The 144,179-nt window shown below is 32.6% G+C and overlaps 7 protein-coding genes and 1 pseudogene across 11 annotated transcripts; 4 read left to right on the plus strand and 4 right to left on the minus strand.

The window, feature by feature from the left end:
* Positions 1-16,780: 16,780 nt before the first annotated feature.
* LOC112324919 (uncharacterized) lies at positions 16,781-21,372 on the minus strand (annotated as a pseudogene).
* Positions 21,373-43,198: 21,826 nt separating this feature from the next.
* Positions 43,199-55,269, plus strand: LOC7488953 (villin-4). Of its 4 annotated transcripts, none has more exons than XR_008058035.1 (24): positions 43,199-43,508; positions 45,451-45,583; positions 45,868-45,967; positions 46,696-46,764; positions 46,856-47,092; positions 47,189-47,366; positions 47,454-47,586; positions 48,137-48,299; positions 48,397-48,544; positions 48,694-48,794; positions 49,190-49,345; positions 50,405-50,473; positions 50,589-50,657; positions 50,776-50,913; positions 51,501-51,629; positions 51,924-52,071; positions 52,212-52,222; positions 52,462-52,602; positions 52,881-53,006; positions 53,091-53,156; positions 53,857-54,184; positions 54,277-54,479; positions 54,566-54,755; positions 54,852-55,269. XR_008058035.1 is itself a non-coding variant. In XM_052448978.1 (23 exons), the coding sequence occupies exons 2-23, from the start codon at positions 45,528-45,530 to the stop codon at positions 54,677-54,679; spliced, it is 2,883 nt and encodes a 960-aa protein (XP_052304938.1). In that variant the 5' UTR covers positions 43,199-43,508; positions 45,462-45,527; the 3' UTR covers positions 54,680-54,850. The 4 variants fall into 4 exon arrangements, 1 of the variants encoding a protein (XP_052304938.1); XR_008058034.1 differs by having other exon boundaries at positions 45,462-45,583; positions 54,566-54,761; XR_008058033.1 differs by having other exon boundaries at positions 45,462-45,583.
* An 862-nt stretch (positions 55,270-56,131) lies between these two features.
* Positions 56,132-60,108, plus strand: LOC7461572 (putative glucose-6-phosphate 1-epimerase). Its single transcript, XM_002324426.4, has 8 exons — positions 56,132-56,450; positions 57,184-57,258; positions 57,963-58,019; positions 58,103-58,257; positions 58,395-58,535; positions 58,933-59,035; positions 59,117-59,216; positions 59,673-60,108. Exons 1-8 carry the CDS (start codon positions 56,349-56,351, stop codon positions 59,885-59,887), a joined length of 948 nt encoding a protein of 315 aa, XP_002324462.1. The 5' UTR covers positions 56,132-56,348; the 3' UTR covers positions 59,888-60,108.
* Positions 60,109-70,861: 10,753 nt separating this feature from the next.
* Positions 70,862-72,736, plus strand: LOC7461573 (peroxidase 45). The gene is made up of 4 exons (XM_002324427.4): positions 70,862-71,166; positions 71,326-71,523; positions 71,747-71,912; positions 72,071-72,736. The coding sequence occupies exons 1-4, from the start codon at positions 70,951-70,953 to the stop codon at positions 72,475-72,477; spliced, it is 987 nt and encodes a 328-aa protein (XP_002324463.1). The 5' UTR covers positions 70,862-70,950; the 3' UTR covers positions 72,478-72,736.
* Positions 72,737-78,693: 5,957 nt separating this feature from the next.
* Positions 78,694-81,781, minus strand: LOC7461574 (uncharacterized). 2 transcript variants are annotated; one of them, XM_024589924.2, is made up of 3 exons: positions 81,301-81,781; positions 79,820-79,957; positions 78,694-79,529 (listed from the first exon to the last, which is right to left on the minus strand). In XM_024589924.2, exons 1-3 carry the CDS (start codon positions 81,352-81,354, stop codon positions 78,921-78,923), a joined length of 801 nt encoding a protein of 266 aa, XP_024445692.1. In that variant the 5' UTR covers positions 81,355-81,781; the 3' UTR covers positions 78,694-78,920. The 2 variants fall into 2 exon arrangements, with proteins under 2 accessions (XP_024445692.1, XP_002325036.1); XM_002325000.4 differs by having other exon boundaries at positions 79,820-80,058; positions 81,301-81,780.
* A 23,463-nt stretch (positions 81,782-105,244) lies between these two features.
* On the minus strand, positions 105,245-107,325 carry LOC7488954 (fructose-bisphosphate aldolase 6, cytosolic). Its single transcript, XM_002325001.3, has 3 exons — positions 107,157-107,325; positions 106,419-106,646; positions 105,245-106,309 (listed from the first exon to the last, which is right to left on the minus strand). Exons 1-3 carry the CDS (start codon positions 107,182-107,184, stop codon positions 105,489-105,491), a joined length of 1,077 nt encoding a protein of 358 aa, XP_002325037.1. The 5' UTR covers positions 107,185-107,325; the 3' UTR covers positions 105,245-105,488.
* Positions 107,326-123,385: 16,060 nt separating this feature from the next.
* LOC7488955 (transcription factor bHLH146) lies at positions 123,386-124,780 on the plus strand. Its single transcript, XM_002324428.4, has one exon. It carries the CDS (start codon positions 123,858-123,860, stop codon positions 124,500-124,502), a length of 645 nt encoding a protein of 214 aa, XP_002324464.1. The 5' UTR covers positions 123,386-123,857; the 3' UTR covers positions 124,503-124,780.
* A 9,014-nt stretch (positions 124,781-133,794) lies between these two features.
* LOC7461575 (plasma membrane ATPase 4) lies at positions 133,795-140,274 on the minus strand. The gene is made up of 16 exons (XM_002325002.3): positions 139,979-140,274; positions 138,508-138,627; positions 138,180-138,416; positions 137,002-137,763; positions 136,805-136,927; positions 136,593-136,697; positions 136,346-136,490; positions 136,072-136,236; positions 135,733-135,971; positions 135,593-135,625; positions 135,413-135,494; positions 135,155-135,315; positions 134,895-135,068; positions 134,612-134,794; positions 134,331-134,512; positions 133,795-134,186 (listed from the first exon to the last, which is right to left on the minus strand). The coding sequence occupies exons 1-16, from the start codon at positions 140,027-140,029 to the stop codon at positions 134,090-134,092; spliced, it is 2,859 nt and encodes a 952-aa protein (XP_002325038.3). The 5' UTR covers positions 140,030-140,274; the 3' UTR covers positions 133,795-134,089.
* Between the last annotated feature and the right edge of the window lie 3,905 nt (positions 140,275-144,179).

Here is a 144,179-nt window from a genome sequence, read left to right on the forward strand (position 1 = left end):
CCTTCATCATAGGCGGGTTCAACCTCCTTTGCATTTCCCTTGTTGGTTTCGCATTGTCCTCCAATAGTATGTGATGCATACACATTGAGGGACTAATGCCCTTCATGTCAGCTAAAGTCCATCCAATGCCCGTCTTGTGATCACACAACAACTTCACAAGTTTTTCCTCTTGCGTATTTGTCAAACCTGTTGCTATAATAACAGGAAGTGTATTGTTGTCGCCAATGAATACATACTTCAAATTATCGGGCAAAGGTTTCAATTCTAACTCGGGTGCCTGTAAAATAGATGGCAAAAGCTTTTTATGTGAAAGTACTAAATCAACAAAGACATTACCATGGGGAACAATTTGCAATGATTGCAAAGCCAATGCTGATTCGTGCATGTTTTGGGGAACACATATGTGCCTCTCCATCTCTTCTATCTCGGTAAAATCTAGTCATAGCTCAAAGCTATACTTAATCCATCCTCACAATCAAAATCAAAAACTTGTTGCACACACTTTTCAACTTGGTCATAGCATGTGATAGAATAAACATTGCTATAAGGATATTTCATTGCATCATGAAAATTAAATTCAATCTTTTCATCTCCTACTTCCATAGACAAAGTATCTTTACCACAATCTATCTTTGTATTTGCAGTTTTCAAGAATGGTCTCCCAAACAATATAGGAGTGTTGTTTGATGAATCACAAGAATCATGTTCCATATCAAGAATATAAAAGTCGCATGGAATGACCAAACTATCAATCTTGACTAGGACATCTTCTATCACACACAGTGGGTAAACAAAACTACCATCCGCAAGTTGTATTACAATGCTAGTTTTATTCAAAGGCTCAAGACTAAGAGAATCATAAACATGTTTGGGCATAACACTAATGGATACACCTAAATCGCACAAGGCCCTTTTGAAACTAGCATTACCAATAACACATGGGATAGTAAACGCACTTGGGTCTTTTTGCTTCAAAGGCATATTCTTTTGAACAACAGCAGATACAACTTCACCCATACTTACCATTTCATGACCTTTCAGTTTGAAAGCTCTCTTGGTAGTACACAACTCCTTCAAGAATTTGGCATACTTGGGAATTTGCTTGATAGCATCAAGCAAAGGAATGTTGAGTTCTACTTTCTTGAAAACCTCTAAAATCTCTTTTTCTTTGTACTCTTTCTTTGACCTAGAAGAACTCACAGGAAAGGGTGCAATTGTTTTAAAACTGGAATTCATTGAGTGAGGACTTACCTTTAGAGTGTTGGTCGTGGATTCAATTTGTGAAGGAGAAGGATGTTCCTTCTTTGTACTCAATTCAGTTTCTATCTCTTCTTCTTCCTCCATCTCAATTTGTTTCGACCTTTTCTCTTCAAGTTCTTTCCCACTTCGCAGCATGATCGCACTAACATTCTCTTTTGGATTCAATGCTTGGGAGGGCAATTTTCCATTCATTTGTGCTTCCAATTTCCCCACATTTGAAGCTACTTGCCCCATTTGCTTCTCCAAGTTATGAATACTTGACCTTGTTTCCTGTTGAAAAGACATGACATTTTGTTGCAAGGTCACAGTGTTAGAAGCCAAAGTTTTCATCATCTCATGAAGATCATCACTAGATGACGACCCCATAACATTGGAGTTTGTGAATGGAGGGGGTTGTCTTGCTTGATAATTCTATTGGGGCTGAAATCCATGGGGATGGAATTGTCGGCCTTGATTGCCTTGTTGAGGCTGGTTCCCATACCGTAGGTTGGGATGATCTCTCCATCCAGGATTGTACGTGTGGGAAAAAGGATCATACTTACGCTGAGGTTGTCCATTGAATGCTCCATCAACTGCATTAGCTTGTTCAATGTAATCTTCTTGCATTGTTGGACACATATCTGAAGCATGTCCTTGTAAAGAGCATATGCTACAAACTTTCACCTGCTGTACATTGCCACAAGCCAAAGAACGCACAAGATAAGTAAGATCATTAACTTTATTCTCAAGGTTAGAAATACTTACCTCATTTACTCGTTTGTTTGCGAAGTCTCCACGAGTGCCAAACTGTTTCGATTTGGCTGCCATGTTTGAGATCAATTGGCGTGCAGCCTCGGGTGTCTTATCTACCAATGCCCCTCCACTTGCAGCATCAATGATACTACGGTCAGTAGGTATTAATCCTTTATAGAAATTTTGAATGAGCAGCTGATCGGGTATTTGATGATGAGGGCATTGAATACACAGTTGCTCAAATCTTTCCCAATACTCGAAAAGTGTCTCTCCATGAGATTGTCGAATCCCACATATTTCTTTCCTTATATTGGCAACTCGAGATGCTGGGAAATACTTCTCAAGGAAGATCTTCTTCATGCCATTCCAAGTTACAATTGAACCTGGAAGAATGGAGAAAAGCCATGCCTTTGCTGCCCCTTTTAAAGAGAAAGGGAAAGCTTTCAACTTAACCTGTTCTTCATCAACTCCGTTCGGTTTCATGCCAACACAAACCATATGGAACTCCTTGAGATGAGTATGAAGATCTTCTCCTACAAGACCATTAAATGTTGGGAGCAAATGAATAAAACCATATTTGAGCTCAAAGTTTACATTATTGTCGATGTTTATGCATAATGGCTGATTTTCCATGTTAGGAGCAGCAAGCTCCTTGAGTGTTTGTTGTCGTGTAACAGCCATGGTGTTAAGGCGAGCTTCCTTTCATAACCTGTGTAAAGTTTTTTCTATTTCGAGATCCAACTGCACTTGACTTTGATTAGTAGAATGGGTTACTGGCATAAATCATCAAGAAAACTCAAAAGAAACCAATCACACAAGAGATCGAAAACAATGCAAATTGTACGAAAATCCTACGGTAGAAAACAAAACTTACCTAAACACCCTAGAAAACAGTGGAATTTGGCCTCAATAGGGTGGGGCTAGTGATTACCACTAGTCCTGTTTAGAATGTCGTTTCCCTTCAGGAAACAAAAGGCCGATACCTAATTCCACTACAAATCTGTTTTGAACAGTACCGCTGCCGTAATGAACAGTACCGCAGCAAGCAAAAATTCTGTTTTTTTTTCATAAAAAGAAATAACAATCACAGCAAATAAAAATAATAGCACAAGAATCAACTAAAATTACTTCCCCGGCAACGGCGCCAAAATTTGTTGCGATGTCGCGGTCGCACAAATTAATTACCCTAGCTTCAAACACAATACACAAGATAGTATAGAGCAAGCAAGGGGTCGATCCCACGAGGAAGATTCAAGTCAGATTTTTATGCTAGATGATATGCAATTTGGGGGGGTTTGGACGTTATCTAGGCTAAAGCAAAAGAAAACAGAAAACTATCAAACAAAATTTAATAAAATCAGAAAATTATCAAAAGAACAAACCTTGGTCGCAAGCACACATCCACCTACAGAAATCAGAACTGATCATAGAAACGAAACATCAATTTATATTTTGAATATTTATCTCTTCTTAACATTGGTTAATTAACGGATCCGCCGTATAACTAACTCTAACCATCAAACAACCACAGTGTCCGCACTAGTAATTTAATTCAATGGAAGCCTTAAGAACTAGATAAGTTGATTAATCAAGAAAACATAATTGTCCGCAGTCTATGTTTGATTTGATTGAATGTTCTCCCTAAGATTAATAATGTAGATCCGCCACAATTATTAAACTCAGTTGCTTCACAAGTTCATATACCACAACTCCGGTTTTGATATCAAACTTAGCAATAGATTGTCTACAATAATAACTTAGAGTCCGCTCTAGCAAGTAAAATAAACAATCATAGGAGAACAAACATATTCATCATATAAACTGAAAAGAAAAGGTAAAATAAATCTCACAGTTCTTGAAATCCGAAGTGTTTCGTGTCCTTGCAACCAAGAAAAAGTGTTTAGCCTTGCATGTTTGTTGAACAACTAATCAAAAAGAAGGAAGAATGCATGATTTAGAGTTTCTTAGAGGAAGGGGGCGTTTTTCTCTTCTTGGCTGGCTGTTCACCTTCTCTTCTCTCATTCTTTTTACATCCTAGGAAACCCTAGTCTCTATTTTACAAAATAGTCCTCCCTTAAGTAGACAGTTTACATTTAAGTACTTCAATAACTATTTTTCTAAAAAAAGAGAAATAGCCTTTCATGAAATCTTCAAGCTTTGACTTAGAGGAGCTAAATTGCTGAAATAAAAACTTATATATCGGTTTAGATGCTTCGAAACGTAATTTGGACTCGTTTCTTCACGAAACCTGTTTGTTGGCAGAATTCAGTTGTCATCTTTGAAAAATCATATCTCCCTTATATGACATCTTTTTTGGCTGAAATTTGGAGCGTTTATAGAACTTTGAGTTAGGAATCCAAAAAATTGAGTTTGCATCAATTGGACTTCTTCAGCTCCAGATATTCAAGTCGGAATGGCCAAAGGTCAACACTGGCAGATTGCGAGATTTGACTTTGAAAGTTGCGATTTCCATGCTCTTCTTCATTTTATTTTCTTGCCTTAGATGTCCAGAAAGGTATGGATGTTAGATTCTTAATGCCACTAGAATCACTTCATTTCAACCTCTAGAGCCAACGCTCTGCACAAAACATAGACTGAAGGTCAAATCTGTCAATTACCTCCAATTTACTCCTTTTTTGCATCTTTCATCCAAAAGTGCCTTCAAAACATAAAATAAAGAATATCAAGGCATTTTATATATATAACATAGGCTAAACACTGATTAAATGTGGGTGAAACTATCGAATAATATGGTTGCATCAGCCACCAACTAAATAGTTTGTCAACCAATCAATAGTTCCAAATTTTAGCCTATAAAAGGAGGCATTTGCCATGTATTTAGTCATCTTGGTTTTGAGATCAAGATCATGTTCTTGCTTTTTTTCTTTTGTAATGCTTAAGTTTTGCTTTCATTAATCTCTTGTTATGCTTTTTATCATAACTATGTTCTTATCTAGTTTATTTATGTTCTTCTTCTTCATTATGTTTAGCTAAGTTAATTATTTCAAGGTGAAAAGGTTTTACTAATGGTGTTAGAATATGTATAATATAAACTCAAAATGGACTTCAATGTTTATATCCAAGAAAGTTTTATATTAACATGTCTTATTTTTTTATCTTACTAATTATTAATACCTTGCTTGTTAAATGACTATCTAGATTTATGTTATATAACACTTGGTACATCAAATGTTTGATCCTTCATAGTCTTCGACCGACATCGTTATTATGATAGGAACTTGATTTGTTGTTAACATAAGCTAACAACATGAATGCCTGATGATATTTATAAGTATGGTGTTTCTTAGATAAGATGATTAATATGATCATGTTAATAATTTATAATGAGCTAATAACGATAAATCATCCGATTGGAACCTCATTTATGTGTGGTTTCCAATTGAGTAATAAAAAAAGTTTATATTATATTTATTTGAAATACCATTAGTGAATCCTCTAACCTTGACATCTGTTTTATCATTGTTTAATCCTTACATCAATATCACATCCCAAAACTCTCTTCAACTCCTTTTCTGTTATTATTCTCTTCAAATCTTTTTCTTTATTTGTAATTTATATAGTTGACCTCCATGTGGTTCGACCGCGGTCTTGCCAGGTTATTTATTACTTCGACACTCCTGCACTTGGGATAAGACATCAACTCTTTGATCGTGTCAACATATCATCCTATATAAGAGTACTTGTGTTTGATGTGAAATTAAATAAGTTTAATATGCTTTACAAAAATATCATAATATATTTGACTAAATATTTGTTTTGTCATACGTACGTTGTTGATTATGACATATTTTCCTATTATGGCTTATGTCATTGCATATGCCACACCTATAATGTGCATAACCCTCTCTTTTATTCATCTTGTTGTACAAACGAGTAGACATTCATCGACCACACCTGAATTTTCATCTAGATGAGTCTGCTTCAACTCAAGATCTAGTGTAATCACTTCTTTCTAACTCGTCTAGTAATGGATGAAATTACATGTTATATGTTTATCTGTAGCTTTAAACCATGTAATGATCATTAACAAACTATGTAAAGTTTAAGTGATTCTCAGCACAACATGTAAGAATATATGAACATGAACATTACAATGTCTGCAATTTATGACATATTATATCATTCAATTTGATTGACTTATTTGACTTCTTTTACAAAACACAGTTTAATAAGGGTGTTGACTTGGAACACCTGTTGCTCGGAGTCAAACAACATTGTAGTATGATCTCTTGATCTATCCCTGCTTATTATCAATTCCATGAAATCATTTGCTTCACGTTTCCGCTAGACCCAATAACTATTACACTTGTAAAATGTTAATTGCACTAGAGCAGAAACAGACATTGAACGAGCACCTTTCATAAGATGATTAAATGATTCTGAAAAATTAGTTGTCATATTACCATACCAGTGATCGCCATCATAACATAATGCCTATTTTTCTTTTGGTTCCCGTTCAAGCCATTCATGATATGCTAAGTCCAACTTACACATTCTTTCATACCACAAATCAAATTTGCACCTTGAAGGTTCATAAAACATCCTCATCAAATCTTTTTTCATAGATGAGTCTTTAAATTTATGATTGAAGTTGCTAACAAAATATCAGGCACAATATCGATGGTATCCTATAAGTTCACACTAAATTTCTGCTACTCCATTCTTTATGGTTGCATGTCAATCTGATATTATAGAAATACATATTCTATCACCAGTAACGTGTCTCTGTAAACAAAGCAAAAACAATTCCAATTAGAATTATTTTTTCAACAATTGTAAAAGCCAACGAGAATATCCTATTATTTGCATCAAAAACAATTGCAATCAATAACTTCTCATAATATTGCCCAAACAAATATGTGTCATCAACACTAATAAGTGGTCTTCAGCACTTGAAACCGTCAATACAAACTCTAAATGACTAAAAGACTCTTGATTAGTACTTAAAAGAGCATTTTTATCAAGGTTTATATAATCATATTGCACTTAAAGTATCATTAAATTCCCTAACTTAAGCATATTTTATAATAACAAGTCTGATAATATAAGATATCTTTAATTTATGGTAAATGCTCATTTTAAATGTAGGTTTATCCCACAACTCAAAGGATTGATTGATGTGATTAACTATTGAAATTAAAAAGACAAAGAAAGGGCTAAGAGAAGAGATGTTGGTTCAATTCAAACTGGAACACCATTCGGTTATTGGATCATAACTGGAGTTGTAGACCTTGTATTTACGTATGGTTTATCTTGATGGAAAGCTAAGACATAGGCCTAAAACTTTCATGAAGAGTCTAAAACTCAAGATTGCTGTTTTGGAGTTCAAATCTTAGCAGCAAATGAGAAGTCTGAATCTGTCTTACAGCCCAGACATTGTTCGTTGTTTGAGCCATATCTCGAGTTCTAGAAGTCCAAATAAGCTCATTCATGTTTTGTTGGAAATATAAGACAAATTCCCAGAACTTTCATGAAGAAGATCAGTTCAAATTCTGATATTAACAATGACGTTTTGGCCTTACAACAAAGGCAAGAGTTAGCCACCAAGTCAAGGGTTGGCCACCAACTCTTTTGTTAATCATCAAATCAATAGTTCTGAATTTTGGCCTATAAAAGGAGACATTTGCCATGAATTTGGGCATCTTGGTTTTCAGATCAAGATCTTGCTCTTGTTCTCTTTCTTTGTAATTTTATAATGTTTAAGTTTTGTTTTCATTAATCTCTTGTTTATGTTTTTCATCATAACTATGTTCTTATCTAGTCTATTTATGTTTCTCTTATTCATAATGTTTAACTAAGTTTATTATGTCGAGGTGAAAAGGTTACACCAATGGTGGAAGAATAAGTATAGTATAAACTAAACATGGACTTTAATGTTTGATACTAATATGGTTTGTATTTGTTATCTTACTCACTCATAATACTTTGCTTGTGAAATGGTTAATCTAGATTTGTGTTGAACAACCCTTGGTACAACAAATACTTGATCCTTTCATAGCCAACTGTATGGTATAAACGACACCTGTGCTATGAAAGGACCTTGATTTGTTGTTAACATAAGTTATCATCATGAATACCTGACAACATTTACAAGTATTGGCATTACTCAAATAAGATAATTAATATAATCATGTTGATAATTTATAATCTGATTAGAACCTTCTTTGCGTGTGGTTTCCAGTTGAGAAATAAAAGAAGTTTATATTATACTTATTTGAAATACCATTAGTAGATCCTCTAACCTAGACAATTGTTTTATCCTTGTTTAATCCTTACATCAATATCACATCTCAAAAGTTCTCTTCAACTCCTTTTCATTTGTTGTTTATAATTTTATATATTTCACCTCCCTGCGGTTCGTCCCCGGTCTTGCCGGGTTCTTTATTACTTCGACACTCCTGCACTTGGGATAAGACATCAATCTTTTGATCGTGTCAAGTTTTTAGCGTCGTTGCCGGGGAGGTAAATTCCTGTATAAATTATAATATTTATTTTATTTTCACTTTTCACTTTTCTTTTATCTAACTTTTGTTTCTTTTTTTTTGTTTCTTTTTCCTTCTTTTTTTCCTTTTCTTCCTTTTATTCTCTTCCTACACATGCATGAGAGTTTGGTCACGTACATTAAGTGGTAGACTTTGTAGGTTATCCTCATCTTCTTTAGAAAACATGGCCGATGAGGATAACCAGTCACTTCATAATGAGAATAATGAGAATAATCGTGTTGGAACACTTAGAGACCACATGAATCCAACAAGAACAAGTGCACCATCATGCATAGTTTTTCCTCCTGATGCATCTCACTTTACTTTTAAACCAGACATTATTCAACTTTTACCTACTTTTCATGGCTTAAATCTAGAAAATCCATATTTGCATTTAGGGGAATTTGAGGAGGTCTGTAACACCTGTAATGACTTAAATTGTAGCATGAACACCATCAGATTAAAGCTTTTTCCTTTTTTATTAAAAGATAAAGCTAAAACATGGCTACAAAATTTTAGGTCAGGATCCATTCGTGCTTGGGATGAAATGCAACAACAATTTTTGAAGAAGTTTTTTCCTTCTCATAGAACAAACTCTTTTAAAAGACAAATCACCACTTTCACTCAAAAACCAGGAGAAACATTTTATCAGTGTTGGGATAGGTATAATGTAACATCCCCTACTTGGAGATAAAAAAACAACACTCTCATGTCAACCGAAAAACAGAGAATTTTTTTTTCTTATATATATATTCATGGTTTTCATATTAAAATTTATCGAAATTTCATCGGAGTACCCCCTATACCGGAAGGTCCTAAGTTATTGATATGTAGCTTGTTTACACTTCTAATAACTCGCATTTCATAACTTAATCCCGACCTTTCAATTTCCACAATATTCTCCCACCTATTACCCATGATATTCATGATATACATTATATAACAAAATATCATTATGGATGAAAATAAAAGTAAATACTTAGACATGAAAGATGGTTACATGAACTACAGAGATTAAGTTCATTCAATCAAGTTTAAACATTAATTATACAAAATTAAGTTATACAAACATTTTCATGTTTACAAAATACAAGGGTATACCCCCTATAACCTAAATTACAAGAAGGGAAACATAAGCTAGGATCTACTCTTGTCGTGCATGTGATGTTCCTGAAACAAAATACATATTATTGAAAGGTGACTATCACATAAAAAAATAACAACACGAATATCAAGCAATTTTAAAAGGGTAACATGCATTCATATTTTGTTCCCTTCTCCTTTCTGGCTTTCATTAGAATCTCTTCCTTATTCAAACTATTAATAATCGTTCTCTCTTTCACTATTAACCTCCATTCCAGACTTTATAAGATCAAACATGATTATCTTCGTTTAACCCATTTTCGATAACCCTTTCACTGATATCATCATCATCATCCCATAGGAGTCGATGCAGGGTGATCCCCTTACCCGGGATCCTAACATATACTGAATGTATGCTAGCTGAAACATGGCGATCCCCTTACCCGGGATCCTAACATACCCTGAATGTATGCTAGTCCAACCATGGCGATCCCCTTACCAGGGATCCTAACATACACTAAATGTATGCTAGTCCAAACATGGCGATCCCCTTACCCGAGATCCTAACATACACTAAATGTATGCTAGTTTACACCTCAAATCACACTTTTCATATTTCATTTGTTAGTGATAATTTCATCACTTAGCAATTCACATAACAACCTTTCCCCTTAAGTACACATACATTCGGTAATTCACATTTCACATCAGTAATATATATTAAAACATGGAATTTACGTAGAAGGTAAAGGTGTGATTCACCTACCTGCAATAGAAGCTCTACTCGTGCTCCCTTGATGCTGCTGTTGCACAACGCCTGTGGTCCCTCCTGTAAATCACAGGTTTATCTCATAAATTTTCCTCACTCAAGGATATGTTTTATAATAACCATATCAACAACCAATAAGTCTTTCTTTCAGTCATTTCTTAGAACTTTATGTTTTTCTCATTTCACTCATTATTATTGTCGTTCTTTGTCCAATCCTAGTTATCATTCCTTTCTTTATATTTGGATTGTCACTATCCAACTGTTACTACCTCGTTTTTGAATTGTTACTGTATGACCTCTCCTCAGATTTTTAACTATATCTGGAGTTATAGAACTCTGATTCAAGCGAAATTTATGTCGTTGGAAAGCTAAGACATGAGGCTACAAGTTCTATGTTTAAGGAGAACCCAGTTCTACCTCTAAGATAGTCAAAATTGCTCATCAACAAACACTTGGACTGTTACTGTCCGTTTTTGAACTGTCACTGTCTGACCTCTCCTCAGATTTTTAACAATATCTGGAGTTATAGACTCTGATTCAAGCGAAATTTATATCGTTGGAAAGCTAAGACATGAGGCTACAAGTTCTATGATTTAAGGAGAACCCAGTTCTGCCTCTAAGATAGTCAAAATCGCTCATCAACAAACACTTGGATTGTTACTATCCGTTTTTGAACTGTCACTGTCTGACCTCTCCTTAGATTTTTAACTATATCTGGAGTTATAGAACTCCTATTCAAGCGAAATTTATGTCGTTGGAAAGCTAAGACATGAGGCTACAAGTTCTATGATTTAAGGAGAACCCAGTTCTGCCTATAAGATAGTCAAAATCGCTCATCAACAAACACTTGGACTGTTACTGTCCGTTTTTGAACTGTCACTGTCTGACCTCTCCTCAGATTTTTAACTATATCTAGAGTTATAGAACTCCGATTCAAGCGAAATTTGTGTCGTTGGAAAGCTAAGACATGAGACTACAAGTTCTATGATTTAAGGAGAACCCAGTTCTGCCTCTAAGATAGTCAAAATCGCTCATCAACAAACACTTGGATTGTTAATGTCCAACTGTTAATGTCCGTTTTTGAACTGTTACTGTCTAACCTCTTCTCAGATTTTTAACTTTATCTGGAGTTATAGAACTCCGATTCAAGCACAATTTATCTCATTGGAAAGCTAAGACATGAGGCTACAAGTTTTATGAAAGAGAACCCAGTTCTGCCTCTAAGATGGTCAAAATCGCTTATCAACAAACACTTGGACTGTTACTGTCCAACTGTTACTGTCCGTTTTTGAACTGTTACTGTCTGACCTCTCCTCAGATTTTTAACTATATCTAGAGTTATAGAACTCAAATCTATAATTTAACATCCAGGCATCAATTCATAATCGACTTTAAAACAACTCATAAGACCATGTTTAGAATATCTTACCCGATACAAATCAAGGTCTCGATCCCTCCTTTTCTTTCTAATGACAGCCAACCCTCCCCTCTTCTCTTCTTGTTCAATTTTTTTGTTGTTAATCCCTTGCCTACCAGTGTTTATTTTTACCTATAACCCTTAATCTTGGACGTGTTCTTGAAATTTGGTGTTTCTCTCTTGATCTGTAAAAATAGATACCAAAACTCCCTCTCTTCTTTCTTCACGATAGTTGCAGATCTGTTTTTGGTAAGAAGAGTAGTATTTATGCTCTATAATTATTATTATTTGCATTTAGACCCTATTTTCTTTAAATGTATTCGTTTTGCCCCCACTTCTTTTTAGTTTAGTTTATTTTCTTTAATTTAATCCAGCCTTGATTATCTCGGGATTTACATATAAAGACTTGCTTAATACCTGCCCTCATCATGGTTTTGAAACATGAAGATTGGTCTCATATTTTTATGAAGGACTAACACCTAAAGATAAACAAATTGTGGAATTGATGTGCAATGAAAGTTTTGAAGATAAAGATCCTGATGAAGCAATAGAGTACTTAGACTTGTTAGCTAAAAATGCTCAAAATTGGGACCTCGCATGCACTTATGAGGCACCAGGTAAAACTCAACCTCATACATCTAGCGGAGGTATGTACAACTTTAGGGAAGATCATGACCTACGAGCCAAATTTGTATCTTTAGCTAGAAAAGTCGAGACACTAGAATTAAAAAAGAATGGTCAATTAAAATCTGTTCAGGACATTGTGTGTCAAATCTGTGAAACTGATGACCACGCAACAAATGATTGTCCAACCTTGCCTTCTTTTAGGGAATGTCTCCATGAACAAGCCCATGCTTTAAACAGTTTCCAAAGGCCCAATCATAACCCATACTCGCAAACATACAACCCTGGTTGGAAAAATCATCCAAACTTCAATTGGAAGAGTGGTACCAATAATGCACAAACTTCACAGCTACCATTTCAAGCCCACCATAATTTTCAAAATTCCCATGGATATGCACCTCCTCATGCTTCCCCTCCTAGAAGAAATCTTGAGGAGACATTGCATGCATTCATTGAAAAGCAAGAGACAATCAACACTTAAAATGCTCAAACCATGGCAGATCTAAAAGATACTCTTGCAAAATTCACATATGCTCTTAGTTTTCAAGAAAAAGGTAAGTTTCCATCACAACCACAACAAAATCCCAAGGGGCAATACAATGCAAATACAAGTAGTTCTAGAAGCCAACACATGGATTAAGTCAAATCAGTCACTACTCTCCGCAGTGGTAAGGTTATTGAAAAACCCATTCTTGAACCTTGTGAAAAAAATGATGAATTAATCTTTGAGGGTAAGGAAGGGGTTGAATCTAAACATTGCAAAGAGAAGACTGACTCCTCACCAACACTTCAATTTCCTCATGCCATGACCAAACAAAGGAAAGTCAATCATAATTTTGAAATCTTTGAAACTTTCAAACAGGTAAGGATCAAAATACCTTTGTTAGATGTTATTAAACAGGTACCGTCTTATGCTAAATTTTTGAAAGACTTGTACACTGTGAAGAGAAAACTGAATGTGAAAAAGAAAGCCTTTTTAGCCGAACAAGTTAGTGCCATTCTTCAAAACAATAATGCTTTGAAATATAAAGACCCTGATTGTCCTACAATTTCTTGCTTTATTGGAGAACATAAAATTGAAAGAGTTTTACTTGATCTTGGAGCTAGTGTGAATTTACTTCCATATTCAGTTTTTCAGAGTCTCAATCTAGGTGAGTTAAAACTAACTTCTGTAACTCTTTTACTTACTGATAGATCTGTAAAATTACCTAGAGGAATAATTAAGGATGTGTTAGTACAAGTTGATAAATTCATTTACCCTTTAGATTTTGTTGTCTTGGATACACAACCTGTTGAAACATGTAATCCAATCTCTGTTATTTTAAGATGTCTGTTTCTTGCAACTTTTAATGCATTGATTAATTGTAGAAATGGACTGATGAAGTTATCATTTGGAAACATGACATTGGAGATGAATATTTTCAACATTTGCAAGCAACCTGGAGATGATAATGATTTATAGGAAGTGGACTATATTGAAAAATTAGTTCATGATCAATTTCAAACCACTTCCAGTGAAATTGAGTTTGATGAATCTAACGATTTGCAAATGGTCTATTTTCAGGAAGAATCAAAGGCAAGTAATTGGAGATCAAAAATTGAGGAATTGCTACCACGATCAATGGAGTCCATACCTTTAAGTGTTCAAACACCAAAACCTGATTTGAAGTCGTTACCATTCAATCTCAAATACTCGTTTATGGGAGAAAATGAAACTTTTTCGGTAATAATTTTTTTCATACTTAATGTACATCAAGAAGGTAAGTTATTACATACTCTGAAAATGTACAAAAATGCATTAGGATGGACCATAGCTGATATAAAGGGAATTAGTCCTTTGATTTGCACACACATAATTTATTTGGAGGAAAACGCTAAACCCTCTAAAGAAATGCAACGAAGGCTTAATCCTAATATGAAAGAAGTAGTGAAAAATGAAGTCATTAAGCTTCTAGATAATGGAATCATTTATCCTATTTCTGATAGCAAATGGGTAAGTCTTACCCAAGTTATACCCAAGAAGTTTGGAGTCACTGTGATAACAAATGAGAAAAATGAGTTTATTCCAACTAGAACTATTACTGGTTGGCGCATGTGCATTGACTATAGGAAACTTAATTCAATGACTAGAAATGATCATTTTCCTTTACCTTTCATGGATCAAATCCTAGAAAGAGTTACAAGTCATGAATTTTATTGTTTCCTAAATGGCTATTTAGGTTACAATCAAATTGAAATTGCATTTGAAGATCAAGAGAAAACCACGTTCACATGTCTATTTGGTACTTTTGCATATTGAAGGATGCCTTTTGGATTATGTAATGCACCAGCCACATTTCAAAGATGTATGCTCAGTATATTTAGTGATATGGTTGAACGTTTTCTTGAAATTTTTATGGATGATTTTTCTGTTTTTGGCGATTCATTTGATGATTGTTTGACTAACTTAGAAAAGGTTTTGAACAGGTGTGAAGAGAAGAATCTTGTGCTAAATTGAGAAAAATGTCATTTTATGGTTTCAAATGGCATTGTACTTGGTCATATTTTTTCATTAAAAGAAATTGAGGTTGACAAATCTAAAATAGAGTTAATTGTCAACTTGCCAACACCAAAATCTATTAAAGGTTCATCAAAGATTTTAGTGTAATATCTAAGCCATTGTGCAACCTTCTAACAAAGGAAAATATTTTTGAATGGACTGAACAATGTGAAAAGGCATTTGTTAAACTTAAAAGCCTGCTTACTTCTGCTTTGGTCATTCAACCTCCTAATTGGTCATTATCTTTTGAAATAATATGTGATGCTAGTGATTATGCCATAGATGTTGTCTTAGGACAAAGAAAAGATAAGAAACCCTATGTGATTTACTATGCAAGTAAAACTTTAAATAGTGCTCAAATGAATTACACTATCACTGAAATGGAATTACTTGCAGTAGTATTTGCATGTGACAAGTTTAGATCTTATCTTGTTGGCTCATCTATTGTTGTTTTTAGTGATCATGAAGATTTGAAATATCTTCTTTCAAAGAAGGATTCTAAGGCTAGATTGGTACGGTGGATTTTGTTACTTCAAGAATTTGATATCACATTCAAAGACAAAAAAAAGCATCGAAAATGTTGTCGCAGACCATTTGTCAAGATTGACAATAGATTCGAGATCTGAAATCACACCAATTGATGACTACTTTCCTGATAAATCTTTACTTTCTGTCTCTACAATGCCTTGGTTTGCTAATATTGTCAATTTTCTTGCTACAGGACATTTGGCAGCTCATTAGAGTACCCAAGACAAAACAAAGTTTTTGAACGAAGTGAAGAACTTTTATTGGGATGACCCTTACTGATGCGAACCCTAGTAGAATTTAATGGTATTCACGACCCCAAGATCAATCTAACCCAAGTTTGTTGAGATTTGAATGAGCTTATCACAATGGAAGACTTGCTCCAAGGCAACAAGACTATAAACCAACTCGATCACAACGCCTACACCTGGAGACGAGCAAAATAAGTATAAATTCACAACAAAGAATGGTCAATTCTTTGAAGAGTTGAAAGTTCAATCAAGAACCAAGATTGAGCAACCAAAAGTCGGCTACAATGCTAAAAATATTATCAAAAGTCTCCCCTAAAATTATTCCTAAAGAGTATTTATACTCCAAGCCAAAACCCTAGTTTCCATAATGGGTCTCACAAAAACCCAATTTAAATAATAATCAACCCAAGCTAAAACTAGCCCAAACTAATTAAAATAAACAAAATAAACAAGTCTAAAACCCAAACAAATTGTCTCCTCTCAAAATAATTAAATTTTGATAGCCCAACTAATTAAATAAGACAAGTTCGTTGTTTCCGCATTCTGTCTGGCAACAGCAAGACCCAACTTAAAATGGATGGTTCTCTCTTGTCTTAATGAATTAGAAGGCATGCCATATACCGTTGGAAAGGTATGGAAGTCTAGTTTCCAGATCAACTAGAATCACATCAAAAATCGATCTGTAACTCCAGTTATGACTAAAAGAGTAACAAAAGGTCAAACTGTCCGAATCTAGTCTTCTTCTCCCAATCCTTGTGTAATGGTCTTGGTTCCACCAACAAGCCCCTCTTGAACATGAATCAGATTAATCAAGGCTTGCTCTTTATTATTAAAAATCCTCTTGAAGTCCACCTTAGCCCATGTATCTTGAAGAAGTCCATTGAAAGCTTCTTTGAACTTCTTAGCCCTAAGCCTAGTAACTGGACCAGCTAGAACCTTTAATGGATCCTTTGATGGTTGGATCACATCATCCCCTCGCTCCTCAAAAGGATTCGACCTCGAATCATCACCTACATCAAACAAAGAAAGATCAAAAACATTGAATGTAGCACTAACACCATACTCACATGGTAGATCCACTTTGTAGGCATTATCATTAATCATTTCTATGATCTAATAAAGACCATCTCCTCGAGGCATCAACTTTGATCTTCTTTGTTCAGGAAACCTTTCCTTCCTCATATGCACCCAAACCCAATCACCTGGTTCAAATCTTACTAATTTTCATCCCCTATTGGCTTTGTTTGCATATTGTTCATTCTTCTTTTCTATTTGTTGCCGAATTTTTGCATAGAGATCTTTCACCACCTGTGCTTTTTGATTACCATCAAGACTAACCCTTTCATCAACAGGTAAAGGAATCAAATCTAATGGTGTCAAAGGGTTAAAACCATAAACAATCTCAAATGGGGAATAATCAGTAGTAGAATGCACACTACGATTATATGCAAATTCAATGAATGACAAACAATCTTCCCAATTTTTAAGATTCTTTTGAATGATAGCCCTTAACAATTGAATCAAAGTCCGGTTAACAACTTCAGTTTGGCCATCTATTTGTGGATGACAAGTAGTAGAATATAAAAGTTTAGTTCCTAACTTACCCCACAAAACCTTCCAAAAGTAACTCAAAAACTTAACATCTCGATCGGATACAATGCTCCTAGGAAGACCATGTAGCCGAATGACCTCTCTAAAGAATAGTTCAGCTATATTTATTGTATCATCAGTTTTATGGCAAGCAATGAAATGTGCCATCTTAGAAAATCTATCCACAACAAAAAATATAGAATCTCTCCCTTTCCTAGACCTAGGTAGACCCAAAATGAAATCCATAGAAATATCAACCCAAGGTTCCTTAGGAACAGGCAAAGGTGTGTATAGTCCATGAGGCATTACCCTAGACTTAACTTGTCTACATGTTATGCACCTATCACATATTCTTTGCACATCTCTTTTCATATTAGGCCAATAAAAGTGCTCATGCAGAACCTCCAAAGTTTTAGTAATTCCAAAATGCCCCATTAAACCTCCCGCATGTGCTTCCCTCACAAGTAATTCACGTAAAGAACAATTAGGCACGTATAACTTATTTTCCTTCAACAAAAATCCATCATGCCTAAAATATTTATCCATGGCCAAAACCTTGCATGTGTCATATATAGCATCGAAATCATGATCATCAAGATATAATCCCTTAATATACTCAAATCCTAGCAATTTAGTATTAAGAGTATTAAGAAGAACATACCTTCGCGACAAGGCATCGGCGACCACATTTTCCTGATCTTGCTTGTATTTAATCACATATTGAAAAGTTTCAATAAATTCAACCCACTTAGCATGTCTCCTACTTAACTTACCTTGACCCTTCAAATGTTTCAACGATTGGTGATCAGTATGTATGACAAACTCTCGGGGCCACATATAATGTTGCCAAGTCTCCAAAGCCTGCACGACTGCATACAACTCTTTATCATAAGTGGGATAGTTAAGAGTTGCACCATTGAGTTTCTCACTAAAATAAGCGATGGGCCGTTTTTTTTGCATTAAAACGGCTCCAATACCTATTCCTGAAGCATCACATTCAATCTCAAAAGCTTTATTAAAATCAGGTAAAGATAGTAAAGGTGCCGAAATCAACTTTGATTTTAACAAGCTAAAAGCATTTTCTTGTTCTTCTCCCCACTTGAAACCCACGGCTTTCTTAACAATTTCAGTCAATAGAGAGGCTATCATACTAAAGTCTTTAACAAATCTCCTAAAAAAACTAGCCAAACCATGAAAACTCCTAACGTCTGTTATGGATTTTGGTGTAGGCCATTCTTGAATAGCCTTAACCTTAGCCTCATCCATTTCTATACCTTTTGCACTAACCACATATCCAAGAAAAACAATCATATCCATGCAAAAGTCACACTTTTTCAAATTAGCATATAAGGACTCTTTTCTAAGCACATCAAGAACTTGTCTCAAATGACTTATATGCTCATCAATCTCCTTACTATAAATCAATATATCATCAAAGTAAACGACTACAAACTTACCAATAAAAGCATGCAACACATGATTCATCAATCTCATAAAAGTACTAGGTGCATTAGTAAGTCCAAAAGACATAACCAACCACTCATACAAACCATAGTTAGTTTTAAAAGCAGTTTTCCATTCATCCCCTTCTTTCATCCTAATTTGATCATAACAACTTTTCAAATCAATTTTCGAAAACAATTTAGAACCATGTAATTCATCCAACATATCATCTAATCTAGGAATGGGATGTCGATACTTTACAGTGATGTTATTGATAGCTCGACAATCCACACACATTCGCCAAGTTTTGTCCTTTTTTGGAACAAGAAGCACGGGAACTGCACAAGGACTCATGCTCTCTCGAATGTATCCTTTCGACATCAACTCCCCCACTTGCCTTTAAAGCTCCTTAGTCTCTTCAGGATTGCTCCTATAAGCCGGCCTATTTGGTATAGATGCTCTGGAACAAAGTCAATTTGATGCTCAATACCTCTAATTGGCGGCAAACCACTAGGAATGTCATCCAAAAAGACATCCTCAAATTCTTGCAAAAGAACTTTAACAACACTAGGAACACAAGAATCTAAATCATCTGAGTTAAAGAATGCCTCCTTATACACAAAAAAAATCATAGGCAAATCAGAAAGATAGGCATGTTTAAGATCATTAGATTTTGCAAAAAAATTAAGGTATTTCCCCACTTTTTCTACACACTCTTCTTTTCTCACCCTTTCTTTCTTCTCTCCACTCATTTTCTCTCCACTCTCGGCCTTCTTTTCATCTTTTTGTTTTTGGCCATGACCCTCCCCTAATGTCCCAATGGCCGAAACTTTGTTCCCTTTTGTTTTCAACTCTGGCTCACTTTCTTTTCTCTCTTCCTCATATCCTCACCATGTTGTCCAGCTTGTTTTTCCATTTTAGCCAAATCTTTTTGTTCCTCCACTTTGGCCGAAACATGTTGCTCTTCCTCACAACCCTTCTTCAATTGAATTTGATCTTCATACACTTGCTTTGGTGAGAGTTGGGCAAGTGTATAAATCCTTCCATCCTTTTCTAATGAATACATGTTCTTAAACCCATCGTACTTGGCTTTTCTATCAAATTGCCAAGGCCTCCTTAATAACAGATGAGTAACATGTATAGGCACAACATCACATAACACTTCATCCTTATATTTGCTCATTCAACCATTGAAGTTGATAAGGCCTCTCATGCTTTATGGTATTCAATCCCAACTTTCTAACCAAAGTAACACTAGCAACATTAGTACAACTACCACTATCAATGATCATACTACATACCTTATCGTTGATTAGGCATCTAGTATGGAAGATGTTCTCCCTTTGTTGCTCCACATCATCCTCCTTAGTCTGAACACTAAGTGACCTTCTAATCACCAAAACTTTATCACCAACAGCATACTCTAAATCACTAGCATCCTCAAGTGGGGGCATGTCATCACAATCAGACTCCTCACTAGTGGACACAATCTCTCCATCATCCCTTAGAATCATAACTCGACGATTTGCACATTCTGATGCATAGTGTCCCAATCCTTGACACTTGAAACACTTTATATCACGATTACGCTTCGGTTGAACTTCTCCCTTAAGTTTTTGATCATTGGTTGAAACCTGCTTCTTTTTCATGGAGTTAGGTTCGACAACTTTAGAAGTCACCAAAGGCTTCGATGACACACTACCCTCTCTCCTATAATTCATCTTCCAACCCGAAGAAGACCCCATATAAGCTCCAGATCGTGTATTACCCTTCCTTTTCAACTGTCCTTCAACCTTAATGGCTAAGTGTACTAACTCCTCCAAATCAACATATGATTGCAACTCCACAACATTAGCTATGTCTCTATTCAAGCCATTCAAAAACCTAGACATCGTAACTTCCTCATCTTCATTAACATTAGCTCTAATCATAGCCACCTCTAATTCTTTCTGATACTCCTCCACACTCTTATTACCCTGTGTAATCATTTGTAAATGATTAAACAACTCCCGATAATAATGTTTAGGAACATACCTCTTCTTCATTATTGTCTTCAACTCCTCCCACGTGCTAACTGGTCTTTCTCTATTCCTTCTTCTTTCTACCACCAATCTCTCCCACCAAACCATGGCATAGTCAGTAAACTCCACCACAGATAACTTAACCTTCTTTTCTTCATAGTACCTATGGATGTCAAAAATCATCTCCACCTTTTTTTTCCAATCTAAATAAGCTTCCGGATCAGTTTTTCCCTTAAAGGCTGGGATTTTTAACTTAATACTACCCAAATTTCGGTCTATATCTCCTAAATCATCAAAATCCCCTTTATGCTCAAAATCCCTATGTGGTCGAATATGTCCCCTCCTTGACCGATTCTCATACCTCTCTCCCCTATGTGTACGGAACCCACCACCACGGTTAAGATCATCCTCGACTTCATCTGTAGAGTTTCCAGCAACACTCTCCTCCTTCCTAGCTTCTCTAACCCTTTTACTACGCCCTCCATCAGACCTAGTCTCTAATTTTTCAATCCTAGTCATCAGCTCACCAAACATAAATTCCATATGTTGTTGTATTCTCGAAAGCCCATCTTCTTGGATTTCACCGTTCTTCTGTGGCACACTATTAGAAGACATTATTTTTTTTAAAACATGCACGAAAATCATTAGTAATAAAAATAACACCTCACACACTCGTGTTTCACACAAATTTATAGGTTTTTCACTCGAATATGCTCCCTATGCTTTTTTCCACTCAAATTGTCTTCCTTTAGTTCTTGAAATCACTTAGCAACAATTCAGAAAAAAAAAAACAACCAACTATGCAATGAATTTATAAATTTGATATAGACTCTAGAAGCAAGAAATTACGAAACTAACAAAACGAAACTCGATGACAAATTCACGAGTAACAATGCAAATTTGTACGAATAATATGACAATTTGAAGACACGAAAAAAAATCAAAAAAGAGCTAAACAATTATGAATTATCAAGAACTAAGGATTTAATTCAAAAAAATTTCAGAAACTCAAGAAAATCAACTAAACTACCCAAATTTTCAAGAGACACAAACAAGACTACTAAAAGATTCGGCCAAAACAAAAAAAGTGATTTTTCTTTTCTTTTTTTCTTTTTTTTTTTTGCGGCAACAATCAAGATTTTAAGATCAAACCTCCTTGTTTATATATATATATATATATATATATATATATATATATATATATATATAGGTGGCCAAATCTATTAAGAATCAAACAAGAAACAATAAAGACTCAAATTGAAGGATATAACCTGTGATTATATCAGCTCTGATACCAACTGATGCGAACCCTAGCGGAATTTAATGGTATTCGCGACCCCAAGATCAATCTAACCCAAGTTTGTTGAGATTTGAATGAGCTTATCACAATGGAAGACTTGCTCCAAGGCAACAAGACTATAAACCAACTCAATCACAACGCCTACACCTGGAGACGAGCAAAAGAAGTATAAATTCACAACAAAGAATGGTCAATTCTTTAAAGAGTTGAAAGTTCAATCAAGAACCAAGATTGAGCAACCAAAATTCGGCTACAATACTGAAAATATTATCAAAAGTCTCCCCTAAAATTATTCCTAAAGAGTATTTATACTCCAAGCCAAAACCCTAGTTTGCCTAATGGGTCTCACATAAACCCAATTTAAATAATAATCAACCCAAGCTAAAACTAGCCCAAACTAATTAAAATAAATAAAATAAACAAGTCTGAAACCCAAACAAATTGTCTCCTCTCAAAATAATTAAAGTTTCATAACCCAACTAATTAAATAAGACAAGTTCGTTGTTTCCGCATTCTGTCTAGCAGCAGCAAGGCCCAACTTAAAACGGATGGTTCTTTCTTGTCTTAATGAATTAAAAGGCGTGCCATATACCGTTGGAAAGGTATGGAAGTCTAGTTTCCAGACCAACTAGAATCACATCAAAATTCGATCTGTAACTCCAGTTATGACTAAAAGAAATGAAAGGTCAAACTGTCCGAATCTAGTCTTCTTCTCCCAATCCTTGTGTAATGGTCTTGGTTCCACCAACAAGCCCCTCTTGAACATGAATCAGATTAATCAAGGCTTGCTCTTTATTATTAAAAATCCTCTTGAAGTCCACCTTAGCCCATGTATCTTGAAGAAGTCCATTGAAAGCTTCTTTGAACTTCTTAGCCCTAAGCCTAGTAACTGAACCAGCTAGAACCTCCAATGGATCCTTTGATGGTTGGATCACATCACTTGCTTATTTAAATATTGTCTTGATCAAATATTTTGAAGATGCATTCCCGACAATGAGATAAGTAGTGTCATTAAATTTTGTCATTCTGAAGCATGTGAGGGTTATTTCTAATAAAAAAAGACGACTGTAAAAATCTTACAATGTGAATTTTATTGGCCCACCATGTTCAAGGACACATATGCATTCTGCAAAACTTATGAAAATTTTCAAAAGTTAGGATCTATTTCAAAACGTCACATGATGCCTATAAATCCTATTCTTGTCATTGAAATCTTTGATTGTTGGGGTATAGATTTCATGGGTCCATTTCCTCCATCATTTGGTTTTGTGTACATACTAGTCACATTAGATTATGTTTCAAAATGGATAGAGGCAGTTCCAAGTCGAAACAATGATCATAAAACAGTGATCAAGTTTTTAAAAGAAAATATTTTGAGTCGGTTTGGAATCCTTAGAGCCATGATAAGTGATGGTGGAACATGTTTTTGCAACAAGTAATTTGAGTCTTTAATGAAGAAATATGGAATCACACATAAAGTTGTCACCCCTTATCACCCTTAAACAAGTGGACAAGTAGAACTTGCTAATAGGGAGATCAAACAAATCTTGGAAAAAACAGTGAACCCTAATCAGAAAGACTAGTCTTTAAGACTTAATGATGCACTTTGGGCTTATCGAACTACTTTTAAAACATCATTAGGTATACCATCTTATAGGCTGGTTTATGGAAAACCTTGTCACTTGCTTGTGGAACTTAAACATAAAGCTTATTGGGCTATTAAAGCTTTCAGTTCAAACCTTGATGATGCTAGCCAACTACGTAAGTTACAAATAAATAAGCTTGAAGAAATAAGAAATGATGCATATGAGAATTCAAAAATTTATAAAGCAAGAATCAAAGAGTTTCATGACAAAAGAATTTTGAGAAAAACATTTGATGTTGGTTAAAACGTTTTGCTCTATAATTCTCGACTTCATTTATTCCCTGAAAAGCTAAGATCAAGATGGAGCGGTCTAGTTATTGTGAAACATGTGTATCTTTATGGGGCCTTTGATATTGAGAATCCAAAGAATGACAATGTTTTTAAGGTAAATGGACATCGTTTGAAAGTTTACTTTGATAATTTTTCAGTTGAAAATGACTCCATTGAATTGGGTTATCCCGTGTATAAAGATTGACTATTTTTTTCTCACATTGTGTTTGTGTTTTTTTTTTTAACTCTTGTTTGGCTAGTCTCTCTCACCCCGGTCAAATGGTGGATAACGGTGCTCCGTGACTCTTAAGTCAGTTCTTTCAGTTTCCCATAATAACTGATATCTGTGTATATATTTGTTCAATTCCTTGTTCCTTCTCTTTTCTTTGCATCTTTTTTCCACTTCTTATCTAAAAATGGACATCACTCTTGAAAAATTGAGAAAGTATTTTCCCGCTCTACCTCAGAATGCGATTACAAAAATTTACCATGCTAGGTGTGCAGGATTGAGGTTGTTAATGAACCATGGAATTCCTGAAGATATTCACTGTCAATTTTCCAATTCTTTCATTTCATATATGCTGTTATAACCCATTTTTGGGTTCTTCCTAATTACATTCCATTTTCTTAAAAAAAAAAAGAGGACACGGTGCCGTTTTAAACAACACTGTGCATGTTCTTCTTCCCTGCGTATGTAGAGGCAGGGAAGAAGAAGTTTTAATTTTTCCTGCTCGCCACTTTCTCTCTCCACCCCACTTGCCCGAGAAACCCGGCACTACCCATGCCCACCATACCCTACCAACATAAAAAAAAAGAGGGAACCATGCCCTGGGGCGGTTGTGCAGAAGCCACCCCACGCCACCTTACCCTGCGCTTAGACAGGGGAGAACCAGCAACAAATAAAAGGATTTTTGGAAAGGAAGAAAAAGAACGAACAGACAGAGAAGGAAGAGAAAAGAAATAACAGGGGAGTTCAGAGGGAAGGAGAAAGAAAGAAAAAGAACAGAGAGAGGGAAAGAGAAGACAGGAGGAGAAACAGAAGAGGAGGAAGAAGAGGAGAGACAGAGAAGATAACAAAAAAAATAGAGGAGGGGCTGAGGAGAGAAACAGAGGAGACAGGAGAGAAGGAAAGAAAACAACTGCCGCTTACACCGCCACCAGCGCCTCCACCGTTCCTCCCAGCCACCACCAACAGCACCGCCACCTACTAGAGCCACCACCAGCCTCTCCTCCATCAGCTCCACCACAGTAAGCCATTCGGCCACCAGGAGCTGTCGTTGCCCCCTCTCTTTCTCCCCCTACAGATTTTCTTCTCCTTCTTTCTTCCTGCCTCAGCCACCATCTACCACCACCGCTTGCACCCCAGTGCCTTTCACGCCAGCCAGACCACCGTCATCACAGGTCAACCTTCCTCCCCCTTCTTCTTCTTCTTCTTCTTCCCCGTTGTTCATTGCATGAACAGTAGGCGTGAATTAATTCACACCTTCTGTTTATGCATGAACAATGGGCGTGAATTATAATTCACGTCCACTGTTCATGTAGCTGTGGGATTCGACCTAGATTTTTTTAGGCCGGGTCTGGCCCAATTCCAAAAATTTTCAAAAAAAAATATTTTCGAAAAAATTTGTGATTTCCCCGCGTACTTTGTTACTGAATTTTATTAACCCGTCTTGGTTTCCAATCATTCCTTATATCATATATATCTTTCTTTCTAGGTCTACTAACAATATCACTATCCATATTTTTCATATATCAACTAATTAACACATAAAAGTAACAAAACCTTTTAAAGAAGAATTTCTACAAGGTACCAATGTACCTACTTGCAGTCTAGCTATGCCCAGTCCCTCCGACTCGTTGAACCACTCCAACGATATCCCCTGCATTGATAGGTTTTCAAATTCATTATCATTATTGTATTAAAAACTACTCTTCACATGTAATAATACCTATTATAATTTCACTCGGTTATTTGTCCACAATCAAATTCATTTCTCCTTTTATATCATTTTAGTTACATATAAATAAACAAGAATTTCATTCCATCTTGATTAAATCCTAAACACAACTACATGCAAAAATACCAAAAAAACTCATTTAAAGTTCAACAATTTTCTCAAAGGCATTCAGCTCCTAAAACATCAAAGAAATTCCTCTTTATCAAAACCATTATCCACGAGCTTAGTTATCAAAATTTCAATACAATTTAAGTCAAGAGAGAGAAGCTCTCGGTTGTAATGAGAAAAGCTACTTACGTGCTCTGCACCGTGCCTTTGTTCTCTTCTCATTGTGCAACATTCTTCTTTTCTTGTTCTCTACTCTCTAGACGTTCTTTCTTCTATCACTTATGGCAAAATCAAAGAGCAAATCTTTGATTCTTAGGTTTGCCTAGGGCGATTCAAACTCCAAGTCTCCCGCCAAGCGTCTGCTTCACGCACGCCTAGGGCACAGTCTCGCAGCCGATCTCCTATTCAGTAAGACCTCATGTCCTCCTATCAAGCCTTCACCCCTCCTCGAACCATGGTGGTCTTCTCCGATCTCGCTGGTCCATCTCACGGGGCTAGGGTTTCTTCCAAGCTCAGGAACAAAGCCATGCAGAAGAACAGTCCTTCTGCACAATCATCACCCTTTTCTGCTTCTTGTGATCGCAATGAAGGTTCCTCTGGCAACTCCAGATCAAGCATCTCGCCTAGTGAGCATTTGGTCTGGTCTAACCCCAGTGGTTCTTACCCGGGTTCAGGCCAAACCAACCCAGGATCGAGTACCAACTCTCCTCCCCTGCCAGCTTCTGGAAGGGGCCTCTCTACTCCATGTCTTTCTGGAGCCTCCCCTACCCTGCTGGCATTTCCTCTTTCCCATCCCTGGCGAAAGACAGGACTCTGTCTTGAAGTCATCGGTGTGCTGCCACAAACATTCCAACAGGTACTTCCAACTCATAGTCTCCTGCACTTATCCATTTCCCTGACTATGTCTCCTCTGCATCCTGTCATCTTAAGGAAACCGATATTGGTGAACATGTTGATATGTGGCATTTCTATTTGATTGGTTATGTTGCTGGGAAATTCCCAGGCTTTGCATCTCTGTCCAATTTTCATTAGCAAAAACTAGTAACATAAAGCTAATTTTACAATGCATGATTCTGGCTGGTTAATCTTTGCCTTCAAAACTGAAATGGAAATGTTGGATATTCTGGGTGGAGGCCCTCACTATGTGTTTGGCCGGCCTCTCATCTTGAAAGTTATGCCAGATTTTTTTGATTTTCAAGCCACTAATATGACAAAAACGCCAACTTGGCTAAGATTCCTAAATTTACCTCTAAGATGCTGGACTTCAATCTACCTTTCAAAGCTTACTGGCATTATTGGGAAGCCAATCCATTGCGATGATCCTACTGCAAATATGACCCCGCTTTCGTATGCCAGGGTCCTTATTGAGGTCGACTTGCTCTTAGACCCGCCAACTTTTGTAAATGTGGTTCTACCCAATGGCACATCTCTCTCCCAACAGGTTATGTATGAATTTCTTCCCTGTTTTTGCAAAAGATGTTGGGTCCTTGGACATTCTGTTTCCACATGCAATAAAGAAGCCAGTTCAAAATGTAAAAACCAGCCTCATGATGCTCTTACCTACTCTGGCAATTCCAGTCCATCTGCAGAGACTGCAGCTGTTGAGAAGCAACAACCATTTAGTGCAGTCCCTCCTACAGATCCCCCAGTTAATCTTATGTTCACTGAAGTTGTCACAGCTGGTGAAACGAGGCCTACATCTCCTGGTCGTAAAAGGACCAAAATTGCTGAGGCAGAGCATTCTGGTTCCAAGCAATCTGCTACCCCAAAAGTTGTACACATCTCTGAAGAAGGTGATGCTGCTGATGTGGAGCCTCCCAAGAGGCAGTATTTAACTAGAAGCAGAGCTGCTGCCACCACCAGATTGGGTCAACAGGAGAAACAGAAATCCAAGGCCCCTAATGTACTGGGTAAGCAGGAGAAATTCAAGGCCCCTGTCGTAGCTGACCTCATGCTCCAGAGCAGTTCTGATGACTCTCCTCCAACATTTTCTTTATCATTTCCTAATTTGTTTCATTGTATTGTGGATCTCTATTTGATATGGAGGTTGTTCCCTTGTTATTTATATTGTTATGTACCGGTTACTCAGCAATATGTCTTGTCGCTCAAGTCCTAGCTGTCTAGTTTATTCTCTTGCTGCTTTTTTAGCTTGTCCTTGTATTCTGGCTAGCAGCGATACTGTGTTAGATGGCTTTCTCTTTCTTTATGTAGGCTCCCTGCTTGTTTCCTTGCTGCTTGGTTGTTTAGCTTTGCTGTTGTATCAGGTTGTGCTCTGTTGTGCAGTCATGCTGCTAGAGTTGTTGTAGCTTTCTGGTGCAGTTCTACTATCAAGCTCTTTACTTGCTTGCCTTGATGTTTGCCCATTGTGCAGAGTTTCTACTTGGGTTTTGCTATAGTTGCTAACTATGTTGCCTATGTTTTCTCATTGTTGATTAGGTGTTTTTAGCTCATGGCTTCTTGAAAAAGAAAGACAAAAAAAAAAAAACTCAAGTCAACTCGTTAAACTCACGACTTAGTCATGAGAACATGATTACCCTATAGAAAGTAAATCAAGAAAATCACAAAGGCTAGTTATCAACCAAATTAAAGACAAGATTTGAAACAAAAATTAAAGAAAACAATGGCAAACTCATGACCCGGTTTATAAGATCATAATAAAATATAGAAAGCAAATAATAAAAAGTCATGAACTCTTGTTCCCAACAAATTAAACTTGCAACATGAGTCATGAAAATAAGATTACTTTATAGAAAGTAAATTGAAAAAAAAATAACAAAACTTAATTATCAACTAACTCATTGTTGAAAGACAAAATTGAAAAACAAATAATTTTAAAAAATGAAAAAAAATAGTTAGAGTCAACCTGGGTTAATCTAGCAAACCTATGACCTAGGTTATGAGACTAGGATAACTTATTAGAAAAACAACTCAGAGAAAATCATGAAGCTCAGTTCCTAACAATTTAAATCTACGACATGAGTCACCTAATATAAAGAAAATTAAAAAAATACAAAGCTCATATCTAAACCAACTAATCATTGAAAGATGAAATAAAAAAAAATATTTAAAAAAATAAATAAATAAACCCGAGTAAACCTAAGTTAGCTCTGAAAACACGTGATCCGGGACATGAGACGATGATAACTTAATATAAAATAAATCAAAAAAATAAATTGAATAAATATTGAAAGATAAATTTGAAAAAAAACAATTAAAAACCTTTAAAAAATTACCTAAGTCAACCAGATCTAACCCTTAAAACCTGTGACATCATGAATTATCATTATTCTATAGAAACCAAACCAAAAAGGCTAATCCCAAACCAAAGCCAATGTTGAAGGATGATTTAAAAAATAAAACTAAAAAAAACCCAAAAAAATCACAGAAAACAATAAAAAAATGAGGACCAAAATTGATATAAGAGAAAAATTGACCAAGCAATGTTTGAAACCCTAGACAAAGAGAGAGAGAGAGAGAGAGAGAGAGAAAAGAAGAATGGGCTACTAGTGATAAATTATCGTTTATCCACTAACACACATTGCCCTATTGTATATCACTCGCCGGGATGATTTTGAAAACACCATGAAATAACCTATTTGGTGATCACAGGAGGCTGCACACACCTTTATAACACGGTGACACTCCTCACTCTCTAGCACCTGCAAAGCACGCGCCAGACTTTCCCCATCTGCTTATCCCATTTTGTTTGTACTCTTATTTTATTCTCAAATTTGATCCCTCAAGCCTTAATTATTTTATATTAGTAAAATTAAATTTTATTTTTCAAAATCAAGCTTCAATAGGGGTGGAAAAATGTTTTGTTGACATCACGAGATCCTCATATCTAGGCAAGTAAAAAAAAAACCTTTTAGTCCAATTCTAAATAAACTCAATGTGAAAGAATTAAATTAAAAAAAAATAACAAACAAAAAAAAAAGGTTGAACCTTTCCCTACCCATGCAATGAGGGAGAAGAGTTTTGGGTAAAATGGGGTACAATTACGCTCTTGATTCCATCCAAAATTACAGCTTGATTTTTTCTACATTTAAAATCCTTCCAGCTTGCTTTTGCCAAAATGCTAGTCTTCTTGCTATTATTATTTTATTTTATTTTATTTTTATTTTGGAAAGAAAGAAAATGAATTTGGGGCATAACTCAGAAATAGGTTATGATAATTATCTCTCTCTTTACAATGCTTATAACAAAAAGTCTCGTAAGAGAGTTTAGATAATAAGCTTTGTAAAGAAGAAAAAGGAATGAAAGATAACAGATTCACCAGATCAAGAAATGGTCAATACTTTTGAAAATGTTTGAAGTGAGGGCTCAAAAGTGCACTTAAAGAAAAAATAAATAGGGCTAGAAAGCACACTATCTAAATAACAAGAGCTGGAAAGCACACTTGAAGAAAAAGGAGATAGGGTTTGTAAAGAAAAAAGATGATCTTAGTGAAAAAACTGAAAGACTTTTTTGTAAAGTGGTATAGTTGTACCAGACAACTTGTCTATTGGTAAAATTTCAAAAAATTTGAGATGGTCAAATTGTCATGGGTGACCTGCCCAAATAAAGAATAAAAAGTTCTTTTTCAAATGGTCTTATTGTGATCGGCGACCTACCCAGGTGAAAAATATGAAGATTTTTCAAAGTAATCTTATTGTAACGGGCAACTTGCCCATGTGAAAAAATACAAAATTTTGCAAAGTGGTCTAATTATAATGGACAACCTGCCCAGGTGAAAAATGCAATGATTTTACAAAATGGTCTCATTGTAATGGGCAACTGGTCTAGGTGAAAAAAACTAAGATTTTTCAAAATGGTCTAATTATAATAGGCAACCGGCCCAGATAAAAAATGCGAAGATTTTTCAAAGTGGTCTTATTGTAATGGGTGACTTACCTAGGTGAAAAATACAAAGGGTTTTCCAAAGTGGTCTTATTGTATTGGGTGACCTACCTAGATGAAAAATACGACTTACCTGGTGAAAGGATTTGGCTAGAGATGTCTTGAAGGGACGACAAGATATGGCTTGAAGGCACACTATCTAAGAGATAAGAGATCAAATAAGCACTTAAAGGGAAAAGAGATAGGGCTTAAAAGTGTAATATCTGAGAAATGAGAAATCAAAGGCGCACTTAAAAGAAGATAGGGCATGAAGGCACAATATCTAAGAGATAAGGGCACAAAGGTGCGCTCGAAAGGAGGCATGGTTAGAAAATGCAATACCTGGAAGATTAGGGATCAAAGGCGTACTCAAAAGAAGAAGATAGAGCTTAAAGACGCACTATCTTAGAGATGAGGGCTTAAAGACGCACTCAAGAAGAGATGAGATATAGAGATAGAGATAGGGCTAAAAATCTCACTGTCTAAGAAGCGAGGGCTATAAAGTGCACTCGGAACAAAAACATGAGATAGGGTTAAAAAGTGCATTATTTGAGAAGGGAGGGCTATAAAACACACTCTAAAGGGAAAAAAAAAAGGAGATAGGGCTAAGAAGTGCACTATTTAGGATGTGAGGGCTCAAAGATGCTCTAAAAAAAATAAGAGATAAGGCTATAAAACGCACTATCTGAGATGATTAGGGGCTCAAAAGCACAAAAAAAAAAGATAGGGCTGGTACAAACCCATCAAGGATTCTTCCTTAGATTCTCAACAACAACCCAAATGCAATGCATTATAATATATGTATACTTACCTGATAAATATAGGTCCCCTTTCTTCGTAGATTTTTCTTATTTTTAAAAGTTTGAATCTCTATAGTAAGCTTCAATGGCTTTTTGCTTTCACTTACTAGAGTCATAACTTGTGATCTTGACCTCTAGGAAGAGCCTAATATCATCATATTTCTTTGCCTACCAACCTTTATCTCAAAGGTTGCATGCTCTGCCCTATATTATTTGTTTTCTTAGAAAGGAAATCATGGAACCAGCCCTATATTTTTTGTTTTCTTAGAAAGGAAATCATGGAGCCAGCCCTATTATATGTTTTTTGGATTTCTCCCCAGCTTGATCATGCCCTCAAGTGTTCAATTTGGGTTTTCTTTAATGATAAGGCTGAAAACATATTTGGTTATGTACAAAGAGTTGATTTTATGGAGAATTTTGGAATTTTAAAGTTATTTCTAAACACAAAAATGATTTTGATGTTGGTTTAAAGCAAACCTATTCTAAAAACAATTTAAGTGATTCTCATTGTCAAGTCTTTGAGAAATTTCATGTTCTTTTGGTGAAATGAAGTGACATTGTTTCACGTCTTATTGGTCAAGAGGGTTCAAGCTTTAACTTAAGGGTTTTAGAGAACCAGTCTTCAAAACATTTAGTTTTTTGTATGAATAATAGGGCTTGTTCCATATAGAAAAGTATTGCCTACTGATCCAGATTGCCTGCCTTTGGTCAGAAAGGGCTTGATTGTGCACATAACGTAGACTCATATTGTTGGTTATGAAGAAAAAAGATATTTATAGGCTCAAAATATGTTTAAGAGATTTGAAGACTAAAGATCACTGGTGCTTGTTTCCAGACCTTTTGTCCTTTGAATTAATTTGCAATGCCCCCTAGTGTCAGTCTTGGGTTCTTCCTCTTTACTTTTTCTTTATTTGGTTTTGAGCATTGTCATCATATTAGTTATTTTTGTGATATGACCAAATCTTTTTGATTCTTTGGTTTTTTTCATCTTTGTTTAGGCACCTTTGATCATTGAGGATCTTTTTGCATATTTCTCGCACTTGACCCTAGTGCAGGGTGTGATCTTAGCCAATGTTATTTTCAAGAAAAACACATTAGGCTCAAAAAAGAATTGCAAAGAATTTTTTTTAGTATTGTGAAAGGACTATCAAAGATTGCTTGAATCGGTAAGCTTTGCTTTCTTTTATACAAATACGCAAAATGGTTTCTCATTATTCATTTAGTTAAAACTCAGCTTTGAAGTCATCTCATGGTGTTTGGATTCTTTTTCAGGTTTTTTTTTCTAGGTGATTGCTTGAATTTCTAGAACTTGTTTGTTAGAACAAACACTAATTTGGCTTTTGCTTGTCAAGACTTTGACTTTCCAAAAATCCTTGTGAGATCATGCATAGTTTTTTGAGAAAAAAGGAACATACTAAAAAAATTCTTGGTGTAGTTGTTTGTGAGTAAAGGGTGTACTCGTGTAGGTTTGTTATTTTCATGAAGGCACATCATGAACAAAAAAAAAACATGTGATCTTATTAAAATGAAGGGCTCATTTGACAAAGAAAGTCGTATGGCATTATGAGCCATTGTTGCTGACAAGACTAAAACAAGTAAAAAAATACATGATCAAACAAAAGACAATAATAGGGGTAGGCTCCATCTTCATATTATGGTATACTTACCCTCCGACTAGCCTCTTTATGAAAGCTCTTGTAGGGATCTCATTGATGGTATGGACAGAAAACTGCGGTAGAACTTTATCCTCTATGGATACCCTTTTAAATTCGAGTCTCTCAAGAATTTATGTTGCCTTCTTCGCACCCTACTCTTACCATTGGAGCTTTTAAATTTCTCAAGCATTCTGCCTCTAGTGCATTTACTGATCCACTACCTGAAGCATGATTGGATAAAGGGTTGGTACCCACATTCGGAATTTCTTCGAATGTTATCCACTTAGCTTTAATCAACTACATGAGTTTGTTCTTGAAGACACTACAAGTATAAATTCTATGTCCTGTAGTGTCAGCATGATACTCGTAGGTCAGGTTGGGTTTATACTAGTTAGGGTAGGGTGACTATAAAGGCGTGATTGGTTTTAGAGCTACATGTCTAATGCTTAAGCTTCTGGTACATCTCATTTAGGGATAGTAGTAATAAAGGTAATTGTTCCTTGACTCTTTGAAAACTCTTAGTTTGGTTTTTGATTTGAGGCTCAAGTTTTCTAGTAGGAAATAAAGGGTCAAAATTGATGTTGGCAATTTGGGGTGAAGGGGATGGAGTATGGTAGTTTTAGAATTGGTTTTTCCTATCCTTGTAGCCATCTTCAACATGGTTGGCCTCCTTTATTTTTCCTTTGAAGCTCTTTTTCTCGGTGGGTGTGGAAATTCTACCACTCTTAACTCCTTACTCTTTACACTCAGCTACTGTTATAGTGTTAGTGAATTGCTCTGTTGAACTACCCATTACATGCTCATAGTACAATGTCTTGAAGGTGCTAGCAAATAGAGTGACCATTTTTTTATCCAAAAGTGGGGGATGCACCTGTGCAACTAGATCTCTCCATCTTTGAGCGTACTTCCTTATGCTTTCTTTGTCTCTTTTCTCCAAATTGGATAAGCTGGTTCTATCGGGAGCGATATCCATGTTGTACTTATACTGCTTGACAAAAGCATCCAGCATATCTTTATATCTTAGGATCTTGGTTTTGTTTAGCTCAATGCTGCCTCACTCAAACTATCCTAGAAAAAGTGCATTAGTGGTTTCTCATCATGCACTATTTCTGTCATTTTATTATAATAGGAATTGAGATTAGTCATGAGGCATTGAGTTCTAGTGTATTTGATAAATTCAGGAACACAGAACTTCTTCAGTACAACCATATTCGGGACTAGACACATTTTTAAGGCCTCTACTAGGTCATACAAGTCTACCCTTTTAATAGCCCTGATTCTAGCTTCCAGTACGGCCTTCTTATCTTGATTAATTTCATCAGATGACTTTATATTGTGGGACTTGTTGGCAAATGCATCTATAATTGTAGAGGCTGGCACCGGTGTTGTTGACTGCACAAATGTTGGATTGTGTTAGGGCTTTTGACCATGTTCACTCATCATTTCTTCCAACTGAGCTGTTGTTGGGGTCTAAACAAAGGTGACGGGTCAGTTAGAAGAAGTTTCACTAGAGGCATGTCTAAGTGTTTGCTCGAGTAAGCTATAAGACAAGTCACGTTTGCCTTCAGAAACTTCAACTCTTCTTGGAAATGAGCATCACGGTATGCAAGCTCTTTATCTTCCATATTTCTCAGTCGAAGTCGAGTGTTATAGACTCTTTGGGGACCTATATTTCAACATGATACATGTATGTATGTTATTTACAATGAATAGATGTATGTGTATGGATGCAAATGTACATGCACATCGGGTATGGATGGTAAAAACCCATAATCTTATCATCTCAAACCCTTTTTAGGAAAACCATGGTTTTAGCTTAGAAAATTTTGTAGAGTTTAGGATTATTAATAAGGTTTATCTTAATACAAAATGAATTATTAGAGAGTACGCACTCTAAAGACAGGTTTTATGCCATTACATGAAGGGTAGGCTCACTACAAAATAAATTAAACAGACTAATAAAAGTACATAGACAAACAATTAAACAAGCAAAACTCAGTCCAATCAGATAAGGCCTCCCCAGTGGAGTCGTCATCCTATCATGAGGCAACATCGAATGGCGGGCTAGCCTCCCTAGAGGTATTGGGAAAGGAAAGGATTTTGAGTATAATCATAAAATTATGATTATGAAGTTCAGGAGTCACCACCTAATATTATAATCACTAGAAAACCTATGGTCTGTAAGAGAATGAGTAAGAGACTGGTTGTGCAAATGGAAGACGCATCACCCTCAGTGCACCCTACCTAAGGTAAGTTGCATTGTTGTTTGATTGTTATTCTACGTCTTGTTCATGTCTATTGGTCTTATCTAAGGTTCAAGGCAGATTTGTCTTTGTAGGGAATTCTCTATTTTAACGGATTAAATCCTAACCGTTTTAAAGTCTAAATTTTAGCATCGCATTTATTTTGCACTTTGTATCTTTAATACCTAAAGATACAAAGTAATTTTATACCTTTAATATTAAAGTCTACAGCTAGATCCGAACACTTTAAATATAAAGTGTGCAAAATGATTGGTGAAAGATTTTTGATATTTTAGCCAAACCTTAACGGACAATCATAAACTGGTTATGATATCCATTTTACATTTTAAAACATGAGAAATATGCAATTTTTGTGTTTTTTTTTATGAAGATATGCTTGAAAAACTTTTAGGATTTAATCGTATATATACAAACAAAATATTTTTTTTGTTTTTTAAGAGGAAATTAATTTAATTTTTTAAAAAATTTTCAATTGTGTTTGAAAAGTTTCAGAGAAAACCGAGTATTTTAATACTGGATATGTATCTTACCGTGTAAATATACAGGCTTATATTATGTAAAATTGATAGAAAAACAAGCAAAAAATCACAAATTTTGTGAAAGAACTTTTGAATTTTTTTTCATTTGTTTTAATATTATATTATTATATAATAATATTATTAATATCTTATTATTATTATATGGGGTTGGTCGACTAGTGGCTTGACACAATCAAAAGATTTTGATGTCTTATCCTAAGTGCAGGAGTTTCGAAGTAATAAATAACCCGGTAAGCCACAAAGAGGTTAACTATATAAATTATAAATAATAATAATAATAATAATAATAATAATAATAATAATAATAATAATAATAATAATAATAATGGTGATGATGATGATGATGATGAGTTAAAGAGGACTTTGAGATGTAAGATTAATGTGAAGATTAAACAATGATAAAAACGGTTGTCAAGGTTAGAGGATCCACTAATGGTATTTCAAATAAGTATAATATAAACTCTTTTTATTACTCTACTGGAAACCACACATAAAGGAGGTTCCAATTGGATGATTTGTCATCAATAGCTCATTATAAATTATTAACATGATCATATTAATTATCTTATTTAAGTAACACCAATACTTTTAAATATTGTCAGGAATTCATGATGCTAACTTATGTTAACAACAAATCAAGTTCCTTTCACAGCACAGGTGTCGGTTATACCAAACAGTTAGCTATGAAGGATCAAGCATTTATGGTACTAAGTGTTGTACAACACAAATCTAGATTAACCATTTAACAAGTAAGGTATTAAGAATTAATAAGATAAAAATAATAAGACATGTTAATAGCAAGTTGTTTAGGATAAAATCATTGAAGTCCACGTTGAGTTTATATTATACTTATCCTAACACCATTAGTGAAACCTTTTCACCTTGACATAATAAACTTAGCTAAACATAATGAAGAAGAGAAACATAAATAAACAAGAGGAGAACATGATTATATAAGTATAGTAAAGGAAATGAAAGGCATAAACAAGAGATTAATGAAAGCAAAACTTAAACATTTTCAAAAATATAAAGAAAGAGAGCAAGAACATGATCTTGATCTGAAAACCAAGATGTCTAAATGCATGGCAAATGCCTATTTTCATAGGCCAAAATTTGAAACTATTGATTTGATGACTAATTGTTGAGTGGGTGGCCACCTCTTGACTTGGTAACAATCCTTATCTTCTTGTCTGCAGAAAACGTCATTGCTAACATCAGAATTTGAACAGATAGTCATCATGCAAGTTCTGGGAAATTGTCTCAGCTTTCCAACAAAATAAGAATGAGATCATTTGGACTTCTAGAACTTGAGATATGGGCTGAAAACTGAACAGTGTCTGGGCTGCAGGACAGATTCTGACTTCTTTGTTGTTGCTACAATTTGAACTTGAAAACGATCTTTTTGAATCTTGGACTCTTCATGAAAGTTTTAGGCCTATGTCTTAGCTTTCTATCCATATAAATCAGACCTAAATCCAAGTTCTACAACTCTAGTTATGATCCAATAACCGAATGGTGTTCCAATTTGAATTCAACCAGCATCTCTTTTCTAAGCTTAGCCCTATCTTTGTCTTCTCAATTTCAGTAGTTAAACTCATCAATCAATCATTTGATTTATGTGATAGGTCTGCATTTAAAATGAGCATTTATCATAAATTAAAGATATCTTATGTTATCAGACTTGTTATTATAAAACATGTTTAAGTTAGGGAATTTAATGATACTTCAAGTGCAAAATGATGATATAAAACCTTGATAAAAATACACTTTTAAGTACTAATCACACCCTAACAAACTTCTCTTCTTCTTCTTTTTTCAGGTGGGTTAGGTCTGGCCTAGCCATTTAAGCGGGGCTAAAACGGATTCAACCCATGACGCGCATGGTCACTGGCTCGATCTAGTGGCCATGCTAATTAATTTAGCCACTGCATGTAGAATGAATTCTACATGCAGTGACCATAAGGGTGGGGATGAAGAAGAAGAAAAAAAAAGGAAGGAGAATGCTTGCTTTGCTAGAGAAGGAGAGCTTTTAGTGGCTAAAAGGCCCGGCTGGTGGCTCATGGTGGCATAGAGGCGACTCTGTGATGTCAACTAAGTTACTGAGGTTGCTGGAGGAGAAGATTGTGGTGGAGAAGGAGTTGGCGGTGGTTATTCCAGACACAGGGGTGGTTGGCTGGTGGTTGTGCTGACGACTCATGGTGGAGTTGTCAATGGAGAAGTCGATGGTGAGGTGGCTGATGGCCAAAGTTGTGGTGGCAAAGAAGGAGAAAGACGATAATGAAAAAAAAGGGGTGGGGACTGGTTTTTTTCAAACTTTGGCCTATAATTTCTCCCCCTCTAGCCATGGAATCCACCCCTATTTATAGGGGGTGGAAAAGGGACATGTTGTCTTTTATGGTGCCAAATCTTGGCCCTTGATTCAGCTTGGAAAGATCCCAACCTTTAGCTCGAAGTTGCCATCATTACTTGAAAAAGTTGTTGTAGAAGGGTTGGTTGGGTTGGTCACTTTGGGGTGGCGCCGAGGCTACTGTGGTGTCAATCGACCAAAAAAAACCATACTAGGGTGTAGTTAGATGTCAGGCCATTGTTTGCGTGCAAGTTTGATCAAATTTGATGGAGAGATAAATCATTAAATATCCCTAAAAAGTGGCTACTCAAGCAAAATTTCTAGCGAAAAGGGAGGAAGATAATAAACAATACCAGACGACTCGTCGTCTAGTGTGTGTCTTTTTTTTTTACTATTCAAACGACGTTGTTTTGGTCAAAACACGTCGTTTCATTTAAATAAAATAACATTGTTTCAGCTTTTAGGGTTTTCATTTAGGGATTTGGTCAAAGTTCAATTTGGTCCTCTAGCTTTTAATTTCTTTCAATTGCACTCCTAATTGAACATTGACCATAAACTTCTAATTTTATGTAATTTTGCCCTTACCAAACTTAAATGTTAGCCTCGAATTTTAGTGCTTTTTTCACATTAGTCCATAGTCTTGGATTTAGGTAATTTGACCCTTAATTAACCATTAATCTTTTAGTTTTTTTTTAATTTCACCCCTGATTTCAATCAATTAGGTCCCCGTAGTTCGGCGCCTTCTGCAAAATGATTCTTGGCTGCAAATTTCTTCAATTTAGCCCTTAATTGACCCTAAAACTTTGATTTTCTTGCTATTTCACCCCTGATTTGAACCAATTGACTTTGTAAAAATTAAATTTAGTCTCCTAAAATTCTAATCTTCTTAATTAAGCCCCTAAGCTTAATGTTTCACCAATTAACCCCTTAATAAAATTAATTTGACCCATTTAAAGAATAATTAAGTTCTTACACCTAATTAGATCTTTTAATTGGACCCAAATTAATTCTAAAACATAATTAAACTTTAATATGGCCCATGATTAAATCAAATTGGCCTATTAAAAATATAATTATGTTATTAAGCTTAAATTTTATGTTGATTCGTCCAATAATCACGTAACTTGATCTTAAATTTGCATTATTTCTCCAGTTTTGGATAAAATAGGGTACAATTAGGCTTCTAATTCCATCCAAAATTGCAGCTTTATTTTTTCTACATTTGAAATCCTCTCAGTTTACTTTTATCAAAATGCTAGTCTTCTTACTATTATTATTTTATTTTTATTTTGGAAAGAAAGAAGATAAATTTGAGGAATAACCCAGAAATAGGTTATGATATAAAAAAAACATAATAGTAACAAGTTCCATTAGTTGCTACACAAAATTAAACATTAATGTAGATGATTATTTGGTAATATATGTTTATTTGTATAAAGATTGTAAAATCAACTTATCTGACAATTCATATACATAATCACACCAAAGTTGTGTCAAATAAAATTGTTTGATTTGATAATACAAAATCCAAACAAAGAAAAGTTAGAGGAAACTTGTATACTAGCATCTCCTTTTAGATCTCTGAGTTAATTCTTCTTTATAAATTATTACAAAAACAATAAATGTGATTTTTTTATAATGCATATTAATAAAAAAAAACTTATTTATATTGTCATAACCCAAATTTTAAATAAATAATAAAAAATGAATGGATAAAAATATATTTGAGAATTGGGTTAAAACAACATAAATTCGAAGTTCAGAGATGAAATTATCAGATTTGAGAATAAATTGGTCAGAAATTGAAGAATTAATAAGTTTGGAAATTTAATTAAAATTTGGATTAGTTTAATTTATAAAATCAGGAGAATTAATAAGTTTGCGGACTTAATTAAATTTTAATTTAATTGATTAAATAAATTCAGGGATTTAATTGAAATTAATCAAAAGGGCAAAATTAAAATTTATTGATTAAGGGACCCAATTGATACATTTCAAAACATCAGAGACTAAACTACAATTTGTCATTTTCCATGCCAAATGACGCCGTTTTAGATCCTACTGTTCTTCATCTGTTTGCCAAAGACCAGTTCAACAGGGGAAAATCCAGCAGATCATGGCCACTATACCCACGATGCGGCCATGATCTCTCGCCTCCACGATGCCCACCATTTCTGGAGGCAGGGACACCAGACCTTCTCTGGCTTTATAAAAGCCAGAGAAAGGCCTCAGAAAAAAAAAATAGAGGGGAAAACAGAGAAAAAAAAGCGTAAATTCACAGAGAAGAAAAAGAGAGAAGAAGAAAAAAGAAAGAACCAGGAGAACGTAGAAAAAAAAAACAGGGGACGAATGGAGAAGCAAACGAGACAGAAACAGAGAGAAGCATTGGCCAGCCAACGCACGAGCGCCAGCCTTGTCTCGGGTTGCACCGCCTCCTGAACAGACGGACGCGGACGAGCAGGAGGACGACGAACGAGAAAACCAGAGGCAACCAGAGAACAAAGGGGACGTGAACAAAAAAGAAAAACCAGGAGGACGAAGAAAGAAAGACAAGGAAAACGCAAGCAGAAAACACAGAGACCAATATCAACATCACCATCGTCTTCACCGTCTCCAGCAGAACAGAGACAGACAGACACACCAAACAGAGAAGAATTTAACACACAAAAGCAGGGAATATCGGGTAGTCGTTGCGCGGTGGCCATCCCTTTGCGCTCGTTTATCTCCAGAGCCATCTCTGGTAAGGTAAGCTTTCCTCTTCCTTTTCATTCCTTTTCAATCTCAGTGCATTTAGCATTGTGCGAAGGTAATTAATTACCTTCGCACTGTGCCATGCACGCGTGAACAAGTTCACGCGTGCTTTGCCCAGCCGGGTCTAGCCCAGCCCATATGGGCTGAGCTGGACCAGCCCCAAAAAATAAAAAATAAAAAATAAAAAATAAAAAAATATGTATATATACAGATAAAAAAATAATATAAATTTATTGGTTTATTCACTGACGTCAGAGTCAGGAATAAAAATAATGATTTAAATTTATTTTTATTTTATTGTATTTTATTTTATTTAGCTAAAAACAATATGTGTATGCGTAAAAATAAATTTATTTTATTGGTTTATTCATTGACGCTAGAGTCAAGAATAAAAAAATATTAATTTAAATTTATTTTATTGTATTTTATTTAGCTACATAAAAAATAAAAAAAATATGTGTATACATAAAAATAATTTTTTTTTTTTGTTTTTATTCACTGATGTTAGAGTCGGGAATAAAAATACTGATTTAAATTTATTTTATTTTATAGCTACGTAATATTTACCAACGCCGGAGTTGGAAGTATCCATAATTAAATATTCACTGGCGCCAGAGTCAGAAATATTATACGCAAATCATCATAGCATAAATTAATAAACGTTTAACAATTTAAGACAAAACCAGCAATGTAGTATGCTTCAGACAGAACGTTTAAGGGGTGATAATATCTTCCATTTTACGTAACCAGTCCCGTATCATAGAATCTCTGTTGACCAGTTAGAGTTCCTAGCGACCATAATACTAGGTGGCGACTCCTTAAATAATATCATTCCCCATCAAAGAACAAGATGTTAGAAATTCATTCTTTTCAAAGATTTATTTTTAAGATCGCCGCGATGTCGGGTGTGACATATATTAATATGTTTTACCGTGAAATATAAAAAAAAACAAGTTAAAATAAAATGATTATTATAGAGACCCAACTCAAAAGTTTTAATTCTACAAATTTAAAGGTCTCATGGCTAGTACAAGGGAAGCATAAAGTGCTAAAAAAAATACCGAAGAAGAAGAGTTACTGGTTAGCATCAAGCCTGTTTTTTAGCTTTACATCAAGTACAAGAAAATATATAGGGATAGCCTTAGATCAATCCCCGATATATAGACTTTTTTTCAAATTGATTCCCTAATTTATATATTAACCAATAGAGTCCCTAAACATATAAGAAAAACCCTATCCCTAATAGAATCTTTACATCAACAACAAGAACAGTAAATTCTACATCTAGCAAGGATACATGAATTTTATTTGATTTTCTTTAATTTTATAAGTTTTTTGCTTTTCTTGATTTGACAAATATAACCCTAATCGGCAGCAAATATCATAAACTTGATCTGGATTAAGACTATTTTATTGTTATTACAGGGTTTCAACTGTTTTTCGATTTACTAGATTTTATAAAGTCAAAAAGGTCGATTAACCTTTTCCTTTTATCATTCATTCTATGAACTTTCAATTGAAACCTTCTCTAGAGTAATCATTACTTGGATTTCTAATTCAATCCTCGTCACATCCAAAGTTTTCTCATCCTATTTTCCTAAAATAATTGGATTATGAGCATTATTTACCATTTCAAGAGCAAGCCCCAAGCTTTTCTAGTTCTTTTAATATATATATATATATATATATATATATATATATATATATTAACCTAGATTTCAAACTTTCTTCTAACAAAATGCACATTGGTAAGAAATCTCTCCATCTCAAATCTCTCCATAATAATAATGTTAGAAATTTGATTTGACAATGGGATTTCTTATTCTTTAATTGTTGTTGTTGGAAATTTTAATTACAAAAATACAATATTTATAGGAAAATGCAAATAACGAAAGAGTTCATATGTTCTTGTGGGGTGGCATTTGTTGCCGTTAGTGATAAGCACGTCTGGCAACACATCATTCCCTCCAACTCCCCTCTTTCTCTCTCTAACTTTTTTCTCTCGCTCTATACTTCATTTGCTATTCTCGCTTCTTTTCTTCTTCTCTTTACCCCCACCTTTATCCCTCTCTCTCAACTTTCCTTTTAGCCTGTCCAGGTTTTCTCTGTCTTTGCTACTAAAACAAGGAGGAGGAAATTAAGAAAAAAAAAAGAAATTTCTAATTTTCTCTTAATTTTTTTTATTAGATTGGATCTGGGGTTGCTTCTTTATTGGATTATCAGCTTCAAAGACCAGGTATTTTCATTTGCATTTCAAGATTTTGAATTTCCCATGTCTTTTAGCATCTGGGATTTTTGAATTATCATCTCTTTTGCTAAATCCAGTAAAGTAGACCACAAATTTGACTGTTTTGGTTCCTGTCTGGATGTTTGACATGTTGGGTTTTCTTGTTTTTATTGAAAGTAGCAAAAAATTGTATTGTTTATACTTTGGTTTCTTTGTTTTGGATGCTTTGGGCTTGATCTGGTGTTTTTAGATTTTTATTATTATTATTATTATTATTGATCTGGGTCACGTTAGCTTATGTTGGCAATAGTGGGCTACTTGATCAACCCAAAATTGCATCGGTTGATGTGTGTTTGAGTAAAATATTGTTTTATATCTGAATTTCGGTATTTGGGAAGTTTTAGATTGTTGGGTTTTCAATGTAGGTTTTGTTAATATGTTATTTTCTAATATTTTGGTTCTCTTCTAGTTTTGATTTGATCATTGGTTTGTGTGCCAAGATTTTCTTGATTTTCGCTCCATGTTCTGATGCCGATGTTATCCGGGGTTCATTGATTTCATATAACGGCATTGTCTTGGTTTTTGAGTGTCATTTTTATTGTATTATTTTGTCTTGATATTTTGTCATTTATTGGTTGGTTACCTATTTTAACACCACCATGTGAGTATACAAAACATCGTACTATTTGATGTTGGGGTCTACTTGGATTGGTGGCAAATGTTTTATGGGGTTGGCCGAAGTAGATGGGAGATAGAACCAGTTGTTCCTTTGAGTTTGAGGCTAATTTCACATTTCAAAATCCATATTTTTCGTTGGACTAGTTCATATTCCGAATGGCATTGGCATCTTGTGTATTATTATCCTAAACATAGGTCTAGAATTTATAGCATAGATCTTTCAATTATGTTTCAGTATCTATCCTGCTGAGGATGGAGTTCTTTGGTACTTTTGTGGAACTAAGAACCTGAGCAAGAAGCTAATGATCATAGTATTATGAGGTGACTATGGATGATTGATTTCCTCTATAGATGTGATGATAGGGACTTAGTTACTGATTATCTCAGATATGAGAAAACATGTGGAGTTGCTGAAACCTGTGATAGATACTCTATCTGGAAAAGGTAGATGTGAGTACATATGTATCAGGGATTTCGTAGTTTTAGTTTCTCAAAATTGAATGATAATATCATCCACCAAAGCTCTTTGTCTGGGATTCAGAAAAGGATTCAACATACAATGTGGTAATGAATTTGAGACTGCAAATTTTGTTGGAACATCTGAGTCATTAACAGAATCTTAACATATGTATAATCTGTGGAAAGTTCTTATGGTAAACTTTGAATTTGACTATAAAACATTATTTGTAAATGGGGATACTCAATTTTAGAATTATCTTAGACAACTCTTCTTGGGAAATTATATACTTCCTGAGCTTCTGCCAATGAGGCTTATCCTATAAGGTATTTGTTTCCACTGATTAAGAGGTTTCTGTAAAGTGTTAGTAAACAGTTTCCTGTCAGTCTCCTCCTTTTCCATAGACAAATTTAATCATTGATGCTCAGTTTTGGAGATAAGATATATGTTTAAGCATGCATTGTCTGATTTAAGAGTTCATGTTGAGCAGCTATTCAATCTGGAAATAGTTCACATCTGTCATACTTTACTTGCAAAATTAAGTCATGCAAGCATGTTGGATTTATGATGAAATCTTTACCTGTTTTGCATGGTTTTGATTCAAATTGTACTATATGCATGGGATATCAATTATTTTTTACTTTAATCTATTTTAATTGTGAAATTATTTTGTTTGCTTCATACCAAGAAGTTTCTGAGTGCCATCTTCTCTCCATTCTACAAAATTGTTGCCTGCAATTATTTAGTTATCTATGCCTTTTCAAGTAGTTTACATCTTTTCTTTTCTATTCCATTATCTAACATAAATGCTGCTAGTTCTATTTCAGGGTAATCCTTTCTCTATATTCTGCCTGGAGTTGTGGCAATCCAAATAATTGAAGAGCAGAAACAGTATGGCTGTTTCCATGAGAGATTTAGACTCGGCCTTTCAGGGAGCTGGACAAAAGGCGTATCCTTTGTTTGATAATATATCAAGCATATTTGAATTATTCACTTATGAATTTCTTTTTTCATGAGTTGCTCACTGGAAGTTCTGATTCTTGAAATGTAGTATATATTTTAGTTGCATAGTAACACTCAAGGGATTAGAATTATTACATCCTAATGTAGCATATACTTTAGTTGCACAATAACTCAAGGGGTGAGAATTATTACAATCACTTATGTTAATCTTAGATAGATATAGTTTCCAATTAATTTGCTTCTGACCATACCGTCCTTGACAATATATAGTGGACTTGAAATATGGCGGATTGAAAACTTTCGTCCTGTTCCTGTGCCGAAGTCCTCTCATGGAAAATTTTTTACCGGGGACTCCTATGTAATTTTACAGGTTGGTGTTTTGTTTCCTATCCACTGTGTTTCTTGTCTATGTGCACACACATCTGCACCTGCATGTGTGTTTTATATTTGGTTGCAAAAGGAAAGGGTTCATATGATCATATCATTGAGTGAATTGTCGGTTATATGATTTTGGATGTTTGGAGGTCTTTCCTCTAACTTCAATCATGAGAAAGATGACTAATCAAGTAGAAGTTGTGGGAAGGTTCTCGAAGATGGTTTATCCATGTGCATTGATGTCCTTTTTAATGTTTCTGTACTTATTAGGAAGTTGACTTAGTGAACAGGGAAGAAAGGATAAGTAGATGACAAATGATACATTAAGAAGTAATTTTGTGTGAGCATAAATAGAATATAGCCTTTGAAAGACAGGGAAATGGGAAAAAACAAGGATCTGTTGATTAAGATCTTGTTGAGTATGAATGGGAAGAAGGCTCATGTTTCATTCTCAAAAGAGAAAAGCAGAAGACACTGGCAAGTGGTTTTGCTTCTGTTTTGAGTCTTATCTGTTTGATCTCTATCATGCGCACTGTTTTAGAGCATTAACTAATTCTGTCTATAAATTGGTAGACTGTTTTGTTGAGTGAGTGATATAGCTGTTTCTTATACCTTTTTTTTTTGAAAGGTGAAGCCAATTCTTTGATTTTCTGATATTTCAGAGTGAAAAACTTTTCATTAATTTTTATTATTATGATGCCATATTTGTTTTTCTCCCTGCAGACAACTGCACTAAAAAGTGGTTCCTTACGTCATGATATTCATTATTGGCTAGGTAAAGATACCTCTCAGGTGAGTCTTTGTTTTTCATTTTCCAGATGTTTTTCATTGTCAGAATTGTGCTCTATGCCTTTCATCTTGTGACCACACTCTTTTAAAATAGGATGAAGCAGGTGCTGCTGCCATTAAAACAGTTGAACTAGATGCTGCTCTTGGAGGCCGTGCTGTGCAGTATCGTGAAGTGCAGGGACATGAAACTGAGAAGTTCTTATCTTATTTTAAACCATGTATTATACCTCAAGAAGGTGGAGTCGCATCTGGATTCAAACAAGCTGAGGCCATGGAACACCAGACACACTTGTTTGTTTGTAGAGGAAAACACGTTGTCCATGTGAACGAGGCAAGTCTGTGAAGTTACATTTTGTATTTATCAGGAAGAATTATCATTATTATCAATTATCGTCTCTATATTAAGCATCTAACCTTTTGTTGGCAGGTTCCTTTTGCTCGATCCTCACTCAACCACGATGATATTTTTATTCTTGATACAAAGTCAAAAATTTTTCAATTTAATGGCTCCAACTCATCCATTCAAGAGAGAGCTAAAGCTTTAGAGGTGGTTCAGTACATCAAAGATACTTATCATGATGGAAAATGTGAGGTGGCTGCTGTTGGTAAGTAGAGAATTAGACTGGAGACTGCAATATTGATAGTTTACAACTATTGCTCTTTGATTCGAGTTATCTGTCCTTTTCGCATAGAGGATGGAAAATTGATGGCTGATGCTGAAACTGGAGAGTTCTGGGGTTTCTTTGGTGGCTTTGCTCCACTTCCAAGGAAAACAACTAGTGATGAGGATAAGACTGATGTTTCTTTTCCTACTAAGCTGTTTCAGTAATGTCTTCTCTCAAATTCCTTTCTCCAATGACATATCTTTGCATGCCATAAGTCTTTTATCTACTCTACTAATTGTTATCATCTAGTAGAAACAGATTTATCCGTATGCATCATTACCTTGAATTATATTTGTTTCCTTTTTGTCTTCTCTGAACTGTTTCTGAGGGTTTTCTATGAAAGATAATAGTTAGCATGAATCACATTTCTTTTCAGCAAAAAAAATTACCAAAACTGTATAATTATATACCGAAACGTTTTCTTTGGCGTCTTGTGTTAAATATAAGAATCACTTTTTTACTGAATTATGGAACCGAACAATAATATTTAGAGTTGTAACAATATTATTTTATCCTAAACAATTTATGTGTTGCCTTTCAAGTGTTGGAAAGGTAGAACTTGTTGGGTTTAATTATTTGGAGATAATGAATGAAAATATATGGCAATCAATACATATGCTTTGATTTTCTGCATTTAATATTGTGTATGATGGATGAACTATCATGTACAATAATGATGTAGTTCTGACAAATTACCTTTTACATGAAAGTGTTGAGAAGGGACAGGCAGAACCTGTTGAAGCTGATTCTTTGACAAGGGAGTTGCTGGACACCAATAAGTGTTACATTCTAGATTGTGGAATTGAAGTCTTTGTATGGATGGGGAGAAATACTTCTCTTGACGAAAGGAAAAGTGCCAGCGGAGCAGCGGAAGTAATACTTTATCCCATCTTCAATATGGAGATCATAGAATGTCTGCAATGATATAAATTCTCAATTTTCTTTGCTTGTTGTTGATCCCGCTGATCAGGAGTTAGTCCGTGCTGCTGAACGTCCAAATTCCCGCATTGCTCGTGTAATTGAGGGGTTTGAGACGGTGATGTTTAGATCAAAATTTGAATCGTGGCCTCAGACAACTAACGTGACTGTGTCTGAGGATGGTAGAGGAAAAGTTGCAGGTCAGCAATTGAATTATCTCATAGATTATTTTATTCTTGTATTTGGTTTTTATTCTTGAAGCAATCATGACCATCATTAGTGTTAGGTATCATTCATTCTTATCACCATTTTCCAATGCTCATGGATCTTCTTTTCAATGATTCTACAGCACTTCTAAGACGCCAGGGGGTTAATGTCAATGGTCTGTTGAAAACTGCTCCTGTGAAAGAAGAACCTCAACCATACATTGATGTCACTGGGAATTTGCAGGTGCTGTATATATTATCCTAGTTTTGCCAATTGATTAGGTTTGGACTTTGGATCCTAGGACTGGCAGGATGCCCATTATTTATTCCCAACCCCCACCCTGAATTCAGATCTCATTTATAATTTTACTATGTAAAAGAACGCAAATCTCAACCTAAGTTGAACAAAGAGCTCAAGTCTTTCCTGTATTGTTTCATTTCAAAGTAAAAAGGTTCCAAGTATTTCTGAAATGCTTCTTAGGCATTTTAGATTTGTATTTTTCAATGCAATTCCTCTCCGAAATGAAATTTATGTTCTCTTGTTCCTCTCAACTAACGATACTTCTTAATTCACTAGTCATATCCACAGAAAATGCTTTCTGATTAGGTTCTAATTATAGCTCCACCATGATTGCACAGGTTTGGAGTGTGAATGACCAGGAAAAGATTCTCATTCCTGCTGCAAATCAGTCAAAATTTTACAGTGGAGGTTGCTATATTTTTCAGTATTCATATCCAGGAGAAGACAGGGAAGAATATCTTATAGGAACATGGTTTGGGAAGAAGAGTGTTGAGGTGAATGTCAAGCATCCTATACTAACTCATGCCCCTATTTCATTTTGAGCATTTGGTGCTGTCATTAATACCTTTTGGAACATGTCACAAAATAGGAGTGGGGCATTCCAGTGTCTAGCACAGAATGCTATCATTGCATTGTTTTCTTAGTTTCATTTCACGCATTATGCTCTGGATCTCTTGTTTATTGGGAAAGTGAAAGTGTTTTAAGCATAAAATGTAGCTTGTTCATATGAAATGTTTTAGCACAAAAAATAGCTTGTTCATATGAAATGTTTTAGCACAAAAAACAGCTTGTTCACACTGTTCATCAGTGATATAGTATTAGCCAGACAGTTAAGCAATGCTCTGTTTGGACTTTTGGTACAAATAAAATCACAGTGTTAAAGTGTTTAATTAATCGTGGTATTGGCATTGTAGAGACAAACATCTGATAATTGTTAATATTTGTATGTGCCTCCTTGTGTTAGAATTCATGGCTTTTCTTTGTTGTCCCTACAACTTTCACTGGCTTAAAAGCTTTTCTTCCCCTTCTCTCTTTTGCTACTTGTGCATTTTTATGTTTTTCCCAGTTGTTCTCATTTTGAGTGGTATAGACACAAATATATTCGTCAAATATATTTTTATTGTCATATATTCATCAAATCATTGGCCATGCATCTGCTAAGCTAAATGTGAGGTGGAAATAACTTTATTGATTATGGTTAATGGTTTTTTTGTTTTAATCTCAACAGCGGTTGGCTCTATTGTATCGAGAGGGTGCACACTTGTATATATTTAAAAAAATGAGCTCTTAATTGTGAATAGTGGATGATTACGCATGTAAATATTTTTTCCTACATATAGTATTCTGCTGGAAGCAGGATGGGTGCTCTGTGCAGGCTACAATTATATATGTACAAAACCCATATTTTCATATATTTTTGTACACATGAATTAGAGGTCTTGTCTTGCTTTCTTTGCCCTTTCTAGAAGTTTTGTAATGCAACCTCTTCTAGGTGCTGATATATGGAGCCTATTAGTTTACCCTCATATAAAACATTTCTCATTGAAAAATAGGAGGAAAGAGCTTCTGCTATTTCATTGGCGAGCAAGATGGTTGAATCATTAAAGTTTCTACCTGCCCAGGTAGTATTCTTTTTTCCAGTAATTACTTTTTGTTGTTGTTGTTGTTGTATGTAACGAGGAGATTGCTGTTCATATTTGGGACCTTTTCTGATTCTATCTTGTTATTAATTATTAGGCTCGCATCTTTGAAGGAAATGAGCCTATCCAGTTCTTTTCAATCTTCCAGAGCTTTATTGTATTTAAGGTTTGTGAGTTTGTGACACATCCACTGAAACTTCAATCAAGAATTTAGTGTCAATAATTTAGTTTTTAATATTTTTTTCCAACTTTCAACCAAATCAGCTAATTGTAAAGTTTATCAGGGTGGTCATAGCTCTGGTTACAAGAAATATATTGCTGAAAATGAACTCCCAGATGAGACATGCAAGGAGGATGGTGTTGCGTTATTCAGGGTTCAGGGTTCTGGACCTGATAATATGCAGGCTATACAAGTTGAGCCAGTATGTGCCTTTATCATTGTTTCTACAGTTTGTTGTGCAATGTGATATTGAATATCTTTCTATTTTTAATCTATGCACTATTTTTACCTCACTCTTGACTGCCCTTTTTCATTCCTAGACAATTTATACTCAACATGATACAAATATCCATAATCTTTTGTTCATTGCTTTGGAGATGTCTTAGAAGTGGCCGTGAATGTTTTAACACGTTTCCTGAATTGAATTGCATTTCCAGGCTGAGTTGCATAAGTCTTCTCATTAGGAAAAGGGAAGTGATGGAGAGAAAATAAGGAAAAAGAATAAAAATTAAATTGACTTGTCAAAATTACTCTAAAATTCTTTGCCAAATTTACTAAAATTTTAATCATATTTGTGGTTATATTAAATTGTCTCGTACATGTTAAAGTGTAAGCAGTTTATGAAAAGAGTGTTCAATATTTTTAAACAGGTCCTAGTAATATGGTATTACCAAATATAATTCCCTAAAGACTTCAACTTTTGTGTAGTATGTAGTTTTTCTGGTTCCTTATTGTTGTGTATACAAGATGATACTTACCCTTTTATCCTTTTCATTGAAATTCAATCAGGTTGCATCATCACTGAATTCCTCCTACTGTTACATATTACATAATGATTCCTCTGTTTTTACGTGGTCTGGAAACCTTACTACTTCAGAGGACCAGGAACTTATTGAAAGGCAGCTGGATTTGATAAAGGTTTGATATTTCTTCCTAATAAGTTCCTTAAGTAATTTGATATAGGATGTACAGATTTCGTTTTATTTACTTAACTAATTATCCATAATGGATGATATAATTACATGGAGATGCATCATTTTTATGGTCAGATATGCTCGTACTAAGAATTCTTATATCAAATTAGATTCTTGAATTACTTTGTCTTCCAAAATTTTATGTTGCATGCATAAAGAAGCTCATTTTTAGTTTTCAGGTTATTTTGGTGTAAACTGGGCTCTTTAATGGTCTTGTTTACCTGTGAAATTTCTGCAGCCAAATATGCAGTCTAAGCCACAAAAGGAAGGTTCAGAATCTGAACAATTTTGGGATTTGTTAGGAGGTAAATCTGAATATCCCAGTCAAAAACTTGCAAGGGAAGCTGAAAGTGATCCGCACCTATTCTCTTGCATATTTTTGAAAGGTAGGGAAGATAACCTTTCTGGTTTTTAGATTTGTTTTGTTGCTTTTCACGTTTGTTCGTATCTCATGTAAATTGTAAAAGTCTTTCTTTTCCTTTTCTCGCATGGCTTTGTTGCTGCAAAAATTCATGGTCATCTGCAGGAAACCTGAAGGTGTGTTTCCTTTCTAGTCAATCATTTCTAGTGCCATACCGCCCTAGGTGTTATTCCAAGTTCTGCTTGTTTCAAAGCTGTGGTGGTTTTTAAAATTCTCATTTTCTTTATGTATTCATGTGTTACGGATTGGAAGGGTTGTGAGTTTTCAGATGTTTTCCAATGAGTACATTGTCACGAGACTTCTATGTACTTAAGTCTTGTGCGTTGGCTTTTATAACAAGTTCTTGTCATTGCAGGTTTCTGAGATATACAACTTCACCCAGGATGATTTAATGACTGAAGATATTTTTATCTTGGATACTCACTCTGAGATCTTTGTCTGGGTGGGGCAACAGGTTGACTCCAAAAGCAAACTGCAAGCCTTGAGTATTGGAGAGGTACCATGTACCATTTATTAGGGTTTAGTTAGATGCAATAATTATGCATTACTTTGACAGTTGTAGCTTGCATTTGAACTACTGCACTTCTTTCAAGTTTTTGGTCTGATGTCCATAGTTGGCTACCACTCAACCAGTTTTATCATTTATGGCTCAAAAACTCAATTAAACGTGATTTGACTTGACCCTTGGTTAGATTGTTATGACAGGTAGTTTACAATAATTTACTGCTCATATCAGCTCTGTTTTAATTTCGTTTTTGTTCTCACTTTCTACAGAAATTTCTTGAGCATGATTTTCTGTTAAAGAAGTCATCCGGTGAAACTCCAATATATATTGTTATGGAAGGGAGTGAGCCACCTTTCTTCACACGCTTCTTCACATGGGATTCTGCAAAATCTTCAGTGAGTTAAATTTCAGTTCTTGTTCAGCAATCAACTCATATTTTAGATTTGTATGTGATCTTAATGCTTTCATTTTGAATGCAGATGCATGGAAACTCATTCCAAAGGAAACTTGCAATTGTAAAAAATGGGGGTACTCCACTTCTAGATGTAAGATATCTTCAGTTCTTTTATCCTGTGTACAGGTATCTCAGAATATCATGTAGGTAGTTTTCTTGGTTGCATATTCGCTTCATGTATCTTTAATTAATGTTGGTAGTTTGTTTGCCGTCTTTCTTCACATCTTTGATCTTTCCAAGCATCTCATTTCTTTGATCTCAAGTGTGGACCTCTTGTTGATTAAAGCAATAGGACATAGGTGATCTTGATATTACAGTGATTAATTTGGAAACTTGCTCTTATGATTTTAATTGAATATGCAATTTCCTACTTGGAATTATACAACAAAATGTATGGAACAAATACACAGATGAAGTCAGGAAAGAAATAGAAAAGGTGTTTTGTGTTTGCCACTAGACATGATGCTGGTGCAATTGCTCTATCTTGAATTATGCTAGCTTTAGACCGATGTCAGGTCGCATGTTAGCTCTTTGGTTACTAATCTTCAGAAGTCTGGGTTAGCGTTTGTTATCCACCACCAACAATAAATAGACAACTAATGAATGAGAAGAAAGATAGGTGTTAAATTTTTGAAGAGCACATAAACTCTACGGTCTGAGCCTATCTTGTGATTCTTCATTGAATCTAACAATCCATTGACATGTTCCATCGACATGCTTGCTGATTTTAGTTCCCATATACTGTTGTCACCACCATTCAATTTCTGATTGCTTATGCTATGCATTTTTAGAAACCCAAACGTAGAACAGCCGTATCTTATGGAGGCAGATCTAGTGTACCTGACAAATCACAGCGTTCCAGAAGCATGTCTTTCAGTCCTGACAGAGTTCGAGTTAGGGGAAGGTCTCCAGCTTTCAATGCCCTGGCTGCTAATTTTGAGAACCCTAATGCCAGAAACCTTTCAACTCCACCACCAGTTGTAAGAAAGGTATATCCAAAGTCTGTGAGCCCTGATTCAGCAAAACTGGCTTCCAAATCTGCAGCTATAGCAGCATTGACTGCAAGTTTTGAACAACCGCCACCAGCACGACAAGTAATTATGCCGCGGTCTGTCAAGGGTATGCACCTTGCTTCTTGGAAGCTATTTACTTCTAAATCTCCAATCTGTATAGGTGTGTAAATTTGATATAACTACTTGCCATGTCTGAAGTGAGCCCTGAGACTCCAAAATCGACACCTGAGTCAAACTCTAAGGAGAAGCCTATAAGCATCAGAATAGAATCCCTGACCATACAGGAGGATGTGAAAGAGGGTGAAGCTGAAGATGAGGAAGGGCTCCCAATTTATCCATATGAAGGCCTTAAAGTTAACTCGCCAGATCCTGTAACTGAAATTGATGTGACCAAGCGAGAGGTAAAATACAAACAGTTAGACAATACTTTTCTTCAAGCATTCATTGTTGACTTTGTTCTGAGATATTTCTGCTCGATTGCCTGCAGACTTACCTCTCAGCAGCAGAATTTAGGGAGAAATTTGGGATGGCAAAGGATGCTTTCTATAAGTTGCCCAAATGGAAACAGAACAAGCTCAAAATGGCCCTTCAATTGTTCTGAGTCTCCATCATGCCTCAGCTTTCCTTTCAGCTCGCTGCTACGGAGGCTGCCGGTGGAAAAGCTTGCTTGTGAATCTGTAAAAGTTGTTCCTGTGCAATAGTTGTATTTTTGGCATCCTCAATTTCTTCTATTCTTTAGTAATCTCAATGACACCTTTTGTTTCTTGCTGCAGTGAACGATCTTGGTTTCTCAGAATTTAAAAGGGACAGCATCAGTGCTTTTTTAGCTGCTTCTGCCCCCAGGAAGCTTGTTTTCTCGATTGTCTAAACAAATCAGAGATTTTTGCCATTTCTCACTCTTTCCTTTTCTTCCTTCTCCATATGGTGGTTTGAATGTCAAACTCTACATATTTTTTCCCCTTCCTTTTTTCGGTTTGAGTTAGTTCTTCGGTATTCTTTTATGGTTACAGGTTGATTGCGAGCTTGAGTTTTTGTTTTTCATTTTCGGATCACATGGGATTGTTTTCAGTAGAGTAGGGGCTTGAGAATGAAGAAGATTTAGGTTTATTGTACAACTGAGGATGTAAGTGTGTAGAGCAGTGTAAAACCAGTCCACTCATCATTTGTTTCCAATTAAAGTGTGTTTCTTTCCTTCTTGCTGTTCCTTTTTTTTTTTTTTTTTTTTTTTTGAGTTAAGGATACCACCCAATTATATATAATACTTAAAAAATATTACTTTTATCCCATTCAAATTAAAAATAATCATGAAAAACTTATACTTATTAACTCCAAAAAAAGAATATTTTATTTTGGATTTGTGATAAAAAAAAATAAGTTTATGATATTAACTAAATAAAAAATATGAAAGAAAATAATTATATAAATAAAATATTGTATTAATGACCCTTTTAGTTTTTTATCTTCATATGAAAAACAGTGAAAATGTTATAAAAGAAAACTATAAAAATATCAAATATATGATTTTAAAACTTATTGTAAATTTGAAAATATGGATTTTCAATTCCTAGAGCTATAACAATCTTGATTGTAAATTTCATCCCTTCTCCGGCCAACGGGCAACAGTCAAAGTTGAGTAATAAAGTAATAATTTAGCATAAAATAATAATAAAAAATGAAAATAATTAAAAAATAAACATAAAATTTTACATATTCTAAAAATAAATATAAAAAGAACTAGAAAACACGTGTTCTATAAAATGAAAAATTCATTTTTAGTCAAGAACACATTTTCTTTGATTTTCCATATTCTAAAAAGATTTTAAGAAAAAAGGAAATATAAAAATTAAAAATAACCAACAGAACAGATGCTTTTAATTGACAAAATGGATAAAGGGAGTCGAGGGCTTAAATTATACATAATCACATTCAAACCGCAGTTACTGTAGAGTAATTTACTTTTTACTCTTTAACCTTCCTATGAAATAAATAAATAAATAAATAAATATCACAAATACAAGAAAGAAAGAAAGCAAAAGCAAAAGTGCAGTGCTGTTAGTACCATATAAAAATATCGCCAAACGAGAAGACAGAAAATACAGAGAGAGAGAGAGAGATAATAATAATAGAAGAAGAAAATAAAAGGAAAGGAAACTGATAGTTTAGGCAGTGGAATTTGGAGTACTGGTGATATAATAATAATAAAGAACGAAAATCTAAGACAAGTGCGAGAGAGAGGGGGAGAGGGAGAGGGCGGAGGGAAAGGGGTGAGAATGGCGGGGAGTGGTAGCGAGAGAGTAGCGGTGGAGTTGTGTAAAGGCATCAACGGCCTTGATAAGGTTGTGCTCCGCGGGCCACGTGGCTCTTCTGCTGAGGTATTGCTTTATAACAACAGCAATGACATACGCCACCTCTTTCTTTCATTTTTATGATCTGATAGATTTTTGTTTTTATTTTTGTGTAACATTTTTACTTTTATTATCTTTTTTATGATCTGGAAATTGTAATTTTATTCTGAAAGATTTAATTCAAGATTGAATGGCTTTAATTTTCATGACCAATCTCTGTGATTCTTGTTCATCTTGATTTTGTATTTGGCGAAGGAAGGTATGAATTTTGGAGAAACACTTGAATTCTTTCAGCATTTCTTGTATATAATAAAAATGCATTAGGGTTTATAATGATTGATTGTGCTCAAATTTAGGGAAAAAAAGCTTAGAAATACCCCACTTTTAATCATCAGAACTGTGCTTTTTCTCTTTTGATAAAGTTAGACGTCATAGTGATTAGGGCGTCTTTTGCATGTTCTTCAATCCGAGAAAACTGAAGTAAATGCAATCTAACCTGTTTCTAGGAATTTAGATTGGATTGGGTACTTTCCATCTAAAAGAAATATGTTGGTTTTTTTTTTTATTTTATTGTTGCACAAATAAGGAGAAAGATTCAAAGATGATTGAACTGTGCTTAATCATTGTTGTGCCAAAATGTTGTGTTGTATCATCGAGTTGTGGCCAAGAAAAACTAGCATTCAAGTTTATGTAAATTAGATAATGGTGCATGCCAAGGTATTTATTTACATCAATGATAATATTTTTCTTGTTTCTCGAGGTGTATTTGTATGGCGGTCATGTGACATCCTGGAGGAATGACCATGGAGAGGAGTTGCTTTTTGTCAGCAGTAAGGTGCTATGCAACATTCTGTTTATTTGCACCATTCCTCTTTGTTGTGCACATTTCGTTTTGGAATTTCATGAAATTGTTTCCCATTATCAATCCTTAAGCAAATATTTATAATATATGTTTTTTTGTAATATTTGTAACCAGACTGTAAATTAGATGCAAAGAATGATGAAGAAATAATTAGTACGCAGTTTTCATCCTTTAAACTAGAACACAAGTGGCACCCTGGAGGAATCCTGTACTCAAACTATCACTTGTAAAGGTATAGTTAAAAAATAAAAAAAAGGATAGGGAAATATAAATTGGTTCACAGAATGTTAGGGTATCTAAATGCTTCTTTCACATTCACCCCGCTGTGCTGAACTCCATTGTTTTTTGAGAAAATAAAACCTCTAATCTATATAAAGTGAATGTAGTGCCTTAACTTCAGATTGCTAAAAATCATTGGAGATTCAGTTACGGGATTTGGTTCTCCTTGCACTGTAGTGAATACATTTAATATCTTGCCATCTTTTGTTGGCCTGGATTTTTGTATTTGCTTATGCTGTTATCACAATACTGCTATGTTCTTTGTCACCACTTTGCTTAGATGATGGGAGAAGGGTTAATTGACTTGTGACATCTTTCCTGAGTTTACTTTGATGTTTGTCCTCTCCTCTGAAATACTGTATGAAAACTAAACTGACTATAATCAATGTCTCGTGCAGGCAATATTCAAACCTCCAAAGGCAATTCGAGGCGGTATTCCAATATGCTTTCCTCAAGTATGTACTTACTCTGCATCTTTCATTTTCAAGATTTTCAATTGGCTTCATCCTCCCTTCTAAAGCTTGCTCTAAATTTGCAGTTCGGAAGTCATGGTTCCCTTGAGCAGCATGGATTTGCCAGGAATAAGTTTTGGAGCATTGACACTGATCCACCTCCATTTCCAACAAATTCAAAGTCCTTTATTGATTTGATCCTTAAGCCGTCTGAAGAGGATACGCAGAAGTGGCCTTACAGGTGAAGTCATTTTAATCTTTTATCCCTTGCATCCTTATTTATCAATTTGGGTTCTAGAGTCTTTATTACCATTTCCACTCCATATTCCCAATGGGATGAACAGTCATTTATTAGATCATCTTTCTCTTTACTGTTAGTTATGAGTTTCGTTTGAGGGTAGCTTTGGGACCCGGGGGAGATCTGATGCTGACATCTCGCGTTAGGAATACGAATGCTGATGGAAAGCCATTTACATTTGCATTTGCTTATCACACATATTTCTCTGTTTCAGACATCAGGTAATTAATTAACTTGCTACATACCTCCTAATATCATTAAAATTGTCATTGTTTTTCTATCCATGCTTACAGATAGCCTTAATTGTCTCTTAGTAGAAGTCACATTTTTCTGTATTATCAGTCTCTTTATCTATGTATAGTTGTGTCTGCATTGGTTTCATAAATTTATTCCTTTAGCTACCATTTAGATCCTTGATCAGAAAGTCTTAATATGGTAACAAGTTTGATGTCATCTTTGACAATAATATGGCACGGAAACTGGAAGAGTATTCTGTTCTATGCTTCTAGCTAGAAGAAATTGTGTCATATATTTTTTGACTTGAATGATTTTGTGCATGTATTTTCTTAGTATTCTGTAGGTTAGAATCCTTTATAAATCTTATTTGCTTGTTTACAGTGAAGTGCGGGTTGAAGGTTTAGAGACACTGGATTATCTTGACAACTTGCAAAATAAGCAACGTTTTACTGAACAAGGGGATGCATTAACATTTGAATCAGAAGTAGGTTAAGAATACAGGTTTCCCTTCTGCTTGCGTTCTTCTGCTTGCAATGTCTTAATTTGAGCATTTATGCATGTATAGGTTGACAAGATATACCTTAGCACTCCTACTAAAATTGCAATTCTGGATCACGAAAAGAAGAGAACCTTTGTACTACGCAAAGATGGAATTCCAGATGCTGGTAAATTTGACAATTTCTTTTCAACTTTGTTAAATTAAAGGGACCTTATTAAGAGTAAGGATTTGTTTTCTCCCTAGTACTGATGAAGTAGCATAGCCAATGGACTGATTAAAAAATTAGATACAAAATCCTGATCTACTACTAAACATGGAAATACTTTTTCATAATGATGCTACCATATCCTTTTGTAATTTAATCCCTGGTTTGTTGTTACCCTCCCACCATTACTTTTTTTGGCAATTGCTTTCCAAATTGATTTAGAACCTGTATACCTTTCACATGGGAAAATATTTGGCGCTACTTAGTTCTACTTCATTTCTGTTAATTTTTATCCGTGCTTTCAATATCTAAATTTAAGAGCACTTGGAATTTGGAAATCTTAAGTTTCCTCAATATAGCAGTTGAGAGCTCTTTCTGCTCAGTGATGTAATCTTAATTTCTTTTTCTTGCATGCAGTGGTGTGGAATCCATGGGATAAGAAGGCAAAGACTATGACTGATTTTGGAGATGATGAGTACATGCACATGCTCTGTGTGGAAGCTGCTGCTGTTGAAAAACCCATCACACTAAAACCTGGTGAGGAGTGGAAAGGAAGGCTGGAACTTTCTGCGGTTCCTTCCAGCTATTGTAGCGGTCAACTTGATCCTCAGAAAGTTCTTCAGAGCAGCTAACAAGGATCCTTGATTTTGATATACATATTTTGTACAGCTACATGGGCTGAAAGTTTAAAATTCAGCACTCTGAATATGTAGTTGGTGCCATTCAGGACTGGAATTCACTCACATCTGTGTAGATGGCTCAATTATGCCTTTGCTTGAGAAGATGTTGAAACTTGAATGTTGTATTTTCTGTAGATCACTGCTGTGAAATGAGATGGTCCTTCCCTTTTATATTTGGTCCGGCGCTATGCCGGGGTTTATATTTTTCTGTGTCAAAAACAATTTTAAGTACTGAAAACACATTTCAAATAATTTTTTTTTTAAAACCAAATAACTCAAGTTATAGCCCTAACCAGGTTTGATAATCTGATTTTATTTTAATGAAATGATTAAAAAAATTGGCAATGATAACAATAATACAAAATGGAAAAAAAAATTATTTCCAATAAGAATAGACAAAAATATCTTATTAGAGCTAATTGGAGATAATGTAACATGTAATTTAAGTTATAAAAATGAGCTAACTCGTCAACATTCATGATCGATGTTATGATATTAGACTAACTTTATAAAAAAAATAATTAAAAAGCCATTTAAAAAAAAAACTAATGTTGAATAATAATATCATAAAAAAAATATCGATGCAGATTAACTTTTCAAATTCTTGTAATCTGACTTATTAGACTAAAAATATCATATATTAAAAAAACAACAAAATCTAATCCCAAACAAATTAAATATTAAAGAATCAATTACTATTATTATTATTATTGTATATATAAAGACTTCATGGCTACTGATATTATTGCATGTAGTTCCCCCAACTACAAGCAATAGGGTTGGCGTATTATGATCCTTTCAAAGTCGGATTTGTATTAAAGTCGACAATTTCCAAAACATAAGCATGTTCTTGCTAGAACAATAACCTTGTATTAAATATATTTCCTTTGGTCAGTTCTATGTTAACTCAACCCTTAGTTATGCTAACTTCTTTGCTAATTAGTATTATATTGGAAGATTTCTTTTTTAATGGGACTTTAGAATCACACACACACACTCATATACAAATATATAGTTGTCCGCTTTTGATGTTTGCTTTACCAAAAAGTATCATAATAACTTACTGCTGTTTTTTTGGACCACTTTTAGTCTTTTTCTTAGTTGTTAAATTGGATTTTTAGTTTCAATTGTGTATTTAGGTTAAAAATCTCCTTCCCTCAATTTTTTTTTTATAACCCGGGCTGTCCGAGTCAGCTTACGCGCACCACGATTAATCCTCAGATCCACTGAATACTCTGCAAGTCTAGTGGGCAGGTAAAGCATCATGGAGGTGATAAACATGCAAATAAAGAATCGAACTCGGGTGAAGAGAAAGAGAATAAAACCTTTCTCCATTAGAACATGATCCCAAGTGCATTTTATTACAATGGTGGTCAAATTTTGAATAAAAATAGATAATGTATTTTTTTTTTATTGAACAACAAGTCATCAACCTTCTTTTTAAAAAAGATGACCTAGGCCTGCGCTAGGCTATGCACTTGTGCTATTTTAAAAGGCTCAAATGCTTTTGGCCACCTAGAATCACATGGCTATGATTATTTTTTTGTTTATTTGGTTTTTATTTTTAGATTATTTTTTTAAAATTTTATCCTATTTAATTTTTTTGGTTTTTTTTTAATTTTATTTTTTAACATTTGATAAATTTTTAATTAGTGTTCATGATTTATTTTAATTTGCTTTTATATGACTATTATGATTTCAAATAAAAGTTTTGCGTTTGATTGATACTTAATTTTACGAGTGTTTATTTTAGTTATTATATAATTAAGTAAAAAATATATTAAATCCAATGGAGTTCATGTTCCAGGTTACAAGTTTGGCGGATTAAGTTGTGAAACTTGGATCGATCCAATATTTCACAATCTTAATATTTTTTTTAGAAAAATATTATTTCTTAATTTTTTTTAAAGCCAAATCATTTTTTTAAAAATTGTTCAGGTGTTTTTGAATCCGACAAGTCAACTAATTCGTATCAAGATAATTTCAATACAATTTAATTTAAAATTGAAAAGTTAGATTGAATGCTTTTAAGTATCATAATACTAAAAAATTCCTTGCAACACTAAATTTTTTTAAAATATACTCACACCGTAGCGCGTGACAATAGCTTTATATTTTGCAACAATAGCTAGGGGATGGCAATTTCACACACAATGGCACCTGCTAGCTGTAGTTAAAGCTCAAACAATGTAGAACTGCTAGCTGTAGTTAAAGCTCAAGAATTATCGTCATTAATAGAAGATATGCTTGGAAGGAATATTATAGTAGAATATGAATCTGCTAACGTGGTTAACTGGATGCATAAACTTTGTAATAGGCTATGGACTGTTCATCTTAGCTAACTTCGATCTCTTCATATATGGGGTCTTGTAGTTTTACTCATACTTTGCGTGAAGCAAATCACATGGCAGATTAACTTGCAAAACAAGGGGTTTATAGGAATTGTCAATTTGTGGCATGAATGTGATTTACTTTGAAAAAACACTAGTGATTGGTGCTTAGTAAATCTGCAGGGAGATTGTTTTCTTTGTATATATTGCTCTCTCGTTGTAGATGAGTTTCAGAAGCTATGTTCTATGTTCTTTGGAATTGAGAGTTCCTTTTCTTGGCTGGTGGTTTCTACTGGCTAATCTAGTGTCAGCACCACTTTTTATTCTAAACAATGCGGCTTCTTCTGTTGATTATATGCTTTGGGTTTAAAAGTGGTCGAGGCTAGTCATTAGCATGAAACTGCAGTTAAGAAGGAGCCTTCGTGAATGGGAGTAGGAACAACTACAACATTTATACGCTGTACTTATTTAGTTTAAACCAGAGGAGGACATCTTGGTATAGTTTCTTAACAGTAAAGGGCTGTTTTCCGTCTGGTCTTGCGCTGGTATAATAGGAATAACAGCATCAATGGTAGAGGTTATTTGTCTGGCTGGTGGTTCTACAAAAGCTAAACGCTTGGGATTCTGTGCAGAGGAGAGGCGTGATTCATGCAAGTATAAATTTTAGCTCAATGGAAGTTATGGCTTGGTTTAGGTGCTGATGGCATCTTCCTCGGAACAATCCTCAAGTTGAAGTCATTGAGAGAGGTCAGAGTTTCTCGGTCCTTCTTTTAGGCCTATAAAAGGAACCATGATAGCAGCCCATGGCATGTTGTTCTCACTGTCATGTTTTTCTCGAAGTATCATTGTCCTTGCTGTCATGTTTTCCTCGTATTGTTGTCTTCGAAGTGTGAATGGGTCCTTGTATTAGAGTCATCACTGCCGCGTTAAAACACAATTTATCTGTTTTATTTATTTTTCTATAATGGCTTGCTCAGCAGTCTGCACCATACCAGAGTTTTTAAACCCAGCATAGTAAGGGATATTATCGAGTTTTATCTGGATTATTTGGATTAATTTTAATTTTTTTTATAAATCAAAATGATGTTATTTTAATTAAAATAAATAAATAGTCAACGGATTATAACTGAATTTTTGACCAGGTCACCCAGGTTTGTAATTTCCTTTATTTTTTTTTAAACCTAACCGGATTCCAATCTCAAATCAACTGGATTCTAGATCAACCCATTAGACTAGATCAGATTTTAAAACTATAAACTTTATACAGGTCCTTGTATCTAGATTTGGGGCTTGATACTTAGTCATATTGTGCACAAGAGATGGGATGGTAACCCTTAAGTCTAGATTTCCTTATGGTTTTGTTCTCAATGTAATAGAAGGCTAAATGCTTGTTGTCATCTTTAGTCTTGCTTTACTGGGTGTCTAGTAGTATGATAACAGTTGTGATTCAAAGTGTATTTTTTAAAAAAGTATTTCAAAATAAAAAAATTATTTTTTATTACAGTTCGTAAAAACAATCTAAAAATATAAAAAATTAATTTTAAATATTTTTTTTTAAAACAATTCAACTGGGTTCACAAACACTACTTTAATTAATTTTAAATGCGGGATATTAGTGACCAAATGAGTGGTATGATTTGAGTAAAAGAGTAACCAACAAAAGAGCAAATTGTATACCCAAGTGAAACAAGGGTGACTGACTTTGATTTTGGATGGAAGGCCCGAAACGCCATATGAACTCATCTTGAACCTAAGATAAGTTTTACCAGTCCTTGTCTTCGGCACCTTCTCTTTTCTTCATCATGGCCTAAAACTTCTGCTTCCATGCTTTCCATTTTCCTGATGTTTAAAATGATCGAAACATATAAAGGAGGAAAGGGGTTTAGAGAGAGAGAGAGAGGGAGTAAAGCCATGACCCTTGTTCTTGTGTTTCGAATGTCACATCCTACTTAACTTTTGTGTGCAGATTGATGGCATGCATGTGGCAGACTTGTGGGATAATATGGAAACATGGAGGTATGACTTGATATGTTCAAGATGAGATTGCCATCACTTCTAGAAAATTGGAAAACGGAGATGGAATGACAACTTTTGTTGCTGATATATATATATATATATATATATATATATATATATATATATATATATATATATATATTATTTGCACTGAAAAATTAGATTTTATTTCCTTTTTGTTTTGTAAGGAAGTCCATTAAAAATTAATTTCAAGTGAAATTTCTAGTCGTTCATTCCATTAGAAATGCTCAAACTTTCTGTATTTCTCTTGTGAAATGGGTGCGGGATTACTAATAAAATGAAGATATCTTTTGAACCAGCAAATTCAACCCTTATGTTGTTTAAATTTTTTTTATTAAAAAAAATATTAACACATGACAATAATCTAATAATAATAATAATACCTTATTCTTTCTCTTTTGTATTATGTAAAGGATAGTTTGGTCATCTTCTTCTTTTCACAAAATAAAGACCTTGGAGAACATGGAAATGCTAAGATCCCATTTAGAATTGAGATTGAAATTTTTTTTTTTTGTTAAAATTTGAGATTTTATTTTATTTTATATTATTTATTTTAGTATTTTTAAATCATTTTTGATGAGTTAATATTAAAAATAAATTTTTTTAAAAAAATAAATTTTTTTATTATATTTTTAAATAAAAAATATTATTTTAAAAAATAACATTTACTACTCTTCAAAAAACATAAACATAACATGCAAAAGAAATGTATTAATTTTAATAAAAAATTATTTTTTAAATTTTTTAAAAAATATGATTTCAACCACATATTCCTGTCTAAATTCCTGTCTAAATTTCAAATAACTCGTTGGGTTTAGGATTTGCTTGAATTAATTAGCTTGTCATTGAAATTGATTAGAAATGAAGTTAAAATCTTCGAAACTGCAATTTTATTTATGCCTTGAGTTTGCTTTTCTACTTTATATATCTATTTGTTTTTTGCGCGGAATGTGATTGCATTAAAAAATTCCTCAAGTGGACTGACTGACATTAAAGTCCACAAAACCAAATACAGACATCTGATCTCTATATAAATGGAACAGAACAGGTTTTTAAAGTTCAATTTAATACATAATATCAAATATTTATTAATAGTTTGTCTCTTTATTTAAAAAATCCTGCCTCCATCATTGACAAAAACTAACCATAAACACTACTAGAAAATTAATAAATAATAACAGTAATACTGACAAAATATTTTATGTTGGTAATTTTAAATGGAAATGGCGACAAAAAATTTATATCAGTAATTTCTAATGAAAATGGTGACAAAATAAAAAACAATTCATTGATGCTTTTGTCAACATTGATAACATATCAATTAGCCTATAAAATTACTGACGTAAATTCCATTGATAATTTTAAAAGAATTTAAAACTGACTTTTTCATTAAAGATTACCCAAATTCTCTCTCTCTCTCTCTCTCCCCCTCCCCCCCTAAAAACATAATCTCAAACCTATACCCAGTCTCCAAGCTCCATGTCACTCACTCCCAGAAAATTATCTAATACAAATAGGATAATCGACGATATATTTTTTATCAGTATTTTTTGATGATTATAGCAATAAAATAATTTAGTAAAAAATTCCCAATTATAATAACAAAATAATTATTCTTGTTGATAAATACCAACAAAATAAAATAATTAAAAAATAAAAAGACTTTTGTCATCAATAACCAATGAATAATATATTTCATTGCTATATTACATTGACAAGTCCGTCAATAAATCTAAAAATGTTCTAACCGGCCACTTCCCAATTCTCCCCTCCATTTAAAAATGTTTTACAAGAAGTTTTTCTCTTTTACTAATTTTCAAAGTTCTTTACAAAAATAAGGATGAAAATTATAACGAAAGATAAACACAACTACATCAACTAGGAACAATTCATTTTGAAGGGATTAATTATGATGACAAAAGGTAACAACTTCTTCACAGTGATGATGAAATAAGCAATGATGGATATATACTCTCATACTAAACCTCAATCGATTTAATAAATTATCGTTTTAATATTTAAAATAAATATCATCTAATATGTCATCTTATCAATATTTAAATATAAAAAATCATCTAATATATATTATTTTTTGAGTTCATGGTTAATTTTTTGTTTTATCAGAAAACATGTTAACAATATTTAAATATTATTTTACATTAAAAAATTAATTCAACCAGCAACATAGTGGAAGCCAATAATCTTGTTTTCTATATTTTACCCTCATACTAAATGTATCCAAACTTTATGACAGGGTAGAATCTAATGTCGGTTCGCTACCCACCTCTTTCTCTTTCCCTTTGTTTTTGAACTTCTTGAATTTGTTTTTTGTTTCATTAATTTTGCTTTAAGTTTTTAAAGCAAAAGAGAAAAAAAATGATAAAATAAATTCGAGGTAAAAACTTCAGAAATACAACAAAATATTAGTCAAGACAAACCACATGTAATATCAAAATTATTTTGATTTTTTAGGTATATAGGTCTCACACACGAGAGAGTTAGTAAATGTTATTAAATGGAATTAATATCAAAATTATTTTGATTTTTTAGGTATATAGGTCTCACACACGAGAGAGTTAGTAAATGTTATTAAATGGAATTTTAAGAGGTGTTTGTAAATGTAGTAACGGTTATATTTTTCTAAGTGTTTTTTGCTCGAAAATATGTTAAAATAATATATATTTTTTATTTTTAAAAAAATTATTTTTGATATTAGCACATTAAAATAATTTAAATACACTAAAAATTAATTTATAAAAATATTTAAAAATATTTTTAAAACACAAAAAAACCTTTTATTATATCTTATAAAATCGCAGCATCGTGTAGATGGCATGGCATGTACTATTCACAAACAAATAAAAAAGCATTTGCGGGGTTCGGTGCCTCGGCAATAATTCCAAGCTTGCAAGATACAGACCTCTCCTAATCATTCGTAATTCAATAATCAATCAAGTTCCAACCCAATTTTTTATTCGTAGAGTTTCCATTATTAAGAAGATTAAAGGCATCAATCACTTCATAATCACTTCATACAAGATACGAATAAAAGACAGAACGAATCAATATTTAAAGAAAAATAATATTTGAAGCCTTTGCACAAGGATTACAAGTGGAGAAGGAGGATTAAAATAAAACGGCTACACCCCCAGTCAGCGACTACACCCGCAGTCAGCTCATTCGAGAACTTATAAATTGCTTAAAACATTTTAGTTGTAAAGAAATATACGAGCATGTTCAGGGAGCATTATCGTCCTCTTAATCAATTAATATGGTTGAAAACAAGTAAAAATTTCCACTATCAGATTTTTGCATGCTACCGAAGGGTTTTTTAATCTGTTTGTAGATACTTTTTCTGTCAGTAAAACCTTTATCTAAAGAATCATGAATGGTACCTTTATTAGAAAACCTATAATCAATTATTTCTATTTTATAGATAAGTCACAAAATCAAACTTAATTTTATCAAACTACAAACTAAAACAATCTTTTAAAATCTCAAACAAATTTATATGGGAAAACACTATAAAACAAATAAACACAAAAACAAACTACATAAAAATGCCAAAAAATCAACATTTTCAAAATAGATTACAACAAAATTAGATAATTTTGCTTACTTTATATGGTGATTCTTTTAAAAAAAAGTTGAATCAAAACAGGGATGATGAGAGAATGAGTGTTGGGGTGGCCTGATTTGTGATGATGAGAGTTTGATTTGTGACAAAAATAAAAGGAGTTGATGTGAACTTCGTGATCACGTAGTTACGCAATCCACAATCAAGACTGAGATCTGATCCCAGAAAGCCGAAATAGGTTTAATAGAAGTGTGACACAATAAAAACTTGTCTCAAGGTACTAACACTATTGGAATGAAGTTGAATGAAGCCTTGAAGCCAATTAATCTTCGATAAATCAGATTTAGTTCGTTCAAGAACAAAAAAATACAAGTATCTCTCTTACATGTTAAAACTGAAAAATGCAGAAGTATTATTCATCAATGGCTACCAAAATTTAGTCTTACATGTGTTTCAATAGTTCTGAAAAACTAACCCTAATGGATTTACCCTTGTGGATTGAATTGACTCACTTATAAAAAGTGATCCAAAACCTTTATTAGTAAACTCAAATCCTGATCTAAATAAGCCTTGGATCCTAACTGAAAACAAAGCATTAATTAAGCATAAACAAGCCTTGGGTTGTAGCTAACAAAAAATAAAAATAAAGCCATAAGTTCTAATTCTTTATCTGCCACCAGCTCTTCTTTCCTTGTGTAGCTAGGATGAATAATAAATTCTTATAAGAAAATGATTTTGAAACATTAATGAATCATTGCTACACTTGGAAATTATGTTGCAGCCCATTAAAAATTCTTGTAGAATTAGAAAATTCTCAAGACAAACTACCACATCCTTGTAGAAAAATGATCATTACCTAATAGGAAGTCCACAAGTCAAAAGAAAGTAAATAACAAAATCCATACAACCTGTTTTGACCTTCCGAACTCCAATTCACCTGCAAGTTTACCCCAACATAGACAAATACCTCTAGAATCTTCTAGTAAAGTTTCAGCTCGATCAAACGGTTTGATTTGGAGTTATGCTCAATAATATAAAACTAGATGGTAGGAAATCTTACGCCACAATCTGAATCTGACCTTGCTTGGATCGTATATTTCCCTCTCTTTTCAAGATGATTTATCTTTGAATCACCAACAAGTTTAATTGACAATTCATTAGCTTCTTGTTGAAGTCTTTAGAGTTCTTTTCTTGCACACACTTGCGTCCAACAACATTGTATGAAAATAGTAGCTGATAATAATTTCAAAATAGCATGCGTTGCCATCTACTTGCATATATATTTTTAAATGATTACCATTGCTACCTTATTTTGTTTTTCATCCTTTTAGCGCTGAACTGAAGCTCTCCATTCTTCATGTTCTTTATTTGTTTCTTTATAAATCTTTGCAATTCATATAACCTGTTCTGATCTATATAGCAAATCTTTTCTGAACTCTGATTCACCTGAAAGTTTACCTTAACATAGACAAATACCTTTGGAATCTTCTAATAAAGTTTCAGCTTGATCTAATGGTTTGATTTAGAGTTATGCTCAATAACATAAAACTAGACGATAGAAAATCTTATGCCACAATTTGAATCTGACCTTACTTTGATCGTATCAGAAGTTATGCATTGTTTTTTGCAGAATAAAAAAGAAGAAGAAGAAATGAGGGATAAGGAGAGGTGATTGTCTATTAGTTTATAGCTTAAATATTACCGATGGATTTACCAATGAAAATTAGTGATGAGTATATTTCATCGGTAATTTCATCTGTAATAATGACATATCATTTTATTTTTTTTAATTCCTTCATTTTCAATTGTGATTTTCTAGGTATTTATCGACATAAATTTTCTGTCATTGTAAATTATCAACTAGTTTTTTTTTTAATAATTATATTTATATTTAATAATTTTCTAGTAGTGTTATTAATGATGAATATATGCTGTCCATGATAATCTTATAGCTAGAAAACAAAATTATATCCAGTCAAGTTGAAAATTAACGGTACGACTGCCATGTTAATGTACAGGAAAAGAAAATGACAATATAATATAATTATAGCTGTACATGGCAAACTTGCTTGCAAATTGTCAACTGATCACATGATTATTATTTGTTCTTTGCAATATGCAATTTCTATTTCAGGCATAGAACATATCTTCAATTACCACCTAGTTTTCTACTGGTCCCCAAACAAAAAGCTTTACCAATTGGGTCCTCCATTTAGTAGACATTACCTAACAAACACTCGGCTTAAAATTTGTCTCCAAAGCGTCATCCACTTTTCATTTAGAACTCCAAACAAAGACTATTAAATTGGGTTCCCTTCTATTTGGAAATTTCCAATTAATCGATCCTACCCTTCAATAAGGACCTATCTTTCTTAATCATTTTTTCCATAAATTTTAAAGACAATGATATTAATTAATTGGATAATTTGTTATAGGTGAGGATTCAATTGGAAATTTCTTATATTTGGGATCTAATTAAGTATTTTTAAACACTTCTGATAAGAAAGGGTGGTTTGAAGTTTGAACGTCGTCTTTTCAGGGAAGAGAGCAGGTGGGCACTAACGTGCAACAGAGCTGGCCAATGGATCTCGAAGAAGACAGCCATCTCTTTATTTTAATCGCCGCATTATCCAAAGACTAAAGAACATGATTTCGTGAAGTTAATAACTTCTTAGCCTTCTCGTGGATTTCAATATAATATGTTTTCCATGCAAGCATATGCACATGCAATCCTTCCAACTAATCCTAAAAAAAGAAAAAAAGAACAGACGACTTCTTACTATTCCCATGATGGGTCAAGAATTGTGCTCTATACGTGTAATATGCCAACTGTATAATACCAACTTGTGCCACCACCACACTCCATCCTCAGTGTTAGAGGATTGTGATTGGCTAGAGAGTGAACTGAAGACTTTGTTCTTTAATAATCATCATTTTACAATCAGTGCTTCTTGTTTCAGCCTGTCTTGTCCATGGAATGTCTACCTATATATGTACGTACATGTATTGATCTACTCATCTTTTAAGAAAAGCATATTAATTTGTGAAACCAGAAACAGAAGCAGAGTGTCATGGGAAATCAAAGATTCATTGTTCTATCAATACTTCTGTCTCTACTAATCACAATTGCTTCTGCTCAGTCGTCTCAACTTAGACAAAACTTTTACCAGAACATTTGTCCTAATGTAGAATCACTCGTCCGTTCTGCAGTCCAGACGAAGTTTAGCCAGACCTTTGTGACTGCCCCGGCAACTCTTCGACTCCTCTTCCACGATTGCTTTGTCCGGGTTAGTAGTTCTCCTTCTGACGACCCCTTTTCTTGTTCTTGTTTTTCTTTCGACATCCTATTTCTTTAATCATGTTTCTGATAAGTTAGAGGTCTTCACCAGTTTTTCGTTGTAAAGTGCTAATAGCTTTAAGTTTTAATGTTTCTTTCTTCGCATCAGGGATGTGATGCTTCGGTGCTGCTTTCGTCACCTTCTAACAATGCAGAGAAGGACCACCCTGATGATATTTCGCTTGCCGGTGATGGATTTGACACTGTGATCAAAGCCAAGGCAGCTGTTGATAGCAATCCTCGATGCAGAAACAAAGTTTCATGTGCTGATATACTAGCTCTTGCGACTAGAGATGTTGTAGTCTTGGTATGCAAATTCTCTTTCCTTGATTCATTATAAGTCTGTTCGGTAAAATATGTGAATCATTTTTTTCCTGAAATTACTTTGCCAGCTCATAGTAAAATAGCTTCGATATATTATTGCAATTCATGGGAAAATGTTGCTCGGAGTAAAAGAGCAACACCAGGCATCTTTTAGCATATTTAATATTATGTTTCTAACTCAGCTACACATGTTTACATGAAATCAGGCAGGGGGGCCATCTTATTCAGTTGAATTAGGAAGACGTGATGGGAGGATATCTACAAAAGGCAGTGTTCAACGCAAACTCCCTCATCCTACTTTCAACTTGGACCAGCTGAATTCAATGTTTGCTTCCCATGGTCTCTCCCAGACTGATATGATTGCTTTGTCAGGTATCTAGAGTTTTATACTCTTCAGTTATTTTACTTCAAACTTGTCATACAACTCTGCAGAATTTTGCTTGAACTGAAATCACCAAAATATATATGGTTGTGAATTCTTAACATAATTTTTGCAAAGCTATGTTTTAGAAAGTTTGCGTCAATATCAGGTGCCCATACACTTGGATTCTCTCATTGTAGCCGCTTTGCCGACAGGATTTACAGATTCAATTCTCGAAACAGGATTGACCCAACTCTAAATCTGCAATATGCTATGCAGCTTAGACAAATGTGCCCTGTTAATGTTGACTCAAGAATTGCCATTAACATGGACCCGACCACACCCCGGCAGTTTGACAATGCCTACTACCAAAACCTTAAGAATGGAAAGGGCTTGTTCACCTCTGATCAGATACTGTTTACCGATTCAAGATCGAAGGGCACTGTCAACCTATTTGCATCGAACAATGCTGCCTTCCAACAAGCATTTGTGACTGCTATCACTAAGCTAGGCCGAGTTGGGGTTTTGACTGGTAATCAAGGTGAAATTCGGCGAGACTGTTCCCGAATAAACTAAACTAGTCATTATTCTCTCATCGCTCATAGATTCCGTCGTTCTTTCTTTGCTGTAGTTATTGCTTTTCATTTTGTTATTGTTTCGATTGCTGGGGTATCAAAATTTGCAAGGGTAACCAATAAATTATACAGCTGGGAAGTGGTTTATCGGAAAGAAATGTTTACTTGTGTCTTTTAGCACAAAGAAAGAATTGCTCAGGCCATTTTCTTCATAGAAGCTGGCGCCGGAAATGAAATTTACCTGAATTTATTAATTCTAACGCTGATGTTTTGCCCTTTTTTTATTACATGGCATGGGATAGTTTGTGCATAGAGACCAAGTCTCATTCTTAAAGAACACATCCCCACACCCACTAAGTGGATTAAAATGAATTTCTTGAATTATCGTGATCTGTGATCCCAAAAGTTGACCAAAGAATTCTTTCAAGGAGGTAGCATACTTCCTTAACCATTAAATTATTATTTTTTAGGTTGATGGTTTATCTAAACGATAGAAATGAAAGAGGATCTGTTTGGTATTTTTTTTAACGGAAAATATCAGTTTTTCTTAAGGAAACTTCAATTTAGCCCCTAACTTATTACCTCATTATCAATATCAATAAAGTTTAAAATATTTTAATCTTACCAATTATAGTCAAGATATTTCATTCATCCTCCTTTAAAAGAACTTGGAAGTTTCCGTCAAATTTACATTTGATCATTCGTGTTTACCCTCATTTTTTTTTCCATCTCTAGATTTCTTATTTTTTCTACATAGATTTTTTCATGGAAAATTAAATAAAGGTTTCTAAAATAGAAAACAAAGACCTTGTTTGGTATATATTAAAAATATTAAAAGGAATGACCATAAACCAATATTACATATTGTACTAAACAGGGACATTATTTTTATAGCGGAGAATTCAGAAAATAACCCCAAAATTTTAACATTGATCCCGTAACTTATCATCTAAGTTGTTTTTAAAATATTCATTGGACCATGAAGATGGTAAAAATAAAATTTGGGTTTCGATCCATTTATTTTTTGTTGGTTTTTAAAAAAACACTTGATGAATATTACTCTAATGGGTTTTAACGAGATCATGTTATTCAACCCAAATTGTTATACCATAAGCTCAAAAACAATATTACGTAAAGTAAATATGTCATTTTTATATTGAAACCTGCAGAAATGATGGTTGGTTTCTGTGGGTTTTGGGTTGATGCGCATGTGTTACACACGCCTATATTGAAACCTGCAAAAATGATAGGAATAGTAAACTGAAAAGAGAAGCCTAAATCAAACTATATATTCTCCTCTTCCTTTCCTGGCCAATGCTTCGGGTAAGAGTGAAGTTTTGTTCGAATAAGAAGCCCACGGTGGCTAAGGGGGGTTTCAGGCATGTGATGGGTTTCAAGATGGGATATGGAGGTTGACGATGGTGATTTGAGCGGTAGAGGCTACTGTGACATCGGGGTTGGGGCTTCTATATGGGTTGTTTGTTGTGATTGTCATGGTGTCTAGTCTTCTGACTTTGTTATCATATAATTTTATTATCTTTGTATACAAATCATATTTCTCAGTCTAGAAATTTAGTGAAACATTCCCGACATTTGTTTACAAATTTCTTATGAATAAATCCAAAAACAATGCAATTTTTTTTTTAATCAAATTGGTTTATCAGATAGTTTAATCAGTTGACCGGATCAATCAAAAAATATCTTCATTTCTAATTTATTAAGATTTTATTGAAATTTCAGAAAAGTCTCATTTATATTTTGAACATTTCAAGTGTCAACATCAAAATCATGTCAAAAAAAAAACAAACAACACTTCATAATTACAAACTCTTCACCTCAACTTCAATCTAATCATCCTGAAAATCATAACATTATATCCTTTTATTTCTTAATTCATTCTTATTAATTCATACCATTAAGACATTAATCAATTTCACATCCATCTTAATAATTAAAACATCAAAATATTTACCCTAACTCCAAGACAACTAACACTTAATAAATATTAACATACATAAGTTATGCCCATTTATATAGTTACTACTTAAATTGCAATGACAAATATAATAATCATGCAAGAAAATAGCGTTATTAAGTTTTGAACAACAAATACATTCTATCACCTTAATTAATTGATGATCAATATTAGTTTAACTCAAGGATATTTAAATTAAATTTCAAAATAAAATGTCCAAAACTACAATCCACAAGTTTGATATTATAACTTGATAATCCATGATTTTATAAAACTACACAAAAACAACAACTAATTATTACTCTTGACAAGCTTTTTGAGTTAACTGTAATCAATAATATTTACTAACTCATAAGTTAATATTTCATTTAACACTTAAAAATAATCAACTTTTCATCTAGACAATATTTAATAATTTATTCTTTATAATCATCTAAATTTATCTTTACATAAATCCATTCAAACCTAAACAGATCTTGTAATATTCATAACTTAAATAACCATTCCAACATTTCCATATCAAAGTCAACATTCCAATACTCTCTCTTAAGTACTTATTATTTTGGCATACCCATCTTAGTTGTCAATCGATCCGGCATTCACATTCGAAAAACAATAATCCAAAATTCTTTAACGAATATCAATCAATCTGGCCAACTAATCTTAGTTGCCAATCAATCCAACATTTCCATTTGGAAGCCAATAATCTGGTATTCCTTAACGGATACCAATCAATCTGGTCAACTTATCTTCGTTCCTAATCAATCCAACATTCCTATTTAGAAGCCAGTACTCTGGTATTTCTTAACGAATACCAATCAATCCGGGTAAACCATCCTGGTTGCCAATCAATCCAGCATTCTCATTCGGAAGCCAACATTCAGGTATTCTTTAACGATACCAATTAATCCAGTCAATCCATCTTGGTTGCCAATCAATCCGACATTTCCATTTGGAAGCCAATATTTTAGTATTCTTTAATGAATACAAATCAATCGGGTCAACTAATCTTGATTGCCAATCAATCCGGCATTCCTAATTGAAAACCAATATTCTGCTATTCTTTAATGAATACTAAACAATTCTCTCAATTTGCGTATCTTTCTTTCCATATACATTATCAATTCACTATCTATATTTGTATGGACTAACCAATTCACAGGTAAAGTACACGGGAAAATTATTAAGAAACTTACCACAAAGTACGAAGTACCTATCTATTATCTAACTATGAGTGGCTCCACTAGCCCGCTCAATCACCCTCGATAATATCCCCTGCATTGATAGAGTTTTAAATCAATTATTATTGTATCCACAAATGTTTCTTATTCATCATAACATCCATTTTAACTCCGATCAGTTACACATCCATAGCTAAATTCTTTTCATTGTCAACTTATTTGATACAATTTCAATTTTCATATAGTTATTCACTTTTAACTCTTTCTTACAAAGTTAATCATATCATTCTTGGAAAAAAAGTAGATGTCCTTTTATAATCATCATCCATGTATCCTAAATCATTAGTTAAATGAAAATCAATTCAGTTAAAAGTCAATTCACATTTCTTCAATTCTTCATTTACTTTCAACAATATCCTCCTTTTATTCAAATAAAATCTCTTATTACATCTAATAAACACGAACTCCATTCTATATTTTTTTAATCTCAAACTCAACCAAAAACTCACTTTTTAATTCAACAATTCTTTAAAGGCATTAAATTAATAAACATAAAAAAATCCATATTTATCAGATAGATCTAGAACCATTAATCAAAGTCAATATCTATACATTCAACCATTCTTCAAAATATTAGAGGAACAAATAATAAGTATCTCTAATTTATATATAAAAAAAATGATAAAGTTCTCCTATTCAAGGCTCTATCCAAAATCTTATCCTGCTTAATATTTTTCCCTATGAAGCAACAAAAACATATCCATATTTCATATTCATACCAAAATCACATCCATGGATAATCTTAGGCATACCATCAGTATATAAATGTAAAATTATGATTAGTAATTACTATCCATACATGTATCTCTACATGCCTTGAATCCACTTAATATATACATAATTAAATACATTCATCAATAAATTCTATATATCACAAAATATCAATCACACGTCCCACCTAACAAAACTATAAAAGTGCAACATATATGAATGATGTCATGTCTATTGTCAAGTGTGCAATAGACCTGTAACACATGATAGCATAATGAATAATTAATATAAAACAATATATTCATCGTGAAATGACAACTTTACTATTCTGAAATCTAATGCAATATTTTTATTTTCCACATCAATCATTAATTTCTTTTCTTATTAGCAATTTCACGGTCATCGATGAAATCTTCTATTTTTAAAGATAAATATCAAAAATTTTCATCCAAGTCAAAAATTAACGAATTCTTCTATTTTTTAGGATTAGCGTCATTTTTTTTGTCAAAATAAAAAAATCAACAAAATCTTTTATTTTTAGAGATTAACATCAAAAAATTTGTTAATTAGAAGTCCAAAATCGATGAAATCTCCTATTTTTAAGGAATAATATCAAAATTCTTCATTCAATTCCAAAATAGATGAAATCTCTTGTTATTAAGGATTAACATAAAAAAATTTCGTTCAAAGTATAAAATCGATGAAATCTTATATTTTTAAAAATTGATGTCAAATTTTTTTGTTAGAAGTCCAAAATCAACAAAATCTCCTATTTTTATGGATTAATGTCTAAATTTTCATTCAAAATCAATAAAATTTAATTTAAAAATTGATGAAATCTCCTACTTTAAGGATTAATTTCAATTTTTTTTGTTCAAATCTTAAATTGTTAAATCTTCTATTTTAGGATTAACGTCAAATTTGTTTTATATAAAATCTTATATCAATAAAATCTCTTATTTTTTAGGAATTAATATCAAATTCTTTCGTTAAAAGGTCAAAAACCAATAAAATCTTCTATAGTTAGAGATTAACTTTAAATTTCTCGACAAGTCTTCTATGTTCTTTTAAAAAATAAATCACTAAAATAAGCTTAGAAAATAATTTAAACAATTAATAATATACATAAAATAAATTTATAAGGAAACACATAACAAATTTAACTTTTTAGCTAAAAAATAAGATAAGGGTAATATATATTTTTCCTTAATCATAAACAACACGCTGCTGATACTTCATTTAGTCTTATTACTTTCCCTTTAATTTCAAAGATTCCCATGTTTATCATGGTGTGACAAGGATGACCCGACATGCTGAGCTGGCTTTCAAGATTTATATGATATAAACGAGGACGGTCTAGTTTAACAACCTCAAAAGGCAGTTGATGGTCTTTGCATGAATCAGCAGGAACAGTTTTCTATAATAAGGACCATTTTTAATGAAATCAGCCATGGAATATTTATAGCAATAATTTCTGACCTGATGGCGGCTATTTTGATACCAATTTCTTAAATTCAAACACAAGTATTCAAGAGATGTGCTAAATAACATTTTTTAACAGTAGCTGGTGGGTGGTTACAGATTGAACAACAAAATTTCAATCATTTCTTTTGGAAAAAAAAATCATTTGTGAATTATATCTAAGCTGTGTTCTTCACTTTTTGCCGATTTTTGCAAGGTGGGGTCCCGGGTATTCTTACAAATTTTTGCCGACTATTGCTCTGTTCTGACGAACACCGCTCCAGTCCTCCTTTCATTTATGGGAAGCTAAATAGCTAATGGATACAACAGCAAGAAAAAATGGAAAGCTGTGTTTTTGTCAGGCACCATCTGCGCCGAAACATTTTGAAATGCGAGAGAAGGATTTGAAGACAAAACTGAATCTATGGCATTCCTTCTGTCTCACTTCGCACATTCTGACAATTGTGACTGCAAGATGCAGAATCTGTGATATTAATCATTGTCAATTCTGCAATTCTACTTCCCGTTGCTTTCACAACATAAATTAGTGGCAGATCCTTCCTTAAGGAAATTGCGAAAGAAAGAGAAGGGCTGGGGTTAAAATTTTCTTCAACTCTTATCCTCTACTTGGTAATCATCAACATCCTTAAATGTATTGGAGAGGGGCCACCTGTTTTGGTCATCATCATCATCATCTTAAACATTTCATACACACCTGGTGGCTTACTTTTCTAGGCCAACAATTTTCATTAGTTTCGTTCTCTAATTTGCTCTAAATTTGAGAAGATTACAAACTATTTAAGATTGGTGCAGAAGAAAAACTAAACAATTACAGAACTGAATTGATGGACTTGAAAAGAAAAAATAGATTGACAAACGTCTGTAGATGTCCTATTCACAACCGATGTATTGCCCCAGATAAGGGTTCCACAATTATCCATTTATTGGATTGAGGATGGAACTGAATCAAGAATCTCAATTCCAGGACCCTAGATTTTTATTGGTCCAAGTCTAGTGAAGGTTTAGAAGGATACACACATACATATTGTCAAAAGTTCAAGACCTGTTTATGCTTAAACTTTGGAAAAGCCATTGCGGCCGCTTTCTGTCCTGATCGAATGTTGCTCTAGAGCTGCTCAATGGGGTTGTTGGAGTGCTGCGATCCTCTCTTCGTTCAGATTTAAACGAGGCAGAAGAATCAAGCTCAAGTGTCTGGTAGTTTTTGGATATTTTCTTGCTTGTGCTACCTCCAATGCTTAATGTCAGCTCCACTTCACTATCTTCATCAGATCCATCAATGCTCATTTTTCTTTTTTGGGTTGCATAAGCGCTTGGCCCTGCTTGGTTCTCGTCCACAGCACTAACTCCAGTTGATATATCTTCCTCTGCAGGCCTTTCAAGGTCGAATCCCCGTGACATTTTCACAGTCTCACCTGAACAGCTACCACTTCTTTCTCTTGAATTTGGGTCTTCCCTCAGGCTTTGAATATGGAAACTATAACCACAGGTGGTTTGTGCTGCTGAATTAGGCCGGTTAACGAATTGAGAGCAGTTAATATCTGAACTAGTTATTGGAGTCCAGTACTTTCTGTTTTGTTTAATTCCTTTCTTCAACTCCTCCATCAATAACTTTTGAACACTGTACAGCCTATGGAGTTCCCTTACCTGCAAGTTGCATTTTACCGTTAATTACATCTCTGCAAATCAGCTTTTAAGTTCCTTGCCATTGACAGTTATCTGATTTTATGCTTGTGGGGCTAGCCAGTGGAAAGAAAGGAGAAATTATTGATCAGAGGGTTCTAGGTCTGACTTAGAATGATGAATATATAACAGTACCCTGGCGTCAGGGTTTTCAGCAGGAAACTATTCCCTGGAAAGTAGTGATGTTAAAATGTCGTAACACGTTGATCACTACAAAACATGCATTCTGAGATATTTTTAAAATTGAAACTCACCTGTTGTTTGAAGATATCCTCATGCAACTGCATTGTCTTCTTGATGAAGTCTATGTTGTGTTTGCCAGGCATCTTGTCCATAGAGCTGCCGAACTTGTCTATCCCACTAACTTGAAGGTTCTTTTCCAGACCCCTGGTCTGCAAATATTCCAGGTCATCCATACAATGTACACTAATGCTACTGCTATTTTGTGAAGTTGCTAGAAGAGTGATGGCATATTCAAGTTTGGTTCCCATTCCTGAAATTATATGATAATTAATAATCGAACTTCATATTAATACAAGAGAGTACAGAGAATCTAGCATATCCAATTTCATCAAAAACAAAAGAAGAAGCCTATAATGGAAGGCATGGAGATGGAAGTGATCCATCTTATGCTTTTCCTTTTTCATGTGCTTTTAATATCTACTCTATGACTGTGGCGGATTTATCAAATGCCACTACTTTGGGGTGGAGACAGAGGGCAGTTGACCTAAATTCTTTATGGGACATCTGGGAACCAAAGTGATCTAGATAAGATTTTGCTAATATCGAGTCATATCAAATTTTAACAAGGTAAAATTCAAATGCAAGAAACAAATCCCAAAACATCTTTTAAACAATATCTTCTTCAATTTTACCCACGTTTTAGATCTACCAACAAAGAATATGCAGACAGACTTGATACAGTTCACCTTTTTTTCTTGATCTAGATGCAAGCAATTAAGACAAAGATGAGAATTCTTCGCTAAATTTTAATCATACTAACTAATTTTGTCTTTGAAAATGTTAAGAGAGGTTTCTGTTCAATTTATGCAAAGGTGAGGGGACAAAAGGGACTGCTCAAAATTGCATTGGGAGCTCTGAAAGTGTGACAAAATAGTGCCTAGACAATGAAGTAGGATGTAAAGAAAAAATGGGATGTAGGCACTAGAGAGACCAAACATGGGTTGTTGGTCTCTCTCTCTCTCACTGGTGGGACAATCACTAGCCGAAACGGTGGTCTTCATCTTCAGGAAATTTGTTCTAGAAAAGTGTCCACTTCTTTCTGTTTCTTCCAAAACCAAACCTTTTCGATATTATCAACATAATGAGATCACAAAACAGTTAAAAATCCTACTTTTGGTACTGAAGCTTGTTATAGAGCCATAAAGCAATCATAAAATATAAAGAACACAAATGCACAAGCAAACTGGATAACTATGAGATGGGAGAAAGAAAAGACTTAAAAACCAGTTTCTGCACCTGTAATATTCTTAACTAGTCAATTATGTGGAATATTATCTATCATGGAGATCACAAATTAATTATAATATAGAAAACAAAAGGATCAAGAATGCTGGCTCTATAGGCATCTTTCAGAACAAAAAACTTAGGATGCAGTGCAAAATTTCTTACTAATGGCATAAGACACAAAATACATGCAACAGCATCAACTTCAAGTCCCAGGACCAAATCTGAACAGGAAGAAAACTGGCTACTCTATAATTCTCATCATCACCTGCAATATAAAGTGACCAGATCGCAAAACTTTCCTACCAGACTCATTGAACATCTTCCTCCTTCATGCCACTTGCTAGCTTGTCTATTACTGATAAAGAAAAGCTGAAAAACCAACAAGCCTTTAAGCCATTCATGACCTTCGATAAGTCATGTTTTCTCTTTCTCAATATGGACGGAACAACCTAAGGAGTGCAATTGCGGTGGTGAAATCGGAGAAGATACTATGACTAGTACACATCTGGTACAAGAAAATCTCCTGTATTTGACAGAGAGGCCCAAGATTTAGTCTCTCTCTCCCTTGCTTAGAGGAACAACAAAGCAAACCATAACTTAAAAAATATATTTATATATATAATCATGGTCTTAATAATTCAAGCTTGACAGGCTGTGAAGGGAGGAAAGAAAAGAGCTGGACTAGCTTGCAATGTGTTTGCGAGTAATATTTTGATATTGAGAGAGAGAGAGGAGTGGGAAAGCTAAGTTATAATAGTGTTATATATTAACAATGTAATGTTGTAGTGTATAATAATAAGGTAATTTATGGTATTGAATATTGGTTTTGCAAACTGTACCCAAGGGGGAAGAAGGGAGGGATCAAAAGTAGTAGGGGCCACAAAGTTATATACATTTGTATATGATAAAATCAAATGGGCACTCCTGATTGTAGGCCAGTGAACAAGATATTCCACACAAAGTCTTCCAAGAAAATCAAGATTATACATGCATTAACTAGATTATTCAACTCTCTGCGCCTCGCCTCAAATAAAAAAAAAAAATTGACATAAAAAATATCTAAATATTGTTAATACGGTTTTTAGAAAAAATAAAGTATACGAGGATTGATTTGATGTCAACATGATAGGTCCAAAGACAACACAGACTATCGATAAAAATATAGTTTGACTAAAAAAAAATCAAGACGATATCCTTTTATAAATATTGAAATGTAAACATATTAGATCAACTAAGATAAACTCGGATTAATATGTCAAATTTGTTATCTAAGTCATGAGACCTTAATAACCCTATAGATAGAGGAAATTTTTTTTTGTTAAACTCAATTCTCAATTAATCCAATATTAAATAATAAAATTAAAAATAAAATTCAACTAGTAAAAGAGTCAAGTCAACCTGCTAAAACTAAGTCTTGAGACTAAGTTAACCTCATAGAAAGCAAATTGAAACAAATTATGAATTTCAATTCCAAATCAATCCAATATTAAATGATGAAATTAGAAGAAAAATAATATATAAAACCACTTGAATAAACCAATCAAACCTATGACCTGGGTCATGAGATCGAAATAACCTCATAGAACACACAGTACCAAAATAAATTAGGAATTTTAATTCTTAGTCAACCCAATATTCAAGAATGAGATTAAAAAAAATCAACTAAAAAAGGACAAAAAACCCGAGTCAATCGGCTTAACCTATGACTTAGATCATAAGACCTTGATAACCTCTCATATAAATAAAATCAAAAAAATATTATAAAGTCAAATTCTCAATCAACCCAATGTTAAAGGATTAAATTAAAAAACAATCAAATAAAAAATGGATAAAAAATAACTAGAGTCAACCCAAGTTAACTTATCACACTTGAGTTAGGAGATCGAGATAACTCGATAAAAAAATAAAAATATAAAATTTAATTTTCAATCAACTCAATGTTGAAATTAAAGATGAGATTGAAAAAAAAACTCAATTAAAAAAATGACTAAAAAAACCCGAGTCAACCTAACTAACCTACAAAACTCGCAACCCGGATTATGAGACTGTGATACAACATATAAAGCAAATAAAAATAATAATTATGAAGCTCAATTTTCAATCAATCCAATGTTAAAGGAAGAAATTAAAAAAAAATAATTAAAAAAAAAGACAAAAAAAAAAATCAGAGTCAACATGGCTAACCTGCAAAACTTGCAATCTGAGTCATAAGATCAGAATAATCAATAGAAATAAAATCAAAATAAATTACAAAGTCTAAGAAAAAAACTAGGTTTGAAATTTTTTTAAAAAAAATTCCTTAATTTTTTTGAAATTTTAAGAATCAAAGTAAAAAAAAAACTTGTTATTTTACTATTTATTGCTATAGTAAAATATCAATACGTTTTAATATATATATATATGTTAATGATAGAAAAAAATAATAGATGCTTCCTCTTGACGAGAACAACAATGAGAATGATGATCCTGTTTTTCTCTCTTACATGTAATAATTTGTTGTGTACAGATATCTTTTCTGTGATTTATTTTTATTTTTTTGTGAAATTCAATTATTCCTCGTTTGATTATATCTCCCCCTTCCTCCCTCCCTCTCTCCCACCCAGTAGTCAGTGTTGACCTAGTCCACTAGTACTGTTGTGATTGAGATTTTACCATAGTACAAATTTCAGGTGTCGGAATTCCTCAATTATATGTATTGGCCTACACCGGTTTTGGATTCCATACATTCATCCAGCCTATATATATACACGTATATATACGCGTACGTATGTAGAGTCCAATCAATAATGTAGAACAATTAAACAGCCCAACTTTATGCATGACGTGCCTTCCTTGATTCTCTAGTATTAAGATTTGATTTCAAAAATATTCCGAATAAAACTTATTTAATTTTTTCAAGTGTACCTACTCAAAACACTCAATTATATATTATGTGAGAATGTTAGTTATTAATTAAGAAGGTGTACATATACTGTGTAGAAATTTTTTTTCTCATCATTATATATGTAATTTAGTGGATGTCTGAAATTGTAGTAAAAGTTGCGTTCTAATTAGGTAATTTTTACTTGAAAATATATTAAAATAATATTTTTTATTTTTTAAAATTTATTTTTGATATCATCAAATCAAAATGATCAAAAAATACTAAAAAAAATCTAAAACAAAAAAACAATTTCAAAAAATAACAAAACAGTGATTCAATCTCAACAAGAAAACTCACTTCAATTTTTTTTTTTAATGCAGATCATCTTTTCATCATGTAAAAACATTTGAATGCTCTCTTTTTCCCACATCTACGGTGGTTTTCTCTTGCATGCATGACCAAGTGTTTGTTTATTCATATAAGCCAATATTTAGACTTGTGGCTCTCTCGATCTACCTTAACTTGCATATATATTTGTCTTGTTACTATGAGTTACCAAAAAGATTTTCCCTCGACGTCCTCGAAAGTCCAGTAATGTTGTATCATTACTCATTTCGTGTTCTTCTACTTGTGTTCTCATAGAGACAAGCATAAGCTCCTTGAAACTTATCACCGATATAATCATATGATTAAGATACACCAAGTCATAGAATGTCCGAAAGTGTAAGAAACCACTAATAAATGTTTGAGGTGGGAAAAGGGGAATTAAACTTCTCTCGTTATATCGCTTTCCTCCAAAAGCTAAAGAGCTTAGAACATACCTGTCCCCAAGGCCGAGCAATTAAAACATCTAAAACTTTCGAACTCTGAATTATGATCAGGGGAAATTACAACCACACACATGCCTCGGGCATTATAATACATGATTGCTTTTGTTGTTTGTGTTCTTAAGGTGTGGGCATGCCAATACCTGTCCTCTACTACTTGTTCAAATCTCTGCGTAATAAAATATCCTCAAGTAACATGGGCTCTCATAGCAGCCCCTTGTACCTCATTGTATATGTTAGTGGCACAGAAGCGTGCGGATATGCTTCCAAGAGCTAGCTTCTGCTGAAGGGAGAAAATTCTCTTGGTCTAAAATTTTAGATTTTAGGTTCGAGATTGATATGTATTAGATTAGTGGATAACTGGAATATCTATGTTTAACTAATTTCACTTGTACAAGTGATTCAAGTTTCGGCTCGCAAACGATGTAACGTCCTAGACAAAGATCAGAGGTTGGCCTTGCTCCTTTAAGTTTGTAATTTTCCAAGTGAGTGTGGTAAGTCTACGCTCCCTAAATTTTATGTTGTGGATCTGTTTTATGCTATGCTATGACAAGAAAAAGAATAATGGAAGTCATGGCTAGCCAAACTATGGGTCGAATGATCCCTACCACTTTATTCATAGTTTCCTTTTCCTCTCATTAAATTCCAACACAAGGTCCTGAGACAAAATCCCTTAATGATCATTGCTTTATAAGGTACAAATTAAATCTCAGAATAGTGAGATTTAGCCTGCAACTAAGTATCCTTTGAGTAGAACCTGAGAGTCTCTTTAACAAGGATCACTGGTGTGTAGAAATCTAGATTTCGATAGAACCTACTTGAAAAGTATCCAGATGGTTATTTGAGAAGAATAGAAATGAGTAAATCTGCTACACAATGACAACGAGTTTGCAAGCAAGGAAAGAGAATGGGAGAGAGAGAAAGAGAGTCTTAATTCATCATAATTTCCATATCCTTCCTTCTGCAGAATTTCGTTACATATCATGGACTGTTCTTCTAGATGACACTACTATCCTTTAATCCAGGCCAACACGTTGGTCAACCCCTTGTTGGGCAAATAAGTGCTTCCAAAACCGACTAGGAAACACAGGTTCCTTGTCACCGACAATCATGCCTGAAAATCCATGTAGATGTTCATGAAAACAGTAGCCACAATAACTGCAGAATAAGGATAGCTAGAGCCATGAAATGAGGATACTTACTAAACCTATTTATTATTATTATTAAAGAATAAATTCAACCCAATAACTTAAGCAGTTAGATGAGGTCTTAAAATATTATTTATATTATTTCTCACTCCCTCAAGTGAAAGCCCTTTGGGCTTCAAACTTGGACAAACTTATATTACCTTGTGTTTGATTTATATCAAATAAATATGGATTGTGACATTCGAACTCGTAATCGTTTGGTCATTAAGATTCTGATATCATGTCAAAGAACCAATTTAACTTAATAGCTTAAGATGTTAGATGAGGTCCCAAGATATGATTTATATTATTCTCTGACAACCACATATAGAACATTCTTACCATTACACTTAGGAAGGCCTTCTATAAAATCCATGCTTATGTTATTAAAATGAGTTAATGATGGGAAGAGGTTGTAGTAACCTCAGGTGGAAGACATTTTATGTTCTGTTTTTTTAGTGCATACACTGCACTCCCTCACATACTGTTTTATATGTTTTTGTTACTTTTTCTAGTAGAATAGACTCTCAGTTCTTTTAGTAGTGGTATTAATCCTAGATTTCCCCCTCATAGATGAATCATGATACATAACAACAAGTTCCTTTTGTAGTTTAGGATCATAACTGACCATCTTTTTACCTTTCTTGTTTAAGTGACTATTCACCTACTTGTAATGACGGTGACGGTTGAGATCCCTGATTATATTATTTATAATCTCTTTTATAGTATATATCATTGAGATATTGCCATATTAAACAATTATCTCTTAGTGCTTCAAGATAAAACATCAACTACATAGTTATTTTTTTCTTTCTTGTATTCATTCTTGAAATCAAATCTTAAGAGTTTGGTTAACTATAAATGCTGAGATGGAAAAGTTATTTTTTGCTCCATTAGATATTTTAAATTGACATGATATGTTTGAACCTTGAAATGTATGCCCTAAACATAATGTCTTCACTTAGACACTATATTAAGTCTCATATGTAGACAAGATTTGTTGTTTTAGACCTAGAGATGTGCTAATGTAAGCTATGGGATTTCCTTTCTACATCAAGAATGCCCTAATTCCACTCCCTAAAGCATTTGTTTATATAACAAACACCTTGTTTAAGTTAGGTAAGGCTAGAACTAGAGGTTGAGTCATTATCTCTTTTATATTTTTGAAAGCTTCTACTGCTTCTATATTCCATACAAATACGTCATTTCTTAGTAGTTGTGTTAATGGTTTACATATCAATCCATACCCTTTGATAAATCTTTTGTAGTAACTAGTTAGGCCAAGAAACCTACGCAACTGTTTGACATTTTGAGGTTTAAGCCAGTTAACCACTACTTTGATCTTTTCAAGATTAGTAGAAACTCCCTCTTTGACTATTATATGCTTGAAGTACTCTCGACTTGTTTACTGCCAAACATACACTTATTTTCCTTAACAACTAGTTGGTGTAGTTTGATTAATTCAAAGACTGTCCTCAAGTGTTCCCCATGTGTTTCCATAGATTGGCTGTAGATCAAGATGTCATTGAAAAATACTAGCATAAACTTTCTTATATCCTTTTTAATTATGTTCATTGTGTCTTTTTTTGTACTATATATTCAAGAAGAAACATATCCAAGTCCAACAAAAGCATTACTGCCTCATCGAGTTGTAGTGTTGGTGATCGTTATATGAATCTAGGTAATGATTATGAAGAAGTACTTAATGTACAAGTTACCGACCAATGCTCAACCATTAAGGACAACAGAGTAAGCAACCTTTCTTCAATAGAGCCAATTTCAAGCAAAATTATAACAGAATGGAAAACCGACCTCTCTATGTAATTAGTTTTTTGTCACATAATGTTATTTGTTTGTATTAAGTTTTTTTAATAGTTTTCATGTTATCAATATTGAAGTTGCTCGTTTATCACCTCTACAATGAAGTGGTTGTTCAAAGAACCATTGTTTTAATAAAGTGATCTTCATGACCATCTTGAATGAATTTATATGGTAAATGCTTGATTGATACATGAGCGAAAGTGTTCATTGTAAGTATTTTGATAGCTATCATTGGTTTCATATTGTTTATTTGCATTAATAATCTAAACTTTTCTTACCTAATTTAGAATTTAGAATTTTTTTTGTTTTGTAGGAGACATATAACGCCAACATGGTTATGGAATTTTATGAAGACACTTTCATTCATCATTCTCATGATCCTCAAGTGTGGTTGGAGGTTGTTGCAAGTGATGAACCTGATATGAATTAGGTTTATAGTTTGTCTATGACATCGGTTAAAGAGTTGAGGGTGGCCCGTACTATTTCAATTGTAAGCGCTATATATCATAGGACTTTGATGAGATTTTATAGGAAAGAGTTCATGAACAACTATGCGTTGAGATGCATAATTTGAGAGCATAAATGAGAGTTGAACTCCAACAAAAAAATAAGATGTATTGGGCTTAAATGAGCCTAGCTATAGGTATACATTTTCCTCCCCCTCATGGACCTTCTAGTTCAGGATCTTCTTGTCCCCCTCTACCTCCATCTTTCTAGGAATGTTAATGAGTTGTTCATATCTACATTTGTTAAAAAAATGTTGGTGTATGAAAGTTTATTTATCTCATTGTTGTGAACTATTTAAATGAATTGTGAATTTGTATAAGTAAATTTTTGGAAATACATTTTTGTTATGGTTGTGATTTATTGCGAACTATCTTATTGTTGTGATTGGGGTTGATAAAAGACAAAAAACAATTTCAATTTTTTATGGAATTGTCGAAGGGATGGTTTCATCGGTATTTTCAACTAAAATTTACAGAATGAGTACCACCATTCCAATGACATTTATGATGGAAGATTTCATTAGGAGAATAAATGGTGATGAAATTGCCGACAACCTACGCCAATGAAATAAAAAGCTCGACGAGATACATTTCGATGATAGTGTTTCGTCGTTTATTCCATCAGCAATTTTTAATGCCGATAAATTTGTCATTATATATTGACGGAATATTCAATCAGTATTTTTTTTATTTTTCTAGTAGTGTTTCTTGTGTTTTTCTATGTTTGTGGAGTAGACGAAACTACATTAATTTCTTAACTCTCATCATTTCTTCAATTTTCACTAATCATATTTTGAAGGGAAAAAAAAAGTAAGGCGACTAAGGGCTCTGCCAAATTGAAAAATACAAAGTTGGATGGAATATTGGATGTTGTCCTGGCTATAATTCTCTTTGTATTGGCGTTGAGAAATACACGATAGAAATCTTAATAAGAAAAACACAGTTTAGATGTTCTTAAGAGGTTCTCTCCATACGATGTCTAGAATCAATTTTAACGTTAAATTTAAAAAGACACCACTCGTTTCTGGGACTCTAATCCACGAAAGTTGTAGAAAAATGCAAATGCCCAAAACTTATTCAGATGAACAAGATTCCTGTGCCAAATATTTATTTTCTAATTGATTAGTATAATTACAATCACCCCGGATTCGGTATAAATTAAGCACATACGCCATGGGAATTAGATAATTTTGGACATATCTAGATTAGGTTGTTGTCTTGTCTAATCCTCATGTACAGTTCCACCCCCTCCCCTTTTTTTATTAAAAAGAAGAGGACAAGCTCACCATGGGAGAGTCGGGAAGTGAGAATAGATCCTAGGAGCTAGGACTTCATTGAAAATCTAATAGCCATGGTAGGTGCTCCTTTACCATTTTACGGCTATATCCTGTTTTCAGCCGTTGGTATTTACAAGTTTTTTATTTTTATTTTTTCCAAAGTCTAACCCAAAAAATAGGAATTTATTATATTTTTTTATGTCTAGCCAAAACTTTATTTTCTAAAAGACTAATTCTCCTAGCGATAGTATTGTACTCCATGTTATGTATTATTATTTATTACAACAGTTTAATTACTTTTTTTTTGCTTTTTGGTTATTTTATTTTTTGTTTTTATTTTAGGGATAAGATGGTCTTTTTACAATGACATATATGTTTTTTGAAAATTATGCGGAGTTATTTTGGTAATTATATTTTTTTATTCATAGTAAAATTATTAATATAACCCTTAAATAAAATAATCTAATACTTTCTGCACAAGAGCGTTTTTATATTTTTATATTTAATAGAATAAAATAATTACTACATTATCCTTACCATTCGAATTTTTTAGCCTTGGCTTTGGATACTTTGTTGTAATTTTTTTATTAATAGTCTTTTCAACTATTTAATCCTTCAAAAATAAATTAGATGACATTTAAGCTTGCTGATTGAATTCATCTCCATGATTTAATAAGTTGCAAGTTTTTTAGATTAAACTAAGTTTAGGAGATTTTTTTAAGTTTGCTTGGTTTTTCTCTCTCTTTTTAAGTTGGAATTTTCTCTTCTTTTTTTTTTTAAGTTTGACTCTCTCTTTTTCCAGTTTTTTTTAGTTAGGTTAGTATTAAGCTGTTTGATAATCCAAATAAGCTCGAGTGTGATTCTTTTTTCTTTTTTTGTCAGTTCATTTATTGTTGTTTTGTCTTTATAAGTTTTTAAATCGTCAATTTAAAAAAAATTGTTCAGCCCGTGACAACACGCTGGCAAGATATCTAGTTAAGGCTAAATCATTATAGTTTCCTATCATAATTTTTAAATACTTCACTATCATTTGAAGTTTATTTTTAAATACTTCATTATCATTTGAAATCATGCATAAAACCACAGATTAACGTATTATTTTAAGTACTTTTGCAAGTGGTTATGATCCGTCAATTGATGAGATATATTGTAACTAGATTAACGTAATTTTTAGATCTATTGTAACTGGATTACGTGGATAGTCTTATAAAAATATTTATAGATTGATGAGATAAGGCTAAACTCCAAAAAGGCTTGTGCTGCGTACAATAATAAAATAATAGATGTAATAAAAAAGCTCATAATTTTTTTGTTGACACCATTTGAACACGTTCAAATTTTGTAAGGGGATTTTATATGTCCAAATCTATAGGGAAGTCAGCATAACCAATCAAGATCCAAAAAAGTCTCCAAATTAATCTAGAAAATGTTGTTACAACTAGTTTTGTTATTTTTTTCTTTTTATTTTTGAATTTTCTAGTTTGATAGGGAATTTTATTGAGGTTTTTTTTTTTTAATTAGGACTCTGAGTTTCATTTCTGTTTTAGCTCGAGTTTTTTAAATTTATTTAAGGAGTTGTAAGCTTTTTATATTGTAAAATACTTGAAGAAAAACTATTTATTAATAAAATTTTGAATTATAATTTCACAACTAAGGTTATTTTCGGCAGAATTCTGGATTCTTGTATTTTGTTGTTTTTTTTTATTTATTTATTTCTATCCACATGAGTTGATATCAATCTTGCATCATCAGTTGATATTAAAGCTACATCACATGTATATATAGACTACAAAACAATATTAATTATCATGTTAATCTTTACATATAATATTCACGACTAATTGAATAATTGATCTAATCTATTAACAAAGAATTTGAAGCATTTTATAAAATGTGGTGTACATAGTGTTAACCTACACTTATATATACAGTTTCAATTCCAAATTATACATGAGGTAAAGTTTAATTACCTCTTCTAATTTTTAACATAGAAAAAAATTCCTTTAAATTACAGATTTTATTTTTAATTTGTAAAGATTTCATGTGTTCTGTGGTGTCCATTAATTTTTTAATTAAAAATCAATTAAAACAATAGAAAGACACGACGATCCAACAAATTAATAAAAGATAACTCGACGTGCAAACATTCCTTGTTTTCGCACCATAAAATATTCTACTGCATTGTCACCAATAATTAATTTAAGTCTTTGTTTGACATGCATGCTGAAAGAAAATAATTTATGAAATAGTAAAAACAAAAATAATATAATAGGGTTAAAAATGATAAAAACAAGTCTTTTATTTGTTTATTTTACACTTTCACACATTTACATTTCATGGTATTTTAAAAAAAAAAACAACCTATAAACATCTTAAAATTAATGATTTCTTACTAATTTTCCCAATATCTACTTAAATGATAGAATAAATCCTAAGAATTTAAATATTATTTTTAAACTAAGCCGTAATTTTTACACTATAATTAAAACTTCGCTAACTTTAAGATTTTATGTTTAATCTTGAAGTAAATTATTCTTGAATCCCTGTTTTTTAATACAATTATAATTTAGTCCTCCATTTTTATAACTCAATCTCTTATTCTCATTGATCACTGTGTATTTCTAGAGTTGAACGGTTTTCTTTAAACTCTTACGTGCCATATAGATGTTTCTCAAATATTATATAAGAGACTCAGAACAAATTAATAGATGTTTTAATATTATATAAAATGGTTTTAAAATCAAGGCTCGTCAACTCTTCCAATCCAGCAAAAAGGAAGGCAGAAGAGTTCACAAAGAAGGGAGGAAAGTAGAAACTAAGAGCTTATCAATACAGAGAGTTTCTTGGAGCTCACCAATGTTGAAAGGCCAAGCTACACTCTACTTCTCAACTGGTCTGGCCCTCGTAAGTGGATTGCTCATGCGGGAGAAGAGGGACAGGATAAAGTGGAGAAAGAGGACAAAAGAAGTGATGGCATCTCCATGTAAGAAAAGAGGGACAAGCCTATGTTTGATTGTTTTTTTATTGGGATTAGAATAAGCACGCGTTGTAGTCTATTTGTGGTACAAAACCCTAAGGTTGAGGGATCCACTCTCTATCACCATTTACTTTTCTTTCTTTTTTTCTTCTTTTTTTTCACTTATACCGTCCTTTTCATCGCCGACATATAAACCCACTCCATTATCCTTCTCTTTTGCCTACCCTGTGAAAAGAAAGAATCTCTCTATTTTTTATATTACGAAAGAAAAATCTCTAAATGTCAATTTCTAGCTATTTGCAACTCTATCTTGTTCATAGTACAGTCAATTTTTCTCTTTCTTTTTCTTTTTCTCTTTCTTTTTCTTTTTCGTTGTATGTTCAGAGATATATATCACTAAATCGGATTTCAAAATATGAAAGACGACTACGTTCACATCTCCGATCATTCGTCGGTTTTTTCCTTACGAATTGCAACTGTCATCAGTTAGGTTGCAGTTCGGTTAAAGAGTTCAGTTTATCAATCGATCGAATAAATAAAAAATCAATTTCTTTATATTGAAACCAATTTTTGTGACTGAATATTTGATTGCTAATAATTTTGCGATTGTTTGGTGAGTTGCAAATTTTCATATTTAGATCAGCTATAGCACGTCTTCTTTAATTACTACGTCCTTCTATCCTTCATTATTTCTTTCTCACTTCTGTACTCTCTCAATCAAGCAGTATTACCCGACGTGAATTTTACAACTCTGAAGCAGCCTTTGTACAGCACCATCATGCTTCACCGGACATCAGTTTTTTCTCTGGCTTCTCCTCCATTTTTCTTTCTCTTGTCTACTTTATCTCTCAAATTAATCCTTAATTGAAACCCCAGTAATCCTGAACTCTATCGTTTTGGCCTCTATTTCTTTACATCTTTCATTCAACTTGTGTTGTTTGGCAACAATATAAATCTTAAAATGTGGTTTCACGAGGGTTTTTATTGCTTTTAAAATATAGATTGTATATTAGATAGTTAAAATATTCCATATTAAAAAGGTAAGAGATTTTGTTGTATCTTTTATAATGTAAAGGATACCAAATCAATAGATTTCAATGCTGGAGGGAAGGCTCAAAACACGCATGCTTTAATACCTGGTACAACGGCTTCTAATGCAACAATAAGTACCAGTTTGATGTTGACAGAAATAGATTAGAAACAATCTTCTTCTCTCTTTAATTTTTATTTACAAACTTTTTGTTTATGTTTATTAGAAACAAAACATAATTTTTTTTTCTTAATAAAATTATCGAAATTGTTATCTATAAGTTTAAGGCGTTGATGTATCATAAATGTATTTTGCTTTAATCATGCAGCAAATATAATGGAGGCAATTTATACATTAAAGATAATGATTTTCACTCCTCAAAAGGTGTTTGCAATAACCACTGACATTATACTTATGTTCGTTGCCTATCCCAACTACAAACATTACAACAGATTTTATTGAAGGTCTTCTCATATGCAAAGGGAAAGATATTATCTTTGTTGTTGTTCACCGCTAAGTATGCCAACTTGATGTCATATTCTCATCCATATTATACTTAGTTAGTAGCTCAGCTCTTCATAGACTTGGTTTTCAAGCTTTATAGTTTACCCAGCTCTATTGTTTTGAATAGAGATCATGTGGTCTTAAGCTCTTTTCGAAAAGAATTGTTTGCTCTACTAGGGGTTAGTTTGCACTATTCTAGTGGTTATCATCCCCACACTGATGACCAATCTTAAGTGGTTAACAAATGCCTTTAGTGTTATTTTTGTTGCATGACAACCTCTTGGATGAGTTAAGTGGTTGTCTCTTACTAAATTCTGGTATCATCCCCACACTGATGACCAATCTAAAGTGGTTAACAAATGTCTTTAGTGTTATTTTTGTTGCATGACAACCTCTTGGATGAGTTAAGTGGTTGCCTCTTACTAAATTCTGGTATAACATAGACTTCCATTACAGTATTTAGATGACTTCATTTCAGGCCTTATATGGTTATTCTCCACCCTTGTATCTGCCCTATTTTTTTAAGGACTCTTCAGTTGTGGATGTTGACTTATGGTTACAGGATAAAGAGAGGATATTTTTGTATTAAAAATCTACATTTAGAATAAGCTAGATGATTTAATATTGAGACATGGTGTATGTTAAGCTTCAGGAGTATAAGCAAGTTAGTCTGACTCAAAGAATTCATCAAAAGTTTGATGTCCGAAACTTTATTACTAGCTTGAAAAAGTTATTCTCGGATCAGTGAAATAGATAGGATTTCGCTAAATCTTGTGTATCAACTCTTTTATTTTATTAAATTTATTTGTCCATGATGATGTTTATTGAATTTCATATCTAATTTCTCAAGTCACTGATATATACTCCCCGAATTATAATTCTTTATTTAAAAATGGTTTAAAATTTCTTATACATGATAGTTTTGAGAAATAAAAATTCCAACAATAGACTAAACCACTTCAAAGATAAAAAATAATAATAATAATAATAATAATATAACTTTTCAAGATCAGGCATATCAAACTCAACCATCCTAGACCTTTTAAGTTTCTAAAAAATTACTATCATTTCTAATGTAATCAAATCATCTACATATAAATATATAAAAAACATATTTCTGTCATTTTCTATTGTAATAAAATATGGATATGTTTTTAAAACATTCATTTCAAATATTAACCCTATCTTTTTATATTGTTGTTTCAGCCTATATCCAGGCTTTTTCAACTTCTACACTATATGATCATCACTTAGTTTCACATAACTAAGAGGTTAATCCAAAAATAATTATTCTTGTAGATCTCTATATAGAAATGATGATTTCACATTCAACTGAAGATAGAACATGAATCTCGAGTTTCCAAAGAAATAATCAATCTAATTGTGTCATTCCTTATAACTAGAGCAAAAACTTCTTCATAATTGACATTATTCTCTTGCTTATAATCTTTAGCTTTTATATTTTTTGAATCTGCCATTCTCCTTCAACTTTATCTTGAACATCCATTTTATATCAATGGTTTATTATCCTTATAGAAGTGTTATTAGCTCCTAAATGTTGTTTCTATTAATGGCATCAATTTCAACAGTTATAGCCTTTTGCCATTGTGGTCATAGGATCACAATCTAAAAATAAAACAAAATAAGTAAATGGGTTATCAAATTGATCGATTCCAATTATTTTATAATTACTCATCCATACAGATTTTTATAACATGTTGTGATCTTTTTTCATCATTTGTTAATGTTACAAGTGTGCTTTAATCATCTACCAATTGTGATGCATCCTTCATAGGCTTTTTATTTTTCTAATCATTTTCACCATTTAAATCCACTAGAATATTTTATTCAACACCATTATTACTCCATGTCTAGACTTTACCTTTATAAAAAAAATAACATCGCGCCTAATAACAAAAATTTTTGTGCTAATATTATATAGTTTATAAGCTTTTTAAATAGTCAATAATGCAAGAAAAAATGTATTTTTCTCTTTTATCATAAAGTATTTTTCCTCTTCTAATCTAGAATATAGGCATAAGCAATACACCCGAAAATTTTAAAATCACCTACTATTGGCCTTTTCCCACTTTTATTAAAAATAAGAATGCTCCAATTTACTACTTCAGGATAGAAAATTTTTAGTAGGCCACTCCTTATATAAAACTTCGCATCAAACGTCAAAGGAGTAAATTGAGGAAAAAATATATAATACAAAAAATTATAATTAAAAGAATGAGGGCATCAAAAGTCTGAGAATCAAAATAAAAATAAATTAGAGGATATCAAAAAAATTAACATGGGAGTGTTAAATTGAAAAGAAAAAATTAACAAAAGGAAAAAGAAATCAAAAGAATGAAGGCTAAATTAAAAAAAAATAACATAAACTTTGATTGAATGATGAAATTGTAAACAACAAAACTTTTAAAAAAAGTCAGAAATCAAAAGAATAAGGATCGAATCGAAAAAAATAATTCATGACAAATTGTAATTCAATGATGAAATTGAAAACATTAAAACTTTTCAAAAAGGGCCAAAGACTAAAATAAGTAATAAAAAATCTAAGGACTAAAATTGAGAAATGAAAAGAAAAGAGGACAAGTGTGCACTTTTGCTAGGAGAGAGAGAAAAGCAGGAATGAAAAAAAAAAAGAAACGATCATCGGCGAAAAGCCATCCATCGACCACCACCACGCGCTGCACCATAAGAAAAAGGGCGAGGCAACGCTTCTGATGATATAGTGGAACAACATATTTGGCCATAAGAATACACTGCACGCACCACCATAAGGTCGTGAATGCATCCCACACGCCAACTGTTCTTTGATTAATTAATCATAGCAAAAAGTCCAAAACACCCCTTATGATTTCGGCATTCACAAAAAAAAAAAAAACCAGCATGAAAAGATGAAATTGCACCTGGACCCTTTCGTTATTTTTTCCATAATGTATGGGTAGAAAGGTCCTTTCATAATCCTGCAAAAAATATAAAGGCGTAAACACCCTTGCCTATCAATTAAATTATTTTTTTTTAGCTTGGGGGAGCATAAGTAATTATACTGTTTTAAAAAAAATTGAAAAGATAAAAGTAACTCCTGACAATATTTTAATGACCAATTGGTGTTTTTGAAAAGACAAAATTACCCTCAAAACTAGGGCAACCAAAATCCTTTTCAAAGGGCAAAATCATCACTACACTGCCACAATCCACAGTATAATATCTCTACATCTACAATGATTGATATTGTAAAAGAGCAACGCCCTTTATATGTTTGTTAAATGTGACCTCCGCTTTGTCGCGAGCCATATATTTTTTTTCGACAAAAAAAATTATATACATAGGCTCTTTCAACTCTTTTTTTTTATATAGAAAATTGAAAATTTTATGCATGCACATAATCAAATAATTCGACAACTATGCGTGTTAATAAATAAATAAAAAAGTTATAAACAATACCAAAAAATAAAACTGAAAAAATTAAAAGAGAGATAAGATCAAGATATTTTATCTCGCAAGACGGGGCATTTAGTTTGTGTGAGAGAGATAGAGAGAGAGAGAGAGAGAGAGAGAGAGAGATGAGGGTATTATCAATGTTTTCAAGCAAATCGTAAAACAGAATTTGATTGTCCATGGCTATGACCTATTTAATTGTACATCAATCAATAGAATTATTAACAATTAAATTTAATAACATAGGATCCAAAATGACACTTGTCGAACACCCAGGAGATAAAGAGGTGTTGGTCCTCCTTGCTGTCTACAGTTTACTATTAAGTGGAGATCTACAGGTGTCTGTGTTTTTTCACGTATACATGGCACTACATGGATTGATGATTAAAGTCCAAATTGACCCTAAAAAATATTTATTTTTGCTATTATAGTGTATAATAATCATAGGCATCTTAGTAGATCGGAAGTGTCTATTTTTAGAGTAGAAACTGGAAAGCCACCCACCCAACCTCTTGGTTAAGACTTTACAAATTTTGCATATTAGGTTTCATATATGATAATTAATGAAATGATTGCTGATATTATTAAAAAAAAAGGGTTTAATCATATTAAAAAAATATATGGAAAAATTGAATGATATTTAATTGAATAATATTTTAAATATAATTTTAATTATTTTATTTATAATAAATTTTATTCAAAGTCTAAGAAAAAATAAAAAAGAACTGAAGAGTAATGTAAAAGGAGGTCAAATGTTGGGACCTTAAAGGGTGGGCTAGTGTGCATAGCCTAACACAAAAAAGCCTAGGGGTGCATGGTTGGCTAGCCTTGCATGATTGACTTTCTTCTCTATTTTTTTAATAAAACAAATTACAAGTTATTAACATTGATAGATTACGTATTGTTTATTTGGAATCCATAAACCTATTTTTTAAACCATTTCACTTGAAAAAAATCAAGAAACATACTAAGATCATCATCAAATCAATTTCATCTTTTTTTGAATTGCTTTTTATACCTTTGATAGTTTAATCAATTAGTTCTTAATAGTTTCATTACCATATTGAATTTGATAGTTGATTCTTAGTTTTATTAAAAAAGATTAAACAGTTTATTTTCAGTTTTATATGTTAAATTTTTTATTATTTTTAAATACATGTGGGATTGTTGTTTCTAACATGAAGGATTATTGATCTTTTAATGTAAATTATTATGTTCCTTGCAAAGTTGAACTTTGTTGAGTGGTTAGAGTTGCGTACAACTCCAATGACCACCCGACCAAACACCATTAATTGGTATTTTAATGTAGATTGGGAATAAGAAAGAATCTTATAATGGGCGAGAGGACAAAAATTAGTAACAAATATGAAAAAAAATTCAGATATTTGATTTATAGCGTCTATAGATCAAATAAAAAAGTTTAGTATATAGATTCAATTAACTTAAGGTAATTGATGACAGATTTGGTTTGATATTGCTTTTTCTTAAGATACTCAATTATAACTGAGTCTCTATAGTCTATTAAGATTAACTAATTTGCTCATGTAGTATCAAAATCTATTGAGTAGTCCATTAATCATCATTAACAATATTCAATTTAGTAGTTTTTTTGTTCCAAAATGTAATTTTTTTAATCAAATTTTCCCATCTTACTTGCTTCCCTAATTCTCTATTTCTTTTTTCTTTTTTTTTTGAAAAAAAACAAAAAGGGAAATGAACAAAGAATTTATGGAGGGACTAAATTATAAATGGATTATATTGATAATTTTTTGAATAATATAAGAGTAACTTTTCACCCCTACACTTATGTTTGACATCATTTATAAGGGAGGGGAGGTTTTTAAGAAATGTAATATTTACCTCCAAAATGGAGGTAATGTTAACCATTTTGTCTTTCCCTTCATTTTTTTTTAAATTTAATATTAATTTAGTTTTTCATCTCTTACGCATCTCATTTTGGCCCACAAATAATATAAGTTATGTAATTTTTATATTTAATTTAAATGTTGATTTTATTTGTATTGAATCCACTTTTATTTTTAAATCCTTCAACTCTTACCAAATATCATTAACACTTCACCTCCTAATATTTTTTACACCCTTAACATTTCACCTCTATATCTTCCTTCCTTAATATTTTCTATTCAAAATTTTAACCTTATACTAAAAGCTACCTCAAATTTGCAATCAATAAGCTCTAATTAAGAAGTTAATTACCCGATTACATACTGATCAAAAATATAAATAAAGACATCCAAGGAAACCCTATTTTTTCTTTCTTTTTAAAAGGTCACTAAGGAGAGAAGATTCTGATAGACATCATGCATGCTTAATTCCTTAAAAAAAAAAAGATTTTTTATTAAAAAAAAAACCTTTTTTTTAATCCCCACTTCAGCTCCGAGTTCTGCATTCAATGCATCAGATTTGGAGTGCGGCTCCTCAACAACCATAAAATAAAGACATTATTCAAGCAAAGAGATTTGGTACTCAGCACCCAGAAGGAATCTCTTTATAGGCCAAAGCTTATCTTCTCTGCATACAATACTCTACTTCATTTTACAACAATATCTTCTTATCCCACGTTGTTCTATTGCCTCCTTTTATTATTCTGTATTTTTAGTCTTTCAATTATTGCTATCAAGATCATTAAGAAACAGTTTCTTCTTCTCCTTTATTGCTAGTTTGGCATTTGACAGAAAGTACAAGGTGGGTGTGCATGCTGGAGAGGAAGAGCATCATGTTTACAGATTGGCTTTGACACTGTTCTTGTTACCCTTCCTACTTTTCTTCTTTACTTGAAAATAGCTATGGCAATCCTTACGGACAAGACAGCTTGTGAGGGTGCGTTTTTTAAGCTCCTAAGATGTTTCTTTAATGATCTAAACTCTGCTTAAAATCTAGATCACATAGGAGAGCATAACTTGGAACAGTTTTTTATTAAGATATGAAGATGGAAGCAGACAAGAATCTGCAGCTTCAGAACCCATTGCTCAGGGAATGGATCTTTTTGTCTCCCAAAAATTTATTTTTATTTAGTATGATTGGTTCATTAATTTGAAGTTACCTGCCCTTTTTTAGTCTTGATACGAGATACAAGGCAAAGCCCAGCCCAGGTCTTGGTGGGTCATCCACCTTCTTTAAGCATCCCATATCGTAATTGGAGTCTATCCTGGAGTCATGGCACAAGAAGGAGCACCACCAAAAGTTTAGAAAACTCCGAGGGACTATTCCATCGATGTAAAGAGAATTTTTAGTTTGCAATCGTTATACAAATGGAGTCTCTTAGGGAAATATGTTATTGAAAATATGCTCGCCAGGGATTTGGGTTTTGTCGGCAATGTTTTTTTTTACAGGATTGCCGATGAAATATTCACACTGTAAAATAAGATTTTATAGCTCATTTTCCATTGAAAACTCTCTCAAAAACCTTCACTGCTAACAGGATATTTCATTGCATATTCCGTCAAAAATATACCTTAATATCCGATGGAATATTTCGGCGAAAATATTCCATTGCCAATTCCATTGGAATGTGAGCAATCACTTCTGATGGAAACGCTAATAGAATGTTCCGACTGAATATGTCGTCAATGATATTGTTAAGAATTTCAAACCCTCTGTAACTTTCTGGTTGAATGTGACCTATCATTTTTGACAAAATTGGGGATAGAATAGTCAATTCCGTTGGCCTTTTTGTTAGAATGTCACACTTTTTGTGTTGTTTAATTATTATAATCCTAGAAACTTACAACAACAAAAGCAATAACAACAATCTTGTTGGACAATATTAAAATGAGTTTCATAAATAAAAATTATATTAAAATAAATTCTACACAAAAAAAAATCAACTAAAAAGGTGGAGGGTCCTAAATAAAAAGTGTCAGGAGGGGAGAAATATAAAGCCAAATATACTTGTATTCCTCTGATTTTCTATTATTTTCTTGTTCTACTTCTGCTCTTATTTCTTTTTTTAGTTGTGTCCTTATTTCAGTCAATTGTTCTTGAACCCTATCTCAGATCGTCTCCTTAAAGGTCAGTGATGTTTGGCTTGGGTCAGAATGTTGTATACCTACCATTGAAATATTACAAGCCACCTTTATATGTCAAGTCAATGCTATAGGCATACCATAAACCTAATTCATATCGAATCCATCAGTTGACCAAGCCTCCAACCATAATTGAGAATCGTAAGAAGCATAGGTGGAAATGTTTTTTCCATGTTTGGCAACCATGTCAGCAATATATGTCTCCTATAAAAAAGAAAAAGTCAAAATCCAAAATTCATATTAATGATGCAAATAAATATGAATTTTAATTAAAAAAGCTATATAAAAACGTACAACAAACATATTCACTCTACTATCGACAAAACTTTTCATCTCTTCCCTTTTATCTATTTTCCTTGTATTAGTTTCCTCATATAAATTCATTGGAGATGGTCCATGCCCAAGCTTTTGTTCTTGCAAAATAAATCGTATGTAAAAAAGTATCACAAATGAAAATTAAATTAAAAATTGAAGAAAAATAATTGAATGAGCAAGCAATCTATGTAAAAAAGTATCACAAATGAAAATTAAATTAAAAATTGAAGAAAAATAATTGAATGAGCAAGCAATCTATCTATGTGCTTGCTTACCAAACCATGAGTTTATCTGTTTCTGTTTTGAGACTTGAATTGTGAGCGCTTTCTAAATCCATATGATGCCATAAATTCTTGAAACTTCTCCCAATTATCATCCAAGACATGCCTCGGTCTATGATTTTCCAATGATATGTCATTAGAAGCAGGTCTGTTCATTGCATATTTATAGGTATCATACCATAAATCACATAACTTGATACAAAAACTTGTTAAACAAAGATTATGTAAAAAACAAAGATTACAAATTTACAATAATATAACATTTTGTTGCTTAATACTTTTCTAATTGCATTATGGTTTTCCCAAACTTTTCTAACCACCTCCTTGTTTTTCATGTCCTGGTAAAAAGTTTTCTTAACAATCAATTCATACATCAATTAGTGTTCATAATTATAAGAAACTATATACAAAAAAGTATATATTGCTATCTAACATTAAACTTTCCTAAAAAAAACTACAATATTCATAATTTTTTTTTTCAATTGGCTTTCTATGGAGTTTTCCTAACCTCACGACCTTGGACACATGTTTGACAACCTAGCCTAGGTTGATTCGAGTTGTTTTTTTTAAAAAAAATTAATAATTTCATCATTCGACATTGGTTTGACTTGAAATTGAACTTCATAATCTTTTTGTATGATTTCTACGGGATTATTATGTTCTCATGACTTGTGTTATGGGTTTAACAAGTTGACTCGAGTTTTTTTTTATCATTTTTTGAAAAAAGTAATATTTTTATAATTATTTTCATTTAATATTTTGTTGGTTGTTGTCTTTTCTTATTCTTAGATGAATTGAAAAATACATTTTAAATATTATTTTATTAAATTCCATATAATTCTTTAATATGTTAGATTGTAGAAACTTTTGAGAATATTGACAAGGAATGTTTCCACAATATTGTCAAGTATTCTTTTTGTGTATGTCATTGTGATCAATAATTTATTTATTTATTTCATTTGATTCAATGTGGTTGTTTATTTTTATTATTATATAAAACTTGCTTGTTGAACTCAGTCGATTTTATGACTTGAGTTATAAATTTTTTTTACTTCTTTAAAACACGCTAGTAATGCATAAGGATTCTTTTTTGTGTAAAAGAAAAAAAAAATTGAGTCATGCCCGCAACAATACGTTAACCACCAATCTAGTTTTAGTTACTTTGTAATTAGTTTTAATCCTCATTATTTAAAAAAAAATACCAAGTTTGTATGTATAAATATATTATAGTTATAATTTTTATTAACATGTCACCATATCTATATTGTGTTATATTATGGTATCTGTGTAATCTTCTTAGGTCAAAATATATGTGCATCAAGATTGTCAATTTTGTTCCGTTTCGTTTGGAATGGTTGATATATCTGGTTCCAATTCAAAAAACAGAACAAATTGGAACAGATTTTATCTCACTCAGAATCCCAACTTATTCCAGAAATTCCGCTCGAAATGTTCTGATTTTGTTTTGTCGTTCTGTTTCGACCAAATTGTTTTCTTTTTTTCTTTTTTTTAAATCTATATTTTTTCTCTAATTTCATTTTGCAACACTTGGTTTATTGGATATTGAACTTCATAATTTATTATTATTTGCTTTTTTATGATTATCTTAGTCTCATGATCCATGTCATAGGTTTGGTGAGATAACCTAGTTGACTCGAGTTGTTTTTGTCTATTTTTTTAATTATTTTTTTTTTCAATTCATCATTCGACATTTTCAACATTTGATTGATTATAAATTAAGTTTTGCCTTTTTTTTCATTTGTTTTCTATGAAATTATTCTAGTCTCATGACCCGAGTTAACCCGGGTAGACTTAAGTCATTTTATTGTGTTCTTTTTTTAGAATGAATTTTTATCAATTTCATCATTCACAAAATGAGTTTATTGAGAATTGAGCTTCATAATTTATTTTGATTTGTTTTATTTGGGTTTATCAAGGTTTCATGACCCAGATCGTAGATTTGAAAAGTTAACCCAAGTTGACCCAAGTTGATCCAATATGTTGTCGTCTCAACTTTCTTATTAAAAAATATCGTCTTGAATTTTTTGAGTCAAACTATATTTGTACCAGTCATCCAGGTTGTCTTTGGACTTGTCGAGTTGATCGGGTTATATTTGTTCAACTCTCACTTTTTTTATTTATGTTTGAAATTTAAATTGCATAATTTTAGGTTATTTTATTTTTGGATTTGAATTGAATTTTTGTTTATTGAATTAATATATATATATATATATGAACATTACAATTTCAAAATAGTATGCCAAAACACTCCAAAACTAAAATATTTTGTTTTAATTAAAATAAAATAAAATAGAAACGGAATTTACAAGGTGTGCATGCATACATCGGGTGATCCGAACTCTAAATTGCAAACACTTTTTTGTATGTAATCTATAAATTGGCGGGCCGGCTGTAGTCGAAATGGATAGAACCCAGGCCTATAACAGTTGAAAGGCTCAAAGACTGAGGTCCCATCACCATAAGTGTAAATAAGCCCACAATTTGAAACCGTACACTGAACATACCATTATATTTCCTTTCTTTTTCGTTTTCTTGGGGGTTTTTCCTTTTTAGTCGTCTTAGATTTTTACCAGATATAAAAATAGTAGCTTTGATTCTGACACCAAACACAACACCTATGAGAAGTCTCTCTCAGTAGACATTTTTGCTGTCTGATCAGCATCCTCAGGCAATCAAAGTCCTTGCTGTTACTACAACGAACTTGATAAAAATAAGAATGTGACTCTAACAAGTCTGTTCAGTGTTGCCATCTTGTGTTGAAGAACATCCCAGTTCCCTGCAATTACTACTACAAATCAACCAAATGAGAATTCACTGTCTTTGATTATAGAGAAGAGATATGTTGAACCCTTCTTTCTCTTTAACCGAGAGAACCCAATTATGTATTTTGTTTAAGGTGCAACCAAATCTTCATAAACTGATCTGTGGGAAGACACGACTTGGAGGGTGTGTTAGCGGCTTTTTAATTTTTTAAAATTATTTTTGTATCAGTATATTAAAATAATATAAAAAAATAATTTTTTGATGAATAAGATTGAGAGCTTACGGCTTTCTAATGCAAAAAAAAAGAAATAAAATAGCTGACGAGAATCACACACCTTGCATGAAGAAGAAATGCGAAAAACTTCAATTGCAACAAAATACAATCATAATCATAATCTTAATTGAATTTTTGAAAAGAAAACATAAACAGTAGTGATCAAAGCCATTCAAGCTCAACACCCCAGTGTTTTTCCTCATCCTTTTATTATCTAGTTCCAAGCAAAATCCGAGCAGCATCACAGAAAAAAGAAAGCTAGAACTATGGCGAGATAACAACTCTCCGGAACTTTGAAATGACGGGACTTCTTAGTACTTGTAGTCCTTGACGTGGAGGCTCTCTGAGGCACCCTCACCAAGAGTGGCATCACCCTTGTACGTACCAAGAGTAGCCTCTGAGTTAGCTTTGCATCTGGCAAGCAATGCAGCACGAGCCTTCCCCACATTCTCCGGCTTGCCAGCCCAGGCCTTGAGGGTACTCTGCTGAAGAGCACGTCCAAAGGAAAAGGATAGAGACCATGGCTTCTTGGTGTTTAGTTTGTTCATGGCATTGAGGTTGAGGGTGGCCTCCTCCTCACTCTGGCCACCAGACAAGAATACAATAGCAGGAACTGCAGGGGGCACAGTACGTTGAAGTGCACGGACTGTGTACTCGGCAATAACCTCATGTGCAACCTTGGGAGCTTCTGATCCAGGAGTAACCATGTTCGGCTTCAAGAGAGTACCCTCAAGTATGGCATGGTGATCATTGAGAGCTTTGTAGCATGCAGCAAGAACACGCTCTGTTACTGCGGCACACTTCTCAATATCGTGAGAACCATCAACCAAGATTTCAGGCTCTACAATGGGGACCAAGCCATTTTCCTGGCAGATGACGGCATATCTGGCTAAACCATAGGCATTCTCATGGATGGCCAGCTCAGATGGCTCATTGGCACCAATATTGAGCACAGCACGCCATTTGGCGAAACGTGCACCAGCTTCGTAGTACTTTGCGCAGCGCTGGCCAAGGCCATCAAGACCCTGAGTTGTGGTCTCACCGTTTGTGCCAGCAAGCTCAACGGTACCCTTGTCAACCTTGATACCAGGGAGAACACCACCTTCCTTCAAGACATCAACGAAGGGCTTGCCTGCGTGCAAAACAATTGAGATGAAATACTTATAAAACACAGGAAACAGACTACAAAAACAGAAAACACAGCGGAAATTGGAAAAAGAAAAGCAGATCAACATCGGTACCTGATGCAGTCTTTTGGTAGAGAGTTTCCTCAAAGAGAATAACTCCGCTGAGGTATTGAAGAGCACCAGGGGCGCAGAAAAGGAGCTCACGAAGGGCTCGCCTGTTTTCCTCAACATTCTCAACATTAATACTGGATAGACGCTTGCCAATTGTGCCAGTTGACTCATCAGCAGCTAAGATACCCTTCCCAGGGGTGCCAATGTAGGCAGCATTCTTAATGAGTTCATCTGCAAAATTAACAAATCATTAAGTCTATAATAAGTGGAAAATCGAAAGAACAATCTTATAAATGTAAATATGAGGAATTAAACAATTCTTAATCATTTATAATTAATAAAACAGACAATTAAAAAGAATCTGTAGCTCGGATCTAAATTTAAATTTGAAACATACTGGAGTAATGGGAAAAATAGATCTGTAAACCTTAGATTATAATAATAAAATAGAAAAGACCCGATCTGATTGTCCAAACTGACCGTTCAAAAACAAAACATGCGACAGACGGATATCATGAATAAAGAAATACTAATGAACAGGAAATCAGATCGGATCAATCCTAGATTCAAAAACAACAATAGAGACAGCAAGAGCCTAACCACAACACTTAAATCTTGAGATCATGTTGAAAATGGAAGTAAGCTAAATTTAATTAACAGATCTGAAATAAAAATAAACTAAATTAATATAAGTTTTAGAACAATATTTTAGAACAAGAAGGAATAGGAGAGGAGGATTACCAGCGTATTTGCTCTTGAAGCAAGACATTTTTGCAGGAAGAATAGTTCGGGGAGATCAATGAAAGAGAGGGAGGCGATGTGGGGAGGGATGAAAGGGGGTTGTGAGGGTTTATATTTTGAAATAGGAGTAGGCGAGTAGCCAAGAAAGGTCAGTGAGAGCATCGAAATTGTCGCTAATTGTTGGCTTTTTTTCCACGTAACGCCCTGCTGCCGTTGGATATCACGTCTTCCTTTTTTTTCTCTTTGTATTTTAAAATATATTAAAATAATATTTTTTTTATTTTTAAAAAAATATTTTTAAAATCAACACACTAAAATAATTTTTAAAAAAATTTAAAAAAAGTTAATTTTTACACTTTCTTCCTCTCTTTTTACTTACTCTTTTTTCCTTCCATTTCCTTTTTTTTCCTTCTTTTTTGGTGCAACGGCTCCTTTTTATTATTTTTTTCTAAAATTAAGTATTAATTCTCCTTCTAGTTTTCGTTATTTGCAGATTGTTATTGATAAGCATATTCTCCATATTCTCTAATATTCCTTAAGAACAAAGGATTAAAAAGAGCACATCCCATCGAAAAGGCAAAAAAGTATATTGATCCCCCAACTACAATTCAGTTCTAATTTAGATCCTTAAACAAAAACAATCGCAACCGGGTCCCTCATCCATTGGACATCACCCAACCGGCCCTTGTCTTAAAACATGATTTCCTTGAAATTCGGAGAGGGAAGAGGACCTATTTTTCTTTCCATAAATTTAAATGGTGGGTTAATTGGGCTACATTTGATGGATAAATAAAAGATAAGGGATCCAATTGAGAATTTATTTTGTTAGGGAACAAACATGAGGATCACATGATAGATGAGGGACAAATATGTCTTATGGATCAGATTTCAGCTTTATTTTTATTTTCTGTTGGCTCGTGGGAAGAAGATCTCGACTTGAGTTTCAAGCATAGGAATTAACGGAAGGGTGGATTAGGAAAAGCAAATTTAAAATTGTAAAAATCTATTTTTTTATTTTAAATTAATTTTTTAATATTTTATACTATTTTAATACAATAATATTAAAAATAAATTTATAAAATAAAAAAATATTACTCAAACATATTTTAAAATAAAAAATTTTTAAAACCAAACAGGCGCTGTAGGCAGGGAGGGAGTTTAGGGGATTGAAAGGTGGGACCCAAAAGCCGAGGGACACCAACGCCTGCGGGTTAGGTTTGCAGTTTTGACAGGGAAAAGTTGAAGTCTTGTGGCCACCTACCCTTCCATGGTCTCCTTTTCTGGGTTTGCTTTTTTTAGCTGAACTCGTGTCCTTAACGTGACTTCCGTGAATTAGATCACACTTGGTAAATAAAATGTCTCCATTCATTGGGCCCCATGGTAGATTTTTCTTTCCTTTTAGTTCTTAATAATATGAAGCTTCTTTTTTCTTTTTTCTTTTTTCTTTTTTCTTTTTTTTTGAGTTGAAAGTAAATATTAAAGCTATATTTGGCGGTCTGAAGAAAATAGAAATTTTCACCGATTTGTTTATTGTAATTTGTTTTTCATTCCTATGACACATTTTTTCAACCACGTGTCTCCTGAAAAAAATAACAAATACAAGCACTTATGCTTTGGCGTTTTTGTTTTTGTTTTTTTTTTTCTCTTTGAATTTTTTGGTCTTTTATTTTTTTTATAAAACCCATCAGGATTTTTATTGATTTTTTTTTTAATTTTATTTTTTAATATTTAATTAATTTTGATGATTTTTTATATTTTTAATTATATAATAAAATAATAAATTTAATTAAACCTAATAAAGCTCGTGATACGAATCATGAATTTAACAGATTAATTTAAGTTAATCTGGATTGTTTCTATTTTTTTTATTTAAACTTGTTAAGTTGATAAGTTAACGTCAAGATAAATTATATATGATTTAATTTTAAATTCGAGTTAGATAAATAATCGAGTTGATAATTTTTAAATTTGATATTTTATATCAAATTTAATAATATTATCAAAAAAAAAATTATAACCTAAATATTATTATTTTATATTAAAAAATATTTGGTTCAACATGATCTAAAAAAATTCATTGGCAAGACTTTTGTTCGAAATTTAAAAGTCTTCGCAGCATTCAAAAGTTTATCTAAAGACAAAGGAAAAAAATTATAGCCAAACAATTTATTTTTTTAGAATATGGTCGAATAATAATTTGATGGCAGGTGAGTTAGGATTAAAAGTAAGTTTGTCATTAAAAAAAAATCACAAAATTTGTGGAGTGTGTAATTTAATGTAAATCAGAGATAAGATGTCATATGAAAAGTGTGATAAGAGAAGGATGTGAAAAATTGAATGGTTCTTAACAACAAGTGTCCATTTTGATCCTTCCTCTTGTACTTTCTTCCTTTTAAGTTGGCCTTTCATGTTCCCATGACAATTCTAGTAATTTATGCCTTTTTTATTTTTTATTTTTATTATTCATCATAATTTAATACATCTTAGTCATGGAGTAACCCCAGTAAAACCTTTCCTGGCTCCACTGCCATGCTGATATATAGCTATTTTTTTATTTTATTTAAAGTGGATGTCCGGATCAATTTATATGTATCTCAACTAATTTTATGAGTCATGAAGTTAATAATCATGTAATCCTCTAATAGCTTTGAGGGAACTCGAACTCCTGACCATTAATTAATACACTGGTAAATGGTTAAACATATCCCTTTTAATTATTTGTTTAATAAAGTGTTCAGTAAATGCATGATTACTGTAATTATTTTGCAAGTGTTAAGATTAATATTCATTTGTTTTTGTGTTTAAAATTGATGTAAATTAATTTTTTTATAATTTTAGATTGTTTTGATGCGCTAATATTAAAAATAAATTTTAAAAAATAAAAAATATTATTTTAATATATTTTCAAATAAAAAATATTTTAAAAAACAATAACTACCGTGATCGCAAAGACTACAGCGTGCTTTGGCAGTAGATCCCTTCACCAACCTCCAAAAACTAGTTTGGTGACTGCTGACTCGATTTTTGGTGTTAATAAATCCATAGTGGAAGAAGTGAAAACCTAATGAATCTGCTGATAAAAAGAAGAAACTCATCCCAAGTATCATCCCAACTCCTTTGACAATGAAGGTTAGTGTTAAAAATCCATGGCTTTCGTAATGATGTCAATTTGAGTTGTATAATTAACGAATAGTAACATGACAGATAGTGCTTTGTTTTCTGTCACCTACCAATTGTGATTACTCTCAAGTCAAATACATTAGCCTAATATATTTAGAAAAATTTAATAAATTCTTTAATGGGTTAAGCTCAAGTTTTAAACCCACAAAATAAAAATAATAAAAACAAAATACCTACTTATTTACTAGACAACTTCTTTGAAGTTTTATAATATTCTTATAAGTTGTATCAAACCATCTCCCACACTATAAAAAGGAAGGCGTCACTTGGCACACGAGAATCTCACTAATCACGCCCTCTTTTTCCTTTTATTTATTTTTTGACTTTTCCTATGAATATATGGGGATTATATATATATATATATAGAAACTAGAGGAGGCAGGAATCTTAGTGGGTAACCTTTGGAAGTTGTAAGAAGTCGGCAAGTAAATGATCATATAGTTAAGAATCCAAGATTGAGATGTTATGAGGGTTGAAGTGTCCAAATTGAGATCTATATATTCTGAATGTTTGTGAAAACTGAAAGAATTCCCCATAAAAACATCGAAAGAACTATGTAAAAAACTCAAAAGGAAAGTTGAATCCGTTGCACAAATTGTTTTTTGGATGGACAAATTTTTTTTTCCCTTAAGGTTGACATCATTATGGTTGGTCGATTAAAAAAGTGACACACGGAGAGTAAGTCTATAGGTATATTCACCCAAAATTGAACCATTTGTCTATTTCAAACAATTATACTTTTACTCTTTGAGGCTTATCAGGTTAGTTCAAGAATATTTTGTAGTTAATGAGTTGACTTATAAAATTACGAGCTAGTCAATTTATATTTACTGTGCAAATTAAAAACTTAAAAACCAGTCAGTTTTTATGGAGTATAAATAGTACTTTAATTAACTTTCATTTCTCGTAGTTAAATCAAGAAAACCCTAGCCCACTCCTCTCTCTCTCAAACCACCGGACACCCATCCGCCCCCCCCCCCCCCCCTTTTTTTTGCTGTTTATTAGGATAAAAAAGCTTGGTAAAAGACAAGTCTAAGGGTTGTTACTCGTAATTTGATACGCAATATTTTTTTTCTTTTCTGATTATGTGGTTCCTTAATTTTGTTAATTATTTGACTGCATTTATTGGGGTTTTATGTTGCCATATGGGGTGATGGCTGAAATTTTGAGTTCTTCTCTGATGAATAATGTGTTAATGCTTGTCTTTTTTTGGACCCTTGGTCTTGAAATGATACCGGAGTATAAACTTCCATTGCGGCAATTGCATTGTTCAAGGAATTATCTCATTATTGATGAAGGCATCGGGAATATGGGAGCTATTAGTGTTTGTTTACTCTATTTTATTGCTTTTACACACAAGTTTGTTTTTAGAAATCTCTGTAAAGTTGGCTTTGTGATGGGTTCTTTACTAATGATGTGCGATGGCAACATGTTATAGATATTGATAAAAATTCAAGAAAAGTTCAGTATAATTTTGTTAGAAAAATTTTAGTAGAGACATTTATTTTTTTAAATATCATTTGGCTTACACTCATGAGGATATAGAGTCATGCTAACAAGTACTAGAAGATGTAAAAAAGATGAATTTAGATGTTTTGATGAAAAAACAAGAATCATCTAAAAGGGAAAAAAAAGCTTTTCAATATATTGAAAAAAATGATAAAGATAAAGGGAAATAAATTAGCTTAATTTCTAAGGAGGCAAGTTTCATTAGCTTTGTTTTTAGAGAATAAAACTATGAATTTAGGGTTTACCTATGTAACCTTTCTTGCTCATCAAATCTCGTATTTTATTTGTGTTATTATTATCCTTTTAGATTTTTCCTGCATTAACAACTTACCTTATGTAGAATGTTCTAAGGTGATAATATCTTTCTTTTAACTTAAAAAGTTTTTTACTTTAAATCTGAAAAATCAATTAGGGTTCCTAGTAACTGTAATATTAGGTGACAACTCCTTCACATATCACACATGTCTCATACCTTTTCCCCCCTCTCAAAACCAAAAAACTTCCTTTTAGAAAAGAGAGTGGGGCCTCACAATAACTAGAGCAACAAAGCTTCCTATCGAATTTGTGAATCAGGGTTAGCCAAAGAATTATAAATGAATTTTTCCTCTTAAAATAGCTATAAGACCTAATTCTTGTCCTCCAAAATAGAAAAAGTAATTGATCAATCCTAAACTAGAAAATTATTAATTAGGACAATAAATCTTATTTAATCCTATATAAGAAGTAATTTGGCTTCTATATCCTTTGATAAAACTAAGCAAGCGAAACCTTCGGTATGCATTCTACTCCATCAAGAACCCAGTAAGTGTTTCAAAAGTTTTGGCCATTTCAAATTGACACTACTAATTGCATTATTGTCTCAAACATTAATTTTGAATTTCTTATATTTCAAATATGTCACATATCCACTTGCTAACAAGCTTATTATCAACAATAATAGTTATTACAATTATAAAATATACTAAAACACCTAGGTAAAGGACTATAGTCATCCATAATAATCCTTTTTTTTTTTTTCATTTTCACCCTCCGTGTTTTTTTTTTAATTATAACCTTCTATGCCAAATTAATGATCAATTTATTAAAATTTATTAAGGAAAGAAAGATGTAACAAAAGAGAACCAATGTTTAAAATAAAGAGAAATCCAATGGCCAATCTTAAATTCACCAGAAAAGTTATATACATTCCACCTACTTTCCTTTTAATTACTTTGAAGTCCCTTTAGTTATTTTTTTCAATTTTAATTTTGATCCAAAATCTTATTTTATTAACATTTTAGTCCTTGAGTTTGGGAGATGAGAGAAAAACTTACTAGAAAATGGCGAAAGATAGAGAAAATTGGTGAATGGTCACTTTTTGATGATAAAACTAGTCATTTTTAGTGTCAACAGATTTCATTTAACTTGGAGAGTTGAATGGTGGTGGTTTCTTTCTATAGACATGCCTAAAAAAGTAAACATGGTTCTGTGTAGAATTTGTTTTATATTTGATTATTTATGTTTTATCGCTTTGAGGTATTTTGGGGTTGACAAGCAGTTTATAGACCTTTTTATGGTGTATATTAGGTGTTTTTAGGTTAAAAATAATTGAAAATGAAGTTTTTGGCCAAATCCCCCTAACGACGCATCGATCACTCTTGGGGGGGAAAAAGAGGTCTAGCCTTAGGCTCTAGGCCCAAGCTTGCTTTATTTTTTTCACATACTTGGCCTGTTAATTTTTGGTCTCTTGTTTTTTTTTTCACTTTTCATTAGTTGTTTCTATTGAATTAGCTTTATTTTATTTTTAATAAATATTGATTTTTTTTTTTTACATTTTTTAGCTGCATGATATTTCAAAAAGAATAATTTAATCCATTGTTTTAAAATCCAACCTGACCTCAGAAGTTGATCCAAGACCTAGGTTATGCCGAGTTTAAACAAAAATAGAGGAAGAATATACTTGGTATGAGCTGATCAAAAACCAAGTTTGACATGCAACTAGTTAAATGCAATCAAAACTAAATGATGTCATTTTAACTTTTTTTTAAAAAAATCTGGGTTATCCAATCAAAACTAGGTTAACCCACCTGATCTATGACTCTAGAGTTGCCCCGTGTCAACCCTTTGACCTGGTTTAAAACATATAGTTTGATTTGTCTTTAATTTTTTCAATTAAAAAAATATATGTTAAGAATCAAGCTTCATAATTTATTTTAGTTTGTTTTTTATGAGGTTATCACAATGCCAAACAAATACCACCATATTAGGTTGATTCTTGAATTTTCAAGCGTTTATTTTTTATCATATAATTAAATCAAAAGTTAGTTTCATAAAAAGAACAAAGTTATTAATCATAAAGGAATCCATAATCTAGGTCATAAGTTTGGTAGTTAACTCGATTGACCCCAGTTTGTTTTTTAAGAAAAAAAGATATTATCTTGATTTTTTTAAAATCAAACCATGCTTTTAGTGGCTGTCATGGTTGTCCTTAGACTTATCAAGTCAACTGAGTTATATTGAGGCAACTCTCAAACAATTTGATTTGAAACCTAGGCTATGTATGAAGTTAGGCAAGGAGTTTTTAAAATTAACACAATAAGCTAGATTTAATAGCATTATTAAAGAGTATCCATGACCATGGAGTTGCCCCATGTTAACCCCCAGACCGGGTTTAAAACCTGTAGCTTTATTTGTCTTTAATTTTTTTCAATTAAAAAGATGTATGTTAAAAGTCGAGCTTCATAATTTATTTTAGTTTGGTTTCTATGAGGTTATCACGCTGTCAAACAAATGTCCCCATATTAGGTTGATTCTTGATTTTTCGACGTCCATTTTTTTATCATATAATTAAATAAAAAGGTATTTCATAAAAAGAATAAAGTTATTAATCTCAAAGGAGACCACGATCTAGGTCAGGAGTTTGGTGAGTTAACTCGATTAATCCCAGTTTTTTTAAAAGAAAAAAGATGTCTTTTTGATTTTTTTAAAAGTCAAACCATGCTTTTAATGGTTGTCATGGTTATCTTTGGATCTATCAAGTCAACTGGATCACATTGAAAAACTCTCAAACAACTTGATTTAAAACCTAGGTTAGACACAAAGGTCGATCGAGAGATTTTAAAAATAACAATATAAGCCAAGTTTAATAACATTATTAAAGAGTTTCTTATAGTGTAAATAATTTTTTTTTTATGTTTAAATATTTCTTTATACAACCCGTTGTATAACGGGGGCCTTATTTACCTTGTAAGGGCCTGTTTGAGATTGTAGTAGCGTTTGCGGTTTAAAGTGTTTTTTGCTTGGAAATGCATCAAAATTATGTTTTATTTTATTTTTTAAAAATTATTTTTAAGATCAGCACATCAAAACGATCTGAAAATATAAAAAAATTATAAAAAAAAATTAAAATTTAAAGGAACGCGGTTTCAACCGCGTTCCCAAACAGACTAGAAGAGATACTGTAATTCTTTGAGAGTAGATTTATTAAAAGGCCCTGCCAGCTGGATTTTGAATCAGGCCTTTTTAGACTTGGACTATTTTGCCTAAACCAGGTCCAGTTGTTCAGGCTGTGTCCCAAACCCTATCTCAGATGGGCTTCAGACGCTTATGAAAAAAAGCTAAGAAAAGTTGTGGCCATTTATCCATTCTATTTTCTGTGGGTGTTTAATCAATAGGCAAAAAATCAGCTAGACAACCACAGCTACACACGCACGCACGCACGAAAAGAAAAAAGCAAAAAAAACCTGCAGCGCAGGCCACATTCACCTTTACATAGACTGAAGGATTACCGAGTACTTGTTATCATTACTCATAAAGTTGATGAACTATGCTTGTGGTTGAAACTTGAATGTGCTTTTCGAAAATATTTTTTGATTGAAAAGTACAAATTTGCTGGTTCTTACTTTACACTTGGGTTATGAAAAACCCGACAGCATCAGCTTTTGGCCACTGAAAGTTTGAGACATCCTTGAATCGATTAGTTGTACTGTCAAAGGAATTACAACTAATGGATTTTAAATGTTAATTTAATACCAAAATTTATTTTTAACAAATTAAATGTTAATTTAATATCAAAATTGAGTTTATTAAGGTCTTAATAGTATTTTTTTTATATGTTTTTAGTTGAAAATAAATGAAAATAAGTTTTTTATATTCAGAAATTGACAACTCAACTTTTCAGGCACCTGGGGTGGTCGAATTTTGACCAATAGATAATGCGACGTTTGGTAAATTTTTAGAAAAAGGGAGGTGTAACTGCCTAACTGGCCCTTTTTAGCCAAGTTAAAAAAAACAAAGGGTAAGCGTGTTGGCCTATAGTTGCAGGCGGAGTTGCGTGGCCTTTTGTTTTTTTTGGCCATGTTTGTTACCCTCCCAAACCTGTATATTAGGTGTTTTAAAAAAACAATTCTTGGATTTATTAAGAATTTTTTTAGATTTTATTTTATTAAACTCCATTTGGATTTTACATTGTTTTCTAACAACTGTTCTTTTTTACAACCCATCATATTCATTTTTTTTCTTTAACTTTTTTTTTATTATTTTACTACAATTATTATTTTTATTATCATATAATTAAATAAAAACTTATTAAAAAAAACCTTATCAGACCCATTCGAATCTATAATCTAAGTTGTGGGTTTGACAAGCTAACCTTGATCGATTCAATACGTCATCGTTTCAATATTAAAAACAAGTTGTCATCTTGAAATTTCTTAAAGCCAAGTCATGATTTTACCGGTCTTTCAAGTGTTTTTTTAGACTCATCAAGTCGACGAGATTACATAAAATCAACCATTAAAGGATTTAATTTAAAGCTAGAACTAGAAAAGAATTCAGGTCAGAAGGTTTTGAGAATGACTAACAGAAATGAATTTAAGAACACTTACAAAGAGTCAGAGGCAACGCTAAACCATTGCGTTGTTATTATGTTTTTTTTTATACATTTACGTTTAAATAATTAAGGTGTTAATTTTTTTAGAATTGAAAGTTGCTTTTAAATTAATGATAAAATGGTGTCTAAAAATAAATATTTCAATAAAATTGTTTTTTATATAAAAAAAGCTCATTAATGAGACAAAGGAGTTTTTTATCCTTATTTTAAATCATCTTGGTTTTTTTCTTTTTTTGGTATACCTTCTAAATGCTTCTAGTTTTTTCTTAAATAAATGACATAGAAATAGTTTTTATATTTTTTTATTGGGAGATTATTTTTTATAATGGAATTTAAATCATTATCCTTTTTTTATAAAAATGTCATATGATTAAATAAAAAAAATTGAGAACCCTTCCGCATGACATGATTATATCTTTAGTTGCACTTGTTTTTCAACTTCATGGATTAATATTTAGTTAGGGTTAATATCCTTTTTTTATTACTATTTATTAGCATATATAATCTTTAATCTATTTTATTAGATATATGCATTAAATCTGGAGTTAATGATTAAGACTTTTTTTTTTTGTGAAAAGCACTTTAACAACGCTTTAACATTTTTTTTTATATTTGAAAAACATTTGTTTCAACTTGTGACGTATAAATTGCCAGTCAATTATGTAATACGCTTCATAATTATAAGAAATAAACAATGACCTAGAATTATTTTTATTATTGAATGATAAACTATTAATCAAATCAAAGACAGTTTATTAGTTTTTATCAGAAAACAACCTAGTAAATCTACGAGGAAATATCCTTAAAGTTTTTATTCTTCAAATGAATGGCTAACACTATAATTCAAACTAAATATAATATCATTTATTCGAGGATTTTGGTTTTTGTTATTTAAATTATTAAGCCTGTCCATCATGTTAGCCTCCAGTGTTGTTCTATTGACCAATATTTCATATCTTAGGTGAGACTTCAAGTATGTCATAACAAAGAACAAATTAAACTCTTATATTTTTTTTTGAATTCGAGGAAACCCCACCCTCCAGAAAGCGTATTTTGTGGACCCAGATGAGCGAGTAAAACCCCGGCTATCCCAGACTCTTACAAGAGGTGCACGCCCTGACTCGAACTCGAGACCTGCTGTGCAGATCTCAAACCCTTTGCCATCACACTACACCTCTTGAGGACACGTATCATATGATTTAACCAAATTGAAATAAAAGGATAAAATCTATCTATCTATCTATATATTATTGTGCAAGAACAATGTCCATGAAAAAAAATACACGGGCAAAACATTTCATTAACCAACCTTTTATTGTTTAAATCATAGTTTTGAAACCCGACCCCACCCAGCAGATCGACCCGGGACCCGACCGACCCGGGGCCAGAACCGGGTCAGGTTGAAGAAAAAATAGAGAAAGAAAAAACTCGGTGTGATCGGGTTGACCCGGTGACCCGGTTGACCAGACAAGATTATTATTTTACTACAATTATTATTTTTATTATCATATAATTAAAAAAAACTTATTAAAAAAAAACTTATCAGACCCATTCGAATTTATAATCTAAGTTGTGGGTTTGACAAGCTAACCTTGATCGATTCAATATGTCATCGTTTCAGTATTAAAAACAAGTTGTCATCTTGAAATTTCTTAAAGCCAAGTCATGATTTTACCGGTCTTTCAAGTGTTTTTTTAGACTCATCAAGTCGACCAGATTACATAAAATCAACCATTAAAGGATTTAATTTAAAGCTAGAACTAGAAAAGGATTCATGTCAGAAGGTTTTGAGAATAACTAACAGAAATGAATTTAAGAACACTTACAAAGAGTAAGGAGCAACGCTCAACCATTGCGTTGTTATTATGTTTTTTTTTATAGATTTACATTTAAATAATTAAGGTGTTAAATTTTTTAGAATTGAAAGTTGCTTTTAAATTAATGATAAAATGATGTCTAAAAATAAATATTTCAATGAAATTGTTTTTTATATAAAAAAAAGCTCATTAATGAGACAAAGGAGTTTTAGTTAGATAAGTATCCTTTTTATCCTTATTTTAAATCATCTTAGTTTTTTTTTTTTTTTTTGTATACCTTCTAAATGCTTCTAGTTTTTTCTTAAATAAATGACATAGAAACAATTTTTATATTTTGTTTATTGGGAGATTATTTTTTCTAATGGAATTTAAATCATTATCCTTTTTATAAAAATGTTAGTTCATATGATTAAATAAAAAAAATTGAGAACCCTTCCGCATGACATGATTATATCTTTATTGCACTTGTTTTTCAACTTCTTGGATTAATATTTAGTTAGGGTTAATATCCTTTTTTTATTATTATTTATTAGTACATATAATTTTTAATTTATTTTATTAGATATATGCATTAAATCTGGAGTTAATGATTAAGATTTTTTTTTATGTGAAAAGCACTTTAACTATGCTTTAACATTTTTTTTTTTTATTTGAAAAACATTTGTTTCAACTTGTGACGTATAAATTGCCAGTCAATTATGTAATACGCTTCATAATTATAAAAAATAAAGAATGACCTAGAATTATTTTTATTATTGAATGATAAAATATTAATCAAATCAAAGACAGTTTATTAGTTTTTATCAGAAAACAACCTAGTAAATCTACGAGGAAATATCCTTAAAGTTTTTATTCTTCGAATGAATGGCTAACACCTATAATTCAAAATAAATATAATATCATTTATTCGAGGATTTTGGTTTTTTTTATTTAAATTATCAATATTTCCTATCTTAGGTGAGACTTCAAGTATGTCATAACAAAGAACAAATTAAACTCTTATATTGATAACACGTATCATATGATTTAACCAAATTAAAATAAAAGGATAAAATCTATCTATCTATCTGTATATTATTGTGCAAGAACAATGTCCATGAAAAAAAGTACACGGGCAAAACATGTCATTAACCAACCTTTTATTGTTTAAATCATAGTTTTGAAACTGGCTTGGCCCGGTGAGCCGACCCGGGACTAGAACCAGGCTGGGTTGAAGAAAAAATAGAGAAAGAAAAAATCCAATGTGACTCGGTGAACCTGGCAAGATCCGGTTGTAACCCGTTGATTTTTGTTTTGTTTTTTTTATTAAAACGACATTGTTTTGATTTTTTTTTAAATTAACTCGGCTACCCGATGACCCAGTCAAAATCCGGAACCCGAACCTGGAACCGAACGAGCCACCAAACCGGGTCTGAAAACTATGTTTTAAATGCATAGATGTGACCTTTTAACTAACAAGAATGGGAGGAAGGGCATAAACCTTAATACAGGTGGTACTTTAAGGGAAGAATCTATAAAAAAAAAAATTTGTGGAGGGGAATAATTCATAAAAAAGAAGAAGAGAGAATTACAAAACTTGCCATTAACCCATCACAACACATTGTTGAAGAGTAGAATTCAAAAAAAAATCTTACAATTATAAAATAAAAAAAGGGTATAGTTGCAAAACATACCATTAACTTGTTTTTTATTGTTTAAACGTGTAGAGGGGCACAATCCATAACAAAAAGAAAAAAAAAAACAACAATAAAAGGACAAAGCATGCTATTAACCCCAACACAACACGTAGTTCAAGGGCAAAATTTTTTTAAAAAAATTGACAATGACAATCCATAAAAAAAGGAGTACATGAGAAAAATATATTATTAACAATGTGTCATTGGTAATAGTGTTTGAAACCGGGTCAATCTATATTTTTAAAAAATTTAATTTTTTTATTAAAATTTAATATTATTTTTTATGTTTTCAATTATTTTGATGTACTGATTTTCAAAATAATTTTTAAAAATTAAAAAAAATATTATTTTGATGCATTTCAGTATGAAAAACATTTAAAAAAATAATCGCGATAACACTCTCAAATAGGCTCGTAGAGATGATTGACATGTGGTCTCTTGAATAACAAAAATGGATGGGAAGACATAAACTTTAATAAAGTTAATTCTTTAACGATAGAATCTAAAAAAATAATTTATAGAATGACATAATCCATTAAAAACAAATACTAGTCTATTAACACCAACAAAATGTTATAATACTCATGAGGTGGTGATGAAAATAATGGCACTAAATTCAGTCGGAGTTATGGATGAAACTATATGTTTTTAAAAATTTAATTTTTTTATTTAAAATTATTATTTTTTATTTTTGAATTGTTTTAATGTGCTGATATTAAAAATAATATTTTTAAAATAAACAAAATACTATTTTAATATATTTTCAAGTAAAAAAATACTTTAAAAAATAATTACTAATAAATTCCTAAACATCCTTTAATGTTTTGCAGTTGCAAGTGTGTGAAAATAGTAGGGTTGGTAGAAAAACACTTAATTATAGAAAATACGCCGGTTATAAAAAGTGTTTGCCTACAATGTTGTTAAATAAGAGTCATTTTAGAAATGGAAAAAAATTTATTCATTTATAATTTGATACATAACTAATATAATAATACAACAAATTTAATTATTACATTGTAAATAATAAAAACTTATAATACATCTATTTCTTAAATAGCTTTGAAAACTTAATACAATTGTTAAGGAATTGCTTTATTTTTTTTATAATCATAAGAAAATAATTTGAGTAATTTAAACCACAAAATCGTGTGTCTATGTGAATAATAAAATTAAAAAATAAATGATGAGCTAGTTTTGAAAAAAAGGAGGAGAAAATGCACTTATGCTTCGTTTTTTTTTAAAACCAAATTTCGGTGAACTCCATTGACAATTCTCTTAATTAAACAGCTTTTAAATTTGAGATTAGAGTAAAAACACCTCCAATTTGCGAGACTTAAAGTTTGAATATTTTGAACCATACATCTTATGCAAGATTGGCTTCCATGATTGAAGATTTCTTAGAGACGTGCTGGTTCCTCTTCGTTGACAAAACCTGTAAGGCCTTGCGTATTAAACAGTGGTAAAAATTGACTTTTCCAAGATGTGAAATTTAGTTTGATTAAGAAAGGAGAGATAGCATAATCACTGTTTTTTCATGGAAAATGATTTTTTGATTTTTTTTGATTTTTTTTCATGTTTGTTTATCATTACAAGGGTTGATAATTTAAAAATACTTTCTAGTTAAATAAAAACTTGACTTGATTTTCAGGAAAATGTATTTATGCTTTTTTTTTAATTTTTATTTTGACATGTTATTTATTAATTATATCAAATTTGATCTTCGATCTTTTGATTGTTATATATTTTATTTTTTTTAATTTAATCCCCTAGAATTTGATTTAATTTAATTTTTGTATCAACTTTGGTCCTCATTCTTTTGATTGTCATTTATTTTTCTCTTATCATTATTTTGAATTTTTTTATCTATCAGATTTGATTTGTATTTTTTATTTTTATTTATTTATTGAAAATAATTTATTAAATTAAAAGTTTTTTTAATTTCATATTTTTTCAAAAAAAATTTAATTATAAGATTTGATCGTTATTCTTTTTATTGTTATTTATTTTATTTGAGATAATTTAAAAAATTAAAATTTTTTTTTTCAATTTCATTCTTCAACAACTTTTTTATCTGTCATATTTGATGCCCATATTTTTAATAGACTTGAAAAAAATATTAATAAGTTATTTTTCAACTTATTTTTCATGGCATAAGCAAATATTGAAAAGTGTTTTCTAACATATTTTTTATAACACTACTTGTAACACCCTGAGCCTTTTATTTCAATTTTTTTCTTTTCCAATAATTATAAACATGAGAAATGAGATAAAAATTTTTTTTTGGAGAGTCTCCCCTAAATGAAGGCTACTCAAATCAACACTCCAAACAAAAAAAAAATTGACATGCTTAGTCGGGGGCCTATTTAAAATTGAATAAAATAAAATAACAACTAACCAATAAATAAAATAAAATTGTGAAAACATCATCTGATTCACAAAATGTTTCCCTAATTGCTGATAAATATATTCCATTGATGTTTTTAAACTTTCAAGCAGTGATAGAGTGGCAGCTGATAATAGCATGTAATGCACTCATCCTATGTTACAAAAACAAGCAAATGAGCATTTTAAAGAAGAAGAAAATAAGGAAAGCAAATTATAATATGATAGCTACTAGAGACTTATATAGTCATTAACTTCAAGGCCTGTAAAATTAATCGAAATACACGCAAGCTAGTCCGAACATTCATATTAATAAAAAAAATCATATCGGAAAAAAGAAAAACGATAGTTAATATATCATTAATTATAACCTCTTGGAAAAACAGCCTATTCTTGAAGTAGATATGAAAATGGTTGAAAAGTGGTCGAGAAACATGCAGGGCTGAGCTGGTTGATTTGAAATATGGGGAAAATCCATTTCAAGTAGGAGAGCCAGAAGGGAGGATTTAAGAAAAAAGAAAAAAGAAAAAAGAAAAAAAAAGAAGAAGAGTATTCAGTCATGGAGGGGTGGAGACATGTGAGGGCATTTATAGTGGGGTTTTAATGTTTTGTTTCGTAGTGCACATGGAGAGAGTCCTTTAGGTAGGTGGGGGAAAAGCAAAGGAAAGCATGTGAGGCCATGTGCCCACTCCAAAGAGGCCAGCCCAGGGTTTTGGACGCCAATCTTCGTTGTTGGCTATGAGGGGTGGTCAGTACATTTGCCTCGACACACCGTAATTTGCTCTAAAATCATGGGATTTACGTTCTCTCTCATTTCCTGGGTGACGATAGTTACGAATCTCCTTGTCACTCCAATTATTTTTGTGGGCTGGCTTCCATATGTCAAAGTTTTTTGAATGAGAATGGTGCATTTTGTGGGGTATATCGAGTTGAACTGGGATAGCTAGGGTGTCACGTACGTTGGCCCCTGCAGATAGTTAGCATCCAATTCTTTGTTTATAACTCCATGTGCTTCACTAGCTGCTCTCGATCTATTCCAGCTCTTGCTGTTTCTCTTTGCATCCCTTGTGGGCACTAGAGAAGCAGCTCCTCCCTCCCTCCCTCTCTCCCTCTCTCTCTCTATCAACGTAATTGCAGCATTGTTCTTTCAGGTCTTAACTTCTCAGATTCTGTCTTTTATGTGACAATTCTCCCCCAGAACTAGTGGCTGCACTACTTTTACCTCCATTTTTTCTACGACCATCAGTTTCTGTTGTTCACTTCTTGCATGGAGGAACAGATGAGTGCTAAACGGAGATGTGTATATCCTCTTGAGCCAAGCTTGATAGGGCAAACAATGTTTGTTAGGAATTACGTGAGCCATTTGGTTCCAGCTCTGAAGAAGATAAAAACATGCAGGCTAGTAGATGACAATTATGGCCATGATTCTGAGCTAGACGAAAGTGTGAGATATGAAGTAGACATGGCATTGGTGATGTCCGCCCCAGGGTTTGCTTGGAGTCGAGCCTTGAAAAGCAGGCTTCACAAGAATACGAATGCTGGTAGATTTCATGACTCTTCCATCCATCACCATGCCTCATTGAGACGTCTTTCAATGCATGGCCCAAGCATTCTGAAAAACGATGCGGATAATCATTCCTCACCAAATGTAACTTCTCAAAAGAGAGCTTCCCCAAGCCCTAATGGTAAGCCCAAGATTAACAAGAGATTAAAGAGGGCCAGAAGCAAGAAAGAAGCTGCAGAGCAAAGTGAGGAAGAGCAGATCGGAAGCCGGCTGGCCAGTCTAAGATCTCTCATGCCGGGTGGGAATGAGATGGGCGTTGATGAATTGTTTAGCGACATGGGAAGTTATATAACAAGTCTTGAGATGCAGGTGAACATTCTTCGTTGCCTAGTGGACTCACAGTATTAACTAGGTCCAGTATTCATATATATTTGCAGAAATCATCGTGTTAATTTTTTCAACAATATAGTCTACTGATTAGTCTATAAATATTGTTGTTGTAATATTTAGGGTTGGTATATCTAAAATAGCTAGACCTGGAACTTTTTGTGAGGAGGGACATAAAAGGGAGCTTCTAGGTTCTGTACCTCATTATCCCTAAATGTGATTTTTTCTTTCTTTCACATCTTATTGTAAAATTTACAATATAGTATTGAATATGGTACTGTAGTCCTTTAAATTATTCATTTCTTTGTTGTTCATCTCCATACATGGAAACTGAATTCCATTAATTTATTTTTAAATGGCAAAGTTTCTTGCTTTCTTTTTAACACATCATCATAGTATTTGAAAATATGATTGAAATTATTTTTCTAAAAATTTAAAAATAATTTTTTTTGTTTAAAATTAATTTTTTTATTTTTTTAGATTATTTTGTTCTGTTATCAAAAATAATTTTAAAAAAATAAAAAAAAATTTAAATAAAAAACATTTTAAATCGCAATCGTAATTACACTCTTGAATATTCCCTTAAATTCTTTATATGTAGAATTTAAGCCGTGAAACTTTTCCAGGTGTACCAAATACTGATATATAGTATTGCAATGGTGAAATATTCCAACTATTGGCATAAAGATTTTCTCAGAGAGGAAAATCAAAATTTTATTTTAGAAGAAGAAAATCAAAAGTTCAACTTGCTAGTTTTTATAGATTGAAGAAAGGTCAGAATTAATTTAATATAAAAAATTAATTTTCTTGATATATCCCACTGATTTCTCAATTTCTCCATCTCAGTATTCTTTCTTTTTTCTCAATGCTATCACCGAAAGAGAGTCAACTCACACTATAAAAGAGTCAACTAATTCAATTTTCACCAATTAAACAGTAGTAATCACTTCAATTTGTTCTATATCAAGTCTGAACTCAGCTTTTCTTCCCAACTGAGGGCAACCAAGTCAAATAAAATTGTCATATATTTCGAATATTGACTGTATTTTTCTTTATTCTTTTATTGAATATCCATAAAAAAAATAGTGGTTTAATTTGAAACAATTTGGCTTCGTTTTTAGAGTTTTTAGTTTTTTAAATTTTCTAAAAAACTTAATTGTATTTTACTAATTAATTTGTACCTGTGTTTTTTTATGAAAACTCAAATTCATAATATTTGTTGGGCTTTGTTGTTTTTCCAGTGAAATCACTTTCAAACTCACTTATAACATAATTATGTAAACTACTTATTTAAGAGAAAATTAAAGTTAGTAATAAAAAATATTTTTTATTAGTTTTGTTAATAAAGACCAAGGTAAGGATCTAATTGATGAAAAAATAAAACATAGTTAATAAAGAAAAACGTTTTGTAAATAAATTGATATGACATGTAAAATCCAAGAAGGTACAATAAAATTTACTTGGAAATATATTTTATTAGAAAAGAAACTAAAAGAGATAAGAAAACATTATGTATATAGACACGTAATCCTAATCATCATAATAGTACAATTACTTTTTTGACCTCCCAATAAAAAAACATTGTTATTTTTCTCATGGGGTAATTTGATAGTTTCCAGTCATATGTCATTATCCAATTGTTTGGGATAATTCGTTATTTTAGCCTTGCATAATCATTATATAAAGATTATATTACCTTTAAAAAGTCAAATTTGTTTAAAGATCAAACGGGTTATTTTGGTCCTTTTACTTTTTTAGAAATGATGTAAATACTTGCATACCCTTAAAAGTAAAAAAAAAAAAAAAGCAAGGGTGTTCGTGTACTTTCAAATTTGTTTTTTTTTTATTAATAGGTGCATCGAGATTAATTTGATCTTTTAACATTTGTATAAATAGTATAAATACATCCATACCTTTGAAAGAAAGAAAAAAACTTGCAACCAATGATATTTGCGCTAGAGTTTTTGTAATCAACATGCTGGGTCGGTGCAATTTGATCATTTTAATTATTAAAAAATTAATAATAAAAAATGAAGGCATGTATGTGGCACGCGCTAGCTTTGGGCAATGCCCACACTCTTTGGGTGGCGTTACCCATTGTCCAAACACTGTCTTCCAGGGTGGCGTTAAAAGCGTCTCGTTGTGGTCTTTCTGACGGCGCCATATGTGTGGCAATCAGATAAGTGGTTGGTCTACAATTTACTTTTTTCTTCTCATTCCTCTTTTCTCTTTCTTCTCCTTACCAAAGAATAAATTTTTCCTTTCATTTTTTTTCTTGCATCCAATTTAATTCTTATTCTTTTAATTGTTATTTATTTTGTTTTTATTCTTTTTTATTGATTTTTTTTCTTCATTTTCATCCATTATCATTTGATTTGATATAAATTTCAAATTTGATCCTTACTCTTTTGATTGTTGTTTGTTTGTTTTTATCACTTTTCTAATTGAATTTTATTTTCAATTTCACCCCTCAACATTTTATATCAAATTATTTTTGAATCAAATTTAGTCATTCTTTTAATTCTCATTTTTTGTTTGTTTTGGAGGATTTTCTTATTGTATTGTTTTCCAATTTTATCCCGTATCATTTTATTGATTTATAATTTTGCTTTGTTATTTTTAGGTTTGTTTTCTATGGTGTTGGTCTCAGGCTCATGACTAAAGTTATTGGTTTTGAAGGCTAACACGGGTTGAATTTGGTATTTTTTTAGATATTTTTTTAAATTATTTTTTTTTCAATTTCATCTTTAAACATTTGATTTATTGAGAAATGATCTTCGTGCCTTTTTTTTTTCCTTTCTAAGGGGTTGACAAGATAACCCGGGTTGACAAGAATATTTTATTTCATTGCTTTTTTTATCATTATTTTTTTAGTAATTTCACCCTTGAATATTATGTTGTTTTATAATTGAGATTCATGATTTTATTTAGTTTTCTTTCAATGAGGTTACCCCGATATTACAATCAGATCATGAATTTTGTATGCTAACTCGGATGTACTTGGTTCAATTATTTTGATATGGTTTTATGTTGTCAATTATTTTTATTAATTAATTTATTATCATTATATTTTTTATTTATATTATTTAAATTAACCAAGTTTATTAAACTCAATCGAGTTAATAACTCAAATCTCGAATATTTTTTTTGTTTTTTTAAACACATGCATTGGCCTGACTCTTTTTTTGGTTGGAAACAAATTAGGCCGGACCGCACTTGAAACTAAAAGTTTTCATTTTTCACCAGGACAGAACATGTTACTCATGTAATTACATATATAAAACCACAAAGTTTTTAGTCATACATTTGACTGAACAAACCTTTAAATTTAAACTATTTAATATAATAATATGCCTTTATTAGAATGGTAAAATAATAAAAATAAAATTATTTTTTGATAAGGGAAAATTTTAAAGAAGGTTAATATTTAATTCCAAAAATGGGGTTGCGTACGTGTTTAACCTTTGGGAGGGAGGGAGGGATGAAATTCTTGATTTTGTGCTCTTCCCTCTCTTTTTAGAATTAAAATTTATTCTGGTCTTTGTTTTTTCTTTCATTTATATTTTGAACCATAAATTATTTAAATTTTCTTATAAACAGATTTAATATAAAATTAATTCTATTTATATTGGGGCCCACCATTATTTATAAATTTATTAACTCTTACTAAACATTCTCAAACTTCTCCCTTCAACATTTTTTAACATATTCTCTCCAAATTTTTCAACACATACCAAACATCACGAAAGCGCTAATCCCAATTTCCTATTTACCAACATTATCAATCAACCCTTACTATCTTTCAACATTTTCTTAATTCCAAAATAACAAATGAAGTCTTTGCTCCATTTATTATATTATTCACAAATTACAAGTCACAATTCTCTATTATCTACTCACACAAATAAAACAGAAAAAAAAAAAAAAAACTAAAGGGCAATAGTGTTTTACTATGCCTTGCAAGAAAGAACATTATGGATTTGCTTGGTGTTTCTCTTTTTTTCTTGCTCCCAAAGTTTTTCTCCATTTTGATCCCTCAATTTGTTTTTATTTTAATTTGAACTTTTAACATTGCTTTTCTATTAGATTAGTCATGGTTATTTGTTTTCATATTTATGTATAGAGGTTTTGTAGTGTCAGGGGAATATTTTTGCTTGGTTGAATTATAAGAATTAGAGCTTTGGGGACCGAATTCCAATCTTGAATAAATATTGAGTCCCTTTTGTTTGCTAACATCAGGGACTAATTTACAAGATCAAGGTAAGTAGTTTTTCGGGTCCCTCAATTTTTTTCTTCTAATTTGATCCTTTCAAGTTAATTTTATGTGATGTTTGACTTAATTACATTTGTAAGGGGATCTTGCAATATCGAGGGAAACTTCTAGTGCATAAAATTTAACTAATTTAAAATAATTAAATATCGAGGGACCAAAATTAAAACTAAAACAAATATGGGGATTGGAGTACATGTGTAGAAATCCTTCACTGCCATTAGACGACGTGTGAAGCGTCTTATGAAAGCCAAACACCGCTTTCAGTAGTGGAATTAGAAGCATCTTGGTGTGATTTTCTTGGTGGTCAAGCAAATGTACACAGCGGTCTGACATTCAGGCATCAATGTACTTTTTTTTCTTCTCCTTCTTTTCTCTCTCTTCTCATCGAGTTTCATACTCACCTACCAAAATTTAAAGGTGTCTTGTCATTTGTTTTTGTATTGAAGTTGGTTATCTTTCTCATGATTTCTATTTTCTTTGTTTTTTTATTGATTTTTTTTAATTTCATCTTTCATCATTTGGTTTCATTTAATTTTTATATTGAATTTGGTCCTCATTCGTTTGATTACTATTTATTTTTTAATCATTTTCCTAATTGAGTTTTTTCTTTCAATTTCATCCTTCAACATTTCAATTTATTTTTGTCAAATTCGGTCTTCATTTTTTTTATTGCTATTTTTTTTTTATTTTGGATCCTTTTTTATTTATTTTTTGTTCAGTTTCATCTCTTAATATTTGGTTAATTGAAAATTTTGTTTCATTATTTTTAAGACTTTCCTTATATAGGGTCAGTCCTGAGCACATGACCAGGTTACGGGTTTTGAGGATTAGCTTGGATTGACTTTGATATTTTTTTTATGTTTTTTTTTAAATTGATTTTATTTCAATTTCATCTTTCAATATTTGATTAGTTAGGAATTGGTCTTCGTGCTTTTTTTTTCACTTTCCTTTCTATAGGGTTTTCCTGATCTCGTGTCCTGAGTTGCGGGCTTAATAAATTAATTTGAGTTGACTTGATATTTTTTTTCATTGCTTTTCTTTAAAAAAATTAAGTTTTTTTTTCCAGTTTTGCCCACGACATTCCTTGTTTGATAATTGACCTTTTAAGTTTTATTCAATTTGTTTTTATAGGATTACCCTAGTATCACAACCTGGTTGCGTATTTGGCATGCTAAAACGAGTAAGCTCGGGTCGGGATTTTATTTATCCTTTTTAAATTATAATTTTTTCTTTAATTTTATTATTCAATATTTGATTTGCTTGAAATTAAGCTTTGAATTTTTTTTTCATTTTACTTTCTATAGCGTTATCGCATTCTTATTTAATTCTTGCTTCATTATCAAATAAGAACACAGAGACCTTTTAAGAACATTTGGAGGATATCTTTCTTGGTATTGATACACATTCATTTTTTGAGTTAATCATTGTCATTTTTTATCGGTTTATTTATTTTCATTGTATTTTTTTATTCGCATTATTAAATTATCTGAGATTATTAAATCTAGTCAAGTCAATAACCCAATTCATATAGTATTTTTGTTTTTTTTAAGAATGCTTAAGCCACCTAAACTCTTTTTTATATTGAAAGAAATTTGGTTCGGCCCATAATATAGCACGACCCATCAATCTAGTTACCACTAATTGAAATTAATGAAAACCCACATTTAATGTACACAACCTTAACATGGAAAACATCAACTCTCTCCTTGGCATTGCGTTTTAAGTTGTGTTTAGGTGCGTTTCAAAAGAGTGTTTGGTATGAAAAAACATGAAATCGATGCTTTTTTTAGTGTTTTATGATGGTTTTGATATACTAATAAAAAAATAAAATCTGAAAACAATTATCTTGATTATTTTTAAATGAAAACCACGTTTGAAAAGTACATTATATCACAATATCAAACACACACTTAAACACCACAACAACCGCAACATCTTTCGTCACCTAGCCATGACTCATTAGACTTGTATAATAATTATAATTTTTTGCCATTGTTTTCATCATCCCCTTGCTTTGCACCTTCGCCTTTGACAATCAAAGTTTTCTACTCCATAGATACCTTCGCATCCACCTTGTCAAGTCCATACAAGTCAATTAAGAGATAGAAAGCATCGTGAGTGTCACACACATCTGAACCAGGTTTACGGGAGGTTGAAAACACAAGGTTCTTATAAATCGATCCATAATGATTATGGGGATAAGAACTAGTACTTTAGAGAATTTTGGAGGCAAGAGAGTGATGGACAATTGACTATTGAAGGGTGTTTTTTTATTAATTTGTTTCTTTGTGTTTTTTCTTTTGTCTTTCTGGTAATCCCTATTAAAAATAACTAAAAGGAAAGGTGAAAATATTATTCATCTAGACACATTACATTGTGGACAGGAATCGTCTTCTCACTTTCTTACCCTTATAAAAAAATCTAATTGGCTAATGATTGAGGGTAGAATTATCTGTGTAATGGGGTCATTTTGGTATTTTTAAATTGATTCGGGACAAGACGAGTATTTTATGTTCTGACGACACCATAATTTTACTTCACTACCCTTAAAAGAAATAACTTTTTAAGCTCCAATTGAGGGTTAGTTTTGTATTTTCATATAAAAAAAGCATAGAAAAATAACTTTTTTCTTCTTTCTTTCATCTCTCTTCCTCGGTGTTAATGCTTGCCTTATGTTTTTTCAAATCACCCATTAAACTTATCTTCCTTTTTTATTTAGTCCATGCTATTTTGGTTATTGTTTGTTTTATTTAAAATTATTTATAAAATTAAAATTTTAATTCAATTTCATTTTCATTCAATTTCATTTTCATTCAATTTCATGCTTTGTCAAATTTAGTCTCCACTTTTTTAATTGCTATTTATAGAATCTGAAATAAATTTTAGAATTGAGTTTTTTTTTTTTGATTTCACCCTCCATTACTTTTTTCCTATTAGATCTCATCCTTAATCTTTTGATTGTTTTTTTTTTCTTTAAAAGTTTTTAGATTGATATTTTTTTATTCGATTTCACCCTTCAACATTTAATTTGTTTGGATTTGATCTTGGTTAAGCCCGTTTCTAGGATTTCATGGGTTGCAAGTTTTGAAAATTAACTTAGCTTTAAGGGATTTGCTCAGGATTGATTTGTTTTATTTATCATTTTTTAAAGCTTAATTTTTTCAGTTTCATCTTTCAGTATTTATTTAATTAGAGATTGGGCTCTATATTTTTTTTCAACTTTCTGCATCCTTTGTTATATCTTTTCTTTTATTTATTTAATTGGGTTATCTCGAGTCTTTTTATTTATTATTATTTATTAAATTTATTTTTTAAAATATATTTTATTCTTGAATTAATTAGAATTGATTGATTGGATATAGGTGGATAATTACTTCCTTTTGTTTTTTTTTTTTCAGGGCGTTGCTCTAGCGACCCATACGGTTCTTTCAATGTCATCATGCAACTTTTTGTTGTGGAATTTAAACCATCTCAGCAGGCTCTTCTGGTGGTGGGCGATGTCCACAATAGAATGATTGTGAGTCTTCAGCGGTGTCTTCTTTCTTCTCCTTTCGAGTATGATATTAGCGGCTCATTTGTTTGAGTTAATTGTTACTAAATGTTTTTTATATTGTTCGTCTGCTATCGTTGCCTACCATCTAAATTAGATTATTATATTACTCGATTTTATTGGATTTAGTCAAGTAAATGACTCGAGTAACAAATTTTTTTTACTTCTTTAAAAATGTTATTATTGATTAAGCATCCTTATTATACGTTAAAAAAAATATAATTAATTGGGCCATAACGTCATGCAGGACATAGATCTAGTCTATTCCAAATTCCAATTACATTCACATGCTCTATATATTCTCTTTATCAATAGAGTTTTTCCTATCAAATATTTTGAATCGAGTCTTTCAGTTTAAAATGTAAATTCTTAATTATAATATAATCCCTTAACTAAAAAAAATAATTAATTATTAATTGAAGTCTTAAAAATTATATTTAATTCCTATTTTTAAATCTATTTATAATTTAGTTTCTTTGTCAATTTCATGTACCTTTTCAATTCACTGTCCTTTTTTTCATTTTAATAAATAGAAAGAATTGACGAGGAAAGAGGGAATGGCTAGAAAAAGTACCTCTCATATGCGAAAGTGCATTTACATTTTACAATATTAATTTTTTTTAATCAGACCCAACGCACACTCTTTCTTGTCTTTTTCTATATATAGTTTTTATATTGTTATATATATATATATATATATATATATATATATATATATATATATATATATATATATATATTTCACTTCTTATATTTTTTTTTATTTAAAAATATAAATCAAGATTTATCTTTATAGAAATAAAAAATTAAGTTTTCAATCAAAATCAAATCGCAACCGATTGGAGGCAAGTCAAAAGTAACTTCTAAGCATCCACTGCATAACAAATCCGAGGCCATTATTTTGAATTTGACACAATTATTGTGAATTCGAAATAGTTCTTGTCAAACAATGAATAATCTTGCATTGTTACTTTTTTTTAAAATTGGGTTTAATATTATGATTTTGGTTGATTTGGTGCTTTGTGTTATGAAAAAAGGTAGTATTTGGCTATATATACAATTGCAAGGCACTATCTCCATAATCGGCCAATACCTAGTCCTCATACTTTCAGCATGCAGGAAGTCACTGCCCCTCCTCCCAGAAGAGGGGAGTGTTTTGCTCATTTTTTCGTCAAATTTGACGCCAGCTTTAAATGCTGTGTTGTTTTCAATTTTCAAACATTCTGTAGACGAATATCAGCCCCTCGAGGCATGAAGCCACCGAATGTTTTTCTACACTTAATACAATGTTTTTCTCTTAAGTTGCTGCCCTTGGCAAAATCAAACACTTGAAGGCTACTATTAGCTGTTGTTTTGTGAATACCCTTCACGTTGCTGATGTGCTGAGCACTGGGGAATCCGAATCTTTTTGCTAGTCGTCACAGCATGTCTTGTTATAGTACACTTACAATGAAGAAAATGCATATAGCGAAGAAATGGAAACGCCAGGATTATAAGAAGTTAAGCAGAAGAAAATTAAGATTAAAAAACTTGGAAATACTGTGTAACCAGGTGGCATTACATGGCCCTTGATAGAGCAAGAAGTAGGGAAGCACAGCCCTTTCTCTTCCAGCAGTTTAAAGCACACAAAGACAAGAAATGTAAACAGATCAGGAGATTCATACTAATACCATTTTCTCCCCTATCTAGAAAAGTTTTCAGCTGTTGAGGCCTTATCTGATGTTCTTGAGGGTTTGTCATTGAACTTTAGGCCTTTCCATCTCAGGTAAATTTATTCCAGGATTTTTACACGGTATAATGCTGCTGGATGGTATCAATATCCAAGCCCTTGAGTTTAACAACTGACTCCACATGCCCTTTGAGTGTGTGAAGCTCCCGAAGCCTTAACATGGAAAAAAGAATGCTCTTAGTAAGTTGATTGATGACAGGAAAATAAAATCCAATCTTGACTAAATCGGTTTAGATTGAATATCAAGCAAGGAAAGGTTCGATAAAGAATGCTCTTGGTAAGTTGATTGATGCATACCTTGCAACCTCTGCTCGTCTCTTAGCCTGCTCTGCGATTTCAGACAACTCCCTGTAGCTGCTCTTTTCATTGAAGATACCAGCTGTCTCAGGTGGTTGGAGCCCATGCAAGGTCCTTTGTGCATGAGCCCATTGAGCTTCTCTTTCTTCTTTACCGTAATCTTTCTTGGTGGTAAAGGCAGTCTGTCACAGAAGGAAAAATGTATGGAAAGTTTCAGTTGCAGCTGCCAAATACAAATTCAACTCCCTGAAAAGGATCAGTGTTTTGAAAAATTAACGTACCTTGTTATCCAGCAAATTGAGCCAAGCCTTTCCACTTAGGATGTAGCGGATAGCAAACTTCATAATATCAAGTGGGAAATAAAAAACGATACTGTAAATCCAGATGACACCAGCCCAACCCCATCCAATTCCCTTGATCCTTGCAAACCCCCAGTTGGCATAAACAGCAATCAGAGTCGCCACCTGAAAATCGGAATGCATTAGATTATTTCCTAAGGAATTCTTCACCTCCAAATCACATCAAGGAGGTAGTGGATATACATGATAAGGAGAAAAAAATTACCAGTTGTGCAAGCATGAAAGCAGACAGTAGTAGCAGACCAGGTCGTTCAATAAAGGACCAGCTGCGAGAACGAGTCACGAAAATGAGAGCTTGGCTCACAATACTGACTTGAAGGTACAAAGCCCCCATCATTTCTTCATCATGGTGCCTCAAAGATCTGACACCAAATTTATTCTGCATATGTGGAAAATGAAAATACACAACGATCAGTCAAAGAGCAATTTTCTACTACTCCCTATAAGTTTGATGGTGTCTATTACCGAAAAGAAATCAGTATCATGCACTGCCCAGAAGAATATCACGGTCATCAGAGCCAGGTAACCACCGAGTACGATTCCAGTGGCAAATATCTCTTTTAGTTTCCAGCTATCAGGCAAGGGTGATGGCTTCACTCTATCCTTTGAGATTGTCATAATTGTACCTGAAAACCATGACAAGTTAATACTCAATGCTCTAAAACCATCACATTAGGCTAAAAAGCAATGTAAGAATTTCAAAACAGTGTTCATCCCACTCACCGTCATTTAGGATAGCAATAATCAAAACCATGAAAGGAGAGAAGTCGTACTTCCATATCAGAGCAATAAGCATGAAACCAAACTGCCAGATTCGAATTTAACATCAAAAATGAATTATGTTGCATTTATATGACAAAGTCTCAATATTACGTTCTAATGGAACTGTCAGTAGCTACTTACCACAATACGGATTGTGATAGAGACTGCATAGATCTGCAAGAGGGAAGGCATCGAAGTCACCGATTGTTATAAAGAAAAAAGAAACTGAAGGGGAAAAAACTTGTGAGCTTGGTCAAGAAAATTAGAAGAATGCAACTAACAGTGTAGTTCTTCATCCTTTGGAAAATAGCTCTACTGGTCAGAACGGCACTTATAATGACACTCAATCCAGGCTCCGTTAGAACAATGTCAGATGCACCTCTTGCAGCATCTGTAGCATCAGCAACAGCAATTCCAATATCTGCCTTCTTCAATGCAGGAGCATCATTAACACCATCACCAGTCATTCCGACAATGTGCTTGCTCTCTTGCAACTTCTTCACGATTTCATATTTGTGCTCTATAAAGGAAATGGATTTAGTCAGAATAAGTAATGTATCCAAATCAAGATCCAAAAGTGCTCAATTTTTTCTCATAGGTGGCATAACGAAAGCACCCACCTGGAAACACGCCAGCAAACCCATCTGCTTTCTCGATCAACTCTTCTACAGGAAGAGAAGCAATGCTTGCATCTTTATGCTGACCAAGTAAAGAAGCGGAAGGGTACATGTTTGTTCCCATTCCAAGCCTTCTTCCTGTCTCCTTTGCAATAGCAAGCTGATCACCTGGAAATTAGAACCACCATAAAATAAGCCACAACATTAAAAAAAAAAAAAAAAAAAACAATCACCGTGGCATTCTCTAAATAGATTATCAAAGAATATAATTAGTTACCAGTAATCATCTTGACGTTCACACCGAGATTGAGAGCTCTACGGATGGTTTCAGCACTGTCATGTCTTGGAGGATCAAAGAGGTTCAACAAGCCAACAAACTCCCATGGACCACCTGGACTTTCCTTACTTTTCTCTGGCACTTGCTGCATCCGAACCACAATATCAATAATAAGAGGATATTGTTGCCATAAATAATAAAAGAAAGAAAAGGAATGCCGCGGCATATCAATGTAAGTCATTCAAACCTGTCTAGCAACAGCCAATGATCGGAGCCCTCGTTCGGCAAACTTATCCATACAAGAATGAGTCTTCTTCTTAACATCTTCCCTGGCATTGCATAGGTCGAGGATCTATTCACAGGACAAATTAGTTAGGACATGAGAATTCACTAATCTTTCTTAGCGTTACACAAAAAGTTGGTTTGAAATCTGAAGTAAGAATATGAGCAACAAGGCACCTGCTCAGGAGCACCTTTACTTGCTCGATGCCAGTTTCCATCAGCATCAATGTAAGTCAAAGCAGTCCTTTTGTCCACAGGATTGAATGGAAGGAAGTGCACCTCTCTTATACCAGCTCTTGCCTGCATACATGCACATGAGATAAGCGCTCACGTTCATTACTTTGTGTCAGATTATGTAAGGCAGAGAGTTTTACCTCCTTTGGATCAGCAAGCATTCCAACCATGGCAGCATCAATGGCATCTTGATTTTCAACTCTAGAGGCCCTGGCGGCAAGCAGGACGACATGATCTTTGTCCACACCCTTCGCAAAAACCTCAATCAAGTTTTTGTCAACGCTCAGTTTGTTGAGGGTTAAAGTCCCAGTTTTGTCACTGCAGAGTACGTCCATACCTGCCATCTCTTCAATGGCAGTCATACGCTTAGTGATAGCACCTTGTTGGGATAACTTGTGAGATCCAATAGCCATCGTCACAGACAAGACTGTAGGCATAGCAATGGGGATTCCTCCAATCAATAGAACCAAAAGATTGTCAATTCCATCTCTGTACCTGCGGTGCTGAATTGGGTACATGACTACGAGCTCGATAACCATTCCAACTGCTATGGAACAAATACAGAAGTTCCCAATAGCAGTGAGAACCTTTTGGAAGTGACCAACTTGGTTGGTGCTGTCCACAAGATGCGCAGCCTTTCCAAAGAAGGTGTGGACACCAGTAGCAATAACAACAGCCTCAATCTCTCCCTGTTTGCAAGTGGAACCTGAGAAAACTTCATCACCAGGGTGCTTAGTTACTGGAAGTGACTCCCCAGTGAGGGCAGATTGATCAATCTTCAAAGGATCACCCTCAAGAAGACGGGCATCGGCAGGAATAATATCTCCCAATTTAACACTAATGATGTCTCCTGGAACCAGAATTGCAGCATCCTCCTCGGTCCACTTTCCATCCCTAAGCACCTACACCAACATTGCATGAAATGTTGTTAAGTATAAAATTAATTAATCAAAATTAATATTTAAGCAAGTGTTGGCTGCTTTTCTTTTCTTCTTTGTCATTATTATGGCAGCATTCCAGCATCTAGCATTAATCAGTAGATCATGTTCTTTTCTTTTCACTTTTCATAAAGTATAGGCAATGCTTGACGCATGGTCACTGACCAAAAAACAAAAAGCTTGATAACTAGCCCACTATCAACCAAAATAAATGACAATTTAGAGGCTTGTCCAAGCCATCAGATTTCACATACCGTAAAACATGCAGCCAATGAAGATATCTTACGGTTTATAATACATATGTATGAACAGAGTACTTTAGCCAATTTGCACATAGCCAACTAAATGTGATACACAGTTCCTTGAAAAAAAAACATTACCTTGGTTTTAGGAGCAAGGCCAGCCATGAGTGCAGCCGCAGCATTGCCAGCATTGTTTTCTTCAATGAAACTAATGGTAGAGTTGATCACAAGCAAGCAAATAATACCGACAAAGTCTTGCCAATCCGGGGGCTTCCCACTTCCATTTGCCAATGCAATAGCCATGATAGCTGCAGCTTCCATAACCCATGATAGAGGGTTCCACATGAACCCCAAAAACTTGAGAAACTTGCTTTCCTGTTCATTGAAATGCTTATCATTAGTCCATAAATCAGCATACAACATGAAATATTCACTTTCAAGTATTGGTCAATGTCTCAATAGGGACCTTTTTCTCTTCCAATTTGTTGGGGCCAAAGATTTGAATCCTGCTGGCTCCTTCCTCTGAGGACAAACCTTCTTTGGTGCATTTCAATTGCTCAAACACTTCCTCAACCGGAATCCGTTCCTATTAACAAAAATCAAACTCAGAAAACGTTGCAATTATTAGCATTTGTATGCAGAAGGTGCCATCATAAAATTATGCACGTCTTATTATAGCACAATCAGATTTGCTACAGTAGTTACAATTCACATGCTCTCAAAAGATTGATTCTTTTCAAGTGAGGAACGCTCCATAAACCCATATGATCGGACCGATGGTCTGAACATGAAATTGTCTGCTCTGGACACACAAAAAAAATAATGTTTGGATCATTTAATTCCCTTGTTTTAAATAACCATTAGAGACCGAGTAAAGGAGAGTCGACAAGTGACTCTGCTAAACTCGGGCGGTTACAAGGTATTGCCGAATCATAAAAGCGTTGACTCACACACATGACAAGATGTGCTATCTCACATGGGACAGCCCCCACTTTATGCAAATCTAATTGGTAAGTGTTACTCACGCTCGGCACGACTCCCTAGAGCATAAGATCTGAGGTCTACGGTGCAAATTCCAAGAAAATCAAGGGCCAAACTTGTCAAATCATCAGAATCATTAAATATTTTATGAATCCAAGAAATAATCAGTACTGTTTGAAAGTGAGAGAGAGAAAACTAAAAGTTAAAAAAAAACGAATACAAAAGAAAATTAAAGTGAAAAAACTGCGAAAAGGCTAAAGTACCACGGAAATGTACCAGAAATTCCAAAAGAAGCTAGCAAAAGGCACTGAACACTGAGAGAGAGTTTTTTTGAAGTAGGAAATAACTTGGTGTAGGCATTAATAATTGATGACATAAATAAAACATAGCCAGCTCCTTCTATCTGTCTTTCTTGACTTGTTTTCACGTGTTCAGATCCATTTTTGTGAGAAAATGCCTTAAAATACGATAGCTTTTGCAAAAAGAAAAGTTCAGAATTTTAATGGTCGTTTTCATCTCATAAGACTTGAAACTTAACAAGACACCATAGAAACAGTTAAATCATTCTCAGACCCCAGTGGACAACTATTCCTTGTAAGAAAAGACTGGTTTCAACTTTTCTGTTCTTACAACAATCAAAAGAAGGATTTAAAAGAAAATACTGTATGAAAAGAGCTCAAGATTATAAACAGGAGGATTAGTCCTGCAACAAATCGATGAAAACAAAAGTGTAAGAAGCAAAACTACCCATCTCCCGTTTCCAACTGATCTGAACATATCTGGAAATGGGCTCAAACTAAAATTCTATTAAGCTATATATGATCATAGATCTCAACAATCACATGCACGCAAATCCATTCAAGTTTTCTTGAGCCAGAGCAGTAACAGAAGCAGTAAGATTTAAGAAACATAAAAGAGAAATATTGAAGTGCTGAATAAGCAAAAACAACTTATACCAGATCAACAGTCTCATTCTTGATCTCCTCAAGACTAGTGGCCTTCTCCATCTTTTAACTCTAGCCGAGAAACCACGAACACAGAGCAATACAAAAACAAAACAAAAAAGAATCTCTCTTTTGGTTTTTTGGTAACAAGATTATATGTGAACTCAATAAGGAAGAAGAAGAGAAATGGAGTTAAAGGCCATTCAATGAGACTTTGTACATCCCAAGAAAAGGGCCAGAGATTAAGAAACAGAGAGAGAGAGAGAGACTGCGGTGATAATTAGATTGAGGCTTCCTTCAAGTGCTCTATACCTATCTCCTTTTATATGCGTCTATGTACATGTTTTTTTTTTTTATATAGAAAATGTTATGTTAATTATTGGTACCCTATCAGTACTATTTGAATCTACCTCTACAAAAACCAGGACAGATATAAAGAGAATAAATAAATAAAAAGCCATTACTCAAATAAAAAAAATATTTCCATTTATGTTTTTTCTAATTATATCTATTTTTTAAAATAAAATTCATTATTCAAAAAAATAATAAAAATATTCCTATCCAGATTTGTTTTTCCTAATTATATTTATTTTTTAAAAATAAATCCAGAAAATAATTAATAAAACATCGCTGATAATCCCTTCATAACCGTAAAATTTATCTGGCTTTTACATAAACTCTCTCTCTTTCCCCATAAAAATTAGAAAATAATAAAAGAAAACGAATAAAAATAATTAATCTTTGCCCTTCGCCGTTCACTGTACGAACCCGCCGTTTAACCACTCCTCAGGTGGGCTCGACGTACTTTCACTATATGTAGTAAAGTACTGTAATAATAGCTTTAAAATTAAATTCTCTCTCTTCTGACCAGTGTCTTGTCGGTTAATGATGCTGTGGATGATGTCTTGGAATTCCAAAACCTTCCCTTTCCTGGAGGCCGTAATATGATCGGAAAGCCATTTGCTCGGTTACCTAAGACGTAAACGTTTTGAGCATTAATTATATTGAATAAATTTAGGAATATTAATTTGATTTTCATTCTCTGAAATAAAGCTTACTATAAACCATTAATCATTTTATTTTATATATAGCTAAACATCATCATTTTCTTACACAAAACTTGTCAGATTCTCCCAAAATTGGCATGTATGTCCTAGTTTTTTTATTAAAACATTAAAATTTTTGTTTTTTTAAAAAAACAATTAAATTATTTTGATAAAACAATATTGCTTACATGTTTAAGGATTTAAGATTCAGATTTCTGGAGTAGTTGAAATTTCTAAGTTTAACACTAATCAAATTTAATGGAGAGAATTTAATCTTAATAATTACGTAAAGTTACCCATTTACAGTCCTTATTTAAAATGAGTAATTAGTTGATTTATTAGTCAATAAAATTTATTTTAATTTCATACTATTGTTTTGTTACATTGAAGGGAGAAATATTTTTAAAAAAATAATAATATTATTGAAGGTTTTAAACTTATTTGTGCCATATAAGTATCTTAACACATACATGTACTTCGTCTTATAAATAAAGGCTACATTAATAAAAGAGAAAGGAAAAAAAATTCACAAATTAAATTTTGTTAAAAAATCATCTCAGTCCAATAACTTAAACTCTTAGGTGAGGTCTCAGAATATTATTTATGTTATTCTCTAACACACCCCCTCAAGTGAAAGCTTTTTAGACTTGAAATTTGCACAGACTCACATTACTTTGTACTTAATTTTTATCAAATAAATTATTTATATTATTCTCGTGACCGCTTGGTCATTAAAACTTTAATACCATGTCAAATAATTATCTCAACTCAAAAACTAAAATTGTTAGGTAAGATCTCAGAATATGATTTATATTATTCTCCAACAGATTTAACAGTTCTGCATGGATTAATTTTCTTTGGTAAAATAAGATTCGTTAATTTGCCATATTGTACTTACGAGTGAAGCATCTTTTGGTTTGATTTTTTTTTTTAAAAAAAAACAGTTTTTAGAAAAGCAAGCAGATTATATATAAAACAAGGTAAAACCTAACTTTTTTATAATCAATTAAAAGGGGTGTTATGTGTGTGTGTATATATTATTACAGCAAAGCTAAAAAGGCCGAGCCAGAATATTATTTTTCTTAACTATCACTAACGATAGATGGATAAAGGGGTGATATTGTATAATGTCAGTATATAATACCTTAGGGTCTAATTAGTGGAGGTTAATTTTCCCTAAAATTATATACTCTTTCTGCTAAAGCAAGGGAAAAGGAAAGTTAATACCAGCAAGATTAATTTGGTCTCTAATCTATCACCTTCTTTTATCAGCTGGTCCTCTAGTGTTTCTTTTTTTTTTTTAATTATTTTTTCTAGGGTTTTGATTATTGAAATGGTTTCTATCTAAGTTGTTGGCCATGATCAGCAGCATGTAACAGGACCGGTAGAACATGGAAGGGGAAAGACCTGTTGATGAATTATTTATTTGGGAGATTGACTTTAATTTCTGGCTTGGCCCTCAGCAATATTAACAGAAGTCATCGCGCCTGGGCAGCCGAATTTTCTCCCTTTTTTCCCATCAAGAAAAAAGAAATCATAAGCGTCCCAATTATTTTCTATTATTCTATGTAAATAATTGAAGCAACTTGGATATCATGTATGGCTGTCTCCAAAGAGAGAGGAGCTCGGCTAGCTAGGTTTCCTCCTAGCCTTTGGATTCCCTTAAAAGGTATTCAACCCCTTGCAATAAACAAAGTATAAAGGCAAATATAAACTCCAAATCTGAAATGTCTTGCCATTTGTCGTGCCTGTCTAGCTAGGTTTAAGCTTTAGGGTGTTTTGAAGGTCAAAGAGCACCGGCATGGCCATTTAAAAATTAAAATTAAAATCATCATCGTTTTTCTCTTCTTCTTAAAAAGAGTAATTATGCAACAAAATACTAGTTAATTAAGGATCATTGTTTAGATTTAATTAGTAATCTTACTAATTTGTGTTGGTTTATGTATTAATTAATGCAATAAAATATGATGAAGACTTTCATAAACCATGGTGATATACCGAATACGAAATGACTTATTTTTTGCTATGTAACATTTTTAAAAATACTTGTGTGTGTGTAGAAGCCATGTGTAATTTACGGGGTCAATTAACCCTCCTCAATTTTTAAGAAATAAATGAACTTGTAGGGTTTAGGGACATGAATTTAGTATTTTACTTAATTGAAACCCCCCCCCCCCTCCCTTCAGATTTTTTTTTAATTAACTTAATTATAATGTTTTTATTGCTAGGTAAAACCAATCCTAAAAACATATAATATAAAGACATTATATTCGATTAATTCACTTTATATTTTTAACACAATAAGGTATGATGAACTTGAGATGAGCTTTTCTTTTTCTTTTTTAGAATGAGGGGTTTACATGAACTTGAAATAAAGTTCACAAGAAATAGTTTTTATCGTTTCATAAAATATATTAGAGAATAATACAAATCATATCCTGAAACCTCATCTAATAACTTAAACTATTGGGTTGAGATAGTTCTTTGACATGGTATCAAAGCCTTGATGACCAAACGATCATGAGTTCGAATCTCATCATCCCTATTTATTTGATAAAAATTAAGTATAATGTATTGTGGGTCTGTACAAGTTTCAAGTTCAAGGGGCTTTCTCTTAAGGAGGTGTGTTAAAAAATAATATAAATCATATCCTGAAACATCTAGTTCTTTGACAAAATAATTTAAATTATCATATAAGTTTTTAAAATATAAAATACTCTTTTAATTGGAAGTTCTTTGAATTTTAAAAAAATATAAAACCCTACCTCAAATCTTTAATTTAATCAAAGATTCGATAATTAGATTCAAATTTTCTATCACGTGATTAATGAGACTTTGATATTTTATTAAATTATCTACTAACCTAAAAAAGTAAATCGTTAAATAAGATATAATTAAATTACATAATATAATCTTTATTACTGTTTAACAAACAATTAGCCTTCTTGTATTCATTTCTACGTTCGAAAAAACAAAGAAAGCATGAAAAATTCCTTGTTTTCATTTTGAAACTTGGAAGTGAGGGTTTCAACTTGAGTTAATTACCAGATTAAAGTGTGCCAGCAGTGTTTTGAATTTGATTTTCTAAATCAATGGATTACTTAAATTTTGACTAAACAGTTACTGAATCATGTAAAATATATTTTTAAGATACACCAGTTAGATAA

Source organism: Populus trichocarpa, chromosome 18 (assembly GCF_000002775.5).
Source record: "Populus trichocarpa isolate Nisqually-1 chromosome 18, P.trichocarpa_v4.1, whole genome shotgun sequence".
NCBI classification, from domain to species: Eukaryota; Viridiplantae; Streptophyta; class Magnoliopsida; order Malpighiales; family Salicaceae; genus Populus; species Populus trichocarpa.

Bases quoted from the DNA above. Each gene is read 5' to 3' on its own strand.
- LOC7461573 (XM_002324427.4), top strand. From the start codon at position 70,951: ATGGGAAATCAAAGATTCATTGTTCTATCAATACTTCTGTCTCTACTA. The intron at 71,167-71,325 runs GTTAGTAGTTCT...TCTTCGCATCAG, and splicing joins TCCACGATTGCTTTGTCCGG to GGATGTGATGCTTCGGTGCT. The intron at 71,913-72,070 runs GTATCTAGAGTT...CGTCAATATCAG, and splicing joins TGATATGATTGCTTTGTCAG to GTGCCCATACACTTGGATTC.
- LOC7461575 (XM_002325002.3), bottom strand. From the start codon at position 140,029: ATGGAGAAGGCCACTAGTCTTGAGGAGATCAAGAATGAGACTGTTGAT. The intron at 135,972-136,071 runs GTGGGTGCTTTC...TTTCCTTTATAG, and splicing joins GTTTGCTGGCGTGTTTCCAG to AGCACAAATATGAAATCGTG. The intron at 135,495-135,592 runs GTAAGTAGCTAC...CGAATCTGGCAG, and splicing joins CTATCACAATCCGTATTGTG to TTTGGTTTCATGCTTATTGC.
- LOC7488954 (XM_002325001.3), bottom strand. From the start codon at position 107,184: ATGTCTTGCTTCAAGAGCAAATACGCTG. The intron at 106,647-107,156 runs GTAATCCTCCTC...TTAATTTTGCAG, and splicing joins CTTCAAGAGCAAATACGCTG to ATGAACTCATTAAGAATGCT. The intron at 106,310-106,418 runs GTACCGATGTTG...TTTTGCACGCAG, and splicing joins CTACCAAAAGACTGCATCAG to GCAAGCCCTTCGTTGATGTC.
- LOC7461574 (XM_002325000.4), bottom strand. From the start codon at position 80,056: ATGGGAACCAAACTTGAATATGCCATCACTCTTCTAGCAACTTCACAA. The intron at 79,530-79,819 runs GTGAGTTTCAAT...TGCAACTTGCAG, and splicing joins AGGATATCTTCAAACAACAG to GTAAGGGAACTCCATAGGCT.
- LOC7488955 (XM_002324428.4), top strand. From the start codon at position 123,858: ATGGAGGAACAGATGAGTGCTAAACGGAGATGTGTATATCCTCTTGAG.
- LOC7461572 (XM_002324426.4), top strand. From the start codon at position 56,349: ATGGCGGGGAGTGGTAGCGAGAGAGTAGCGGTGGAGTTGTGTAAAGGC. The intron at 56,451-57,183 runs GTATTGCTTTAT...TTGTTTCTCGAG, and splicing joins CACGTGGCTCTTCTGCTGAG to GTGTATTTGTATGGCGGTCA. The intron at 57,259-57,962 runs GTGCTATGCAAC...TGTCTCGTGCAG, and splicing joins TGCTTTTTGTCAGCAGTAAG to GCAATATTCAAACCTCCAAA.
- LOC7488953 (XM_052448978.1), top strand. From the start codon at position 45,528: ATGGCTGTTTCCATGAGAGATTTAGACTCGGCCTTTCAGGGAGCTGGA. The intron at 46,765-46,855 runs GTGAGTCTTTGT...CTTTTAAAATAG, and splicing joins TAGGTAAAGATACCTCTCAG to GATGAAGCAGGTGCTGCTGC. The intron at 52,603-52,880 runs GTACCATGTACC...CACTTTCTACAG, and splicing joins AAGCCTTGAGTATTGGAGAG to AAATTTCTTGAGCATGATTT.